This window comes from Lates calcarifer, linkage group LG8, assembly GCF_001640805.2.
Source record: "Lates calcarifer isolate ASB-BC8 linkage group LG8, TLL_Latcal_v3, whole genome shotgun sequence".
NCBI classification, from domain to species: Eukaryota; Metazoa; Chordata; class Actinopteri; family Centropomidae; genus Lates; species Lates calcarifer.
Genome location: NC_066840.1, coordinates 19231438 through 19362721, shown reverse-complemented (window position 1 = coordinate 19362721; position 131284 = coordinate 19231438). Strand labels below are relative to the sequence as shown.

Sequence of the window (131284 nt, the reverse complement as noted above, 5' to 3'; positions counted from 1 at the left end):
GAATTATTTTAAAAGGAAATAAACTGTGGAAAGGTGAAATTTGTGTCTTATTATCCTTTTTTAGAAGGAGCTGGTTTTGAAGGTAGCTAGCTTTCTATTAGCATCTGTTTGCAATGCAAGTGAGAATTGATGATGTGGGAAAATGATACATTAAACATTATAACTACATTATGCTACATTCTTCTACATTATAGTGTCTTTGCAGGATGCAGTTTGAAAGACATGCTGTATCCCAATCACACTGCAAACTAATCCTTTAAAGTATGCACTACTAACCTTATAGTTTTTTGTGTTTTGGCACTAATAATACAAGAAACAGTGGCAGGGAATGATACAAGCCATGTAAAAGTGGAAAATGCATTATTTAAACATACTGCAAACTTAAAATTTGGAAAGGTTAAACAACATATTATTAATGCTTTTCCAGGAACGCAAATCTAGTATATTTACTGTGCACACTTTTATTGCTTCTTCAGAGTGATAACAGCACCTACTGAAGTGGTGAAGAAATAAAAGTTGTGCTCCTCATCTATATAAAAGCAATTACTTACGGTCTCTTAGCTCAAGAAAAGTAGTAGTTACTGGTTGACTCCACCAGGTGTCACTAGCACAGCTACTGAACCCCTGCTGTGCACAAAGACTTTGAAGCCAACTTTAACATCTGAGTCTGCGCTGGCTCTGCTACTTGCATCTGTTTTCCAGGTTAATTTATTAAACCAATACATTTATATTCATCTTTGTGTGTTCCTCCAGACAGTGCACCTGTGTCACAGCAGTACAGGAGTTATCAATAACAACTACTTGTCAGCATACACAGTTACTGATTAGTAAAAAACAAAGCCTAATGTCATCAAATTAGAACTCATGAAATAAACAGAGGATCCATAATATGACATATTAATTAATAAGGAGTAGAAATAAATCATTGTGTGTGAAATACCTTTTATACTGACTGTGTAGTGGTGTAGTGTAGGGCTGGGTATCAAAACAAATCATCTAAAGGCCTAAAGATGAATCTAATGTAATCCAAAACATTGAACTCATTGAACTGAACAAATGAGAACTCTGGTTTACCTGCAATTATGTAAGTGTTCTTCCGATTGGATGTTTTCAGTGAGAAAATCAATTGGTTATGGCCTGACTCTAGATAAAAAAGAAAATGTCTCATACAAACAGTGGGAGGAAAATCATGTCTCCACAGAAAGGAGAGCCACAGAGACTTGACTTGAGATACATACCTTAGTACATATAGATTAGATTATACTGTTTTATAGATTACTGCCCGCCTAAGTGACCTCAGTTAGAATAAAGGTTTTCTATGTAGGAATAGGATATGGCATCAATATTCAAGAATCTCTTCAACAGTTAAAAGCTGAAGTTTTGAGAGGCAGGAGCCAAATCTATTCCTCTGCTGTCTTTGTAGAAATGGTTGTTAACTGCCAATCACGTGAAACCTCATCTTGAACTGGCCGTAGCTGACTTCAGACATGGAAAGACTTCTTACTACTACATCTTTGTGTTTGTTTTTCTCTTTATCTATCTTTTTGTTCCCTACATATCCTAAAATCTCTCCATTGCACTCTTTGTCCCATCCTCTCTCCCTCTCTGGTTCATCCATTCAGGGTTACAGCCACTGGAACAGGCTCTCCAGCAGCTGGAAACTCAAGATGGTTTAATCTAAACCTCAGGAAGCAGGATGGGAACCAGATGCAGTAAAAAACAAAAACAGGCAGAGGGCACGTTTTATTCTGCTAGCATGGGGACCTCCAAAGGGCACTGTGCAAAGGGGAAGAGAAATTTTTCATGAGTCTATTGGAACTTTAATGGAGGAAATAAGTGTCTGCTTAAACCTCAAGACCAAAAAAATGTTACCACCAACCATCATCAGACTTAAATTCAAAAATTAGACGTGTAAGTCCTAAATGTGCTCCGAACAGTCACATCTTCCATTGTGAATATCGACTAAGATTTAAGAGACCCTGGCTTCTTAGAAGAAAAGGAAAATTTGGGGGAAGGATAGGCGGATGACTAACGCTCTCCGTTCCTTCAGGAAATACCTTCAAGCTGCCCTTGGGCAAGGCACTTAACTTTAATCCATGTTATAGCACAATACTGTTTAACAGGGTTCAAGTGGAAGAGTGAGGCTTTTTTGTCCTTGTTAAGAACTTGACTGTCAGACAAGACAGTCTGGGGCACGAAGGGAACAAATGGAAACTGCTCTTTCAAATGGACACCTTTACCAAACAGTAAGCTTTTGAAAAGTTGACAGATAGTAGAAATAGTGGCTGATGGTGAAACCTTTACTTAGGCTAGCTCCTTTTTATTTTTTTGCCATCTCAAATTTCCACTAACAACATAAATCACACTGAGTTTTGTTTCTCTACAGATTGATCTAGGTTTTATTTTGTTGTTGATCCACTTGTATTTAGCTGGACAAGATGCTTGCAAGCTTGAATACTACCTGAGGTTTGGTACACACAAAATAATTAGTTTCTTATTGTTTGAACTAATGACCAGTGGTGGAAGAACTGCAAACTAAGATCCCTTATTCAAATAAAAGTAATAATATCACAGAGTAAAAATAGTCAGTTACAAGTATAAGTCCTACATTCAAAATTCTACCTGAGTAAAAGTTACAAGTATTAGCAGCAAAATATATTCAAAGTATCAAAATTAAAAGCCCTGACTATGCATTATGACCTTGATTTATGGAGCCTCAAAGACAACATTTTTAAAAATCCTATGTGCAAAAGGTAACAAGAAAAAATAATAATATTCAGGGAAAATTAATTTTTTTTGACAAGTTACCTGCCAACCTGTCAACCTGTTAAGCATCCACAGCCTACTGACTGCTGCTGCCTCCAGTTCAACAAGTTTCATACAATATCATACAAGTTTTAGACCACACACGTAGATCACCTATGACATGTTAATTCCTTGTGTCAAATTTGTACCGTCTCTGTTGAAAGAGCTGAATGTGACAAAGACATATGTGTGCATGATCTGGGTGCAGGCTTTAACAGATGAACTGGTTGATGATGGACATGGAGGAAATGGGTGGATTTTCACAGTTCCTCCTTGCATCTCCATTTTCGTCTCCCTCTGCTCCTCTCACCTTTCCTCTCCCATCTCCTCTCGCCTCTCTGTGGTTTCTTCTTCCTATGTTTTCGCTTCTCTTCTGCTTTCTGTTCTATTCTCTTCTCCCTCAACTGGGCACAGTCCAAATAAAGCCAAAACAGAGGATTATTATCCACAAAAAATGTGGTGGAATACGGCAGCCGCGCTAACACTGAGAAGGTGAGGCACCCAGCTGAGATGAGTTCCCCCACCAAATGCAGGATTTCCATTAGCATTTGTTTCAGTGGCAGGTTTCAGTGTCCAGTGGGTCCACATACTGTTTCATAGGGCCCTTATACCCTGCCAAGAAAAATGTCTGGTGGTTAATAAATACCAGACACGTGCTTGTAAAGGCTGGCTGCTGCCTGAAAGGTGCAAACTCCATTGCCTGCTTTGGCAGGTCACCATTATTTTGTTGGTGGAAAGCAGAAATGGGGCACTTCCAATCTGCCTGCTATTTTGTCTCAATTCATCCATTTTTACAGTGATAACTGGCCACCAAATGTGTTGTGGCACCAGAGCAGCCAAACTGCATAATTAAAACTGAAAGTAAAATGTCAACAACGGAGGGGAGTTAGCTTTAAAATCCCCCATTTCTTTGACCTCTGAATAGTTTTGGCAGCAGCTGCTACCAAGGTGATGATACGGAGATGTAGCACAAAGATCCTGCTGGATTTTGTCCATTTGCTAGAGATATTTAAACCTTTTGACTGCAGCTGTCAACTGTAACGCCAAACACACAGGGTTTTGTTGATTTTATGCCCCTGAATGCCTCATTCAATTTCTGAGGGTTTAACAAGGCAAAAACACTGGCTCTAACTCCTCAACTGGGTCTGGTAAAGTAGATTATATTGTTATCTCTGGCCTAATGGGTCTTGTTAGACCCATACAAAGTTGGAAGACCCTGTGCAGTAGTTTATATGAAAAATAAATAGACTGCTGGATAGGGCCTGCGCTGCTGGAGAAACCACAAGGAATCAAATGAGAGGATGAAGATTATGAGAAAGACAGCTAAAGACACAAACAGAAAGGAGGGAGAGAAGGCAGAGGAAGAAAAAGATGGAGAATGATTAATGAGGTGACAAAGGCCCCTCCACTAAAAGAAGTAATTTCTGTTACTGCAACACAACACATTTTATTAACTCTCGAAATCAGCTCTTTTTAATTACTCTGTTTACATTTTTCAGTGGGAGCCCTGGTCACGTTTTCTCATTTTCCCTCAACGTGTTGTGTAAGTGTGTGTTTGTGCGTGTTTCCCAAACAAGCCTGTGAAGGTGGTGACCCACTTTCAGCAGCCAGGTTTCTGGGGTTTTCTGTGTGTGTGTGTGTGTGTGTTGTTTTTTTTTGTTTTTTGTTTTCCTGACCAAAAGTGTCAGAGGTAGGAGGAGCTGACACTTGACAGACACCATGTGTATCATATAAACATACACACACAGAAAAACACACACATAGATGTGACACTATATGCATGCGCAGATACACATGCATAAAAATGTCAAAATAGGGTAAACTAAATTCAGGAAACACTGTATGCTTAATGGCTGTCTTAATGGAGGGCTGGACAGTATAACCTAAAATTAGTATCATGGTTGGTTAAAATATATGGTGTGCATACACCCATTTGTGACTGTGATACCCAGGATAGATCTCCAAAACATTCAACCTGGGAACAGGTTGAACAGGCTAAAATCAACAAAGAAAGCAATTTAGGCTTAAAGTGATCTTTCAGACAATTTCATCTTAAAGGAATTCCTAGCATTGTGATTAATTGTACAAAAATGGACAGAAGTTTTGACAATGAAAAAATGACAGCTAGAGAAAGACATTCAATGCCTGCTTACACTGTTGCCTCAGCACACAGAGCAAATGTCTGTATGAAGTGGGTTTTCTTGTAGGATTAGGAATTAAGTATTTGAGAGAGAAAGGAGTGTCAGTATATAGGTGTCGTACTGATGTACATGTCTGAATCTTAACATAAAAATGTGTCTTTACAAAGTTTTGTCTAAAAAGCAATGCAATTTTCTGTGCAGATACAGAAATATGATCTAAAACTGTAAAACTCTGGAGCACAGTTCTTGTGTGGTATGTTAGCTGGAGTCAGATCTTCCACTCATAATAGCAGTGGCTGGGGGGGTATCAAAACTTCACATGAGGTTTAAAGACATTGCAAATTCTTGCAACTTAACCCACTGCCTCAAAATAAGAGCCTGTTTTCATAGACTTTTCTTTGTCTTTCCAAAGTAAAACCAAAACAGCCTTGTTCAACTTAATCCCAAACAGGATATTTCCAAGAAACATTTAACCATCTGCAGAAGCACCCAGTACTGCGTTTGAACAAATCAAGAGTAGGTTTCTTCTAAGAATAAGCGGAGAATAAATTCAGATCACATGGCAGTGCTTCACTCCATCATAGATTAATAACAGCCTGTTTTCCAAACGTTGATCCAGGAAGCTGTTTCAGAGACGACTCCTTCACATGACTTAGAGTGTAAAGGCCAATACAGGCGATCTTTCCTATTATACACACGTGGATATACAAAGCAGACAGACAGGCATACAGCCAGGATAATTGGTAGCATGTCAGTAATTGTAGAGACACAGGATTATGCATTTATCCTCCAACAGTTCTGCAATGGGACCTCTACAGCCAGATTATCTAGGTCTGCATGGTCAATACAATTTAAAGTCATACTGCTGATTTTTGACCCACTTAATCTTTTTCAGGTTTACAAAAGCATTTGGCGATCTGTAGCATGTTGCACCAGCTGCACTTTGATTGTTTTTAGCATTCACCCTGGCACTAAGTTTAAACCGAGCCTCATTTTAACTAGCGTACTGGACTCTATGGTGGACTACAGAGAAACACCATAGAGAGGTCATTAAAACATATCAGACAACAAAGATTTGCAGGTTTATAGGGCACGCAAAAATAAAGTTAACATGATAAAACAATACTTAGATCATTGTTCATGACTTTTTCTGTCCAAGTCTCTCTTGTCAATGATTGTACTGACCTTTGATGAAGGGGATTTGACAGAAATCGTTTCTCTAATGCCTTTTAAGCACAAAACTTAACTAAATAGTTAATGTGAGAGGGGAAATAGAACTTTTTTTTGTGTAACTTAAAAGTAAGTTAGGCCTAGCCAGGTTAGGGACTTGGAACACTCAACAACATTTAGGACACAGGTAGGACATGCCAGTAGGACTGTCTTTTTTTTAATCGAAATTAAAACTTTAAATTGAACATGGGGAAAAATTTACACTGACCTGTTTGAATTCAAAATGTTGGTCACTTCTTTACTCCTCATATTGACAGACAACTTCTCCTCACTCTAAATGGCAACTGTCAATCACCTCTGAGCCATGTGTGAGTTCTTTTGAGCATTAACTAATATTAACTTGACACACAGCTGCCCAGGAAACATTTAGAGACTTAGTACCCAAATTACTTTGGAACCCTTGCAACATGGGCACTATGCTTAAAAGGCTTATACTGTATCTCACACACAGCTCTTTCTACATTGAGGTAAACCTACTCAAACTAAAGCTGAGATTTGACATTTAAATATACTGTCTAATATTTTGTTTCTAATTGAATATGCTGCCGGACCAGGAGAACAAAAACTGTGTAGCTAAAAACATCTGAAAACAAAGATGAGTAGAACTCTGAGACTAGAAAATAAGTGGGTTGGTTCTCTGGTTGGTTCGCATTAGAGACATTACTGTGAGTGATTAAATTTATCCATGATTACAACAATTTCCATCCCAACAATGCCAAGTTATAGCAATACTGCATGTTATGTCTAAGGCCTTTTCTCATCAGTCTCTCATCTGGTTTGTGTTTCTACTGAATGTCAAATACACAGGTTTCAAATTCACGTGACAGGGATGATCCAGATAATAATGTTATCACAGCAATGCCATATGTGTTATTTCAGTCTTAACAGAAAACCAGATCTACTCTCTGCAGAAAATTGCTTAAAAAGTTGAAACAAACAGCTTCAGATTTGATCATAAAGCTCTGACTCATAGGTCTTTCAATGAGAGAGAGGGAAAAAAAGAGGTTAATCTTCTAACAAAGAGTGCAGCTGATAAACAGACTTTCTTTATGATGAAGATTCCAACAGCATGGCTTTTCTGGAGGCCAGATGTATATACCCTTCTTGTTTAGAAGTGATGACAGTGTTATGCAAAAGACTCTGTTTCTTCAGCATTGTATCTGGGTTACACCTCTGGTTCTAATGACTGTAAAATGGATGGAGATTATGATTCTTTCCAACAAGTGAGATGCTGTAATATCCGCAGATGCAATGATGCAGCAAATACTTTGCCTATGTTCTATGTGAATGAGTTTGTTCTTGTGCCCTTGACCTTTAATCAGCCCAATAGGAAGAGTGATTGTAACATCCAAAATGGGGACATTTTTGGTGCAAACCACGACACGTTCCTGACTTGGACAGAGTTACTGTATGTAGAGTTGTACAAAGTCATATGTTCACAGTAAATACTGGCCAAACTACTGCAGTGTTGCTGGCAAGGATAAGGTTTATGAATAACGAATGAAACAAGTCACTTAAATGCATGAATGTACATGGTGTTTGAATGTCAGAGTAAGAATGAGATTTTTCTGTTACCATAATGGTGTATCTCAACTGAGAAGAACAACTGTCCTTCACAAGGTTATTTGAGGATAATTAGGAGAGATAGGAGTGATTCATTTGACCTCCTATCCTTCACATAATGAGCGCTCCACCAGGGGGACCAGATTCAAATGAATGTTTATAATCGCTGCTACACTCACACACACACACACACAATAATATGTACTGGGGAACTTCTGCAAGGATGAACACAGTTGGATCCAAACTACATCCTGCAGCTCAATTTGCAAATTAAAAACATACAGCTAATATTTATACACCTGAATGTGTGCAAACAGCTGCTGTTTAAAGATCATCGCTGCAGCATCTTCTGTCTTCATTAACCTCCGAGCACAGGTCAGGCAGACAAAGAGGGAAAGAGACGGACAGGTACAGAAACAGAGGTGGTGGGTTTTCCTCTCAGTCAACCCCCTTTCAGCTGTCAGATTACTGGTTTGCAGTTCTCACATCCATCATCATTATTTCATTAAAAGAGAAACCTGAGAGACACCGGCTGGCAAGGTCATTTACACAGAACATAGTACAGTAACTGCTCACACCTATGAAAACAAAGTATGGACTCTATTACTCTGTCAAGACGTCACAGGAAACCAGAGGTAGGAAGAAACAGATTATGGTGTTACAGTAATCTCATTAAAATATAATAACTCTTATCTTACTGCAACCCTTCACAAATTCCAGTTACATAAAAGTGTCAGTGGATCAGATTTTTACTCGATTTTACACTATGTACGTCATATAACTGCTGTGCATTTGAGATAATAAATTGTTTCAACACTGCATAATGTATGAGGCTAGGCAAGGGCTTAGAAAAACCTTCAGAAAGTGGCGGAGTAACCAAAAACCTACAGTAACCCTCAGCAGTGATTTATACTTTGATACAGGAAGACCAGGGAGGGACAGGAAACTACATTTATTTTATTAATTGACCAACGTGGGTGATGGATTCTCAACTGTAACACAAGCCAAGTGGTTTAGTCTCATTTTAGGTATTGTATACCTGAACTGAGAAAGTTCTATTCCTTAATCAATGTAGCTTTTTTCTTTCAGTTAAAAAGACTATAAGTGTTTCAACTGTGCAAAGCATATTAGCGCTAATGAAGGCTGAACCTTGTAGAACTCGCAGCTTTTTACTCCATTTTCCCTTGAATGTTCCTCAAATGTCAGCATGAATCAAGGCTAATACCTTTTTGGCAAAAAGACATCTCAGTAGTACATAAAAAGGTTACAAAAGAAATTGGCCAGAACCAACTCTGGCAATACCACACCCACTAAAATGAGAAAGTAAAGTTAGCTAATTGTCGAGGGCATTCTGGAGTTAAGAGAGGAAACTTGTGGCTGAAAGGTCATGTGCTCAAATCTGTGATCGAACCTTTGACACCTAAACACAATCTGGCCTCCTTTTGTGTCTTACTGCATTGTTCACAGCGCTCCTGTTGATCTACACTGATTGTACAAAATATTATAAACTTATCATCTATAATACAAGGGATCAATGCAACAGTATAAGCCCCAATAAATGGAGTTTTTTTTTCCCTCAGTGAAAGCCTTTGACAAATTGAAATTTTGACTTGATGAAGACGCTAGATTAACAGTCAGGATATCATCCAGTAGTTGTTCTGGATTCTACTCAAAGACCTTGCACTACCCTTTGGCACCTCATATGCCATTCTACTGAATGTCACCACCACAAATCCCCTGATATTCATGGCTCCTGGCAGCTTTGGTGACTGTGATATTGAATTGCACCTGCTTTGACACAATCCAGGTATGAACTGTCTCAAAGCTCAAAAATCCTCCTTCCACCTGTCCAAATCCCTCATGACAGAGGGCGATTTATTGGGTGAGCCCAGCGAGGGATCAGAGGTTTCATTTGGGTTCACCTGGTCAGCCAGGTTCATGGAAACAGCAGGTGTTCCTGATAGTTTCTTTCTGCATTTGGTGTATGGCTCTGCTCTTAAGAATTGCAGGATTTCTGGGCAGGGGAGCAGCATTACCTAATGGTTCCTCAGAGAGGGACAGTAAATCCCTGAACAGAGAGGGACACCAGAAACACAAGATGATGTTCCTGGCTGACTCAGTGAAAGCTGATAAGGTGTGCAAGTGTGTGTCAGAGCATCTAGTGTGTCAGTACGCTTTTGGTGTGTGCGTGTATATGTTGTCTGTATTAAAGTCTCTTGTGTCTTGTCCTGAAATAATGCCATGAAGAAATGTCTGTATTTTTATGAGATTTCACGAGTGTGTTTTTCTTCAGTACAAATCTCCCTTCACATAATAAGAAAAACAGAAAGTCTATAAATTCTTGTTTCTGCAGACATCTGGTCCAATATCAAACCAGATCTTCACTGAAAGTTTTTGTATGTGTTCTTGCATTTTCATTCATCCTGTTCTTTATTCATGAGCACAGTCATGTCATTGCATGGCTGCACAAAAAGTGCATGATATCCACTGTTATTCGGCGCATTGGTACTTTGCCCAGTGTCATCTAAGCGTGTGTTTATCCCAGTAACATCAACAGGCCATCAATCCGGCTTTAATTTACAGAACTAACTGCCTAGAGTTTCATATGCCGCCGGGGGGAATCAGTACAAAGCATCACTGTCCAAGTGTCATTATGCAACGCCTCGGTTTTGTGGAAATCTTGTATAGTCACTTTTGGCTTTTGCTTCATTTTCACCTTGACTTTAAAGCTGACATCATCCCCCAACATGCTGAGGGAGTGATATGACCTTTATGTCTGCAGAAACCATTCGAAGCCTGTTGTGGAATTTTTTAAAAATCCGTTGGCGTCACTTGGAAATGAGAATCGTTTTTCTCTTGTGCTGCAAAAGCTATCCATCTTGACAAGTCATTCAGTGTAGTGTTGAGTATTAAAATCTTATTTCTCTTAAAGCAAGGGAGGCAATGTCTGCCAGAGGGGTGAGGTAGTTTCACTGAAGCAAACAATGGCTTGTTTAAGCAATTTTCAAGTGATGTTATCTTGATACCTCAGGAGAAATATCATTCCTATTTCACAATGTCACCACTTTAAAAATATTCCTCAAACTGCACTGAAACCAGAAAAATTATCTCACGCATTTTCACCTTTTTCTTTTAGCGAAAACCAAATTTTAAGATGGATTTTTTTTTCTGGGGTGAAAAGTATACGTCTTCAGAGATTTAAGGTTTTCTTTTGACTGCAGTGATAATTTAATATCCTCCCCTGTCTCTTCATTTCCAAACTATTAGTAACTCATCTGTATCAAAGCCTGACAGCTGGACAGACTTCTGTCCAACAGATTTCTGTTCCCCTCCGTCACTGAAAGACGTTCCAACAATCACAAGTCAAAGACCAGAGGACCTCACATTGGCCGATTCTTCAGTTGTGGGTATCCTCAGTATCGAGTATATTATTTCTAACGTGGGGAAAGATCAAGGGACTAATGTTCATTGTACCATTCTGGCTATGAAATGTCTAATTCAGATTTTATCTTCACCTAACAAAAATTGATGAGTCTGAACATATGTAGTTCATTTTCATCAGTTGCTGATGTTACTGAGCAGCTCCACTACAGCAGTGCTCAAAAAATGACCTCTCCCTTTAGAGACAATCCATGCACAATTACCACAGATGTTACATTTTAAAGCTGCCTTCATTTTCATTTATACTTACCCTTTAATTACTGATGTGGCTTTTACCAATTCAAACCTGTTTTAAATGCAAACAGCGTTTAACAAACCACAGGTCTCGTTAACATGCGAAATAAGGATTATCGTCATTAAACATACATCAACAAAGGATATCCTTGGACATCTCGGATACAGGAGATTATATTGGAAAGGCAAGTTAAATAACTGGAAAGCAGCAGCTTTCTTTATCAGATTTCTACAACAGACAGGTTTTGAGCAGGGTACTGTCAATCCAACCACTCTTGGGGGAAATTCTCCCTTCTGGGAGAAGATACATGTCCCTCAAGGTATAAAGAAATAGGTTCCTTTGTTCCAAGTGCAATAAATGTGCTTAATTTGCACAAAGCTTCAACTGAGCTGCTTGAATGCACTTAATTATGGCTACCATTCCAGTGGTTTGACACCTTTAACAAACAGATATATCTTTTTTTATTTGATTGTTTGCTGTAATTGTTGTGATCACGATCCGCTTGTCCGCTTGTAGGCTTTGTTCATGTGTGTTTTGCCCTCTGCTATAAGTCAAATCTCCCTTCGAGGGACAATAAAAATCTCTGCACATAGTACTGAATGTACAGTACTATATGCAGCAAGCATGCAAGGATTACACAACACAGCTGTGTAGCACTGTAGAAAGTTGGATTTGATCATTTTGTACTTTTATTGGATGAGTTTTTTAAAATGTTTTTCTTATTATTAATAAACGAACATATTAACTAATCATATATAATTCTTGCAGTCTTTGGGAACACACACAAACCCCAGGTTGAGATTGAGTGCCTTTCTTAAGGACAACCACACTTGATCTACTGAGTGTGGAAAACATGTTTTCTCTCTGTCCTCCTCTTTGCTTTCACCCTCTGCTTTTCCATCACAATGTGGATTTTAGTTACATAACAGAATCACCTGACTTATTTTAGTCAAATCCTACTTGAGTAATGTTTCATTATTGATGATAACTACTAAATCTAAAGCCTCTTGCAAGTGATCCATCATTAGATTGAAGGGAATACCTGCTAAAGCTTTTACTTGTAAACCCTGATGGTTTTACAATATAGGTGCATGAGGACATGACAGCGTAACAACTTCCCATCCAGCTATAGTATAAGCGGAAAAATAGAGTCATCTACCATCAGTATGTGTGTGTCCTATTCTTCCAACAAAAGGGATATCATTCTTAGATATGTTGTGACATGTTATGTAATTTCAACAACCAGTGAGCTAAGTCCTTCATCACTGAAAAACTTAAGGCAAGTTGCTGAGATACATCTAGATGTCTAGATATGATGGCCATCCATGGACAACTGTCATGTTTTCACTAACTCAGTGAGGCCATTAGCATCAAAAGGTTATTTACTGTTACACTTATCATCTCTCTTATATGTTTAATAGCTCACTGTGCAAATGTTGCAAAAGCCACACACTGGTAAGATGAGATGCTTATTGAAAATCTTTATATGGAATGGAAATCCCTGTCTGGAGGTTGAGTGTTTAACCCATTAAACATTTTCCTGTTTAGCGCCACAAAACCTCTGCATTATAGTTTTGTCCAGACCTTGATGTTAATAATTAGCCTCAATCCTCAAACCAGCATTTAATCATCATGAAGAGTCCAGTCAAGGTCTCTGTGTGCAGTACATACAAACCCTGATTGTTTTACCACATCATGTTCAGAGAAAACAGTGCAATCGGTTTACTCCAGCTGTAATCCTTTGATTACATAATCAGAATTTATAAGAACAAATCAACAACAGCAGTTTTCCAGAATACATTTGTAATGTTTAATTACTTTGGAGGCAGGCGTGTACTCTGATTTTGATTCTCATCTTTCAACCAGGACTGGGTGATAAGGCCTCAGAATATTGCAATATTTTTAGGCTACACTACACAAAATATATGATATCTCAATATTTTGAAATCTCCTCTAAAGCACTTCATACATCTTCAATTTAAACCTTTGATGCATATAATCACACCACATTTTTAACAGCTGTTAAATGAAAATAAACAACAGCATGATGTAGGCCTACATACTGCAGTCTAGCACTGAAACAAAATTATGGTACTGCTACCTTTTGTGGCAATGGTTTTGCTGCATATTTTGCAGATAGTCTCTGTTTGTTCAGCATCTTCTTTGCGATACCCAAACCACTGAAAGACAATGGATCCAGTTCTGCTTCTTTTTGGGACCATTTCATCCGCCTCTATCCTCTGCTACCGTTTCCAAACTCAACAGGTATAAACTTGCTTTGGAGCTTCATTCCTTTCACTCTCTCCAGGCTGTTTCTCTGCTCCCTTGCCAGCAGCTTGAAAACATTATGAGAAAATTTGTGCTTAATGTTTGCAATATAGTTGTTTACTACATCCCCTGCAGAAGAAGCCACAATACATAAAATATATTCAACATATTGCCCACCCCTATGTTCACCTCTGACTCATAGCCTGATTACTTGACCTCTAAACCCCAACCACCAGTTCCACTCTTGATGTCTGAATTTGGACCCTCATTCCTCAGTAATAATATTATAACAACAATAATCTTTAATTGTAGAGCACTTTTCAAAACTCAACATGAAGCATGAAGCAACAAAATAAAATTAAAATTATAAGATAAAAGATTCCAGTGGTGTGTCTGCCTCTGCAGACTCTATACTTTTGTTATCATCAATATCATCATCAACTTTAAGCGCACAGTAGCTTTACTTTTAGTTGTGGTTATGTGAAGCCTTATTTATGGGTGTTGTGGGTTTCTTTTGACACTGAAGCACAGATGTACTGGTGTGTATCCAGCAGTGAAATTTATGGGCATAGTCTGCCACTGGACTGACAATGTTTTGATTCAAGAGGAGTGTCTGTCTGTCTGGGCATGGTTGTTTTCAACTCACAGGAGATGTAAGATGTTGACCAGGACTCTTTCAGATCATGCTGCGACAGGGTAACCTGCCATGCAGATAGACCAACTCGGAACAAACAGGTTGCATGTGTGAATGCCCAACCCCAGTGTCTTTAAACATAGGTTTGCGTTTACATGACCAACACCATGCATGAAATGGTAAGGTGCTGAAGAGTGTAATGTCAAATCTTTGATCTGACGTGAAATGTTCTTTACTTCAAAATGCATCTGATGTCTAATGTCTGAATTTATTTTCATTGTAGTCAACTATGATTTTGTGGTGAAAAATCAGAGCTTCATAAATTGTGCATTTAGTGTTTAGATTCTCACTCCTGATACATAATAACATAATTTCTTACAATTCTACAATTAGTCAGTTATACCAGATTCAATCCTGGGAAGAGTCTTAACTTTCAGGGACAACCTGGGTCATTTTTTAAAAAATTTGACCTGGTAGCTTTCCAGTGTCAACACAGACTTCTCCTACTGACTATGGACTCGCTCCACCAGACCAGTTGGGACTAAAATGCCTTTGTTGCTTAGGGAGCGGAAACTTCAGTTCATTTCTCTTAACTCTGTCCAGGATGTAAATTGGTGACTTTCCAGCCACGAGCCACATTCTTTTAACTTCTAGACTGCTGGGTTTATAGCACTTTGTAGAATCACTGATAGGTTTTTTAAACCCTTCTTAAGGACACGTTTGTGGTTTTGTATCGCAATTTGAGGTTTTGACTTGACTTTGTTCTGCTGACTATGGGTCAATAGGGAAAGACTGTGTTCATGTTGGAAAGTTGTGTAAATGTGCAATGGAAAAGACTCCAACCCTGTGAGATATCAAATATTTGCTGGGGTATTGCTTCAGAAATTCAAAATATTTTTGACTGAAACACCCATTGTGCAATGTTTTTCAGTCAAAATATCCATCTGTTTGGCAGAGAATCATAAATCCAGTCCAGTTGCTCTTGCTTTTTAGAAATGTTGATATGCTTATCACACTTGTTCACATTGACGTAGCCAATAACATCTGTTCAAAACAGAATAAACTCACTGGTTGAAATGTTCAGCCCTACAGCATCGCACTTTACTGACTTTCACCTCTTCCAAGTTTTTCAAAGGCTAATTCAAACTAACCATATCTGTGTAGTTTGAACATCACTTCAGTAACCTCTAACTGCAACGACAACATGCAGACGGCTGCACATTTCAGCTTTAACTGTATGAACAACTAGCCAACAAGATGAAAAAGCCAGACCTTATTTAATTGGGACTTGACATCCCATGCTTTCTTTTAAAACACAGCATTACAATGTGTCAATACCGCTGCCCCAGGTCTTAACTGCTGCTCTCACTTCCTCCCTCATTTGGATCTCCCCGTTGCTCCATCCAGACATGTCAACAGAACACACATGGAGAAAACTGAAACCGGCTTTATCACAGTTTTCTCCTCCTGTGGAAATACATTTTGCCACTTTTGCAACCTGCCAAAACTGGACCACACCATGTCGTGGCTGGAGCACCACATTTCAAGTCAAAACTTTGAAGAGCGAGACCTGCACTGAAGCACAGGACTACTGTGCTGGAAAACTGATCTTTCATTTACTGTTTTTTTCTTTCTTTTTTTGTTGCAAAGGGGCCCTGTAAATCATGTCCTTTATACCTCCGGCCGGGGGTTCACCGCCTCACCGCAGGGTGGGAGGACAGCATGATGGGAAAAACATGATGGGCTCTCACTTTAGTGGGTCAGAGAGGTAGAAAGAGAGGAAGAAAAAGGGCAAAAGAGAATGAAGGGCTGTGAAGGAGGTAGGAGGTGCTGTCTACATTGGATAAGAGAGAGACACAGAGACAGTAGGGGGTAAAATATTGAAATATAGTCAGACGGAGAGAAAGAAATAAAGACAGAAGAATATGAAGACATAAAACCACAGTAAAAGCCATAAAAATATAACTTCTATTTCAAAACATTTTAAGCAACCGGCAAGGTAACTCCATACTGCCAAGAAGACACAAAAACAGAACAAAAAGCACTATATAACAAAAATAAATAAAGAAGCACATGGTAGTTATGGCTGAAAGAAGAAAACAAAAGAGGATGCTATTGCAGACAATTTATCAACTGTTCGAAAAGGTCAAGTAATAGATTAATCAAACAACAAATAATTCATAGGCATCTACATTAAAATTGATTCATTGTTTTAAAATATTTTTTACACAAATATGCCTAAAATCTACTGATTCTATTTTACTGCTATCTTGTTTTTGAAGCCTTCTATGACGAAACAAAAATAATACCTTTGGATTTTGGGTTGCTGGCCAGACAAACAAGCTACTTTAAGATGTTAACCATTACATATATATATATATATATATATATATATATATATATATATATATATATAATATCTGTACTCAGACCTAAAGTACCAGCTGCCTCTCAACCTGTGACCAAGCCTCACCAAAACCAAATGAGAAAAGGACAGACCTATTTGAGAGGCCCTGCCACTTCTCAAATAGACTGATCCTACAGACATCAAGCAAAGACAGAGAACAGGGTCTTATACCTCTGATGTAGGTCCTATAAATCAGAGGCTTCTAAAATGTGAGGCCTGGGCCCCAGGGCATGGGATAGTTGGAGGGGGGTGCGAAGGGAAAGAGGTGAGGTAAAGATACAGCATGAAGTGAAAGGGACAGGTGTATGTTCTGAAAGCAACTGGAGATTAATTATTATCAATGTGTCCACTGATTTGGCCTGCTAATTGACATATTCAGCAGCTGGAGAAGCAGTGGCTATGGCACACAGCTCACAAAGGCAATTTAGGCAGTTTAAAACACAAAAGTCACATTCCCTCCCTCAAATATGAACACACAGACATAATATTTGTAGCTTTGTATTCAGTATGACTTACACTTTCCAAGGACACCATTAGCCCCAATGCCCATTGTGATTAATGGCTGATAAACTCATTCAGAAATCAATCCAAATAGATGCTCCTTTCAACTCTACAACCTGCCTGAGCATCATGATGTTTTAACATTTTCGTCAGTATTTTCTTCAAGTAATCTAATGGTAGCTGTCTGTGCTAACAGCAAACTGTTATAGCAAATTCAGCATACTTCTGATGGTGCTAATTTGCAATGTTTTATCTGAATGGGGGTTCAGAGTCAGACTCTGAAACAGAAACAGTTCTTGGCCCAGCTCACGCTCTCTAGGAAGACACAAAAAAACTTACAAAAAAAATTATAAGAACATATGGAAAAATGCATGGGTGAACTATTAGGCTTCCTGCTGCAGTAGCCTAGTAGTGAAATCTGGCAAAGCTTTTGGCCACGAAACAACACTGACTAACCGCTGTTAGGCCTCTCTCTTCCACATAACCCCTCACTGCCACTCGGAGTTGCCCATGTGCAAATCTGCTTTGTGCAGCTTTTAAAAATCTTTTTTGCTAAAACGGAACAATGTAATCCAGGTGCCAACTGCTCAGCCAATCACTATGAGAGACACGAGAATGAGTGAGATGGAGTGAGAACAGCAGACTCAGCAGCTGTGATTTCCTAATGGTGAATTTATACGCTTGGCGTTTTAATACTCTGCGGTCACCTGATATCTTGGACCAGAGCTGTTCATCCATAATTCTCAAGATATAAATTGCTTTGGTCTCGACATCTAATATTGGCTTGTCTGGCTGTGGTGGGTTTTGATGATTGATAGCACAAACATTCAACAAAGTAAGTTACAATACCAGGAGTCTGCTTCTGTGGAGTCAAACAGTAGGACTCAGATAATGTGTCATAACAGAGCTGAGGCAGATCACACTGTTTATATGACTGAAATACTGTATAACCAGCATTTTGAGTAGCAAATACGGTCTACATTAATGAAACCAGCAGCGTCTTCACAGTTGAATTACAAAATATTCCTTTATCATGCAGCAAAGATGCACAAGAACAGCCACTGAAACACTGAACTATAAACACAAGTAAAAGTTCGGCCAAACACTGATGATGAACACTAATACAAACATAATTTATCCAGAAATGTGCAAATGAATGCAGATGCACACAGATTGCTCCCACACAGAGGAGGAAATTATTCTCGGAAATCAGGGGTGATTATTGCTGTAACAAGGCCCCGGGGATATGTCGAGTGGAAGTTGTGGGACAGAACAGTGTGAAAAAGGTGTAATGTTAAGACCAGGTGTTGGTTACAAGTAAGAAATAATATGTGTATGTGTGTGTGTGTGTGTGTGTGTGTGTGTTTGTGTATGATCGAAGGTAAGAGAGACAGGGAGAATGCGGCTGATTATCATAATAAATGATTTGACTGATGTGTCTTTTGCTTTATTTACTGTGTGGGCTTTTATGTAGAGCACCGCATGAGTGAGTGTCTGTGTGTGTGCATTTAACGAAGCCAGAGAGTCAAAACAATGACCTCACATCCTGTCACCATAGCAATGCTGGCCATTAGCCTAACAACAACAAGCTCTGTTATTTTGTTTACAGGCTGTCCGGTCCATTGGGCTGACATATGGAGGCCCCTCAGCGCCCTTCAGCATCTTGACATTCACCCGGTCACTGAAGTCAATGTGTTCAGCCCTTCAGCTTCCTACTTTCTGTTAGAAAGTTCAATGATGTTACTTGGCAGCAAGGCCAATTCCAGCTTGTAAACCAGTTTTGGATAATATTTCCTCGCAATGAAAGCTCGTGCCTCCGCATAAAAGGATGAAATCTGTTTCACAACCTTCACTGATATGAAGCAACAGAGAGGTTAGTGGGTGCAGCAGAGGACAAGTATTATACAGCTACTATACAATCCCACTCTTTTCCGTCCTGATAAATGAATGGTGGTGTAATATCTAATTGAAAGCACACAAAAAGCGAGGCACAGACTGGTGCAAGCCTCAATGCAAGTTAATCAAAATTAAAACACATATTCTCCTGTTCACATCACCACATTTTTGTCTATCTTAGAGTGGAGGTTACTAAAGATTCAGTACCCACCCTGATAAAGGCAGGGATACTGGAGGGTAAGCCAGGTATAGAGATGAATAAGTAAGAGTATACTGACTTCTTTCCTCAGAGATTTATTCTACTCATATATCATCATTATTACCACTGAAATATATAGGATGCTGACAGAACTCCCACCTCCCTACCACAATATCTACCCATATCTACAACTCCCACCACAACTGCAGTAGACACATTGCTTGACTTGCTTCTTCAGTCCCAGTCCCTCATGGTGTTTCCTGACCTATATTCTCTTACACCCTCTTCTCCCTCAGTATTTACAGCTTCCTTTCAAACAACATGCAACTGAAAGTTTTCCTACACAAACACACAATCAGCTGAGACCAGAGCCAGCGTGTTTTTAAATCAAGACCCTCTGTCAGTTTTCTAGTCATATGCTGAAAACATGAAGAAAAAATAGGCCAGTGTGCACTTGTGGAACTGTTTCATCACCACAGCAACGCGAGAGGCAATAATATAATAACATCAGCTGAGGCTGTGGACAGTGTGCGTGAGAGTCTGTCACATCTGTCTCTGAATCAACAGGAATTCCCGAACAATAACAGGGGACAAGGCGAGGAGAAAACAGTACTCAAGTGGAACATCAGTACAGTTCAGTACAACAAACTAAGCATTCACTTATATTCAAACAGCAAAGTATCAAATATTTCTATTAAAAGTGCTGTAGAAGATGAAGATAAAGATTGTGTGATTTTGTCAAAACCCCAAATGCAAGCAAGTAGACAGAAAAGACAGAAAAATCCTAAAGGCAATCGAAATTTTTTTTACTTCCAAAACATCTAGAAGCTCCAGATTTAGCATGTAAAAGGACCTTAAGTGGAGACTGTTTTGTCTACTGACAGGTCTACCTAGCTACGTGCAATTAAGATACCTACTACTGCTACTATTCAGTTTAGCTTAATACTTTATTGATCCCTGTGGGACAATTTATCTCTCTGGGGAGGTTGAGGGTCAGAGGTCTGCAGCCAAGCAACAGACTAGGTGCTAATTTCCCATGTGCATTTGGTACCAGTGAATCCATCCATGAATTGAGCCAGTAGTGTTCTGTGTCCAAGAGAGCAAAACTGAAAACCACTCACTTGAGCCGCAGTGCTCACACTTCTTTCTCTCATTTTGCTCTACTGCCCTCGATAAAACTGAGCACAGGGCAGCACTGTTCAGTGTGCAGGAGCTACGAAGGTGGTGATGAGTTAACTTTCCTTTTTCAAATGTCACTGACTGAAAGCAGGCTGCACTCTAAAGTCAAAACAATAAATCCTGGAAATCGAGAGAGGTTGACTGAGGGCAACTGGTGTGTGTGTGTGTGTGTGTGTAGGTGTGTTAGTTTGTGTTTGTAAGAAACGTGACCATATGGAAATCATTAGATGTGGGCTGATTCAGCTCGCTGGCATATTTGTGTGTTTGCACGTGAGTGACTAGTGTGCTGTCCGCCACCTCCAGGTTCAGTAAGTCAAACACCACAACCCAACCTCCACACACACACGCACGCAAACATTCCTATCTTAACAACAGCAGACTGTTGGACTATGCTGGCCAAGTATTGAACTTTATATTTAGCTATTTTGAAAAAACAAAAAACAAATGTTTTTTTGCTTTGTTTTGATAAAATACCTATAAATATACTTGTCTATCTATCAAAGAGGGGGCCTCCATTGCCTGTCTGTGGTGAACAGACAGGGACATAAATACATACAAATGCCTTCCTTAAAAATGTATTATTTCACTATGCTGTTTTTGACAAATACTCATGAAGTGATATCACTATTATTAAGACTACGTTGCTAATGTAGTGTTGCAAACTGACCACAAAAGTGGTCAAAAGGCAAAACTACAAGGTGCAATGTAAGAGCTCAAGACTGCACCTACAATAAACAAAAACCTTCCCCTTCAAAGTAGTCACTTAATGCAGCAATACACCATTCCTAGCCATCCACGCCAGGCGCATTGTCATGATGGAGCACCCAATTGCTATGGCGCCAGTGCTCTGGTCATTTGCACTGAAGAAAATGTGTCCTCTCACAGACTCCTCAGAGCATTGCAGTAGAACTCTCTATCGATGCACAACCCCGCAAATGAAGAGGATGAAGCGCCATCTTTGGTCATGGAGACTGCAAAATCCGCAACACAGAGGTGGAAGAGCTTTCTGTTTATATAAATATAAGTGTAATATTAACAATATATTACACAATCATTGTGGCGAGCATTGTGCCTCCACACTTCCAGTGCTCGTGCACTTTAAACCTGCACTGATCAGAGCACTGCGTCTTCTCAGCATGCTGCCAAATCCAAGTTCATTAGAACTACACACCTGAAATATCCTGCCAAAAAAAAAAAAAAAAAAAAAAACTTTGTGAAAGTGATAGGTTTCTGCTAAACCTTGAATCAGTGACATCAAACACATGACTTCTTTGTATCTTATAGCCTTTACTTCCTCAACATTTTGTTGGATCATGCTTCAATTCGCCTGACTTTATAAGCCCCTGAAAAACACATCAAAGGAGTTATGCAAATCGACTGTGTCATAGGCAATATAACTTCCTACATGAGTCAAAAAGCAGCACTGGGACTGGATCTAGCTGCTCAGTTGCAATTCAAATACCTCACCAAGAGACATTTAGAGATTTCTAGAAACACATTATTGGCCTCATCAGTCATATTTGTAGGTATAGAGACCTACAGTTTATAACTGTTAAATGACACTCTACCCATGGAGCTGCACAGGACCCCTGGCTGTGCATCCAGAACTGCTGAACACATTAGCTAGTTAATGGGCTACTTATAAAGTGTAGGAGAGAAGGAGGAAGAGGAGGAGAGCCAAAGTCAAAGGGCATGAAGGGGGCAGGGAAGTCATTGACGAGCAGATAGAGAGGCTGAGAGACAGAGTGGAGCAAATTGAGAAGGGGAAGGGAGCAAGAGGGGGAAAGGGGGGAGACAAAGGGGGAAAGGAGGGAAAGAGGGAGAGGAAAGAGAGGGGTGAACCTCCTGAAAGACATAAATAGGCGAAAGAGCACTTGGAGCCTTGCAGTCACTCTTCCCAGACAGCCACATCCACCGCTCTCCTCTCCCCTTCTCCTCACCTCCAGCCCTCCTCTCCAATCATCTGCTGCAACCCTTCATTCATCTGGAGCCCTGAGCAAAACCAGTGAGTAGTTTCTGCACCACACATCATCTTGTTGCTACACAACAGAACAGATACTTACATATGGAAGACACTGCACAAACTGATGGGTGTGTGGAACAGTGGAACTTTATGCAATCGTACTGTAAAGTGACTGAGCTTCAAACAGTAAACAAATGTGACAAGGAAGTGTGGATATAAGACAGTTTATGTAGATTCTATGTATTATATTTTGGAAGAATTAGTGTGGCAGTAAAATGCAAAAATCTGCAGATAAATCTTTCACACATCTGGCTCTATGTTCGTGTAAATATGCAAATAGCAAGAGCACCCATTGTCATTTTATGACAAGTTCATTAAGAAAAGAGTTCTGAATGAAGAGAAAGTCTGCCCATTTACAAATATAGAATTTTTAATTCTGATGCCATACACTCCGATAGTATTTAACTGAATGTGCACGCTGTTCATGTGTATATCTCTTAGAGGCAGGGCTATGCTCCACATAAAAAGAATGCATGACCCTCAGGGGAACGTTTAACTCCAGGGCTCTATTAATCAGGGACACATAACAGTGTCAGAATCGTGCTGCTAAGTGAGGAACTGAGTGAGAAGAACCATATCACTAAGAATTAAAATACAGGGTAGTGAGGATGATAAGATGAGGTATCCAAAGATAGGAAATGCAGCTTTGTTCTACTACATAGTATTTTTGAGGCAGGAATGTAGCGCTCCCCAGGCTCCAACAACATTTCACTATTTGCACTTTAATTAATGTCAGATCTCCAGCTGCCAATCCTGCATTGCTTAACTTGAGTTTACAAGTCTAAATAGTGGAATATAAACAGTGGAAAAAGTGAAAAAATAAGTGAAAAAATGCTCCCTCTGACTCACATGCCCCAACAGTTAAACTAAACAGTGATGCTGCAGCCAAACAATTTGCCCTTTTCTTTGATTGTCTTTTTCAGTCCTGCCATGTACCAGATATGACTGGAAAAGGTCAACTCCACGTAGAGACGTCAAAATAAATGAGAAAAATGATAACTAACTGCAAATCAGACTAGTGCACAGCTTTTAATTACACAAGGACAAAGGACGGGAATATGTCCAAAAAGAAGGGATACATTCTATTTGATGAAATAAAATTAGTTGAATCTTTGAATAAAAAGTGATAAATCAGAACTCAGAGTGTTCAGGTTTGCAGCTGGATGATTAAGCTTGACAAAATCACTGACTTTTCAACTTTTTGTATTCCCTTTAATATATCTTTTCCAGGTCCTTTGTCCTCACCCAAAATCCGCCTTCATGGAGACCACCAGGAACATCCTCACCATCTCTGAGGCGCTCTACCATCTGATCGTCATGATGCTGACACTGGGCCAAGGCATTCACTCAATGCCTGTTCCCACTGATGTCCCCATGTGCACGGCCTCAGAAACTGCACAGTACAGCCTAACATTTACCGGCAAGTGGACCCAGGCAGCTTTCCCCAAGCAGTATCCTGTCTACCGTCCTCCTGCACAGTGGTCAAACCTCATTGGTGAGTGCAGATTGGAACTACATTTTGAATAGCTTATTATTATTATTAGAAGCAGATGTAGAACAGTATTTGGATTGGTTGAGTATAAGAAATGTTTCCTCTGCTGTCCCCATTGCTCAGTGCTTGAAACTGATTCAGTATATAACAAGTAAGTGGAAAAATTGATAAGGATGATAATACATTTTCTTTCCATTAGTAAATTTACAAAAATATGTTTATATCCCTCAGCAGAGATGCATATAAACTGGCTATTGCAGACTTAAGCCTGTTCCTTTCCTTTTCCCTCTCTCTGCTCTTAGGGGTGACCCACAGCTCCGACTACCACATGTGGCAGCGTAATGAGTTTGCCAGCAACGGAGTGCGGGAGTTTGCGGAGAAAGGCGAGGCCTGGATGCTCATGAAGGAAGTTGAGGAGGCCGGCGAACGCATCCAGAGCGTTTATGGGATCCTCTCCGCTCCCGCTGTCGTGGGAGGAACAGGCCAGATGAACACTCAGTTTGAGGTCTTCGCCCGGCACTCCTATGTAAGTCACTCAACACCTGGATTACCTCAGTCTGGGTCAGGGCATTAAGGACATCAGAAGCCTTTTGCTAATGGGTCAGTACATAACAAAGTATTGTGATGCTTTTTTTAGCCTGGGTCAGAGGACTTTCTTAAAACTGTTGCCAATCCCTCCAAATTTACTATGGTTAAGCAGTCTACAATACCAACAACATTTTGGGTGCATTTATCTCACTTTTCCCTTCCAAATAAATGTTCTACACTCATGGGTTTAACTAGGTCTGTGTAAAATATGCCTGACTGCTTGTGTGTTTGCCCTTGTGAACTGTGTTGAGAAGTTATTTCCACTGGGGATTATCTATTGCCAAATCACAGCAATATAACTATGAGTAAAATATTATTACCAAGAGTAATGACAGCCAAAACTATTAAAAATCAGACCAGGAACAAGTCTGTTTTTAGCCAAGTAATAATTTGATGACAATAAAAACAGTAATATTATGAGAGAGAGCACACTAGGTTTTTAACTAGGTTGAGGCAGCAAAATTGTTAATGCTACTTTAAAATACACCCCAGACTGATTTTTCCATATGCAGCTTCCTAAAGGGAGCTTCTGAATGTAGCAGATAATTTATGTCCCGACAAATTATGTAAAACTCTGCGGGTGTTGGCTGTTAAACTTCCTGCTGATGAGTCCCTGGGTAGGGTCATAAAATTGGGGACGCATCTGACCAAACACTATGTTAGGTTTGGACAAGCGACGAGACAGAGTTAGGGGAAAAAGAAGAAACAGAGGTTTGGTTTGGAGGGGAGAGAAATGGAAAAAGTCCAGTTGCAGACTGAAGATGTTCACCTGCACAAAACAAACTATACTTTGACACTGAAATAAAAAGTCTGACAGATCTCCTGAGCTGATGTCACTCGAGTTGTTTGAGTCTGAAGACTACAAGATTAAAACTGAAATAAAACCAAGGGTTGTGCCAAAGTGAGCTTACCAGACCTCTGTAGCCTGCTTCTCATCTCTGCTTGAGGCTAGCAGCTCAAGGCTACATTAGCCACTGCAAACATAACACTTTCAAATTTCTGACCAAACTTTTGATTGTTAAGGTGCTATGAAGGTAATGGAGATGCCAAGAATGAAGGGGAAAAAAGATTATATCTCTGCTGCATTTATTTTAACACTTTCAATTGTCCATCGTGGGTCCAACAGTTATTTGCAATGTTTAGTTGCTGAAGCACTAAAATTTCAAATGAAGGATGTCAGGATGTTTTATAGCCACAATAAGGTTAAAAAAAAGTCCTCATTTAACTGGAACTTCCAAAAGAACCAAATTACTTCTAGCAGTTTCTTTTATGAACTGATAGTGTGGATGATTTGTTGATAAATATGAATGTGCAATGAAGTAATCACATTATAGCTTTCATTTCAATTTGAAACTTAATGAATATGATTGGAAAATGACCTCAACTTAGAACATAATTTACCCATTTCTTCCTCTGTAGCTTTAACCTACGGTAATGACAAACAAATCATATATGGTGACATAAAAACAACTCTTTTCCATGCTCTTTCCCATCCACATCTTTCTCCTCTTCTCTCTCCTCATCTCCATATGTCACTCTCACCCACTTCGTCATTTCCTCCTCTCTCCTTTTTCTCTGTCTCTACGCTCCATGTTCCTCCCCACCCTTTACTTCCTCCATCTGCAGTTGTCGTTTATTGTGCGCATCATTCCAAGCCCTGACTGGTTTGTGGGTGTGGACACTGTTGACCTGTGCGACGGCGACCACTGGAAAGAGAATGTGTCACTGGAGCTTTTCCCGTACGACGCAGGAACTGACAGCGGGTTCACCTTCTCCTCTCCAAACTTTGAGACCATCCCGCAGGACAAAATCACACAGGTGGGACCAGCTGAAGCCAAGAGCAACACTGCATCAATCCAAACCCCAAAATCACAAACCATGTGACCACAGAAATAAGCTTAAAGTTGCTTGTTACAAATGATCTTCGCAGAAAAGCAAACGTTGTTTTCCACCACATTTTATGTAGGAATCTGTACATGCTTTACACTTTTGATAATTACTACATTGCACTAATTATTAAAATGCAAACTATACAGGCTGGATCAAAATACTGCCAAACCACACTTGTTTTACAAGATGTCATCTGTCCCACTTTCCACCCTCCTCCTTTACAACATATGGACATTAGCATGGGGAAAGAAGCTGCAGCCCCAACTAGTGGCGGGCTCCACATAACATCTTAGACACAACAGTTAGCATTATACAATGATTAAGTATTATTAATTCATTTAAACAACTTGTATTTCTGGTGCCAACTTGCAGGAGTAGCAACTTTTAATCAATAGCAATAGCAACCTCAAAGATACTTAGATTACAAGCGATTAAGTGTTTAACTGCTATTGTTATATAAAGGGTGATAGCCCCTTATGATCTCTACCAACACATCTCCATTTATCAACTGTTATTCATCGTCTATTTTCCCATCCACAGATCACCTCCTCCTTCCCTAGCCACCCTGCCAACTCCTTTTACTACCCCCGCCTGAAGCACCTGCCACCCATCGCCAAGGTAACGCTGACCAAGGTAAAGAAGACCAATCAGATCATCAGTCTGCCTGTGGAGCCCACCCAGTCCAACCAACTGCCAACAGGAAACGAGATTGAAGACAAACTCATAAGTAAGTCTGAAATACCTAGAATATCCAGTACCATATAAGAGTAATTAAATACAGTTTGAAAAAAAGTCAAAGCCATGTATTCATGTATTTGGCACAAGACTTACTAAAAAAATATTACATAATATTGACATAAAGGACTTGCTCATGTTAAAACTAAAATTTCTTTGTGTAGTTTTTGACCACGTAATAGTGCTATGAAGAAATGTTTTGAAGAGTAGGCCCCATATGGCGATGCCATAAACATTACCAGTTTCATGCTATTCCACTCATTGACAGTTGAGGGCAATAATGTGCAAGGAGGTATTACAAACGCGCAAACAAAGCCAGTGAAAAAATGTGCTCATCAGTAAGATTACATGCAAAGTCTTCTGGTGAAAAATAACTGTTTTTTCACTAGTATACTCCACAGGATACCCTCAAGTAAGACTAAACTTTAGTATCTTTCAGGTGTAAGACAGAAAATGAAATGTCAAATCAAGTATTTGTACATGGCTGGCAAAATACGTTGATCAGTAAGATCAACTAGTTAAAAAATGTGCTTAAAATATTCCACCGTTCCTACCTTATGCTGCGGTCCCCCACTCTATTTGCATTGACTGAATGATACTATACACATTTAAACAAAAAAAGTAATATGTTTTATGTTGTGGCAAACTCAGATGTAAGGGTTTAACACAATACTAGGAACTTGTGTCTTTTGCTGACTCAGATGAAAGCATTTGCAAGCCATTACAGGCCACACACATACTCAATTACTTCCAACCAGAAACCAGAGAAGTCAAGCGAGTGCGGGGCATCAGAAAATGCCAGGGGCACATCTGGCATCCAGTGGAAAAGTCTAAAGATGAGAGACGGAGAAAGTGAAAGAGCATTTTTAGGAAAGTATGTAGAAATTATGTACAGCAGCTTTTAGGTCATGACCCAAAATGGGATGCAGACACGTATGTTTTAACAAGACCTGGATCCATGAGTTGAAGCTGGATTTACTTAATGTTGGCTCCCAGACTGTTAAATTTTAAGACTCCCTGTTGTACAGATTAGTGGCAACAGTAAAACAGTCTAACTGCAAGGACGAATAGGAAGACAGCTTGGAAAAATAAAGATGAAGAGTGTGTCAAACTGTAAGTAAAGCCAACAACAATGCAGCAGTCAAACAACCTGTCTGTGTGACTGATGTTCTCCAATGTGACAGGAAGGGAAAAATTACCTTTTATAAAAACACAGTTCACCACAGAAAGTCTTAATATATGATTTGACCAGGACAAAGTTTCTTGAGAGGGAAAAAAAGGAACAGATAGCGTGTCAGCCTGGCAGTAGAGCTGACAGTGCGGTAATCAAATTCAGTGTTCAGAGTGACTGTAAAGGTTTGACTCAGCATCACAGACTACAAGTTCGTTCCCCTGACTACCCATCAACAAACAACAGAAAGGGGCCAAGAATCTGCTGGGGTTTCCTGCCCTGCTCCCAGTGCTCCATCCCACCCCTCCAACTGTTTATCCTTCCCTCCCTCTATTAATGCCTCCACCTCTTTCATGCCTTCTTCCTAGGGCTTGGGCAACAATTTTTGTTAAAGATTAGCAATCACCTGCTCTGGATTTAATACATAAAATACAGCACTGGCATAAAATAAGATAAATCAGCATTGATTCTTACAGCATCTTATCAAGTTATCCCTCCATCTGTCCTTAATGGACACACAACATGAACGTAGATGTCAAAATCAGCCTCAACTTGACGTGCATGTTTCATCCCTCCATCCATCCATCCATCCATCCATCCATCCATGCAGCTTCTGTACTGCCTCCCATCCTTCTGCTTTTCTACTCTTTAACCCACAACTAAGTCTGTGATACATATCAGCTCGACTCAAGCTCACAACAAGGTTGGCTGAGGTAGCCTTGAAAGTTCACGATGCTGGAGAAAGGGAGAGTGAAAGCAAGAAAGAAAAAATCATGATAAAACAAAATTTTCAAAAATTTCATAACCCATTAGGTTAGACAACTACTGAGGTGCCTTTTAGCAAGGCACTAAATCTCTCTCTGCTGCAGTGGACTCATTTAATGATATCAGAGTTCTCTGTGAGGAAAGGGTATACTGACAAAGAGCAACCACAGTCAGCAAAAACTCAATAAATAAAGGTTTTTAAAAAAATCTGAGCCACAATTAACATAACTCCAGCAGCAGAGTCACTGCCAAGAATCTATAACAAGAAGCTATGGGTCAATAAAAGCTGCACACGCAGCGTGCCAGCATTTACTGGAATTCCCTTTCATTACTTTTATTCACTTTTGAACTTTCCACTTCTTTCCATTCAAATCTATAAAAGCAAAGTCAATTACCCACAAATTCATCATTAAAATAGACACAGTATATTGAAAAAGGGGGAAATACACAAGAGCTAGAAGGGAGTACCTCTGGAAAAAGACAAACTAAACCTATATGTTAATTAACTATGATTAACTATGATTCCCCCCCTTCCCGTACAGATACCCCTCTGGACTGTGAGGTGTCAGTGTGGTCTCCCTGGGGCTTGTGCAAAGGCAAGTGTGGAGACTCGGGCATGCAGCACCGCACACGCTACATCCTGATGCACCCAGCCAACAATGGAGCAGCCTGCCCCCTGCTGGAGGAAGAGAGGAAGTGCTTCCCTGACAACTGCTTATGACTAGGCCAGGAAAGGAGGGAGAAGAAAGAGAGGAAGGAAAGGAGAGAGAGGAAAGAGAGGAAAACCCGGAAAGGGAGGAAGGGACGAAGACGGAGAAACAACAGTAAAAGGTCTGCGGTGTATTCACATGAGGCATAAATATGATGAGCCAGTCTCCCTTCTTTCCTCCCTAGCCATGGCCTTTTTCTGTGGAAATGACTAATGTACTGACCAATTGTCTAACTTTTAAATTGGGAGACTTAGACTGCAGAAAAAAGTCTCATCCCCAAGTCACACTGATAAATCTGGCAGCACTAGAGAGGTGTATTTTGGCAAAGTAGCTATTAGACACCCATTCAGTTTTGGTAGATTATCTCTGGGGACAGAACAATGCTGTTTTAAACACAGCCATTAACTGAAAATACATTTTCACATTATAATTGGGTTTGGTTTGACATTTCTGAAGATCACAGACATTTGTTTGCCCACAGTGGATTATAACTCCCAGCAGCTTTAATCTAAGGGATTTGCAAATAAATCCGCATAAATGACACTTCAGATCTAAAATCCCCATATCCAAGAAATACTTAACAGAAAATCCAAATATTATCAGCTCCACCACAGAGGAAAATGTCATGCCTCAGTAGATTCATTAGCTGAGGTAGAACTAGCAGAAAAGTGAGTCAGACATAGAAATTAATGTAGGAGCCTCTAAATAATGCCACATTCAAAACATAATGTTTACAGAGACATTGTGGTTACTTTCCTGAAGACAAAGAAAATATTTATTGACAGGATTTTAACCTGTAGTGTACAGTATATCAAATCTGATAGTAATAAATTGTATTCCTTTATGTTATTGAGATATTAGTTCAATACAGAAAATAAGTTTTTGGTTAAAAAAGAAAAAAATGTAAAGGTGTACAAAAAAATGTATGTTTGCTGTATGGTCAATAAAGTGTAAATATATCTTAAGACAATGTCATTGATAACTGTTTCTTCCAGAAAGAGACAGGGAGTTTATTTTGAATATATTTGCACGTTAACTGTCAAATTGTACATGGTTCCTGTAATCACAACATCGGTTTTCAAGTGAGAAAAATTGATTTCCATGATGGACTAAAATCCTTCTTTAGTGCCTCTGCTCTGTGCTGTGTATGACCTTCAAATCTGAACCACACATTTGGGCTTACTTACATTTGGGCTCCCAAAGTAATATTGCAAACACAGGGGCTGCAGGATCAAATTGAGTGTAGAGAGAAATGTTTTTAACAAGATGACACAGGTTCAGGTCCCAGTTTTGGCTCGAACTCACCCTGATGAAGTGTTGGTCATAAAACGGATAAAGGTGCTCACCCACTATTTAAAACAGTTCACCAAATGTTGATTTAAATCACAAGTCCTGAAATCTTATAGAGCTCACTTCATACTATAACTTTCAGTGCAGCACATCCTACTATAAAGCTGGAGTCCCACTCAATGGACAGAACAGACAGCAGTTATATGTAGTTTTTTCATATATGTAAAACAGATAAAAATCTTTTTCCCATGAAGCAACACAGAAACCATGCTGTAGATGACAGATTGAATTGCAATAAGAACTAAACATCTGGTTCATGAGGGAGCTCCTTCCGTTCTGAATGAAGGAGGAAAATTACTGAGATTGAGAATCAGGAGACGGGGGGAGGGGAGCAGATACAGTTTCTAGTTTTCCTTAATAGCGGTTTCATCGACTACGTCTGAGAGCAGTAAGAGTTAAGTACCTATGCTCGCTATAATATAAGTTCAGGTTGAACAAGAACTGATATAGTATCCCCGAAGGAAATAATGTTTGATGTATGACAAAGATAATACATGACATGACCAAACACTTTATTAGGAACACCTGTACACCTGCTTATTCATGCAGATGCACATGAAGATACAGATCAGGAGCTTCAGTTAATCTTTGCATCAACCGTGTGCATCCCTATATGGCCTCAGTTTACCCATCCTCTAATGGCTACTTCCAACATGACAATGTACCATGTCACAAACTAAAAGTCATCTAAAACTGGCTTCATTAACATGACAATGAGTTCAGTGTACTTCAGTGGCCTCCCCAGCTACATGGACTGGAGTATCAAAGAAATGTTTCCAACATCTTGTGGCATCCATGCCACAAAGGTTTGAGGCTTTTCTGGGAGCAAAGAAAGGCCCTGCCCAGTATTAGTATGGTGTTCCTAATGAAGTGCTTGAAGTTTTCAGAATGATCATAAGTAGCAGTATAATATGTCAGTGGTAGTGCAAATGACTAATGAATTACAATTATTAATGCTAGTATTCATTAGAATATATGTTTGAAATAAATAAAAGCATTAGACTGAGGTTTGCAGTTACTATAAAAATCCATTGTAGTTGAATCTATTATTCTAACAGCAGGCATTGTAAAGCATATTGATTTAGCATTCACACTTTCTGTAAAACTACTGAAGTGTGGGAGGAGAGGGAAATCTGACTCTTTGCTTACTTTTGCAGATGCTAAATATGAGAAAGGTTTATTCTGTGTGCGGGTGTGTTGGGGTTTACTTTATGAGTGACCTCATCTAAGGTAAGTATATGGCAACTATTGTATGTAATGGTTTGGATTATATTTTCCACTCAACTTCCAAAGAAATTTGGACTCTCTTTTGTACTGCGGTAACAGACACTGCGACACTGATAATTTTAACTGTATAAGAGGTTGAAATGTGAGCATCATATTTTAAGGAGAAAGGAAGGCAAAAAAAAAAAACTATAAGAAATAAGTTTTGTTGTTTTACAACAGGCTCACACAAGTGGCACCCTGTCAATCACTAGTCTAAGATACCTTGCTATTGGCTCCCTGGTTAACCAGTCACAACACGACCAGAATGTCTCGTCACACAAAGCAGCACCTGTGAATTTCTCACGCTCAAACTGTCTATCTATAGCCATCCACTTCAAATATCTGCTATAGGACATGAATGTATGGCTACAGTTGTTGAAAAATACCTCAATCCTGACTTAGAATTTGCAAAAAAGTCTATCGGAACTACAGGTCAAACATTTGGTCACTGTCAAGTGTGTTGTTATCGAATAGTTCATTGTTAACTGAAAATGGGTTTTCGAGGCATTGGCTTTCTGCTCCAGTGTTACCTGATGTTGGCAGCGGCCATGTATTTTGATCTTGGAGAGCAGGAGGAAAAATGCATCATTGAGGAGATTCCTGAAGACATGCTGGTGACCGGTGAGTCCTGGAGAAGGGAGTATTCCTCCTGAGTGTCATTTACAATCTCAACAGTAGTAATGAATGTGAAATGAGATCTTGAAAAGTGTATTGTGAATTGCCATGTGACTGTTGAATCACAAAGCAATGTTTTATGCACTTCCATGATATGTCTCTTGTTTCAGCAAGTGCAAAAGCCATTTATGACTTGACTTGTACTATACACCGCCACACTTCTCATTAAACAGTGTCTTCTTGAAGACTGATTTATTCTGTGCTTCAACAATAACAAAGTAATTGAAACTGTGGTTAACATGTTGAGGAATATTTAACACTATATTATCGTATTACTACTGAATGAATTTTCATGTAAATCCCAAGACACATATATTCTATTCCCTTACACGTTACAAGTACAATACTACAATTATGTGTGTTTGTGCACATGTATGTGTTTGCACTCATGTGTGAGCATCTCTTACCTTCAGGTTATTTCTTACTGGAGCCTTGGGATATGAAGTCATTCAGCCACTCTCCTCACTTTGGCGTCACGGTGACAGTCAGAGACCCAGGCCATGAGGTAACTGCTCTCAAAGGAGAGGTTCATCACCAAGTCAGAGTGACACAGATGTGTAATGGTAAACTAAAACATGTTCTGGCTTCAAAACAAACGTAAACAAGGTTGATAAGATCTAATAAGACTTATACGAATAAGCCTTTCTCTCTGTTACTGTCTTACAATATATGCTATTTGTTTTTGCTCAATGATCTGGTCAAAATATGAAAAAAACATCTTTCAGAGTCAATTAAAACATAGCTCAATTAAAATATACCAGCCGTACACCTTTTGCCTTTTCACATAGTAACATATCACTCCTCCTTCGTCAGCACTTGACCAACCAAAAAGTACAAAAGACAAAAACAAAATAAAACCATATCTTCATTTTGTTGACCATGGCTAAAGAAATGTTGGCCTAACTGTGTCTTTCCCTCTCTCTAGGTTGTGATGTCCAAACGCTATGGCAAATTTGGTAAATTCACCTTCACAGCTCACGCCTCTGGTCAGCACTACCTTTGCTTCCAAACAAACTCCACGAGGTTTGCTGTCTTTGCTGGGGAGAGGCTGGTGAGACCTGTGGACATAGACACAAATAATTTTAAAAGAGAGAAAAATGCAGCAACACATACAATACTGCAACAATGCATCATGATATCACACACCAAGTCATTTCTCTGGACTGCATGCAGATGGCCAAATGACATTTCATTCTCAGCTTAAACACACTGATAACAACATTAATTTTTGCCATGATAAATCTAGACTTGAACGACTTAGTCCATAACTGATTAGTCAGTGAGGATTTGCTGCTTGTCTTATCTCAGGATATATCTGTCAGATTCTTGAGATGCATAATGGGACAGGTTAAGGAGAATTCCTACTGTATGTTTTCTATTTTGTGATAAAACAGGAATAGATTTAGAGGTCAAATGTTATGCTGGGTTGCAAGTAAGACACTGCATTATTTTAGGAGGTAACAGGCCTAAACATTTGGGAAACACTGTCATTTATGACAGTAAATTGAACAACGACATTCTTTTTAGGCCACGTGATTAATCAAGAAAATGGTTGCCAGTTTAATCGATAATGAAAATAACCATTAGTTCCAGACCTGGACAAATCAGACTCAATCTCACAATTTCCCCCCACTGTGCTGTACAGAAGCTACATTTGGACGTTCAGATGGGAGAGCACTCAATTGACCCCAAGCCTGACAAAACTAAAGACAGCATGGAGATACTGGAGAACAGCCTCAGGCACCTCATTGATCAGATGATGTACATCACCAGGCAGCAGGAGTACCAGAGGGTAAATAAGAAGTATTTTTACTGAGTGTTATCATTCACCCTGAGGTGAAATAAATGTCACTGCATGCCATCTCTTTTCACATCACAGATCCTAAGAGGTTTATCTAAAAATGTAACATTTTAAAAATGACCTTTTAACAACAGCAAGATTTCATGTCTCTGTTCCCCATCTTTTTTCTTATCTTATCTCACTCAGGAGAAGGAGGACGTGTTTCGCCAGATCAGTGAGGACACCAATGGTAAAGTGTTGTGGTGGGCCGTGGTGCAGACCTCTATTCTGCTGTCAGTTGGTTTCTGGCAAATGAAACGACTCAAAGACTTCTTCATTGCCAAGAAGCTGGTCTGATGACGACCTCTGGACTGTCAACACTGTCCCTTACTGCATGTCTTGCCCAGAAATATTACCAAATTAAAAACTCTCTGATTGCCAAACAGATGGTTATGAGGATGAAAACTGTGTACTGTACAAAATAAAAGTGCAAGAACGTTAAAAGTTGGACTACACCCATATATATTGTTATGAAAATGTTATTTGTGTATCACAGACATGATCATTTCAATTCAATTCACTGGCAACTGGACAATGTCATCAGAAGCTGCTGTATTTGAATAGTGTTTTTCCTCATTCTTTAAATATTTAGCACACAGCAGTCAATTTATTGTGGGCTCAGTGTAATCTTAGTTTGGGCTGATGTCAACACACCCTTGTAAAATGTATAATCTTATAATCATGATTATCTGAACCCTTTATGAGCAATTATACATGTGTTTACAGGCCTGAATACACAGACAAGAATAATGAAGCAATCTGAATAAACTCTGAACAAGAATTGTTTTGTGAGTAAGTAAGTATGACTTACCTCAATATTTCATCATCTTTAAGAGTCTTGTCACAGTCATGTAGCTAATGTAAACAATTAGCTAACAGCTAGCTTACTAAAAACTGACGTCGTTACGTGCTATGAGGTAAAATTAGCAAAAGGAAATATATTAATATTGAGCTGCTACCTTAAAAGTACATACGTTTAATCGTTAATTAACAGAGAAACATTAAGCCTATAATTAGGTGGCAGAGGTCAAATACAAAGTTGGTTATAAATAGTTTTGCTACCAGTTAATGGTACAGACGTAGGAACTTTGTTTCTACAGATCCGTTATTTAACGTTAACAGCTACCTAAGCTAGCATTTAGCTTCACTTGCAGCGGGATAGCCTAAGCCAGGTAACAAAATAAATCAGTTTTTCATGTAACTGACTGTGGGAAAAGTGTAGGAAGGGCTACAAAGCTGTCCTAAACTTAAAAGAAATAAAACAGCGATTTTTAGGCACTCAGTCGTGACCGCTGGAATACCACATAGTTTAAGGAATTAAAGCTGAATTAACAAACCCACTCAGAAACAATGAGAGTTCACCAAGCTTTGAAATAAGGTAACAATGTCTTTCTGCAGGTCCTCAGATGTCTTACTGGATCTGCTGCAACTCCTGCTTCCTTTCACCCACTGCCGACCGAAAACTGGGCGTGACAACCTGTGGCCATATTATCTGTAGCGTCTGTTTTCAGAAAGGTGAGTAATTTAAGTAGCACATCTACACTTCAGGTTGTACCATGCCTGCTGCTTCTTCGGGTAGAGTCGGTGAAAGCGTGATTAGACAGAGACATCTGTTGGACTTGAAGTGATACTGCAGAGATGAGTACTCCATTTTTCACCAAGTATACTCCAGGGAGCAGCTTTCAACTAAACCTTTCCGTGCCCAGGGCCTCTCTCAGAAGACCACTCTGAGGGAGCCACAATTTAGACAGTGCTTTTTGTCACACTGGATCTGATTCTGTTCTTGTCAATATTGTTATATTAAAAGAGGGGAGAGTGAAATCTCTAATCCTGTCACTGAGTGCTTCTTGTCATATCCTCACATGAAATAAGAGAGAAATTACACCATTCAAGATTGAATATGGGACCTCTTGAAGTACTCATGGAGGTCCCTTGACCCCACTCTGGGAACCACTGATCAAATTCATGAGTCATAAATCTGTTTCTGATGGGTCTAATTTCAGTCAAACTCTTAAATTTTAATCTGATCTGGATTCCAGGGTTAGATCAAGGGGTTATACTCAGTTATTGTGTCTCAGTGGAGACACTTTGAAAACCCGTTTTGTTCAGTTTATCAGTCTCTGCAGGTCTTCTGTTCAGTACAACCCTGCAAAGATTATGCATTTTATTCACTGCTTTGTATTGGTTATATAATTGCACCTTTTCTTTCAGGCATACAAGGCAAATGTTTAATATGCAACGCCAAATGCCAAGTGTCACCTCTCTCTGACAAAGTAAGTATTTTTCCACATAGTTAATGGCTGGGGCTGCCTGTGCAGGATAACATTACACTGATATCATTTTACAATCCTGCTGTCGTTACAGTCATGTGAAATGTCTTTGTTTCAGAGCAGCTCAGAGGTGAAGGCTTTGTTTTCTGACATCAGTGTTGTGGCAACCAAACACCTCACGGAAATCAGCAAAGTTTGGTCATATTCTTGCTTCACATCATAAAATAGTCTTATTAACTGTCTTTTATCTGCATCAGCCTCTTAGAAACAGCCTTGTTCAGCAATACATCTGTCTCCATGCCTCCTCAAAAAGCTGTTTTGTAGAGTCACATATATGTATTTTTACATTATTTACCAGGGCAGACTTCGCGTAACACTGTTTCCTCTCTGCTCTCAGGTTATAATGTTCCAGGCAAGACATCAAAAGAGACTGTTGACTCACTACCAGCAGAGGGTGAGAGACTCATCCTGTTGCACTGGATGTTTGTTGATGTGTGTCTTTGAGGATTTGCTTTTCTTTATGCAAGTGATGAACTATATTTTTGAGGTGTTATCAGTGCTATTCCTGCTCAGTGCTGCACTAGTGCATCGCTGATCGTTTTATCAATTACAGAATGAGAAACTAGAGGAGGTATTACTCAAAATGAAGCAAGAAATGCAGCAGATGACAAAGTGAGTTAAACCATAAGTCTATAATGCAATTTGATATAGATTTCTAAACTAGCAGTTCATGAAAAGCTGTATGTGTTTTTATTCATCATTTTTTTCCCCTTTAAAGGAAGCTGAATGAACAGAGCGCCTACATTTCAAAGCTTGAAAATTCTATTCAGCATCAGAGGTACAGCACAGAGTAGATGCTTATTAAAGATATTCATATTAGATATACACATACATACTGTTAATGGGATATTAAAAAGTATTCCATCTTACAAACCTGTCTGTCATTTAGTGTCACTCATGTGTTTTTAAAGTTTTATTGTTCTCCAAGATTTAAAAATAAATAACTCTATTCAAAAAGTTTGTAGGGCAAACAGTTTATTAAAGGTTTTTAAATCTGATCCGTCACTAGTGAGTTTTCCTACTTTTACAGCCACTCTGCTGGGTAATCAGCCAGTCCTTAATTAATTCACAAACCAGACTACCCTGACATATATATTTAATATTTAATTTTCCAAAGTGTTTCCTAACAAACATTTGGCTGATGTTTCACTTCAATTTCCCATTCTCTAGATTAGATTTTTATAACCATTTATTCACATACAGTTTATGCATTAAATATCAGATGGCATACTACATGGTCATGCATGATGGTAATACTTGTGAAATAAAAGACTAAATGAGGCTCTGTGGAGGCAGTAAAACAAGTAATGATTTGGAATTAAACGCTGGTTTGTGACTTGTTGGATTTGGCTGCACTTTAGCTTATAAAGTTATTTACAATGAGCTGGCTGTTACACCTCGCCTCTCACTAGGTGTCACTCCTGGCACATCCACCCCTGGCCTGTTACAGCCAGAACTGAATGAGTTTAAAGGGACAGCCACTTAAGTCATCATGAACTAGTAGTATTTTTACTATTCTGGATTAAGAAAACCCTTGTTGATAAGTATTGAAAAGTATTGAAAAATTATTTTCAGCAAATATTACAGTGCACAGTTTTAGAAATGTTACAGTTATCCTCATAGAGCTGTCAGTCAGTCACCTATCAGGTGTCAGTCCTGCTGCTAGGTCCTTTTTAAATATTGTGCAGAATTCAACTTAAGGTAGACATACTGCAGAGAAAACCCTATTCCAAATATTCAGTCTCTTATTCTAGGATTCAAACCGACAACTGTGTCCAAAGCAGCTGTGGCCACTGTCTGTTTTGTTGGAACTGATTAATCTGGTATGTTGCTGTTCTCTCTCAGTGTCAAAGCTTCATCTGTGTCTCAGATGAGCCACAGTTCCCATACTCCACATGGACATAAACCAGGTAAATAATCTCATAATTTAATGACAGTCTTGCATCGATGCTTGTTTTGGTCTGTATGGCAGACGCACTGGTGTCGCATCTAGATAATCTACTGTAATATAATACTGTCATTTTTGTGGGCGATGATGATAAAAATCATGAATATTAATATTTTTACTATTGGACAGTATATATTGTACGTTACTTATGCAGGGCTTTAATCAAGACCATATAACCAAGTCAGAGGCAAGTCCAGGTATGACCAGGTTGACCAAGTCAAGGCAGAGACCAAAAACACACACCTCCTCATACAGTTGTGTTACCGTTGTAGAGTGAGTCATTGTGATATTTCAGTAATTCAACACCATTAAAAGTTTACAATGTGGTTACATTTGTTGTTTAAACATTGCATTACTCGCTAAACATTGTGACTATAACTATGACCAACAACTGTAATAGGTAAGACTGGTGTCCAAGAAAGAAAAGGGTCTAAGACAGTAGTATCTTGAGACCAGACTGTGACTACAACTAGACTCAAGAACTAAAGCCTGACGTGAAGTGTAAAAGATCATTTTAAGGGTATAAATGTACCACTTCCAGAATTGCTCTATGTTTAAAGCTGGTCAGTCATGACTTGTTGCATAATGTCTGTAACACAAAACTCTTAAATACTGATAAGGAAATGCACAGACAAAGAGGACAGGTTAGTTGCACAAAAAGGGGAAAGCTAGAAGGCTAAGTATGTAGCAAGACCAAAAACTCTTATGACCTGGGCCCAATGAGGCAGCTGAAGAACCATGCAACTGGCCCCGTGTTTATTCATCCACTGTATACTAAAGTCTCTTCATCAGTACAGTAGATGCTGACATGTTTTTTGTTTGCTGTTAGTCTTACAGATCCCATATAACTCCCCTATGTCCCTCTCCCGACACTCCTCAGTCACTAATGTGTGAGTATTGTCTCCTTCTCTTAATTTTTCACTCTATCTCTTCATATCTACAACCCTCCTTTTCTCTGTTCTGCTCTCTTCACCTTGCGTAATGCTCTGTTTTTTTTTCTGCCCTGATTCATCTCTCACCCTGCCACAGACCTAATAAGAGAGAGTGAAAATGTAGGAGGTATTTCACTGTGCAAACATGCTATAACCTGGGTTCAGCCCCAGTGTCTTATGTTAGCTTTAGCTGCTGTGTAGCTTTGCCCTGCCCTTCGGCTATCTGCAGAGTCACACACACACACACCTGAATAAGCTTAGCTTTGCTTGGGTTTAGTCAGGAATCTCTGTTGGTTATCCTAGACACCGTTGACACAGGATTGATTGGCTGCTTGAATTTAATAGAGTAAATATTGTTTTATCCTCTGAGACTTTAGATTTTTCTGCTGAGTGAAAGCAGCATAGGTGACGGATAGCGGATATTAACCCCCTTTGCAGTGTTACACCCATGCCTGCAGACTGAATTAATTTTTTCTTTAAAAAGAACATTTACCTGGCAATTTATTTACTGATATATGTCATACAAAGCTATTTTGGAACATGGCTGACAGGATGTTTATGACAATAATAATACATTTATTTTGTAGAATGCTTGTCAAATACTTATATTACTATACTATACTATAATACTTAATATTTTTCGACTATATTGTGTGCTCAGTGTATTTAATATTAATTTGATCTCACAAATGAAAAGAAACTAATGAAATGAAACAGTAAATGTTGCTACGGCATAGGTCATAGGCTTGTTATAAAAAAGTTCAGGCACCTTTTCAGTCCTTCAGTTCTTCCAAATGAACTTAACCAGACTAATGAAGTGTGCTCTTCTGTCTGGCAGCACTGAAAACATGGAGGTGGATGAAAGGAGTCTGTTCAGGAAAGTAAGTCCCATTACTGCTTCTACAATAAATGTCCATATGGCTGCAATTTGTGTGACATACTGTAATATATAGGATCTCTCAAGCTCATACTACATCTTGCCATTGAATTTATGGCTTGAGTACATGGAGAATAAAAGTATTGAAAGAACAAGCAAATAAAAAGTCATGATTTGTGCTCTTTCTCTGTGTGTGTGTGTCTATCTTTCAGCCTAACACTGTCCCTAGACTGTCGTTAATCAGTCCCCCAGAAGATGGACGAATGGGTACGTGCTTTGCTCTACCTGTCATAAAACATGTACATTTTAGTGTTAACTACAGGAAGAACTGCAGTCTGTGTCAAATATAGGCCATAACCTTGTATCTGCTTTGGCAGTTTTTCTGTGTTATAACTCTGGGAAGACTATCTGCTTCTTTACATCAGTGCCAATAGCATTAAACCAGTAAATTCAGGGTGAGTGCTTTGACCTCCCTCCATGCTAAATGTGTATACAAGCATGGTGCTAATGGCTCTATGGAAAATCACATGTTACGCTACCAAGGACACAGCACAATTTAGTCTCAGTCTCTCTCTGCTAAATTTATCAGTCTAAAGTTGCAGATTTGAGAATGAGATGTCACACTGACACAGGCATAATCGCACTGTAATCATCTAGCAAAATCATCCCACAATCCAACCTTGTTTGGGGGGTTATGGGCACCACAGTTGACCACCCACAGTGAAAAAAACCAATGCAGATGTTGCCAGTTGTTATGCTTAGGATTACACATGCTGAGTTCCTCTTCTGTGATTATGTGATTTAGTCTCTTAAGGGATTTAACCTCAATTATGGTGATGGCCCCTGAAATGCCATTAGTATTGTGTAGATTCTCACTACATTCGTAAGAATGTTTTGTTAAGTAAATATTCTGTGGAAGGAAATCATAATATTTAACCAGCATCAGATTGATTGGGCTATTTAAATGCTGAAATACAGACAATTTGATTTATTGTTATCACTAGATAAGGATGACAAGTGCCATTGTTCATCTGTTCTCCATGCGCATGCCACAGGTGTTTTTCCCTGTTGGGTAGCAACCTGTAAGTTTGTGTGAAGTAAAAAATTGTGAGCTACTAATTACTCTGGAAGATGACTCACCCATTTATCTTGCCTTCTTGGAAGCTTTTCCAAATGAGACTCGCAGCGAGTTCATGTGATGGATGAGGAGACACATGAGCCGATAATGACCCAAAAATATGTCATGTATTTTTAAAATCATTATAAGCCATTATGTCTGTGTTACGGATTAACCATGGATTTATCTGGTGTCATATTTAGGCACCATCCCTCACAGGTCGTCCAATCAGAACACACTGGCCAACCATTCTGCTCGCTCTGCAACAGTCAGGTGATTAATTTCATTCACTATAGGCATCATAATAATGTTTATATCTGTCTATATAATATCTCTTACAAGTTTGGGTATTCAAAACTTAATTCAACAAAAAGATTTAAAGGAAAGAAAGTCTGTCTCTGAGTTTTCTTATCATGAACAAATCCTATGAAAAGACCAAAACCAACAATGAACTGATCCTGCTTAGTATTGTCATGTAGCTAAAGCCTGAGACATCTTATTCATCTTCACTTGCACACAGTCCCCAAAAATGCATGATTTACTCCAGTTTGATTTACTTTTGCTAAAAACTACAGTGGTCAGCTGTTAACGGCTCTCCTCTCCTCTCTTTTTCTCTCCTCTCCTCTCCTCTGTCAGTCGCTTTGGGGGAGCACCACTGATCCCAGACATTTCATACGGCCACAGTTCGGGATGGAAGTCTCCCATCTTCAAACCCCCCTCCTCCTTCAGACACTCCATGTCCTCCCTGGTCTGCCCTCCTCCTTGACAAACACACACACACACCCATTAAGTGTCATGAAGCCTCTAGAGGAGATGCACCTGGCCACTGACATGTACACGTCTCTCGCAACCTAAAATTAGTCATTTTTGTTTTGGATTGGACCCTGGATTCACAGGTGATATTAAACTCATTCAGCTTGAACCTGTGCCATGATATTAACTGTATACTGACTGTTTTTGAATTCTTCCAGTCTCCTAATCAATTAAACTGGTAAAATAAGCCTTTTGTTGTTGAATGAACCAGGATCTGTCTCAGTGATGTCTTTCTTTTTCTGGTTCAGGTTTACCTCCCGTCATACTGCAGATATGCTGGTGAATTCTGGTACACTAATTTCTGTGGTGGTGACTGGTATGTAGTCAAAGGTTAGTCATTCAGCTGAGTTTGCGTTGTTTAGCTGTGTTGTTTTGAAAGTGAATTACTCTCAGTAATCCAGCAGTTACACTTACAGGCCTCAACCCACAAAGCCTCACAAGCTTTTAGCCAAAGGCACAGTTTGATGTTATGCTCACTCTGTTGCACCAGCACCTGTTCAATTTACTAAGATAAACTGGGATTATGTTCAAGAAAAAATATGTCCATTGACTTGATTCTACAAGACTTAGTCTTCAGGGTTGACAGACTCATGCTGTGCTAACATTAAGACAAACCTTTAGGCAGCGATACAGTTAACTGCCCTCAACAATAGTTTCCACACTCCTGGCCTGCTGCGTGTAACCTCAGTAACACGACTCGCGATTTCACCCTCCAATCTTGCTACAAAACAGCTGCAAGTGAAGGCAAAGAAGACTGTAGCCATATAGAAACATGATATCACCTGAAGTCATCACAACAGGGGGAAAAGCTGATGCGGTGCAGCGGGTGGTGAGGACGGTCTGATGTGTTCAGACAGGTCGATTCTCTCTTTGTCGACCTGCATTTCTGCCTCTATTGTCCTGGGTTGTCAGGGTGGTGAATGGCGTCTATTGAAGAGGACTCAGGTGTGACTGTGCGTGTGTGTCTGTGTGTGTGTGTGTGTGTGTGTGTGTGTGTGTGTGTGTGTGTGTGTGTGTTCTAGGTCTGTGCACACTATATTCAGGCACTTACTAGCATGTGTGTCTGTGTGTGTTAAAGTTAAAGGGTATTGTGCAGAGTCAGTAGGCTTGATCCTCCTCTGCGCTCCAGTGGGATTTGAAGTCGTTTCCTGTTTTTTAAGGTCCACTTAGAGAGAAATGGCTCCCCAGGGCAGACTAAGCTGTCATGGTGTCACACACTGACAGGGAGAAGACTAAATCAGAATAATCTCTCCCTTATGCACACACACACACACACACGCAGGACGGACTAATATGTGTTCTTCAAGTCACAAATCTGGATACTATTCTCACGCACGCATGCAAGATATCTCCTCCTATCTCTCTGTCTTTATCTCTCTCACTTTCTCTTGCACACACACACACACACACACACACATACACACAAACAGACACACACACACCTCTGCATGGCTCCAGGCTGTACAAATGAGGCCTGCCACTTCAGAGAGCTAAAGAAAACTATTCTGATGTCAGTGGTAATTATTCAGCAGCGTGTTCCCACAGCTTGTCCACCCCTCCCTCTCTCTCTCCCTCTCCCCCTCTCTTTTTCTGTCTCCCTTTCCATCTCCATCTCCATCTCTGTGTGTGTGTGTGTGTGAGAGAGAGAGAAGAGGGAAGCTTCTCACTTAATCTGATCCAGATTTCACACTTTGTCACTCAGTATTTCAGTCTTGTACCTTTGGTGCTGTAAGTGTAATCCCCTCTAGGCAGGACACGACATGAACTAAATGATTTCACACCTGAGTTATTTGTCTTTCTGAGGTGTGCAGAGAGCGTTCCTGTGTAGGTCTGCAGTGTGTAATCTATGATCGTCGCCGCCTTTATTGTTTGACCTTTGCACTGGAAAAAACAGAGGAAGACTAATGAAGATGTTCTTGTTTAAAATTTATCCAAAAGAGCCACCAGGGAGAATTAATTTCTGAATGTTTTTAAATTATTTCTATAAGCCCTATACAGGCCTAAAACAAAACCTTCATTATAATGGGAGTATTTTATACATATGTTCTCTTTGTATCCACTTTTGTGCAGTAAGCCACTAAGATAAGATCAATTAATTTTAATGGTTTAGAGCAGTGCAACCCTCAGGCTCAAAGAAAAGAAGAAAACAAAAATATCTGCTGCATGGGATCGCTTCACTATAAGGATTCACAAGCTAAAGCAGCTGGTCAGGAGGATTGGTGTAACTGCTCTAAAACAAGCCTTTCTCTGCCTTCATATATGATCAATTGACACAAAGTCATCTTTTAAGGAACCACTTGTAATTTAAAATGCATAAAACTAACCGCTACTAACCACAGGCTTGGCACTCTGATCAAAGTGTCCTTGAGCAAGACACTGAAACAAAGTTGCTCCCACCTGGCAGGCCAGCACCTTGCATGGCAGCGAGGCAGCATGAGTGAATGGAAATGCAGGTACTGTGTAAGTGCAGTCTCTTTACCATTTATGACTAATATGATTTATAGAAAAAATGGATTTGACATTAAATTGATCGGCCTGTAGATGGCACTATAGTCTGTCTCAGTCAATATATCATCATGGCTCTAGTATGCATTCCTCTACTGTGTGTGATGGTCTTTGGACCACAGCTGCCTCTGATAGGGATCTACAGGATGAGGAAGGGACGCTCAGGAGGTCACACACACACACACACACACACACACACACACACATACATACACATGTCTATTCACATCTGCTGCTTTTGAAGTGGGTAAAAAGGATGAGATCGAGGAATTGTTGGACACACACAAGCGCACAAAGACGGGCAGGTTCGTTGTATTTTAGCGGAAGAGGGTTTAATAGGGGCAGTTTATGAGTCAAAGAGGAACAGGTGAGGATGGGTGACCTGAACCACTTGTATACTCTTCAATACAAACACACACACACATGCACACATATACAGGCATCCCACATGTGAAGGCAGGCAGGCTGTTGCCTTTGAAGGGGCCTGGCCTCCTCCAACTGTCCCATGCATACTTGAGTGATGTCAGCACGGCTGTGGAAAGATTCCTTTCCTGTCATACACACACATGTGCACACACACTTCTTTATCACACACAATCTCTTTTCACACAAACACACACCACAACTTGCCTTGCCGTTTTACTACTTTCTCAAACAAAAACACACACGCTCTCGCTTGTGTAACACACACTGATTCTGACTTTCTTCCTCTCTTTTTCTTTCTTACACACACACAGACACACACTTGGCAAGATGTGCGGGGAGAAAAAGGGGCCGAAAGACAACACCAAGATTAGGAGGCTTTTGTCACGGCTCTATGGCAGACTTTAAAGGCCTTGGCTCCCTTCCCCTCTGCCAGATTTCTTTCTTTTCTCACCCTGTCTGTCCACATCCCTCTCTTTTTCACGAGGGGGGAAGGTAAACATTTGGTACAGAGAGAGAGAGAGAGAAAGGGAGGAAGGGAGGAAAGGAGTGAGCGAGGGAGGGATGGGTGGAAGAAGGATGGAAGCCGCCTGCTGCCCCCTTTTAGCCTCTTTTTTGTGTTTTTGTTTTCCTAGGTTTAATGGTGGCTTTGTGGCTGTGTGGAGGATGAGTGGAGAGAGGGAGAGGTATGCAAACAGAACAGCGCTTCAGTGCCAGCCAGGTGTCTGTGTTGTTCCCATCTGTGTGTGTGTGTGTGTGTGTGTGTGTGAGATGCATCTGTGCTTTTGTGTGTGTGCATCTGTGTGCACATGCTGTATATACACTTCACTAAATGGTGTCAATCTATTTTCCAGGTGAGTGTGTGTATACCTATGAAGAGATATCTTTGGATTTTGATGAGTAGATGTGTGTATGTTTTTTCCCAGGTGTATGCATGTGTGTGTCTGTTTGAGCCCTTCATGGTCACTGACTCCATTCACCTGAGTGCACCTTTCACAGTGAAAAGGCAGTTGCGGGTAAAAAGCTCCTTTGGACAGCTTCTCCTCATCACCAGCCACAGCTGCTGTTGACTCAAGCTCCCAGGAATCTCCTCCACGGGTTCACACCCTTTTAACCAGCCGACCGCACACCACCAGACCCCTCCGCGAGCCAGCAAAAGGTCCTGAAAGACCTCAAGGTCTAAGGGACTAAACATTTGCCCTGGCAATGGATGATATTTTCACAGATATTTGTGACAGCATAATTACTCAAAAAGAAGTTCTGGTAAATGTAGGTATGATCACTGGTGGGAGTAGAGTGCAGGTCCTGCATTCAGAGTATCTTCAGTGTCTGTCAGTATAAAATCCATCCACCCTGTAGGGATCGTGTCAGTATAAAATGCTCTTGATATTTAAAATTCAGCTCTGTCTGAGGTATTCCACTGCTAAAGCTGCAGCTTCAAACAACTGCTAAACAACTGCAAAAACTTACATAGTGCTACATCAAACTAACACTGGTGGAAATGACATCTTACAAAAAAAGCTGTGTATACTCTGGGTCACATGTCAGATGTCTATGAGTTGTTAACAGCTTCAGCAAATAGTGATTTATTCCCTCTAAACTGAAAACAGATTTGTGTATTAAAGTGTAGTTTTTTCTGCTTTTCTTTCTACCTGCACCAGCTACAACAGTAGCAACCTGCTTATACACTGATGTTTCAGTATTAATCATCTAATGATATGCTTTTACCAAATAGGATTTTTTATATCACTGTACTTCCTCCGCTGCTGGAAACTAGGAGTGTTTTCTGAAGGTGTATGTCAAATGAAAAAACTGTGACCCACTGCAACAAAGGGTTCATCCTACATCTCAACAGCCCAGGAATGTCTTTAGTAAATTCTCACTCTTCTGTTCAGCTTCTCACACAGTTTTACATACCGGTGCTGAGAGGTCTGCAAAAGACCAGAAGAACAAGATCTGAAAGGTTTCATTCACAAAAAAATTTCAACACTGCCAAACACTTTTCCCCCCAGTTTTTTCCCATCCTGTTCCCATTTTTCTTTTCAGAAATGCAAAATTCTTTGCAGGAACTTTTTAAAACATTCCCCTCACGTTAAGGCATCTCTCTATAAAACAACAATCAACATTTTTTTCTGTGTGAGGGATGTGCAGATTACTACATAATGTCCCAGCTGACAGTGGGAGGTGAGATTTGTACTCTATTAGTGAGAATAAAAAAGGCTTGTTGAAGGCTGCATGTTAGATTGATTTTTTGGCTTTAGGGAATTACTTTTCACATAATTTGATGATAAGAACTTAAGGAATATTTGGGGCCAATCAAATAAACTTGGAAAACTTTTTAAAATGTTTTACTGTATTCATCTGCTGTACTTAAGAACCATATATAAGCAAAGCCTTTGTGTTCTTTGTATATGTTTGTTATTACTTATATACAGTATAAGTTCTTGTCAGTTCCCTTCCAAACACAATTACACGACTTTCACAATAAAATAAGAGGAATCTTTCCTCTGCATAGCTTCAACATTAACTTCCCCATTTTTAGCTTCAACATACCCTTTTCAGTTAGATTTTAAAGAAAACACACCTCACAGTTTTGACTCACAATATTGGTTATGTTATGGATCAGTTTGTGTTTTTATTTCTAATTCATTTTAGGTGTGTGTTTTAACAGGATAATCTCTGCTCTCTTGTGTAACAGGATCCTCAACCCTTCATGTGTTTATTGTTGTGTCACTTCTACTATATACTTACCTCTTTGCCTGACCTCTCCTGGAAAAGCTCATAATCTCAGTGAGACTTTCACCTGATTAAACAAAAAAATAAAAAATACACAGAGGTCCACTAGAATTATATACCAACAATAAATAATAGTTTTTCACTAAGTAATTGAAAGTTATTAAACTGTTGAATGCATAAAAAACAAAGAGAAATATGATGGAACTTGTGTCACATTAGCATTTAAATGACAAATCAAAGTTGAAACAGAGGAGACAGACGGTATCAGGCCTTGGCAGTGTTTTCTCCTCCCTTCCTCTTCTCCACATTTCTTTCCCCCCCTCATTCGACACTTCCTCACTCTTCCACTGATCTCCTCTCCGTTTTCTCACCTCCTCTCATCAGTGCCGAGCAGCAGTGAGCTCAACACATCTGTCAGCAGCTCAGTTCTGTGTCATCCTCCTCCTCCTCCTCCTCCCTGCTTTTCTTCATCTTTTCCTCCTCCTGTCTGTCCTCCCAACCCCCCACCCCCCAACTCCTCAAGTCAATCAGATTCACAGGAGATAACCAGGAACACACACACACAAAGGGGGAAAAAAATCAGGAAAAGGCTAATCTCTGAGATAAGAAAAGAATGAGAGTTGAATGTCAAGGGATGGAGACAGCCGGGGAAAGCCACATACAGTCTTTGCCTTGTATAGTATCTCTTATCGGGTCAGTTCTTTCCTCCTCAAATCTCTCACTTAGAAAAATGCAGAGTGTAAATCTTTCAGATCACTTGCTCTGCTGTTTATTTATCACCAGTGAAGCTTTCCAGATGCACGGAAATCCACAGGTTCCAGGATTTATAAATCCCTGGGTTAGGTCACACAGTCGTGACTAGCTGTTGACTTTGCAGAAATTTCAAAACCGCACAATTCCTGTGAGGTATTTTCCTTCTCTGTCTATTTTCATTGTTTTTTTTTTCTTCTCAAACTTCTATTACTTTCCGCTGCACGTCCAATACCCCCTTCAACCCCCTTGCTCAATTTCTGACCTTACAATCCAGAAAGTTATGAAACAGTATATGTGCTTTAATGATTCTATTTTGGTTGAAACTTCCAATACGTGAGGGGAAACTATACATGGGTCAGTCTCCGTCCATTTAATATGTGATGTTAAATCTAATTTAAATGAACTTTGGAGAAACAAGGGGAGCGAGGGGATTACAGGACATGAGGATTTTGGCAAAACTTTTCTTTTGCTCCCACTTCTGTTCTAACTCTTTCTGACAGACTTTATTTTGATTAAACTGCCTTTTATTTATTGTTTTAACTGTACTTTGTTAGTACTGAAAAGTAATGTTTAAGCTATTAGTCTCACTGTTAACCCACTGATTCTTGCAGATTACTGATCTTACGGCTTTACCTTTATTGATCTCACATAAAGTCTGATAAGCCTTTTTCAGGTAAAACATGCCCAGGCACAGATGGACCATACAGATCTACTGAGCACAGGCCCAGGGGCAAAAGGGGGCCCTCAGCTACAGTATATGTGATATGCATGCAAAAAAGTATAATATAAAGGGGAGGTCACACATAGTGACAAACCCCCAGAGAATTGCCATCTGCCTGCCAGAGTCTGATTTAGCTTCTTTTAGCTCATTGTTTTGGTTTTACTGTCTGTTTTCAGAGAAAAAGCTCAGATGAATACACTGTACACTTCCTGCTCAGCACCAAACAGCAAAGTCAGAGCCTGTACTGAAGCATTCAGCAACTAAAGAGTGAGATAGCCTCCTCAGGAGTTGGTGGACCAATAGAGCTAAAGCTTGGATACTGGACTTGTGCGGCCAGAAACACGAGCCAAAACCAATGTCCCTGTGTCTGCTTAATGTATATCTAAACAACTATTTGCTAACATATTAGCCATAACAACTAGATAAGGTAATAAAAATAAAATGGATGATGGGTTCCCATAAAGATCAACACAGAAGTGCAAGCTATAGATACGCTTCATCGGTGCGTCACAGTCAAGCAGTCAATGCAAAGCAAAATGCGAGCATGGAAAGAAGATCATGGAAATGACTACTTTTGTTTGTGTGTCATCTTCTGTTCTCATGTCCACTCCCGTTGCCATCCTCCACCCTTCAACAGTGTTTTCTTTCACCATCTTCCTCTCCTGTAATGAGTCAGAGAGGAAGAGAGAGAGATGGCGGGCCTTCACACCCTCCATCTGCACGCAACTCTTGTCCATCTGTCATCTCTCCAGACAGACATGGTGACAGACGAAACGCTGGCTGCAGGCCGCACAATTGAAGGGCTACAACTATTTAGAGAAGGACATTCACTTAAAGACAGTCCCATGGTGCTGGGAGGTATTGTGCTGGATGGCACTGGAATCCCTGTCTGAGTTTATGTGACAGAGAAGTGAAGCCGTGACACAGACAGATCTGGGACAACGAGAAAAAAACAGAACAAAACAACAAAGTGCCAGATGCTTGGATAGGACTGAATATTTATGAACCAAAGACAACGTCACAGAGATTTAACTTTTTTAATGGCACCAGTAACATGATTACAATGGGAGAGAACAAATTTTATCCTAAATGATGATAGACTGTACAAGACTGTCGATACAAGGATTATCGATAAAATTTTGTATATTCCGTCGGCATGTATAAATACAGTATCTTACAATGACATGAACATGGTATTTGCTACATAGCTTACATTATGATTATAACACAAAATCCACTCATGCAGTATAATGCCCAATTATATGAAAATAACAAACATGTTTAAAAGAAAATAAATTAGAAACACACTTTTTTTTCTTGGTGAATCTTGAGACAATTTAGCATTTACAATGTTTTGCGGGCCAATGTGTTGCTAGAGCTACTGTATGGTCCAATGCATTCTCACTAAATTATCTTCTTTAATTCTTCTATAAATTTAACACTAATATTTTTTCATGTACATACTAGTGGTAAGTGCACATATACACAAGTCTGTTTATTGGCAGTCCATTAGCTTAGACACATAAAACGTAGAGGTTTAACATGTGAAATGAGGAGGGAAAAAAGTAGCAATGACTGGAGATTTTTTTTTTTTTCTGTTGGACAATTTTTCACCCCAGAAGAAAAGACTTCACAATAAAATAACACACTCCAGCTGTTGTTCAGGGTGACTTTGTTGGCAGATGTTTCAAAGGAGAAAAGATGGGGAGGACAAGAAAAACCATCTCAAAGGGAGAGAACAAATGCAATATTTCAAATGCTATTTTCAACTGAAGCTGCTGCTGGAGATGCATATAAATGGACAAGTGCCTCCCTTTATCATTTAGACAGCAGAGTACACATGCTTTTCCTTTGTTGTCCTGATATGCTTTAATTTAGTGGGTTTATACAGAAGAGGGGGAACCTGCTGGAAGGAAGAATAAGGAGGACAGAGAGTAGTTGTGTTTGAAATACATGAGTTGTTCACAGATATCAGACTAATTTTCTTGAGGCAACTTAAAAATACACAAAGAAAAAGACTGCAAAAGACTGCAAAGATAATGTACCAGTGAGTATTATAAAAAAGGGGGCATATATGATTTATCCATGTTAATATGTTTGTACATTTTCCTACTTGAGTTCAAAGATTTATGTGCAAAAATATACGCTGAAGAATGACCACATGTGTAACTGAGTTTACCAGGTGATTTCAATATATCACTTCCTGTCACACGGTTGTTTAAACACACTTGTAAAGTTCTCACTGTTGTATTTTAGATGTCCCGAAGAGAGCCAGCCGAGGGAAGCGTTAACTAAATACAGTACAAATACAATCAACTACATGACAAGCCTATAGTTTCTTTCTTATTTCACATATATACAGTACTTTTCTACATTATCCCCCACCCACCCCATTCACCTTTTTATGTTTACACATCCCTGGACAGAGTCACCCCACTTCTCCAACCGTACACATGACTGAGTGTGCCTCTCAGAGAGGGCTATAATGTAAAACAGCTGAAACCTAAATCTTATCTCAGCATATCATTTTACACAGTTTTTATTTAGTGGTCAGATTCATGAGCACACACAGGAACAATGAGGGGGACACCTGAGAAAAAGCAAGTCTCTTATACATGGTTGTGTTCTGAGAAGGTTTGTTGCGGGTGTTTTTGTTTTATGAGGTTCTGGTCTAAACAACTTTTTTCATGGGCTGGAAACTTCCCAACAACCACCAGGAGAACTGAGACCATTAATGCAATGATATGTTGCATTGTTGTCCAAATAAACGAACAAACAAACTAGCAAAATGTGGTAACAAGAATATCTCTTAACACTTTCCAAGAAGAAAATCCAGCAAGCTAATGTAGTGTGAAAACTCCAGTGCTACTAGTTTTACAAGTGATTTTGATGCACTCATTGCTGCAGTTTTAAAAGTAATCTTTAGATTTTGGATTTTATTGCCTGTAAAAAAAAACAAGTTTATGGGCTTAAAACCTTTTGTCATTATGGTCACTCATATACAACATCATCGCGTTGCAACCACGGCCCCTTCTCTCACTCCCTTCTGCTTGAGCTTACACTGACTAACAAAACAGGTTATTCTTGGATCTTTTATTTAGCGTACTAATTGCTTTACTCCTAACAGCTGCAGATGACCTCACTGACACATTAAAGGCCCCGCACAAACACACAGGTGTTTTTAGTTTGGTTGATTAGACCTCTGCTCAGGATCAAGCCAGGAGGAGCACCATTAGGAGTTACTTATGTTCACCAAATTCAATGTATTAATGAGAATAATAAAGGTACTATGTGTCCAACTCTAAAAAAGTGCAACACAGTTGAGAGTGAGGAAATCTTAAAAAATCTCTTAAGGTGGTTAGTAAAATTAGTGGTAACTCTGCAGACGACTGAATCAAAACACACAGAACCAAATATCCCAGATACTTTGCTGAATGCAGTATTATAATTCATTGCCACTGTACGGGAACAAGACAGGTTTTTGTACTTGTAGATGCTCAGTGGGTTTTGTCATAGTGATCGACATGATGCACAACGTATGGCTCTAAATTCAAATATAACAATACTGATATTCAGTCCAGTTACAAGCTGTATACCATTATTTTACCTTTAAAATATCTTTTAAGTGTTGATTATAATGTTTTCCATTTTCTTTATCATGGTATCACAGGCAACTCATTATCCAAAACTTTGCTTCAAGAGAGAACAGATGTCTCTGCCTCGTAACAAACACAGAGCATACGCAAACCCCGTTCAATTATTCCCCGGCTCATCTTGTGTGGTGCTTGAGGAAGAGTTGAGGGTTCAGTCTCATCCTTTGACTTACAAAGTCTCTCTCTTTTAAGCCCTCTAAATCTTGTAACAGATTAACAAGAACTTGTCATACATTCGAAGATCCGAGACTGATCCACGAAATCTGGATTCAATTCTTAGAGGGCGCCATTTTACACTGAGGCATTGTTGATGATCCCTTTGCGAGGGAGAGGTTGAACATATGACACGAGGAGAACGGATACCTTTCATCCCTCTCACTTCTAAAGTCAGCAAGCACCAAACAGAGCTGAAAAGGAGACAATGCAAACAGGAAATGCTGCCATTCTCCATGAAGTAAAGGGGTGGAAACTGTCAGTTGATGTACTTATCGGAAATCTAATGATTACTTCTGCAAACGCTGTCTGGAGGAGGTCCTTGGTTGTGGGGAGAAAATCACATCGTAGCTGCTGCTAAAATCAATCTACTCAGAGAGACTGATATTAGTTCTTAATTCATACAGCACCCAGATAGCAGCTGGACATTTATCAGAGCAGCCGTCGTCCTGACAGAAGCAAAAAACCTGCAGCCCTCATGTTTTACCGAGGGTGTGGATACAGTGGAGTTTGTCTTGAGTTGTGATTCTTATGGCTCAGTTGGGCTGATGCCTGAGATATACTCTGAAATTAAACTATTACATTACACACATGCTATATTGTTCTTTATAGATTACCCAGGATGAAGTAGCATGCTAAATGCCATATAATCATATTCTACTATATACACGAGTGGCTATATTTGGAGCCTTGTAGTATTTGTACTGTAACTGAGGAGGTTGTGCTTGTATCCATAGCACTGAAAGAACAGAGGCAGATAAATTGGTGGGTTGCTGTAAAGTTACATTGAAGCTGTGAGTTCATTGTTGCTTCAAATAAGGCCTTTGAGCAAAAAGGGAGAGATTTGTACACGTACAGAGGAGATTTTACTTAACGAGAGGCTCGAATAAAACATGTTTTGGGATTTTTCTCTCATAGATTGCAATGAATAGGCTCCCAGGCTGGCTAAAAATAAAGATCTTTGTCTCTTTTTACATTCTTCATTGTTTGTGTCTTGAGTAAGTCCGTTTGCACACAACATATGGCTGCAGCAAAATGAGGAAGAGCTGCGTGATCCCATGTTTCTATATATGAGTCCGCATGGTCTCTTGCATGTGGCTTTCCTTGTTCTTTGCTTTGTATGTCAGCAGTTAGCGTGGGCTGTTGTGACCGAGTCTGCATGCACAGGAAACATGTTCATGTAAGAGTTGAACGTGAAACACCAAAGCTTGCCGCTAGCCTCGCTGCTAACACTGGTAGTGAATGTGCTGGTGCTGGTGCACTTTCCCGTCCACGTGCGAATGCGTGTGCGTGTGAATATCCGTGTAGATCTTTGGGTAGACCTTCGGAGCCAATCCGGTGCCTCCTTGAGCCAGGAGCAGCTGCTGATGTGCAATGTAGTCCTCATAAGAAAGACAATCTTTATCCCCGTTGGCCGGTTGAGGAGGCAACGTTGGGCAGGCTCGGTCACGACTGGCCACAGGTAGACGCTGAGCAGCCGGCAGAGCAGAGGAGGAGGAAGGGGAGGAAGAGGAGCAGGTGCGTTTTGATTGGCAGAACCAGAGGAGGGCGGTGCCTAAGATGAAGGCGACACCTGCCGGTATTCCAATAATGACTGGCCAGGGTAGGCTCGGGGATGTTGCTGTGGGGACAGAGTTGATCTGGGGCTTCAGATCTGTGAAAGAATGAGAAACATGAAATTAATGAAAGAACAAACAGCTGAAAATATGAATCATCCGTCTAGATTTTAATGTAACACACTCTTATAGATACAGGTATGTTGTGTTACTTGATAATATGATGTAACAAAAGGGGGTTTGTTGGTCTGTTTGGTGACTTCAGCCGCATGATAACAGTGATGGCAACATGCTATTTAGTTTATTGTGTTGTTAGTTTTCTCTTGGTTAGCTGATGGTGTTAGCTGGTGATAAGGAACTAGGGCTGCAACTAATGACTCTTTTCATTACCAATTAATCAGCTTATCTCAATTATTTGCTTGATTAATTGATGAAAAAAATCAAGGTAACAACATCTCGTTCTAGTATCAGAGGGATAAATACACACAATCATAAACATTTCTCTCTCTCTGTGTTTGACGTTATTTTCTCTCTTTTTTCCTCTGACCTGGTAGGACAGTGAGGTAGGCACTCCTGAAGCTGTAGCCCATAGTATTGGCTCCGAGGCAGATGTACATGCCAGCATCCTCCTCCTTGGCTCTGGTTATCAGCAGCTTGTTGAGGTAAGATCCATCAGGACGTGACCAAACCTCTCCAGTTGGCAGGACCACGAAGCGATGATCTCCAACCTTTGAATAAAATCATAAAGTACAAGTTTATTTATTAGTTATGTCAGTAGTTAATAATTTGTCCTTGGCAGGGCATGTGCTTGTACCTCTATGGTGGAGTTAAACTTGTTCTCATCACCAGGCTCGACTCTTTTAAGCCACTGGATGACCGGCTTGACGTCACTGCGGACTTTACACTGGAAAGATGTGGTTCCTCCGTAGTCCACGGTGGTGTTGACAGGGTGAGTACCGGTCAGGATGGGTTTAGAGTTGGTACGCTCTGCACAAAGAGACACAAAAGAGACAAACACACATACACAGAAAGAAAAGGTATGATTTATAAATCCCGATATTAAATTATATTTCACTCGCCAAAGAAAAAGATCAAATTCAGCTGTAATCAGAATTTAAATCATGGGAAAAGCACAGAGAGGAAACAGTATGTTCTCTTTTTATTGCAATTTATTTGAACTGAATAAAACTTAAAAAGAACGCACCGACGCTGAGAGAATACAATATGGTTTGAAAGCATTATTTGCACAGTATCTGCTGTATTCACCGCCACATCCTCCCTCTCTGCTGACGATACACAAACAGATCCCTTATCTTCGGCTCCCGCTTTTTCTTTCTCAGTTTATACAGCAGAATAAACACACCTGCCAGAGACATTCAATCGTCTCCTCTTTGGTATCTGTTAATGCAATCTCATGGGAACATAACCCAAGAAAATCTTTTTTTTTCCTTGTTTGACATCAGCAAAACTTGTTTTCAGCACAGTTTAAAACGTATCCTCAGTTTTGGCTGTCTTAGAGGATTAAATCATGAAGTTGGAGAGGACTATAGTTTCCAAACTGTCCATGACTTTCTGAGAGGCTCATAAGGTGTTGGAGAAAAATTGCAGGTTTAAGACTCTAGGAACACGCTGCAGTGCTAGCTTTGTTTTATTTGTTGTTCTGGTAAGCATGGCTACCTACAATGAAATGCAAATAAGATAAAAGTGAAAAAAACATTCAAACAAACAAACATTTATTCTAGGTGGTCAGTAAATGCTTTGGAGGGATGCCGAATAGTGTGGGTGTAACCTGCATTTAACGTATGTAATCTGTAATAAATCCTGTCTTTAAAAAGGATGCTCAGAGTGCATGTGCATGACCATCAGATAATTTATCATATTTATACTATACTCAAGTAATCTCTGTTTATATGCAAATTTAGATGTTTTGTAAGGACTTAACTGTTTTTTTGTCCTGGACTTGTTTCTTTCTAGTTTTCTGTTTGTGAACCGCTGTGAATGACTGACAGCTGAGTGAAACTTTACTGATAGAGAAAATGTCACATTTGACATAAGCGAGCAGAAGTTTGATTTACTTCCTCTCAGTGTGTGTGTATTTGTGTGTGTGTGTGTGTGTGTGTGTGTGTGTGTGCACGTGTGAGTGCATAAATGTCTTTCAGGAAAGACAGCTGTAGTTTAATGTACAACAGATGTGGTGAGTAAAGCGAGAGTCAAGAGAGCTAGTCTAAGCCTCTCAACAGAGCTATAACACTCAGTAACACACAGCTCAATGCGCACGCGCGCGCACACACACACACACACACACACAAACACAAACACACACAGACACAAATTCAACACCAACTCCAACACCACCAAACGGCTCAACATTAAATCACCCAGCTTCTGCAGCTTTCCAACACGACCCAATACATCAAAAAACACTCACAACACATCGCAGCGCACATTCTGCTCTCAACAGTGAAACTAGACCTTTTTTAGACTCAAACTGCAGCTGGCTCAACTTCCAAACTAAAAAACCTGCTCAACATTCCTCACTCGCTTGACTGATGTTTACTGACAAGACTGGTGGTGATCAATAAATGCCACTGGAGTGAAAGGAGGCTTCTAAAAGCTATTTTAAACTTCTATTCTTGGTGCAGCTCAATTGCTAGCACATTGGTGAATGTGGGCTCTGTAGCTCTACAACTACAAACAGCATTTCTGACCATGGTTTAAAGCATAGAAGTACCATCTGTTACTGTTGTTTAACACTATCAACATGTAGTATTAGATAGTGTAAGAGAAATCTGCTGATGACTGACCACTGTCTTCATGTCCTTTTCTCCTCAGAAAGGATGGAAATCTAAACTCAGCTCCTTTCCAAGCACAATGAGCGCTCTCTCTCTTATAAAAGCAAAGACTGATTACTTTGCCAACAAATCATTTGAATGGTTGAAAAGTTAATTATGGTGTTCCTGATCATATGATCTTAGATGTTCTACATAATCACCGTATTGTGAGCCAGAGTGGAAACAAAACGTATTTCAAACCCTGCCATTTAGTCAGACAGGCCTCTCAGTTAAACAATAATATACATATTGTGTACAGCATAATGTATGTTATTGTTTGCACGAGAGGCATGGTGTATCATACACCAGCAGGAACGTTTAACAAATCACACACCACAATTCCAAAAATGTACTTCAGATGTGTCATGACATGAGATGACCACAGGCAGCCATATTTTTTTTTACATGCATTCATATTTTTAGGATGCTTCATCTCTCAAAAGTAGAGCTGAGATGATGAATGACTGACAATATTAACATTTTATATACATATTAGCATTTAACAAATTTGAGAACCGACAATTGTCAAAAACCAATCCACCCATTGGTTTTTGATAGAGGTGAGGTACACCCTGGACAGATTGCCAGTCCATTGCTGGGCCACTAACCCTATAAATGATGCACACAAATCACGGTCACTCACGTATGACTTCCACTTTGTAGGTGGCGTTGATCTCCCCTGCTCTGTTGGAGACGTGGCAGGTGTACTTCCCGCTGTGCTCCGGCGTCAGGTTCTTCAGACTTAGAGTCCACCTCTTCTTCTTCCCGTCTCCTCCACCTCCTACTCCGGCTCCACCGTCCTCATCCAGCAGCGGCCGACTGTCCTTCAGCCAGACGATGTCGGGGCGAGGGTTACCACTTGCTGTGCACTTCAGGCGCACTGAGCTGCCAACTGGGCGAGCGATGACGCGCTTCCTCATCTTTGCCGGCTGGGTAAAACGTGGACGTACTACAAGTGGAAAGATGAGTGAAAAGGAGATTGGAACTGTTATTAGGTATAAATCTATTATCATAAACGTATGTTCTACTGCTGTTAGCTGCTTGTAGGACATTGGACCTTAATGTAAAGCTACAGTTTCAATTACAGATGTTAATTTAAAGATATATATAACACAAAGAAACTCTCTTTCTGCTGCTCAGTCAGCCACAGATATAAAAGAAGGAGGGCAGACAAGGAGAGAACAGCAGAAGTAATTAGCAGAGATAAAGGGTTTAAGGAGCAGTTTTATATTTACAAGCAGTGTTCTGTTCTTCAGGCCAGTGAAAGGAGAACAGATTGTGAAAGGTCATGGAATTCATCAGATTCTTATTTGACACTTTTATTAGACGTAACGAGCGATCAAAGCCACATTATGTGAGAAGGCTGTGACACGGAGGGAGGGTTCAGAAATGTTTCAAGCCTGTGTTTCAGATTATATTAGTTTTCTTCCCAGAGACAATTTTTGTTATTGGAGATATAAACTCTTTTTTTTATTTTTGCATTCTGTGTTGCTTTCACTTGTCTTTTAAGACTTTTATTTGGAGTTTGTTCCTAAAACCCTAAGGTTAACCTGTTGTGCACTTCCACTGTTTCTCTTTTTGGGAATGCAGCAGTGGATTAAGTTACTGCAAAATAACAACTTTCTTTTAGGATAGAAAGAAGAATGAATTAAAATGTCTGGATGAAACACTGCATTATCCAAAAGGTACTAGGAGCAACTCTCTATAATCATACTGATATTATACGCATGTTTGCTTGGCTTTATGAACTGTGCGTTGTTTTTTCCTAGTTACTTAATCTGCAGCAACTAATGTGATTACAGATTAATTTTCTGCCTCACGAACATTCAGCACTGCTGCGTAACCTTCCATTATGGACCATGAAATCAATTTCTTTGAAGTTAATAACAATCTGTATCTACACAAGTATATATTTATGCCTGGTGTGAAGAGGCTTCTGTTTTTCCTTCTTCAAACATTCTGACCTTTGTAAACAAGAAAAAAATGGAATTAGGAACAAACTGAATAACCTCAGCCTGCACACTTTTCTTTTTTAAGACTGGGTGAATTTTAGGCCTGAATACAAGATTTAGATGACTATTTTTTGCAGTGTAAGGAGAGTTAGACAGGCTGAAGTCATCCCCGCAGGCAGTGCCAGGAATTCCATGTTGTGCAGTAACAACATATGGCACTGTGCCTCTTGGTATATACAACCTTAATTTGCTGTAATAAACCCTAATTGTTTTGTTTAAGAAAAAATTCTGAATCACTTCCTCTTCTCTCTGACACAAAAGACTTACTCACATGACCGGGAAACACACACACACACATCAACATGCAAATACATAGACACACAACAGATTTGTTATTTTCCACTGATCCAGCACCTTTTGCCCCAGGTTATATGCCTCTGCTACTCTTAAAAAAAGCCACATATTTAACATGAGAATTGACTGTAAAACCCAGAAACCTGCTTGACGGCTCTGTAACATCACTGTAGATATCCGGTCATGAATGCATATCTGTGCACAAGTCATAAAAAGCCAGACAGTGAATGGTATCACACCAAAACATCCTTTCACCCATGCAAATCCTTCCTTACAAAACATAAAATGGCCAGTTAACCACATACCCCCTATTCAAACAACCACATCCCTCCATACAGTTGCATGACTTAACCCAATCAAGCCATTGAAAAATATGCACCCCCACCCACACTGGAACTACTATGTATTTATTCATACACACATATCCCTCTTTACAAAAACACAACAATCAACAGGCAGTGAAAACAGATCAAAGAGGAAAAAAGAAACGGGGAGAGAGGGGGGGGGAAATCATTCACAGGAGCGCTTGATTTTACAGCCCTCATGTTCTAGCAGATAGCCATCAAGCGGAGCATAAATCACCCTGAAACTACTGCAGTTGCGTCTCTTTCTTTGGACACAGTTATTATTCTAGCTCTGGGTAAACAAACAGGGGGGAGAGTTATGTGATGGGTTTGTGCGCTCAAATCTGGAGATTTCACTACGGCTGCATTACTCAGCGGAATATAGCTCTCTGCTGACCGACCCCGAAGCTGGGCAGGATGACAAAAAAAACATACCCAAAAGGCTTTTAAGTCTCGCCTTTGTCCCCCATGAGTCTGAGAAAAGCTACTGGACTACAGCTGAACTGTGAGCACACTGAGTCAATAGATCTAACAGAGGGTGAGGAAAATAGAGTGGAGGAGAAGTAGAAGACAATGATTAATAGTTTAATGTTTTGGCAATGTCTGACTTTAAATTCAGCTGCACTTGCTTCAGCTAAAATTAACTGAGAAGAGGAGGGAAGAGCCAAAGCAAAGTGCAGCTCATCTGAAGTGAAGTGAAGGGTTTGGATGAAGATGAGGTTAGAGAATGAACAAGGTGCAACTGAAATGAACTGATTTACAATGTCTACGCTGAACCAAATCAAACAAAAGTTAAGAAGGAAACAGATGGAAAGAGAAAGAGCGGAGTTCATATGAAGGTTAAAACATACAGAGGACTGACAGATTGCTAAAAACAGATGAATAAACCTGGAGTGATTGCAGAAAAATTGAGAACAAAGAGAAAGAGACCAAGTTAAACCAATAAAAAAAAGTAAAGGTAAGAGAGAGGGCACATAAAGAGGCAGAAAGAAAGAAAAACAGAGAGAGGAGACAAACTGAGGGCAAACTGAGAAAGCGGTGATAGAGAGAGGGAAGAGGGGAGAAGGTGAGAGCCAGAACAGGCGAAAGGGCAGGCTTGTTCTGGGTCTCTGGGGCCACTTCAACACCACACTTCACAGTGTAAAAATACTACTGACCCTCTGACAGACCGCCTTTGATCAGACAGTGTGCCAGAGAGAGAGAGAGAGTAAAAGAAAGTGTGTGTGTGTGTGTGTGTGTGTGAAAAAGCATTGTGATTTCCAACACTGATTTTAGACTCTGAGATAATAGAGATTTTTGCTAAATGAGGTCATTCTGGCTGATGTTTGACTTGTGTAGGCATTAGTGTAAGAATTAGGATTACATTTATCTCTGGTTTAAGGTGAATATTTGGGTTGAAATTGGTACCTTGGGAATATTTAAATAAAGTCTGATTTTAGATGATAGTATTGAAACCAATCTTGTTTCTGTGCATGAAGTATGGCATGAAGAGGCAGTTAGTCTAGCTTAGCATAAAGACAGGAAATAGCTAGTCTGGCTCTATTAAGAATTCAAAAATATGCCAAACATCACCCCTACAGCTTAGTATTTTACACATATCTTGTTTGTTTATCTGCATACAAACAGAAATATACAACAATTTGCAGTTTTGTAGAGAGTTAACTGCTGTGACTACTTCTTAGCAAACTACAGCTGGAAGTACAGCCATGCTGCAACGTTATACAGAAGCACTGGTCAAAAATGCAGTTACGTTGCGTTATCTATTTGAGTGGCAACCACAGAGCCTGGTTAGATGACATTGCGTTGTGGCAAAAGTTGAGCCAGGATCAACTCTTTTGCTGACTTACTGCAATTTTTTTCTGAAGCCCCCATATGTTGGAACCCCTGCTACAAGACTGGACTGGCCTCTTTCACATAAATAAGGTGGCTGCAATTTTCACACAGGGCTACAGTTGGTCTCAACACTGCCTTAGCCAAAGCAGTGAGTGTGCATACTTGGTTATGTGTGAGCACAGAGAGGTAAATAGAAAAAGAGAAAGTGTGTGTTTAAAAATGTGTGATTAAAAAAAACAGAAAGAGGGAGAATGCAACAAAAGAGCAAATGAAAGTGTAAGTGTGCATTGACATTTATGACAGATAAAGAGAGGGAGGAAGGAAAAGCAGTTAGATAAAAGGATAACAACAAGCAAAGAAAGGAGGGTTAAGTTACATGACTGGGGTCCAGGGTGACTTGGGAGGGGGTGGGGGGTGAGGAATGTGTCCCACCAAATCACACCTCACACAAATAGACTGCTCTCCACTCTGTCAGAGCCAATTATCTATGCAAACAACCACCCTGATGTGTGGCTGTGTGTATTTCTGTGTCTGTGTGTGGGCATGTACCCTCACCTCCTACCCTCTGACAGTTTGCAAGGTGTTTATTGTACAATCAGCTACTGTGTGTACTGTATGTAAAAAAATGTTACACACTCTCAGCTATCTAAGGTGTCACTTCAAGGCTTCCTATTAATTTCCAAAGTTTTATACATCTATATTCATGACATCAGAGAGTACTTACCCAGTTTCCCAGCCAGCTCTGGGGCATGTTCAGAGTCACCATTAGCCATCCCTGCTCCACCTCTTGAGCTGGAGTCATCTGAAGACATAGAGGGAAAGACAAAAAGTTAGTGACAACTTCTGAAAAGTTGATCATGAATAATATGATCTAGGAGGTGTCCTGATGCAGGAAACTCCAACCATCAGACAAAGAAATAATCTCTTGAATGGTAATTTTCCTGATAACATCACGATTTCTACATCCAACTGTTGTTAAGCCTCAAGGGTGGATGGGATTTAGGGAGGAATCTGTTTTTTTAGCATTAGAATCTGACAGTTGCTTTATATGATACAATTGTTTTAGTGTGGGGTCTTGAAGTATAATCGTTGAAGTACACCATTTTCTTTATGGTAAATACTCCTCAACAGTAAAAGTAGAAAAACACAGGTGGATCAGTGTTTAGAAAAGGAGGCTGTTCATAGGAAGACTTGTGACCGGATTTCCCAAACTGGCGGGTAAACGTTAGACTGAAGTGCTACAGTTCAAGATGTCAAAGCATCTTGAGCATGAAGCAATGCTGACAAATGTGACAGAACAATTACTGCACCACATGCTGAGATCTCTGGCTTTCAAACTCACTTTGCTGCCAGCGCTCTGCCCTAAACACCCCACCATGTATTTCAAACCTCTGGGCAATGGACCAGCATCACATTTCTTGTCAAACCAGAAAATCAAATGACAAATAATATGATACAGTATGTCTGTCCATTAGTGTGACTGTGCCAGAGACTTGTTGCTGCTGCAAATCACTGGTGATGAAAGCCATAAAGTGAATGCTACAACTATCATGCCTCTACCTTTTAGCCCTGAAATTACTAATTCCTGACTCACGCCAATGTGAAAGTGTGATCATAAATTTTTGTCTTAAACATCGAAAAAGAGGAAAATTACCTTTCAGGAAAAAAAAGAAAGTATAAATTTTTTTTTCAATAACCTCATATTGTATCTATCTACTGTACTCTACTGTATCATGTTGCTTTCGCTCTCATGCTGGTGTATCAGTTTCCTTCAGTCAGCATGTCTTCCCATTGATCACCAAAAAGATACAAACATCTGTCTGGACCTTCACGCTAGGAGCCACTTCAAGATGGAACCAATGTATCCGAGGGGCCCTTTAACAGGGAGGTTTGGGGGGCGGTGGGGGTCTGGTACAGTGCAACATCAGGTCTGTCAAAATACATAGTGGGGGATGGGGGGATGTTTGAGCAGTTAACTTGGCTTGAACCTGAAACTTCAACCAAAACCTGATGGTAGTTATAGGAAGAAAGAAAATGGACCACCTGCAGAAAGTGCATGAGAGTGTGCGCGTAATTGTAAATGGATATGTTTATCATGCATGTTGGTACGTATACGGATCAGTGTGTGGATTTTTAGAAGACCACCTGAAAGCTCTGAGTGTTTAATACTGCGCCAAATCTCTTTAAAGCATCACTATTTGGATGATGGAATAAAAGACGCATTTGAAATGAAAATGCCAGGCATGACCTGCATCCTCGGGGCTGGTATTAATAGCAGGCAGGGCCGCGTGGTACAGGCCCTGCATGTGTGTGTGTGTCTATGTGTATCTTTGTGTGTGTGATATAAATTCCTGCATGGGTGTGTCCGTGCATGTGTGGGTGCGTGTGTTCTGGCGTTATTTAACTAAATGGTAACTTGAGGTGCCGGTATTCCCGTCGAACCTCACTCCTCCATCCCCTCCTTCCCTCCCTCCCTCTGACTCCCCCCTTCATCCCTCCCTCCTGCCACATGCACAGCGTGTTCTGAGAAAGGGCAGTGCGTTTGAAGCCGAGCGGCATGGGGGTCTGATCTGAAAGGGGGAACATGGTTTAGCACTCTTAACGGCTAGCAAACCCTCCCCCAGGCCTGGTGCGAGCCTGTAAACCTTGCTTGGCAGACCTCCTACAGACCCTCTCACAGAGGGGGGTTGGACCGCTTCCACTGTCCATACAGTACAGCCATACATCCAGAGCATCAAAGTAATTCAAAACATATATACTGAATGTATAGCAGCTGTATACTGTGATACTGATACAGAGACAAATCAACAACAGGATACAGAAAATCTTCTAGCATGTGGCATGATTAACAATATAATTTACTCTAATAGATCAGATAATTTAAAGACTTAGATGAAGAGATACATGTCCTCTATCCAGGCACCCTGTATGCTGAGGAACTGTGGAGTAGAGTATAGTGGCCAAGCAAAATAAATCTAGAGGGTTAAGTTCTTATTTTTTATATCCTATTGTAGATATTTTGAGCTAGTGTTTGACCTGTTCATTATGGAACTATACACTATCTACCTACTACTTGTATATGTATTAATATCCTCTATATTCAGTGTTTTAGGGGTTAGTAAATCATTTTTATACTGTGTCAGTCTCTAATTTTGTTCTTGATCAAGTGCCAGATGCTGATTGGTTGCTGTACGAATACTTGATTGCCAATTACTTTAAATATGTTCTGTGTCTTTGCTATTTAAGTGGCATTTGCATAGTTGTGTCACTGATTAAGGTGACTTCCTCTCTTCGGTGAATAAAGCAACCTCTGACCATTGAATGTGATCCTGTCCTGACATCATCAGATGCAGACAATACCAGCTGTCCTATATAAGGACTAAATGTCTCCAAACTCCCCATGCACCTTAATCTAAATGTTCAGAGTCAAATGACTGCACTTTAACAAATATGCCCCTAGAGTTTTGTCATACATGAAGGTGAGTAATCACTGACATTTGGGTGACGTTAATTAGATACCATAAGATTAAGTTTTTCTATACAGGACATCGAAGTTAGGGTCTATAATATTAAGACACAGCTGTTAAAGAGAAGACTCCTGAAATAACCAAAAAAAAGAAGCCTTTGTGTCAAGATTTCTACATTCGTATAAACTTAGTCCAACAGTGGAGACGTGGCTATTAATGTCAATATAGAGTTAATGTCTGACTATAAATGCATGATGTGGCACAGACGACCAGCTGACTTCTCCATTATCACTTCACCCATGACTTGAAGAGGAAGCTTTCATCCAAAGATGTTCAGAGAGCAGAGAGAGGAAACTGAATGTGTGTGGTCTGACTAACTATAGAGTTATTAACACCATACTCTTGTGCACAGCTTTGTCACCCAAGACTCCTGCTGAAAAAGCCATTCCCTCACATATATATACTTTTATGTTTGGGATGTGACACCTTTTAAAACCTTATAGTCCTTCAGTGAGTAAAACTGTAACAGTGTCTTTCGGTGTTAAAGCTACAAATCACATGTCTGTCAGCGTGTTCGACATCCGGCCTTCAGAAAATATTCCTGCCAGCAGAGTCAGTTTTACACCTTTCTTCAGCTCCGTTATACGAGTGAAGGGTTGGGGTTAGGGAGGGGGGTGGAGTTAATGTTTCGCTGTTTGTTTCAAGTTGAACACACACAGAGTAGAAAACATATTCCCTCCCAGCTTCAGCTGTTTTCAATAAACAAAATGTTTTCTTCTGATCCTGTTCCACCTTCTAATGTTCGGCCAGATACTTTGGCTGGTATCTACAACAACCAATACACACACACATACACATGAAGGCAAGTGGTATAAACGAGTGTGTGCACTGTTCCATTTTACTAAAAACAATATCAAATTGTAATGTGACACATTCAATGGCTTACACTGCACAGGATAAGTCTCCAAAATCTGTGTTCTTTAAAAACATTGTTATGCCTGTTTCAGTTTAAATTTAGGGATCCACCTACTGCAAACTCCTCAAGCCAACATAATTACAGCAGAGCAGTCTGTTCATGTGAGTAACTGCATACTGTATACTTGGTGTAAATTTTAGCTATAGTTCTAGTTCAAACACTAATGGTAGTCATTCGGTCATCTTTCAGTTGAGGGATGGGTCACATGGATAAGATCTTCCATCATGGTAATTGTAATTTTATTCTGTAATATTGATATGTACTGTGGTAGAGTGCATTTTCTGAAAAATCAATAGAGAAAGTGCTTATGAATGAAATAACCAGAGAGTAATGTCTCTTTTTGGCTACTCTAGAATATTAAAATCAAGGTACTTAATCAAATTGATACAAAAAAAACATATAAGGAACCAATATTGCCATTAAGCAGTCATGTCCACAATAGCCTAAAAATAAGGATAACTGCCGCAGAGTAAAGGATACAGAAAAATTTCCAATGGCTGAAAAGGTATTGCTAAATCTTGTGTCAGTTCTCTCTCTTTTGGTTTTTATTAATTTCATTAATGACTAAAAAGTCATTAATGACTAAAAACCACTCACACACAAAAATGGTAAAACTATGAAGACAAAGACAAATTAGAATAAAAAACAATGCACTTTTGTGTCACTGTATCTTCTGATTTTGCCATATGGTTCTGATTAATTTCTTGTCACTTGTCTTTGCTTGTGTCCCACATGTATCATTGTATGTCTTCATAGTTTTACCGCAGTACTTGCAGATGATGTGGGAGGAAATTTTCATGCGACCATGCAAGCACTGGATATATAGTGGAGTGTCAGATATTTGCTTGCAGTTATTTTTTGTTTAAAATTTGAACCTCTTTTCTTGTATAGAGAGTATAAAAGATATCAGCCATACTACTTATATTATTTATGAGTGTTGTACTCCTTTTTAAATCATTATTCATCTTATTCCAAAGTTCATTTTGTGCCTGTGTTCTTTTCATTCCTCTCTCTTTTAATATACGTGGGTGTGTGGGTGGGGGGTTCAACAGTGTGCTACATTTCACACATTCACTGGCTGGGTGCCCCTGTGTGAGTGTGTGTATGTATATTTGTATAACCCCTTCTTGTATTTACTTTCAGGTCTGTAGAGAAAAGGTAGTGATTGGACATGAGCACACTCAGAAATATGAGTCCCAACTGTCCAGTGTGTTAGTGTATGTGTTGAGTGTGAGTGTGTTTGTATGTGTGAATGTGTCCAGGGGGCCAGTGTTTTCCTAAAGGGTCATGTCCTTCCAGGTTTTAATGTAGAGACACTGGATATGTGGACAGAACCTCTGTGTGTGCAGGAGTTAAAGCTGATGTGTGAGGGAAAGAGAGGGAGAGATGTTTCTGTGTCAGCTCCTACTGACCGCTGGTTGTTGCAGCATCAGGGCCAAAATCAGCAGTCCTGATGTGAGTGTGTGTGTCTGACTAACCCAGTAAACCACCGTTAGTCCTCTAAAAATGACCATGGTACAGCTTGCCTGACACTTCATCCAGACTTTACTTCACAATTCAGACAGGAGCAGCCACAAGTGAACAAGTTTTACATAACACTGGAGGAACAGACATTGTTCTGCTAAACCCAGGTCCCAGGATGGTTTATTTTTGCTTCAGACTGCTTTAAATATTGCAGGGAATTGCAGTTTATTTATTTTTTTTTTTTAAACCAAAGTTGAAGTTTAACTCAACTGCACAATACGTAAATGATCAGAAATGCCCGTAAATGATCTTCAAGGTTTTAATAAATTGCAATTTGGCTCTAATTTTAACTTGATAACCAGCCTAAATGAGGCATGTTCAAAGCAGGTTATTGTACAATAAAGCTTTATTCTTTCACTGAGACTCAGAGTTCATTGTCGACACTGGAAACATAAATTGAGAAAACAGTCTCATGGCACGGTCCATTTAGTAGCTGTAGCTTTCAATCACATCTGAAAGATTTCAATCATATCATTATTTTTTCCAGGCCATGTAGTCTGTTTAAAGGGCCTTTTGTTAATTTACAAGCTAGGATTTAATCCTTTCACTTTTCAAAGTTTTTTTATAGTCCTATTTTTTTACTTGTTCCCCAATCTATATGACTATACAGTCGATCAATTTGCAGTTTTTTAAGGTATAAAGCAAAAATGATCAAAGTAGATTTGTCTATGATTGTTTTTAGCAATAACCTTTACCTTTTTTGTTAAAAAGGAATCCCTGGCTCTGTCTAATCTCAGTTTATATAAATGATTATTCAGCCTTTTACCAGTACAAAAAATAGTCTGTAGTTTAACTCTTTCCTGATGAAGATTGTTGAGTTTAGCACTTCACATTTTCAGTTTATTTAGAGAAGTGTTAGTAACTATGAAAAGACAAAGAAGATAACTTCATACACAGAAATATGTCAGATGACCTTGTAATCTCAGGACCTCAGTTTAGCTTTAGTTACAGTGACCCCTGGTAGGTGCAATTATAGTGACCACAGAGATTTATGGATTACTTTTAAAAATGCTTGGGTAGCAGGATAACATGATAAATGCTGAATGTGTGTGTTAAAGGGATGAAATTTTAAACCCCTTTCTTAAATAAAGTTCTCCTCCTTCAAACCCATCTACTGTAACAACCAGCAGAATAAACAATATTTGTCCTTCAGCAGTTGCTTAGCCTGTCAGTGCACTGACCCCCTACTAAAACACACACTGTCATTATAACTCTGTATGTTCAATGATACTCTGAAAACAATGAAACCACATGTTGTGTGGTTTATTCTTACGTTGTATGCTTCTTATTGTGGGTGATGGAATAACACAAGTGATAACACGTTTTTGAAACTGGAGGGGTAAAGAGAGAGACATAAAATCTCTCTCTCTCTCTGTCTTCATGTTTGTCTGTCTCCCTCTCTCTGTATTACACCACAGTTGTCCTGCATTTTGACCCCACGTTCCAGACATACTTTTCTCTCCAGCCACAGTCATTCTAGGAATATTTATATGGATTTCGTTACAAGACATTGCAACATTACACACAGTATCGCTGTAATGAATGATTAGATTTACATGCTGTAGCTCTAGATCCAAAATGTAATACTGTACATGTTGTTGGAGATCTTCTGTCTACAGTATGGGTTGTGTTTCAGATGTAATTAGCAGCTCATGTAATCCTCTATGGACAGTAACTGTTTAATGCAGCCGGCAAACACAAAACCACTGATGATAGACTGCACAAAGTATAAACAGACATGGATATGAATGCGAAAATAGTTTTTTTTCTTAATTTGTTGAAAGAACAAATAAATACCTGAATAAAAAGATTTTGTAGTGAAAAAGAATCTGCAGAATGCTAGTGATATTTTAGTGAATCAGCAAAGAGTTCAGGATCATGATACAGAAATTTAATAAAAATCAAACTCAAATTTTCTAATACCTTTTCTGGAGTTTCCAGCTGTAACAGATAATCTTATTCAGGAGTGAAAGGGGTTTGCTCAGTTGCATCTCTTCAGATTTTTTAGGTTTTATGTTCAGAGTAGTCCTAAAAGTTTTATGACCAAATTACCCTTTGAGTTAGGAGTGTTTTCTCAAACTTCTATTTCTAAGAACAAGAATTTACTTTTGTGCTTAAGGATAATGTAATATAGTACCAGAATGATTAAATGCAAATTACGTGGCAACAATTCTGACCATTTATTAAGAAAAACTGCCAAAATATGCTGGTTTCAGCATGTCAAATATGAGAATTTGTGGTTTCTCTCCATTTTATATCTCTAAATTCAGTGTTTTTGGGTGTTGGGCTGTTGATTGGACCAAAAAAAAAAAAAGAGGTCTGCGGATATACATTTGGACTCGTTGATTTTATGATCAGCCTTTTTCACAGTTTTTGTTTTACTTTTTAATAGATGAAGCAATTAAATAATTAATAAAAACAGATACATTAACACAATCTTCTCCATAATTTGATGTTTTTGACCTTCTTGGACCTTGCATTGTGTGATGAAGGTAGTGATCTTTTCAAAGATCAACTGATAATGAGAATAATGATTAGTTTCAGGTCAAATTTTACTGTGATTTTAGCTTCTTTGGTCCTTGCAAGTCCAAGTCTTTTCCAGTGACCTTTATGCTAGAATCGATTTTAATCACCAGGCCATAGGACTGTCCTCTAGCCATGTCACAAAGACGCCAATGTAGGATAAAAAAAATCATACATCAATTGTTCTGACACATGGTCCACACACACACACACACACACACACACACACACACACACACACACACACACACACACACACACAAACGTCACTGTGATTTACACTCTTGCCTGTGGAGAGGCTGTGTAGCCTTATGGAAATCATTATAACTTGTGCTGCTACACAGTCCTCCATTAACAGCATGAGAGAGAGACACTGAAACGGGCTGCGACGGAGAAAGAGAGTGAACAAGACGGGATCTGACTGACTTTTAGAAGAGGTCAAGAGGCAGCGGGAGAGAGATGAAAAGACAGAGTTGGAGAGAAAAAGGCGACAGTGTGGAAAGAGATTTATTAACTGCAACCACAGAACAGACAGTCGTACACTATAGTTAACTGCTACTCTGTATGAGCGACAACACTGGCTTTACATGACAGATTAACAGCTTATACGTGTGTGTGTGTGTGTGTGTGTGTGTGTGTAAGCCTGGGGTATTTAGTGGCCACTGATCGCACTAATGACGTGTGTTTGAGGTGATGACTTTTTCCAACGTTCATTAAATCACTGAATCACACACATACAAACCAAGTGAACCAATTTCCAGGTTAAAAAAATCCCCATGCTCTGAAATGTTTCTGGAACATTTGATCTCATTACCACTCGTAATCATACCCATGCAGACACACACACACACACACACTCACACACCAACACCTGACAGCGTTTTCTGCTCCAAATAGTCACCTCCCCTCCCCTATCCTTTGGCCCCCTTGGACCAGGCCAAGACAACAGCAAACCTTTTACGAGCGCAACTTTACGATGCTATTTACAAATGTGATTACAAGTTGTGGCATTCTGAGCTCGAGCTCTCTGAAATATGATGAACACACGTCAGCGTTCGTCTGGGAATTGCTTCCAGCTTTCTGGCCTATTTGGTACAAACCTATGTGTGTGAACAAATCTCTCTCTCTCTCTCTCTCTCACACACACACACACACACACACACACACACACACACACACACAGACTCAATAACATAGACATACATGCAATTATATACAAGCTATTGTCACATAGCAATCCAGTAATGTGGTTGATTCACACAGGTTTTTTGTTTCAAAATGAAGAAAGGCATTAAGCGGTATAGTGTGTGTGTGCATGTGTGTGTGTGATTTCATGGGTCTTATTCCTCCCTTTGTAGGTGTAACGAAAGAGAGAAAGAGGTTGTGGAGATTCAAATGACTGAAATATACTGACCAAAACTTAATTGGCAGCAATTCTGATCATTTACCAAGCCAGAGATGTGTTGGTTTCACCTCGTATTTACAGTCATTAGGTTTACGTCAATGTAAATTCTGTATATTTGGGTGTTGGACTGTTGTGATTGGATAAAAATCTAAGTCTGAAGACATAAATTTTTCATGTAGAGCAGGTCTAGACTGTACTCTTTAGTGCTCTTTGGGCTGAAAGTGTGCAGTGTCCATGTGTGCACTTTAACAGATTTTCTTAAAGTGGGATCGAAAACAATTTTGATCAGTAGTGCACTTGACATGTCGTCTTGGAACTTGAGAGTAAGCAGTTTAAATTTTTCCAAACTCACTGGATCCAAAAAGGTTTTCATCACCGATTCATATCACTTCTTAAACTTTTTGTAATGGAACAGAATGTGCAATGTTTAACTTAGAATTAGGTTGCCGTATGACTGACTGTGAAGCAAGCTGCGGCTCAGACAGAACAGAGTTTGTTCTGAGGCCTGACGGGCAAAGCGGGTCTGCATAGGAAGCACCAAAGGTTTGAAGACATTATCATAATTCTCTACAGTTTGAAAAAAGAAATGCCTTGGACTGCTGACAAGACTTAATGGAAACCCCTATATACAAAACCAGATCTACCTGGCCCATGGCCAAACATTACACCAAATTTCACCTGACACTGGTTAAGTAAGGTTTGTCTGTACTACGAGACAAACAGACCAAAGACATACATACAACCTAAAGGTACAGTTGATCAGTTACAAATAATCAAGTCAGTCAACACTAGTACATCATTCACAAACATACAGGACATATCAAACTGGTCCTCGGGACTTTTTTTTTAAAATCAATAATGGGACAACAGCTAAAAATGACTGGGTAGTGAATGAATATAGCATGTGAAAAGCAGTATACAAGACATAAAGAGAGGTAGTCTTCACACTTAATATTGTAAACTCAGAAGTTTTTAGTGAGGTCTTTAGTGAGGTTAAAAAACCTGACCAAGACCTTGACTGTCAAAGAAGAAGAACTGCCAAATTAAACAATGTTCACTGTGTGCACTATGTTTCCTTTTCAATCCCATGGTAAAGACATTCAGAGTTTTATTACAAAATGGCCTATTTTTTTTTTTTTAATCATTCAATAATTCTAGTCATGTTAGAATAACAAAGTGAAAGAGCAGCACATGGAGAGACATGCCTGGTCATCAATATAGAGATCTGACCACAGAGAGCTACAAGCTTTTCCTCCAGAAGCATTATTACTGCTTTTATAACCTTGTGCCCAGCTGGTCCAGCTGTGTTAAGTTCTGCTTACTGCTGCAGCAAAAACCAACTGTGTGTATTCTTAAGGTTGATTGGAGATGTTGGACATTTCAGGCTTATCTCACTCATAATCCCCTGCTCTCCACCTTCTCTGTCTGTGTTCTCTGCCTGCAGAAGTAAACATTGAGTCCATAAGTTTCTACAGCAAAGTCAAACAGAGTTCTGTTTCGCTTCACAGACTAAACAAAAACAGTTTTAGGGGGAACCTTTTGTATGCCAGCATCACATTAGAGAGAGAACAAGACAAATAAAGAGTGAAGGTGCATTCATCTACAAATGTGTGGATAAGTGTGTGTGTCTAACTCTGAGCAGAGCTCTGTATTTCCTGAAGCCCAGCGGACTGCAGTTTGATCTTGTGCCATGAATGGGCTCAACACACTAATTACAGCCACCTGTGTGTGTGTATGTGTGTGTGTGTTTGAGGTATGAGTGGCTGCAAGAGGAGGAGGGTGACTGTATGGTCATGAAAAAAAGCAACCTGCTGTTTCCACTCTGTCCACACATACACACACACACACATTCAGGAATAAATAATGTAGCGTCATTCTTTGAGGAGGCAGAGGCGCTCGTTTCCACTCTTGGGTTAACCTTCAGTATGTATGTATGTGTGTGTGTGTGTGTGTGTGTGTGTGTGTGTGTGCATGTCTGGTATGTGTCAGGCCTGTTAAATTCACTTTGGCCTTGGCCAGGCAGCGGCACGTCCGAGTTTGTCTGTCCAGCTGTCAGTCACTCAGTGAGTCCACGAACACACCGGAAGGAATTGTAAGACTAAACATACAGTGAACAATCATATTTTTGAACATTATTCAGATTTTAAAGGGGGCGTGAAGCAGGAATTGAGACAGGTTAGGCCGTTTGCCAGTTGCCTCATTGATTCATCAAACCACTGACATTGTATTCACCACAAACTCTTGCTTCCTTTGAAGCTGTGTTTTCCATGTGTATAACAAGGCCTGGTGACGCACGTTTCAGTGTGTATGACAAAATGTCTCGTTCTACAAAATTCCCCTACTTCTACGATCATATCAAACAGAGAGAGAACCCAGACTAGACTGAGAAAATACAACATTTGATAATTAGAGTAAACTGACCAATCATCCATCTTTCTGTTATTTCATATGCTTTGTTTTTCAAACCAGGCACCATTAAATAGCTTCATTACAACCTTTAACTCAATATAAACTGATTTACCACTGTGTTGCTGGCAATCATCTATGTCTTTCTGCCTCAACTTTCACAAAACAGTGGGTAAAAACTCACCCTGTCTAAGTCAGTGCAGCTAAAGATGGCTGTCTGCGTGTGTTTTATGGTAAGGATAGCAAGTGACGAATTGTGGGATCAATCAGGAAGCCATGAACTACACACACACACACACACACACACACACACACACAGCGTCCTTGTAGTTAAAACAGACATTTTTTATGGCACAAGTTGAATATATTCGTATGATCCCAGCTCAATACATCTGGTGTTATTGTGTTTCACTCCTCAATAATGTAACTGTTGAAAAAAGTTCTTTCTTGAAAATACATATGGCTTAGGATGAAGGTCAGGCAGTGGGCTGAGTGCTGAATAACAGAAAAAGAAATGCCAGAGCAGAAAAGTTCCTAGTTCCTCTTGACAAAATCCTCAATAAGCTAACCCTTCCAGGTAACTAATTTAAGCCAGGGAGCAGAGTTTTGGCTAAAACTACTCAGCAATAAAATTCTGTTCCAGGAAGTAAAATCTGCACCCCTAAAGGCTGAAAATAGTTCCAGACCCCTCAGCACTGCAACTTCTATAGATCCATTGTACAGCTGTATTAGAGGATACTGTTCTCTCACTCTTCTCACCCTAACCATGTCCTTTTCTAAATTACTTCATATTGAATTTCTAAGCTCCTAGCTGATACCCTCGTCCAAACTGTGATAGAACAATAAAGCAGCAGATTCAAGTCTCTCATCATTACATGCAAAAGACAAAACCACAGCCCTGAAACAAAACAGATGATAACGAGCAATAAGCGTCATTTTTAGTTGACAGAGACGCTGTAGCAGCTCTAAAAAAAGAACACAACTGCAGCAATAAAGAAATCAGTATCGGTATAAGAAAGATTTCTCCTTTGGGTGTCCTTGAGTAAAGAAACAAAATTCCAATCTACCTTCCTACTGCCGACCCTGGCCCCTGACCCTCCCTGCAAGGCAGCGAAAGAAAGGAAATTTTTTCACTGGGGATCAATAAAGTATCACATTATCTTCTAATTCTGACTCCAAGTATTTCAGTGAACCTTTTTCACTGTAACATTGAGGGGAAGGAAGAGAGAGTTCAACTGTGTCGCTTCCAGCTGACAAAGCATAAATACTGCCCCATCCAATCTCCATCTGATTTTTATCCCAATACACAATATGCGATTAACATGCCACATTTTTATGTGCCGTTAACAAGTACAGATCAATTTTCCAGCAGAGTTACTTGTGGATTCAGCTCTGGTATATTTTCAGATGCTGTGGCCAGGCACGAGCCATTTACCCTTGGCGGTCAGGTTTAAGTTAACTACAAGGCCTGGGTTTGGTTATGACATGAAAAATGTTGAGAAAACCAATGGTGAGAAAACACACAAAGAACCTCGGGCTCCTCCAATGCTGAACATGGACTGTGTCAGAGCGTAAAATATCAACAGAACGATGAAATAACATACAGGCGCGAGGCGCAAGTGGTTCCACACTTGCTCATAAACGTCATACAGTGATGGGGTTTATGAGTTCTGAAAACATACAGTTAGGGATCAAATTTTCGGTTTTGTGTGTGTGTGTTAATACAGATCTGGATCTGGACAAGTTAATTGTGTTGTTTTAAGTCTGTGAATAAAGCTAAGGTAGCCTCCTGGTCTTCCTTCACTTTCTTTCTTTTGCTCTGTCTTTCCATATGCATATGTGTGTGTGTGTGTGTGTGTGTGTGTGTGTGCGCGCCTGAGGAAGTGCCTTTATCTCCGCATCTGCAGTGTGTGTGCTTATTCACATAGCTGTTTTACATCACTGTTCACACTTCATTGATGGAGCAGCGGGGTCAAGCATGCGACACAGACTGAGATTTGCCTAAAATGGAGATGATATGGACGCAAAACAGGAATCTGGCAAAAGCACAGCAGCAGCCTAAAGCCTTTACCGTCCACCTGGCAGATTTACATGATGGAGGTGATCCAGTCAGGGACAGATATGATTCAGGGGAATTATTGAATTACTTCACATCCGCTGCTCACGGGGGGAGCTGTGAGATCACAGAAGTGGAAACAAAGTGTGTGTGTCAACATACAGTATGTAGGTTACATATGTGTGACACCAAAGGAATGCAGGCAGCTCTAAATGAACTAAACAGACATGGTTTTAAAGGAAAATTTTACCCTCAAACTAAGCTAAAGAAGGTAGTAAACCCTTTAAGTTTATTGAATACGCCTTGGTCACACATTAAACTCACATGAAACAACAACAGCCTTATACTGGAAGAGCAACAGATGGTGACAACCAGCCAAAAAAGGAGTTGAACACCTTTAGACAATTATAGCATCAAAGACTCACATAAAAAAAAGACAAACAATGAATCTCAAGGTCCATATAATATAAGAGAATTTAGACTAATATAACAAAGGTCTAGTGTGTGGGAGTTCACAATCTACTTTACCATGATGTCACTCCCCTACGCACCTGTCTACCAGGTGTGCATTAGACTATATTCCCTTAAACAATGTTAAAAGATGCTATCATCAGTGTACTTAGCGTTTTTCAGTCTGATTTATTCCTGTGGTCATTGACTGAAAAAAAGTAGCCCATTCTTCCCAAAAACTCTGCTTACACCCTAAACAACAGCAGTTATTTGTGTCCACTTATGTCAGTTTCGAGTTCCCAAAAATGACAACGAATAAGTGCAAGACACAAGTCCATGCTTGCTGTCTGGGAGTTGAAAGGTATAGAGCAGTGGTTGTGAGGGCACAGGATAGATTCTTTCAAATATTAGTTACTTTTCAAGGCCTCTGAAAATGAATTGCAGATATAGGCCACATGTGACAAAGGGTCACAGGTAGTCATTGCCTTGTTTTAAGAGATTATAAGCTAAAAAAGTTTGGGTAAGAGATATTCTCAGATAGGATTCTGATGGTGCTCTGTCAATTTAAGGTGCACTTAGTCAGATATATTTAGTAATTTGCTCCAACCTCAAACCATCCTGGCTTATAAAAAAAACTGCCGTCATATCCCAAAAATAGATGATGTCCCCATCAGTGAAGTATTGCTTCTCTGTCATGTGATGGTCCACTGCTTACCAGGAGGCAGAAACATTATGTTACGTTATTTCTTAAGGATGACGGATGGTGAAATGACTTAATAATGTGCTCGTGGCCATCGTATATCATTGTTAAACTGCCCTGTTGTCTTAGAAAGCAAAGACGTTTTGTCAAGAGGCAAGAGAATAAATCCTCATAGACCACAGAGCCCCAGGCTGTAAAAGAGTGATTTAATGAAGAAACAGTATGTGTCTTTGTTACTGGATGCAAGTGTGTGTGTGAGTGTGAGTGTGTTCTGTGTATGTGCGTTTATCTTTATTTTTATTTATTTTTCCCTGTACTTGTGTTGCTGGGTGTTTCAGTGTTATTGACTGTGTCTGTGTATGTGCCATTAAGTGTTATGTGAATGAGCATGTGTCTGACTGCATTAGCACATGTGTACACAATGTGTACTTATTGGACGTGTGTATTAGTACATCTGCATGTATTTATGTGTGCATCTGCCTTAATGTGAGGACGCTGTCTTTGGCATCCAAGTGCATTTACGTGCGTAATGTATTTGTACCTGTCTGTGCGTACGTCCAGCTGCTGCATGTGTAACTCTAGTAAACATCAAGGCAGCGCTTTGCTTTGCTGAATTAATGAATCTCTCACATCCATTGCCACGCGCCGCCTTTGAAACACACACCGCCGGCCTCGGCTCAGCACTTTGAACTCTCAATCATTCTCTCCCTCTCGCCCACCCTGCTCTTCCCTGTATCAAATTATACTCCAGTTAAATATCCACTCATTAGTACTTTAGTAGTTTTCTCCCCATTTGACCTCCTTCTTATCTTACATTCCTGAATTCATTTTCACAGTGGGCCATAGGTGCAATCACAGCTGCTGTGAGGCCACATGAGGTGGAGAGGACATGAAGAATATTTCTATGTTTAGTGTCCCACAAATAACATAAGCACTCTCTTAAATCTCAGTCATTTTATTCACATAAGACTCATCTACTCTATTAATGACCATTTATCATGCCTAATGGCATTTCCATTAATGTCCATGTCCGTGATGTCCATGATTCCAAAGTACTGTACAGTGGAAAAAGTTACTGTAGAAGTAGAAAAAGTAAATCCAGGTAGGTATAATTTGATGGTAATTAAAAAAAATGGTAAAGTGCTTTTTGCATGTGTTTACTGGTAATTAAGTAAATACATTTAAAGTGACAGAGAAATTACATTCACTGACATTTTACATGATATATTTCTCAGGATATGACTGCTTCTTTCAGAGCACCCTAATACTGTTAATCACCCATCCAGTAGGAATCAGGAAAGTCAATAATGTAAATAATGTAAAATGATAAATTATTAGGGGCTTCTGTGTGACCCAGCTCTGCCTACTGCTGCTTTGGCTCAGTACTGAGTGCTAAACTCCACTGTGATCCCTGCTGGAATGTACGAGAGGCCTTAAAACAAGTCACACTTCAAAGCAACTACTGAATCTCTTTAATGTGAGTATGTCATATCCACGTGTACGAGTGTGTGCATGAGCTTGTTTGCCTTGCAAATACTTGCATGTAAGATTATTTCTGCATAGAGGTGCGTGCATGCTCACAAGTGTGCCAACGTGCACTTACATGCTCTTGTGTATGTGTTTAAGTGTGTGTGTGTGTGTGTTAAGAATATGCGGTTGTCCTGTTTAACTTCAAAGATGCTGGCACGCTCTGCTGTGTGAGGCTACATGCTGACAGGCTGTCTTTGATGAACAACTATTTACAACAATGTAAAACTAACCTGCTCATCATGATGCACCCGCTGGGCGACGTTTCAACATGACTCACCCCTGATGTCTGCTTTGTTCAACACTTATTTATGTTACTCAGGGCTCTTTTTGGATTAATAATAAAGCAACTTTTTCTCTCCTCTCAGTGGGATGCTCTCTTGCTGCTTACTCACCTCCAATAGTCAGCGTTTTGCTAGAGAACATTTCAGCGAGGCAGATGATTGCATATGTTCAGTCTTGCAGTACATGCCTGCTCCAAGTTTAGACTCTAAGATTTGGTAGGTAACACAATGAATCAGGCAGTTGTATGTGGTAGATGTGCCCTTGTCTAAGTAAGCAACACACATTGCTGCTATCACGAGAATTTCTTATTTTAAGGTCAGTTACGGGTTGAGTGGATTTCACACTCGTTAGGCTCACCAACTCTTTTCCAATCCCATTTGGGTACGTACATACATGTATATGATTGCATTTTTCTTAGTTTCGGAAATGGTGGCATTTAAGACAACACATGCTCAGAGTCTTGGAAGGATAGCTGCAGAACACCAGTAGTAGTACGGTAGGAGGAGAAAGGTCTGCGGGGGCTGACAGGGGCTTAACTCTGCTGCTTGTTCTCATCGTCGTTTAACGACATGTCTGACAGCATCTACACATCCTCCGCTCTCCCTTCCTTTTTTCTTACTTCTGTTTTCACTTGTTGGGAGAGCTCTGGACTTCGGGCCAAGTAGAGTTACAGCAGAGAACCGAAAAGGACACACTCGGCTTGTCACGCTGGCTTAAATCTGACGAATGCTGGCACGAACCGCTCCAAAACCCCTATCAAAGCAACACTTGCGTACAGAAAAATTGTCTAAGGATGTTAGCCTTGAATGAAAGCGTGGACAATCTTGTAACAGCTCAAAACATCTGTAGTTGAAAGGGAATTAAATGGCGTTGAATTCATTGTGCTAGATAAAAGAACCACAAAAGGATGAGCACAGAATGAAATAACCATTCGGACATGTAGACATTTAGACATAAAAACAGATAAACAAAGAACTTAAATCAAAAATATAGTGTAAACACATACCCACAAATGCAAAATGGAGTCAAGACAGAAGAAATGAAGAAAGTAAGTAAATTAAGAAATTATGGTCATAGCCACAGTGTGAGTGTGTGTTTTTGTGTGTGCATGTGTATCAGTTTTCAACATGCTGTCACACTGATCAAACTTCAGGCTGATAGCAGAGGCGCCACAGAACCATCACTGTGTTTGCCTAAGACCGTGGGGAAAACTGCACACACACACACACACACACACACACACACACACACACACACACACACACTTATCCTGACAACACAGCAAAAACATATTGTGCATGTATTTATGTGAAATATAATGCGGAGGAATGTGGTGACATTATACAAGTAAGTACATGCACACACATACACACACACACACACACACACACCTGATGGTTCAGAACAAAACTGTCTGTTGGAGCTCATTTCTTGTTTTACAGTTACATTGTCTATATCACATACACATTATGTATAAATTACACATAATTTGCACTCTCCAGTCATTTTCTGTAATGGTTATTTTTTGTCTGCCTGTTTCACCTCGTATAAAATGTTTAAAAAAACAAGCGATAAAGCATGTTATCAAACTTCCTGGTGCTAAGATATGGCCTGGTGGTGGTTTAGTCTACCCTCCTCCTACGACCACATGACATGAAAACATTGAATAGGCAATAAGGCTTATCAAATCTAGATAAAACACTGGCTTTGGGATACATAGCTGAAAGTGTGATAAATCTTTTGATAAGTTTTTCCATGCCTGCTGTTTTTTTTCCCTCCTTTTTTTGCCTTTATTGTCCCTCTCAATGTGAGCGTTTTTCCATTGCATCCTGCTTGCTTGTTGTCAGTGTAGTGAGATTGGAAAAGCCAGATGTAACTACAGGAATCTGAAGAGTGACAAGGGGGGGGGGGGTGTCTGAGCATAATTCGCTCTTCACGTCGTCATTAAGACATCAAAGCGGCTGCAGAAGATACAGGGCTTTTCAGCACTGACACAAATGCATTCTCGGGGAGAAGAGTAACGAATGGGAGAAGAACATGAGAGAAAAGAAAGGACAGAGAGCGAAGAGGAGGGAGGGACATTGCGTGCTGAAGAACCAGCCTTTGGCTTTGATGACGGCGCAAGAATGAAGCAGCAAAAAGCAGACAAAAGTTTCTAAAACTTCAAAAGAAGCCTTTTTGTAGCGCAGGTCCGCTCTCTCTTTCTCCTTGATTCTTCCATTCTTTTTCTCTCCCTCCTCTCTTCAAACATGTCTTTGCTAATTGCCAGACCCTGTTCTGCTCTCCGTAGGCTCTCCACTCCTCTCAGGTCTATTCAGCAGGGGGGTTGTTACAGCGGGAAGGCCTAATAACCCGCTCTGAGTGGGACAATGGAGCCTGCAGGGCCAGCGACAAAATCCCAGCCCTAATGAGAAAAGACTCCTTCAGCGAACAAGCAGGTCTGTCAATAGACTGGCCTATTATGAAGTAACAGGGTAGGGGGTGGGGGGTGGCTGAGTTTGGGAGGCACCGTCTGAGTGTGTTTTTGGTGTTTTAGGTATAGGTGTATCAGAGTAAGTATGTGATAAAGACATAATAAAGAAGTAAAAACAAAAAATTAGTGTATCAAAGAGGAAAAAAAAGTCAAAGAAATAAGGAGATAAGGTGTGTGTGTGTGTTTGTGTGCCTCAAACAGTGTTTGTGTGTGTGTGTGTGTGCATGCTGGTACCTCCTGAGGGTAACAATAGTGAACAGGACTAATCCTCCAGACCGTATAATGGCCACTAAGCTGTCTATTCAGAAGTGCACAGCTCCCCTGCTAACTGCTGTGATCAGACACAAATACCCACACTCACCCATGTGCACTCCTTCCTTCCTTCTGAATCTGGATGAATCTCTGAATCCTACTCGTCCATATCTTCTGATTTCCTCTTCAATGTTCTAATCCTCCATTTCCTCTCACTTGCCTTCTTGTCCTTCAATTTTTGTTGCATTCTCAGCTTATATGAAGGCCAATAATTAATACGAAATTTAAGTACTTTTCATTTGTAAAATTTGCCACGTAGAACCTACAGTATCTTGGTGAAACTAAAAAAATCTGTTTTTTAAATGGTATACAGTGTGTTAAAAGCTACTGTTGGCCAATATATCATTATCAGAATTGTATTTAACTTTCAACAAAAGATACTGGCCCAAAAAAATAAGATTTATCTATCAAGTATTCTACCTGTTCCTCCCTGTGTATTTGATGAAGTTTTTGACTCTATCCCTCCATCTGTCGTACTCCCTGCCTCTCCCTCGTCTTTCTAAACCCCCCCCCCCACTTCCTCCTCCTCCTCCTCCTCCGACTCATTTTTGCAATCTTTGTGTGCGTATGAGTGTTTGCACTGATGAGGTTTTGGAAGAGGTTCACCCCTCGTGCCGAGAATGTAGAGTTGTCGTCACTGCGTGTGAGGGGACTGGGAGCTATGCTGAGTGGGATGCTGAAGCACCTTGTTTCCTTTCAGCTGTAGCTGGGGTGAGGTTGTGAGGATTTGGTGGTTGGTTGTTAAGTGAGGGGGTGTGGGACACATCTCCCATAAGCACCCACTTTAAGAGCAGGTGGAGTGTCTCCTTGAGAGGATCTGTTGATGCCTTTCACATGTCTGTTCTCTCAGTTGCTTATTCACTGAACTTATTCATATGAATTAAGCGATAGTAACAAATTTGATACAGCTTTACAAATATTGACTCATTTCTTTAAAGCTCTTAAATATCGTCTAATCACAAGGCGCGATGCACGAACCAAAATACAACTTTTTAAAACTGGAAACTGAATTAAATCAAGAACCAAAGAACCAAACATTTGATGCCAAATATATGTATCTAACTGTGTAAACTAATAGTTCACACTGACCTGGCTCTGTTTCATCCACTCTCACCTCCCTCATTATCACCAATAAGTCTTTCTGTCGATTTCACCTCGACCCCTTCTGGGTCTGCGTCCCCCTCTCTTTCACTCCCCCCTGTCTCATATCTTTTTGTTAGTGCTGGACTCACACTGAGGAGTTGGGCCCTAATTACATTAAACAAACTGAGGAACTGAGATACTTTTTAAAGTAGCCCACATCCTCAAATATTTACTTCCACATAGTTTTACATGTATGTGGGGGACAGAATGTACTTCATGATATGAGTAATACTGCACTAAATACCCCGTTTTAAATTCTGCTACATTTGTTACTTATTATACTTGTATTTTTTTTTACTCTAAGGATGCCCACTATGCCAAAACACACACAGCAAATTAAAGTTACACCTCATATTAGCTATGGGAGAGTTGCTGTGGAAACCCAGAGTGAAAACACGTTTGCTTTAGACTTTGTGAACAGCTGGTAGACAAAGTGAGAGACAAATTCCACCCTGAAACCGAATTTACAAAGACTGGGAGTGAAGGAAGAAACAGAGTGAGGGATGAGAAGCAACGTAGGGATGACATCTTTTTACGATCAAGAATCAATCCAAGTAACTTGTTGATGCTTCTATGTCTGTTTTTGTTGATTAATTCAACTTAAGCAGTGGGGGGAAAAAGTAGAAGCAGACATCAGAAGTTTTCCCTGGTCAATACGCTGCGTTCACAGTAAATTTGACGCAGTATAAATGTAGCATGATAGCACATTCAAGTGAGAGGAAGCTGGAAGATTTGTTAGGAGGAATGTAATTCAGATTTGATTTCAAGGCTCAGAGAAACAATAGCTATGAAACTCTCAGTAATGATACACACATCACTTCAGTTTTGTGGTGGATTTCCTCTTCAGGGTGACTCACTACTCGGGCCTCGAGAAAAAGGCTCGCTGACTGACAGATGGCATCTCATACTGAGAACTGAAGTCAAAGCTATCAGAGGGTATTTAAGGCCCATTAGGGGTCTATGAGAGCTTGACTTGGAATAAAATCAGCAGATGCGGGCCATACTCCCTGCCTCACATGCGCACTCACACACATATACAGATGTAAATGGAGCATGGAGGCAAACAGGAGGAGGAAGAACGAGGATAGAGAGTAGAGGTAGGTAAGAGAAATAACAAAGAGAGATGAAGCTGAGAGAAGGTGACAAGCTGACTTTCTGAGAAGAACCACAACTGTGTCCTTGTTTCGTACAACAACAAAAATCACATCCTCTAACAGTGTGTTATCTTCAATGCCCCTGATGTTTTATTGTTTCTCCATGTTACTCTGTGTTGAGCTGTTATACTTTTAACAGACCATCTGCCAGCTAATTAGTGTAGAAGGTATTAGTTAGCTTGTTCTTTCTTTCCTCTATTTATGAAGTTTGAGATTCAATAGATGCAGTAAAATTAACTCTCTTGATCCCCACACTGTTTTGGATTCCAGTGTGACATCTCATCCTGTTAGGACACAGGTTCTTCGAAACTTCAATGATTATTCTTTTTTGTTCTCCAGACTTGTTGACATCTTCAGACTGAAGCCAGGAAAAAGCAGAAGCTTGACTCTTTTCTTTCTCTGTGTCTCCCTCCAGTCCATCTTCTTTCCATGTCTTTGTTGGAAGTGAAACGAGGCAAAACCAAAGGATGTGGGACAGACAGCCGTGAAATGGAGGCCAGGGCCCCTGAGGAGTGTGCAATCTTGTGTGTGTGTATTTCGTTCACATCTGTCAATCTGTGTATGTGCATGAACTAACAAATGTTTTCCTGTCTGGTCTTGTTGACAGTATATGCGCAGAGATACAGAACATATATCTCTGTGCATCTGCATCTCTGTGTGTGTTTGTCTCTACTGGACTCAATAACAAGGCAGAAAACAGCTTTTGAAACTCGACTCCTCTTGTCAGCAGCTCCACAGTCCCCCAATGCTATTTCATATGTGGGTACACACACACACACACACACACACCAGCATGTTTACATCTCTGTTCACCACAGTGCCACCCTGATTTCCGGGGAATCCAGCTTTGTCTACCTCGCTGTAAGGGCGGCATGTTGTTACAACAGGAGGACTAACATGAACGAAGCAGATCTGATACAGAGCCTCATGGAATGACTGTGACGGTAAAAACAGAAAAACAGACGTTTATACAATTAATGACCAGTCATGCTGGTCTGGTTCTACTTTTGTGCCAGTTTCATTACTGCCTAAGACCTTTGTTATATGTCATCTCCCTTGTTCTCTCCCTGTATTTGCTGAGTGCAGACTTCCAAATAAAGGCTAAATAAAAGCAATCTGTAAAATTTTATAACTAAATTTGATGCTACAATAAAATAAATGTCCCCTGATCTTTAGTATTCTTATCCAAATGACACAAACAAAGGGGGGAACAGGAGGTGAGACATATGGAAGAAACTTCTAGTGGGATCTGATTCCAGGCTAGTAAAAGCAGCAATGTAGTTCAAGAGCAGGGGGACTAAACCACTCGATGATTTCTGGGCTGCATTTTAAAATAACATCTTTTTCATGTTCTGTAAATCAGGATTGAGACCCCCCCTCCCGTTCCATCCCCTGTGAGGCCTCAAACCCTCAACTGAACACCAACTGAGCGGTTTCTCCGAACCAATGAGCTGCAGCTCCAGGTTCGCTCCATGCATTTTTCTGCCATTAGCGAAAAAAAAAATCGTGGTGTGTGTGTAACCTGAGGAGAAGAATCTGGCGGTAAAAACACTAACTCCTACACACACACACACACACACACACACACACACACACACATTTGGGAAAAGACAGCAAGACAGGCACAGCTGCCCTTGTGTGTTTAGAACTAGGTTGGTGAGGGTGTGTGTGTGTGTGTGTGTGTAGGAAAGAGATTTGGTTATTTGAGATTGTTTTAGGCTCTGTGCAATCACACGCATTCGTACATTTCTGTGTGTGTGTGTGTGTGTGTGTGTGTGTGTGTGTATGACTCATACTAATTAGGCTGCAAACCTTGGCCACCTCTACATCCTCTCCAGATGAGGCACCAGATATCTCAATTAAAAACTCTGAAATTTGAGAACACAAAAACAGAGGAGGTATCAGGATGGAGGAACTGAGGGATAGAGAGATGATGTGGGTCCGCAACCTGATCTGATGTGTTAGTTTCTGGCTGGAAGACAGCTGCAGTCTCACACATGCAATCCAGTTAAATGAAGAGAGAATAAACCTGGATGAAGGAGCAGAGTTCACCTTTAAAAAGCTGGATGCTCGGTGTGAAACAAAAGTAGACTGAAGCAACAATTTGAAATCGTTTAATGTGCATGCATCATCACACTGAACTGGGAGGGCTGAGCTGTGTGATGTCAGGATGTCAGTGTGTACTAAGTGATAATTGATTTTAAATGGGTTTAGCAGTGTCAGTGAACTAATCCTGGCATAAAACCACAAAGCTTTATTTAAGAAAATGTACAACAGAATCATTTTTTGTATAACAATCATCTTCCAAGTCCTGTTTAGGGTATATTTTCCATTTGTCACATTTCATCTTGTGCCTTCATTTTTCTTATTTCAACATTCATTATGTATCTGCTGCTTGATGACCATAAATCACGTACAGGCTCATTTATTCAAACATACATTATGTCTATGTTTGGTATGTTCCTCTGCCTCTCTTTCCTCATTGTTCTCCAATTATGGCCAGATGTCAGCTGCTATGGTTGAAGTCTTAAATCACCACAAATCACGCACACACACAGACACAAGTATGGACTGATAAATGCTATCATTAAAACTAAAAACAGCATTTTTATATTCACATGCACTAAAAGCACACACACGCACATTTTGACATTCACACACCCACGTACACACGCGACTCCAAACCGCTTCCTTCCTTCCTTCTTACGCACTCTGCTCCAGACACACTCCCATTGTCATCACATCTGGTTTGAACTATAAATTTTCTATCATTCATCTGGTTGGGGGGAAAACAATTTCAGAATTTCAGACAAGCGAGTAAGAAAGACAGAAGAGAAAAAGAGAGAGAGGGATCAAGAAAGGGAGTGGGAGGATGAAATGAGAGCTCTCCTGGTGTTCAGTTTTTGAAGGACACTGAGGTTTGTTGAACAGAAAAAAAAATTTATATCTTTCTCAGTTTCACTTTACTGGTGGTCCCATAAATCTGTGCACACCAACGCATACATACGCATGTATACAAACCCTCAGATAAACACACACGCACACACACCGACTATTTACTCATGCAAACATTTGCCAACCCTCACACAATAAAAGAACAAATACTTCAAGGAATCTTCTAATTTCCCCCGCTGACAAAAGCCTGCCTTTGCAAAACGCCTCTCCATTACTTCCAACCACCAGGCAGCAGAACACTGGATGTTTTATTGAAATCAAATGCTATTACACCCTTGAAAAATGGGAAACTGTGAAAATATTGATACAAATTAAAACATGGTCAGGGAAAAATGAGCAGGCTGACTGAGGAAGGTGGAATGAGGGCCGAGATTGAGTGCTAATAGGAAAAACGTGCTAAAGATACTTTGGGTTAGAAATTGAGAGGGAAAGACAATAAGGCGCAGGTGTGGGCTCATTACTGTGAAACGGAGTGGTCATAGAATAATTACCGCAGGACCACACAAGAGAGGAGCGGAGATGAAAGCAGAGACAGAAGGAGGCGAGAGGGGAGGAAGTGAGGAGGCAAAGCAAAACAGCGGAGGGAAAAACACTGAACCAAGCAGAAGAAAATACAACTACAGCTCCTCATTTTCATCTAGTTATAAGCAGATGAGGACAGGCCATCACTTCTTAGGCAAAGACAACTGCACCCATGCATGCAGCCGTTACCCTCACGCTCTGGACATCATTGCCTATGCAGATTGTTCCAGCTATGAAAACACCGCTCTCCATGCTAACTGCCTCTCCAAGGAGATGCTGTGGCATGATTCCTGGCTTGAATTACAGAGAGAGGTCATCTTTGAAGGTTAACCTGGTGGAGCACAAAGTATCTCCGGGTACCATTTGTGTAATCTAGGAATGTAGTGATGTAGCCTCTTATGCTTGTGCAGCATGTGAACTTTTGTACATTTGTTAGCTGCTGGCAGTTTCCTTGAAGCTAGTCTATGACATGACGTGGTGATATGACATGTTTTCTTTTTTCGTTTTTTGTTATCTTTTTAATGAAGTTATTTTTTCAGTTTTCTGATTGCAGATTTGACCAGAATCTGTGTCAGCTTGTGCTCAGGCAAGATTTTAAGTAAACCATTAAGTACATTAGGGTTCCTCATTATTACATTTTATACTGTACTCTGGGACACGGGGAAATATCCATCACTGTGTGATCACTGAGTGATACAAAAACTAGTACAGTCACCAGATGAGACTGTTTTGTCAACTACTAAATCTATGTGTGTAGGTAAAAAAGAAATCTTTCAGAAATAAACTCCTCATTTCACCTGCTAAAGTACTGTTTTGGGGATTCCTGGTGTTTCATTCATTCATTTTAACTGTCTAATGAGATGTGACTAAATTAACTGAAAGGGACAGTGAATGAGAGAGACTGAGAGATACAGGGGAGGAGAGAGAGAGAGAGAGAGAGAGAGAGAGAGAGAGAGAGAGAGAGAGAGAGAGAGAGAGAGGCAGCAGCTGTCTGCATGGATGACCTCAGCGGCAGCTGTTGCCCCCCACCCCCCACCCCCACCCTGCTGCCCTCTGTATGCCAGCCCGCCTTTGAAGTTCAGGTCAAGACCGATACAGCTTGAGATCACATGCCAATAATGATTACTGGAGAATATAAGGATATTATTTCCTGCCAATACAGGAAAAGAGACTTTGATTTTGAGTTTGATTAATGCCGATAAAATGACAATAATATTTATGGATACTGCTACTCTTGGATGTTTGCTTCTTGATTGGTTTCATGTCATAAATCATTATTTATTCAAAAAAAGCTGCAACAGTTTTAAACGCATTGACTGTGAGAAAATGCACAACTTTATCAGTAATCTATAATGTCATTCAGTTTTCTGATAGCAGTAATTTCTTTAAGATTCCCACTTTGGAGAAAAAATCTCCTTATACTGTTAGCTTTGGCTCAAAGTTGAATTTAAATTCCAAGATTTATCAAAACACAGTAAGTCTGTATCACCAACAGTCATTAAGAAAGCGAAAATATCGGCTGGTAATATCTGTATCAGAGCATTTTACTCAAACCCGTCTTTGAAGCGCCGACGCCAAGCAGAAAGAGATGCTTTAGTCAGATTCTCTGGAAGGCAGTGCAGCCTTAATCTCACTGTTGGCATCCGCTCTACTGACTGAAACCTGACACACACACACGCACAAACGCAGACTGACATACACACACACACACAGAGTGGCATGTGCCCAAACACATGGAATGAGCACACACAGAGAGAGGGGTGTGGAGACCCTCAAGCATGCACGCACGCACACACACACACACACACACACACACACACACACACACACACAGACTTGCATGTGTAGATGTCCTCCCTCCAGGTATTTTGTTTACATGGATGAGAGTTGAGGGAAGCGACTATTTGAGTCCCAGTATATTCAGACACACACACACCTGTATTTGAGCAACAAGGTTGTCAGAGTCCACAGGGTCAAAGACTATAGCCACCACGTAATAACTCAGTGTTTATACAACTGAGACAAACAAATGAGGTACACCCTTCCAGTCATGCTGACAACCGACTGAGCCTTCTGTGTGTGGAGTTGGAAAATGATAATGTAGAAAAAGAAAGAACAAACCATGACAATGTCTCTTTCATAGTGACATCTAAATTGAGACGCGCACAGAAACGTGACATTCCACACTACACTGACGCAATGTCCTACACACAAACTCAGCCAGAGCAAAAACACAAGCATCTCCTTTAACAAATCGCTCATTCATAATTACACAGAAACACACAAGCACAATAATTGTGGTCAGAAACACACACAAGCAGAAAAAAATCAGACAAAAGCAGTGCTTTATTGTCTGAAGAACTACAGAGGCTTTAGTACTGTACGATAATGGCCCCACCAACCTAACCTGGCTAATTATATCCTTGGAAAACTCCAGATTCAGTGGGAGCGAACAAGCATGGAAACTCACAAAGAAAGACAGAGAAGAAAAATAAAGAGAGAAAAATCATGTGTAATGAAGACAAGAAGGAGGGCATGAGTACAGAAGACCAGATGCAGACTTAAATTAATGGGAGGAAAGCAACAGAGGATATAAATTAAATAAAAGAGCAAGATTTTAGGACTTACTTGTGGATGGTTGTTTTTTTAGTCTGTCATCATACAAACACGCACATAAACTTCTCTTGCAAAAAAACCCCACAAACTTCATACTTCAGTCTTTCTCAAAAATAAATGTTATGTGTTTGGGAGATTTTGGACAAGTTTTGTTTGAAAAATGACAAACAAATCCAAAGGTTTATATTGGTGTCTTGTCATGTCTCAGTAACATTTTTATCACTTACCTATAACGATGAGTGTGTAGTTGATGTTCACGCTGCCGAAGCCGTTGGTAGCCTTACAGATGTAAGTTCCCGCATCGTCAGTCTCCACCTCTTTAATTCTTAGAGCGTGCTGTAACACCCTGAACCGTGTCCAGCCACTGTGGATGTTGCGGCCGTCTTTGGTCCACATGATGAGCGGCGGAGGGTCGCCTTCAACAGGGCAGGGCAGCTTCATGGTGCGACCAAGGCGGATGCTCTGGCGGTGGGCCACGCGCTCTGACACCCTGGGGGGACCTTGATAATAGACAAAGAGAGGGAGAGGAGTTATTGAGATTATAAAGTGCTACATTAAACACTGTGGTATTTTCAGATAAATCAATATCTTTTTTCACTACCCCTCCAACACTATACTCTGTCTTAAGAGTAGGAATCTAGAAATCTGATTGCTACCACTTTGTGGTTATAACCAGACTTTGTGAAACCACTTGTGCCAAAGCAATAAGTGTGTTGAGAGATGGAGGCATTTTGAGAGAAGCCGGTGTGTCAACAGGTTAAGGATTAAGCTTAGGATGACCTCTCATAATGCTTATCCTCCTGACATGCCACCATCTTCAGGTTTGCAGTAACACACTTGTCATTCTCACCACTATTCCCATTCCCAATTACCATTAAATACAGCACACAGGAATTATCCTTCAACCTTCAGTAAGTTTAAAATGGCTTAACTAAAACTAAATCTAAAACACTGACATTTTAACAAAGACAACAATAAAATCCCCTGGCAGCAAACAGAAAGCAAAGAAGTGAGTTTAATATCAACTGAGATGTCATGTTGGGACATAAAATCAGGCAGTGACCTTGACCGCGCAGTAACTGGTCTGCTGTGAAACTGCACACTGGAAAAACAAAGGGGGTGGAGGGGCACCCTGATTGACTGGGAAAGGTGGGAGGCAATTGGGAGAAGTAGGGGTGATGGAGAAACAAATAAGGGTGAGGGGGAGGAGAAAGAGAGAGGAAGAAAGGTAAGGAGAGACTGAAGGGGGTGAGGGAGAATGGAATTTAAGGGAGTACGACTGAGGAGAGAAAGGGAATAAAATGTGGTCAAATAGGAGAGTAATACAAAGAAAGACAAACAAGAAGATAGAGAGATGGTAGCAGGCTGGATGTAGGAGTTAGCAAGGTTCAGTTCTCTGTTTGACCTCTCATTACTCCTTTTGGGTTACAACAATACCCTCCAAATATACTACTAAAAACACATAATAGGCCACCATGTAGCGAACAAAGTGTCCTCACAGACTACAAAAGGCAATTGTATGGAAATCTATCAGAAAACAACCCCCTTCAGGTCACGTCCTGTAAGTTAAACATTTTAAAAGAAGGACAAAGGGTGGTTCATGTTACCAATGTGCCTGATAGAGGCTTATCTAGCTGAATACATACGGTCTGATAAAGATTAGAAACAGATGTAAACATAGCCTTAAATATAGACATTTGAGGTTTGATACTTTATCACAGAAAATGAACACAGACTTATGCCAGACATTGCGTATGGAGACTTTTAATTTGCCCTTGTGAACAACTGGTTTAATAAACAGCTGCAGACTTGCACTATTTTGTTGTTTTCAGTGAGCTTTTGGTGGTTTGTACAGAAGGAAGGGAGCTACCGCAGCTGTCAGTGACATCACTAGAGTTCTAATGTCAGCTCACAAGGATCACTAGATTTCTACTGCAGCTATCAATGACTAGTTGACACTTCAGTGCTACTGAAGCTAATGACATCACTAGTGTTCTATTAGTCTAGTACTCAAGTACTGTAGAGTTATGATATTCCTAATGTTCTACTATAGCTCACAATGACATCAGTTAAGTTGATAATGACATCACTAGTGTTCTACTGCAGCTCTAAATGGCATCACTAGAGCTCTAATATAGCTCACAAAGTCATCACTTGAGTTCTGACATTCCTGTTCCTGATAACTGACAATGACATCACTGGAATTAAACACCACAATTTAACACCACTAGTGTCTACTGTAGGTCATAATGATATCAGTACTGTTCTACTACTCTACTACTGTAGCTCATTTTATGGTATCACTAGAGTTCTACTGTAGCTGGGTCATAACATCAGTTAAGTTATACTGTAGCTCTCACTTTGGCCACATTAGTCTAAAACTCACTGATAAAACCAAAAGTGAGTAACCCAAAATGTTTGGAATGTCAGAAATGACCAATCACCTGTATCTATTTTTACTTTTTTGCATTTCTTTAGGAAGAAGTAGGTAGTTGGTATAAGCAGTAGCAGCCACCATGGTTTTACTGCCTACAGGGTGTCAGACGTAAGAAAATTCAAAGAGAAAGACTTCACTGGCCCACACTGTCCATCTGTCACCAAAACAAAACAAAAGGGTCTTGATTTATTCCCTCCACTGCGCAGCTGTAGATATAGGAGATGTATAAGGTGACTCAAAGTAGTATAAATTAAGGTGATTATAAAAAGGGCAAACAGTAGTCTCCACGTATTTGCTATCACGACCGCCTGTTGTTTTAACAAGAGAGCAGAAGCTGGACACAATGATGGATGGATGGAGGTGAAATGTGTGAAAAAGACATTAGTCACACAGAGGTATTCATGGGAGCCTCTCCTCCTCCTCTGTCCTCCCTCCATCCTCCTCGTTTCTGGATGGGATAATGTGTTCGTTCAGCTGTATGGCTTTCTCATCACGGGCTCGACAGCTCACTCTTCTTTTTCCTACTCTCTACCTCTGTTTCTTTCTCTTTTCTCTGGTTATGCCTGTTTTTTTAATCCCTTCTTCTCTTGCCCTTTTTTGCTATTTCTTTGTTTTGTATAACTCCCTGAACATATATAAATCTCTCTTCTTCTCTTTCTTTCTTTTATTCCTTTCCTTTTTTACTTATTTTGTCTACATGTCCAATTTCCACACATTGCCTTTCCCTATATCTATATCATCCCTTAATGTTCATTTTCTTCTTTCTATTTATTTCTTTTCTTCTTTCTTTTTCTCCTCCAACAGATTGAAATCTCATTCCCCTGAACTCTCACTACTCCCCTGCTGCCTCTCTCTTTTTTGCCCTTAACCCCTCGCTTCCTTTTACTACCTCCTCCCGTCCCCCTCTTTCTCACTGTCATCACTCTCATCGACCTCTCTGCCTCTCTCTATTTCGCTCTCTTACTCCCTGCTCTCTTTCTTCTCTTTCATCACACTCATTCACACCAACGTCTTCGCTCGGTGCCACATCTCCTCTCTCTCTCCGAACTGATTTACTGGTCTCCTGCCTTTTTCAGATCTGCACAACTCCCAGCTTCCCCAGTCTCTTCCCCAGAGACTCACAGGAGCAGGACCTCTAACTGAACCTCTCAACTTTCGACAGTTAACCTCTCCTACACTCTCCCTCCTCGCCCTTTTTTCTTCCTCCCCTCCCTCCCTGCCTGACGAAGGGAACACAGAGTAACAGCCTCCTTTCCTCTCTCCCTTCCCCTCCTCATCATGGTCCTCCTCCTCTTCTAAGTAAAGTCTTTTTAAATCTGTCTCTAGAGGTGAAACTGATGCGAGTAAAAAATCTATTCCTCTCTTTCATGAGACGAAAGGTCAGTAAGTGTGTGTGTGCATGTGTGCCAGTCCATATATTTGCAGCTGAATGTTAGTTTATGTAAGAAAAATATGCATACTGTATATAGTCAAATTACACTAATCATGTGTCTACTGTGTGCTTGAGCGTCTTTGTCTGTTTATCTGTTGGGTAGCCTGCAAATGTGTATTAGTGTGTGTGTGCGTGCATGTGTGGGAGCAAAGAAAATTGCAGGGCTTTAAAACTTCAGTCTGTTTAGTCCATTCAGGGGCTCATGGCACTCCCTTGCCTAAAACTGACTTCCCACGACAATCTAAAGCACCTTGAAGATTGTTTGTCTGCCTCCAGATGCACACATGCCGTGCACACCCTCCCTCTCTTTCCCTTTATACAGCTAGGGAGTGTGTAGGTAGGTTATATGTGCATGCCTGGTATTATGCTGCCTAATGACAGGAAAATACAGCCCACGTCAGACACACACTACTCCCACAGAGGCAGAACCTTCCAGTTCTGAACTGCACATCCTCCTGCATGGACAGAGGGAGACTGAAGGCCAAATAAATCGGCTCAGACATTCTGTTCTTTTAGCAGTTACACTGAAAACAACTCAAAATCAGCTGCTTAACATTCCTGTGCATGGTAATCTATGTTGAATTAGGCCATATTTGGAGCAAAAAACAGACTTCATCACAGACAGTGTATATACCATAGTGATACAGTATGGCACAGTATAATATTGTGTAAAATTATACATATGTGCAGTAAAATATAGTGCAGTCCAGTGTTGTCTTAACTTTTTTTAGAGTAAAGCATCAAGTTCCTAACGATGGAAAGTCTAATTCAAGATCCACATAGTTGTTTTACAGGGACGTCTAATTCAACCAGTTTAAAAAATCATTAACTTTTGAGCCAACATAGAGGAAAAGTCCTTAAAACTCCTACTCCGGTTCAGTCTAGCATAATCTGGTACCTCGTCTAGTTCAGTCTAGTTTAGACCAGACTACTGTATTAATGTCTGGGTTGACTCAGTCTGGACTAATCAAGTTTGGAAGGGTCTAATACAGTCTTATATGGTCCAGTATAGTCCAGTCTAACATACGCAAATCCAGTTTGCACTTGTGCAGTGTGTACAGTCTAAGCCAATTTGGTCTAACCTAGTTATGTCTGGTTCTAGTAACAGGAAAGCAGGTCCAGTAGATGATCCTGACTAGATCTCATACAGATTAACTTAGAGCCAATTCTAATACTATACTTTTCAACAAATTATGCAAGTTGTTTCAATTGTCACACTGAAGTGCTTTTTATTGCTCTGGCTTACAAATAAAACTAGCACACCTTTGTACTTTCACACGCTCAACATTAACAGATATATCCCTGTAGAGTTTTACATAAACTCAAAGAGTTTTCTTTGGGTCTCTATTCTGCATTCTTCTTTGAAATGCAAAGATCACAGCCAACTAATATCTGAGCACAGTGCAGATTTTTTAAAATCAGACTCACTAATGCCTTTCACAGACATTTCCAGGAGTTACATTTTTTTTGATTAAAAAAATTAATGCCACAATTGGCTGATAATGAAACATCTGTAATATACTTTACATTAGAGGGAGAGCAATCAACGCCTACTCTCACATGAGACATTTCTTGAAATCAGTTGAAAAAAAAAAATAGTTCCACCATCCAAATACTTACATTTTTCTAATTGCAGAAGAAAATACCTACTAATTTGATCAATTTCTGAGATGCATATTTTATGTGACAGCTGGGGCTGCGCTTTATGTTTTGCTTTTGGATCCAGAGTTTGGTCTTTTAATCCCCTTAACGTTCCACTGGTCTTTGAGTCAGATGGGTCTACAGTCCAACACAACGTTGTTGTTGGCAGGGAAGTGAGACTGGAGCTGGAGGAGAGAGCCGAGGAATGCTTTTGATGGAGAGCACTTAACAGCAGGATACAGCGTTGATGTACTACGCAAGGTAGAGGTGTGTGTGTGTGTATGTGTGTGCGTGGGTGTGTGTCACACTGTGTTTCTCCAAAGACTGGAGGACTGCAAGAAAAATGGATCCTCAAGAGGTCATAATTATTATCCGATCAGTTAGAAAAGTAACATTTACCTCTTTATTTCTATTTCATACTTCTAACTAAGCTCATTTTATAAACTGGCAAAAGGTTAATCCCTCCACAGTGTGCTTCAATGAACATTTGTGTGTGCACTGCTCAATTTACCCCAATACACCTAAGTTAGATATTTACTCAGCGCTTTTGCTGAAACCCTGTAATCCCCTGCTGTTACTTTTTTTGCATCTGAATTATTTTTATAAACCTGAATCTCGTTATCACATCCATACTCTCCAAATTGATTATGACCACTGGGATGCTTGTTGCGTAACGCCACATTAGTTGAATCAAGTTGTTTAAGGTTTTTTGTTTTTTTTAATAAAAAACAACTCCAACTCCAGCAGAATTAACACAGCAAAAAACTCACTGATTGTCTGTCCTCCTCCTCCCTCTCTGTAACTGACACACACAAACTTAAACACACACTGAGCTGCCTTTCTTTGGCCTGAGGCAACAAGCAGAGTGATGGGTACACATTAAGCTGCCTTCTTTGGGGGTGTGCACACACAAACACACACAAAACACATAGCTACACTGACACTTTCTCATTTTGACCCAGTCACTTCCACCCCATCAATAGGTCAACTGCTGCTTGCTTCTCTCTGTCCTTAACACTAGGCCTAAGGCTGAGGAGGATTCACCAACATCACTGAGGGGATACACACACATTTACACATAAAACCAAAGGCCTACACTTGTCTCTCTCTCCCTCTCGCTCTCTCTCACACACACACACAAAAGAAAAACACACAGTGGCCAGAAAAACTTTGAGGAATCTGCTGAGTGGTTGGTAAGGCAACCTGATCCCCAAAGCGACTCACACCTTCGGCTTTCTGACAGCACACACTCACAAAGGTGTAACCCCTTTTCGATATTTGCTTTAGTCAGATACTGTTTTTTTAATGACCTGATACTCATCTTAGCCTTTAACAGAAATGTGATTTGTTCTTTTGCACTTCCTTTCATTCTCCTTTCCGCTCTCTCCATCTTTCTGCTCCTTTCACTGCAGCCTTTCTAATAACTGGTTATATTGTTCGCCTTTTCCTTTCTTCTTGCTGCTGCACCTGTCTACTTTTCACCAGAGGAAAACCTTTCCACAATCAGGCTTAAGGATAACAATCAAGGCTGTTATTTTGAGGAAACCTACCAAACAAGTTGCTGTGTTAGGAGGAGGAGAAAACCTTAGCCCCTTATGCAGAAATAACACCTCACACATATAGACAGTGCCCTTAAAGGCCCCCCAAAATGAGAGTAAAAATGATATAAAATTACCACAGTCACGCTGTTCCTTCCAATAACAAAGACCGGTGTTTAAATTTCATGTTAATTTCCTCTGAAGCCAGCAGGGTAAGGTGCAAAATGTACCACAGACCTTTTCCTGTTGGGTTTATACTTGGCAAGAGCAATACATTTTCTCAGTTTAGGTCCTGGCCTGAAATGAATCATGTTTAATGACACACTCCACCCAAATGAATACAGGAGAGAAGATTTATGAAAGCGATTAATTTACTTAAGTGAGGTAAAAGGAAACTGTTTTAATGGCAACAATTTGCCGCTCTGAAATCTTTATGCACTGTGGGAAAAAATGTGTAGATTTGCTGTTTAAGAATCTGTTAGGACTTCATGTCATTCTTTGCACAGCTCATTGGTGCAGCTACGTATTGTACAACATGAAGCTAGCTTGTGGCTAATAGACTGAGGTTCATTCATACAGAAATATATTTTCAGTTTCTAAAGTCAGATTCATAAAAATGTCAAGGCAATCTGCAAAACCTATGGCCTGTGGTCCAAAAATAAACACTGCAGTAGTTTCATTTCATAAAAGAAAGATGGATACTCGAACAACTTGGAAAGTGGGAACAAGTCTTTTCAGACTGAGACAGAGAACATAAAGTTCTGCAAACCACCAGGAACCTGAGGGCAGTTTGAAACTAGAACATTCTTTAAAAGCTTATAAAAGGCTTTACAAAAACCACATCATGCACAGTATGCACTTGTCTGAGCATAGAAACAACTATGGCCCATTATATAAATGCAAATTAAGGAAAGGGACGAAAGTACAGTAAGGTAAGAAAAGGAAATCTAATGTGTGAAAGACAGTTGCAAAGACACACACACACACCTAGGCAGACAGTTAAGGGATTGAGTAAAGTAGGGATAAAGAGGTGGAATTAATCCACACAAACAACTACCTGCTAACATTTACAGGATTTACAGGTAAACAGCAGGCTGGACATGAAACTGACATTTTAATGACTACCTCAGATAAAATCTGTACTTTGCTTGTATTACATTAACATCCTGTGCAACAAGAAAAAAAAAGATTGACAGTGCTAGAGACATCTTCAACGGTCCATTAACATTGTGCTGTCATGACTTGCTTAAAACTGATCTGCTAGTTGTGCATGAACGAAAACACAAAATGAGATTTTCTCAATTACCTCTATCTTTCATGGACAGAGAAGAAGGGGAAATTAGATTCTCACTGTCTAAACAGTGGGCATATTAAAATGCCACACCTGTCTCCTGTGAAGACAGTGTGTCTCCAAAGCATTCATGTGACCTGATGAGGTTTGTTTTACATTATGGATCAAGTTATTTATACAATTTGTGTCTCGACTCACTGAACCATACAGCATGGTATATATAGAAATAAAGAGAAGACTACTAAAATACTTCATGTTTTTTAACTGAAGAGGAGGTTTTTTGCTTTGACTGTGGCCATTTTTGGCTAAACTAAGGGATTAAAGCATCCTGGGAAGTTTCGACAATCACTTTGTAGCTGTTAAAGTAACATGGTGGAAAGATGGAGGGGGGAAAAGTGAACAGAGAATGAAAAGGTGAGCAGGAAAAAGACTGAATAAATGGGGCAAGGAGGCCAGCTGGGGCTGAAAGTAGGTCAAAGGCCATAAGTACTATTCCAGTTCAGAGTGTGTGTGTGTGTGTGTGTGTGTGCACATGTGTGTGTGTGTGTGTGTGTGCATCATTCCTGGCTGGTCAGTGTATGGAGGCTGGGGACTGGGTTACATTTTAAGGCAAAATAAGACCTGAGACAGACAGGCAGCAGACATCCTGATCTAGAGTCAGTTACTAAGAAGTATGACAGTATACAGTACTAAGCTGACCTCCATCTTGAATTACCAATGTTGAAGCATTATATAATTTATAGACCTATGTAAGAACATTCTTTTTTCCCCGATAAATGTAATGTTTAAGATAAACTGCTAGTTCCAAAATGAAGGGGTTTGTCTCCAGTTTCTTTTTTATCTAGAGCATCAGAAACTTTTCTGGGATGCTCCCTAGGTTTTTCTGTCATACTAGTAGTTGCCATAGCCTACTCCATTACTTTGGTTGCTCCCCTCCTCAGCTCTGACAGACCAGTCATTGCCAGTTAACATAAAACACATCGCTACCTGTGCAACCACTGCAGGAATCTCACCTGTAAATGTCCTGCAGTCCAGCTTTAAGACAAATTACATGTCATAAAGAACATGAAGAACATGTCCAATTCTGTTTGGTAAAGGAGATTCAAGAGCAACATTTTTATACACACAGAAAATTTGAACATACAGTTGGATAAACAGCTTCACAATTTCACTCTAGCCAACCTTCACCAGTGACTTCAAGCACCTGTTAGGCTGCAAAGTCTCTCCCCAAAACTACAGCCATGGCAGGTGTTGTTATGTGTATGTGAGGAATCTGAGGTCAGGGTCAATTTACTTATTCAGTCACTGTCAGGTTACAGCCGACAGGAGTGGGCACAACTTAGCAATGTGAACAAGGCAGTGTCAGAGAGAAAGTACAATCAAAGCATGGCTTTTGTGGTAAACATTTACATTTAACTACAGTACACTGACCTAAACAAAATGGGCATTGTAAATACATCCATGTGTATGATAAATATACTGTGCATGTACTGTGTGTGCGTGTATTTTGTGTGCATCAGCAGAGTGTCTCGTGCCTTACAGATAAGGCAAGTCATAGTTGGCACAAGATAAGAACTAGTTAACACTCCTGAGTGTGTGTGAATGTTTGTGTGCATGTCTGTGTATGTGAGAGAGGCAAACCAGTGTCCTCGACCTAACTTTTATCAGCATTCTGGAGGCAGACACTGTTACTCATTAACAGCAGTGAAAACGCACACACACAGAGACACACACACGCACACATACACATTATCAACAGTGGACTGTTGGATTAGTGGACCACTATTTACAGTCATTTTAAAAAACTGCAAAACTACTTTTGTAAATTTCTTTTCAAAATTGTTAAGAGGGGACTTGCACCCCAGTTCAATGTCTACCTCTCAGACAGGGGTGGTTCTGCAAGCCATTCACATCATCGAGGAGTGTGAGCGAGGCACTGAAATCCCTGCTCCAGCCTGCAGAGGCAGTGCTGAGTACGAAGTCCTCCACTCAAACATCTGCAGGTCTCTTGTTGGCTAAAATTAAATGGTGGTACGTGCACATGCACACACACAGTCGCAGTACCACCACCTGCTCTGGAGCCCTTTAGTGATAAAGAGGTGAATATTTGCTATGAGGGAGCCTTTCATATTGACATAACACACATAAAGGAGGAGACATAGTAGGATGGTGAGTGAAAGACAGATTTTATAAGCACCTAAATGGGCTATATTCAACTAGGAAGGCCAGAACAGGTACAGTTTTGTGGTTTGTGTTTAATTAAATGTGATTTCATTATTTCAGCGGTCCATTTAACAAAAACTTTCAAACAGTCTGCTGCTGCTTTGCATTGTTGGGGAAAATTCCTCTAACGAGTTACAACACAGCAAGTGATTATTTAAATTAAAACTATATTTTTATTAGAGGTAATTCATGTGAGGGCTTCAGTTAGTCATTAAGCAGATAAAAAATATATGCAAAAACAATTAACGATAGCTTTCAATGACTACATTCATTGTGAAGCTGACACTTATGTCACACTGAGATGTAGGAATTTTTATTTTGTTCAAAAGTAGTTTTATGTAACCTACATGTTTTTTTTTTTTTTTTAACTTTTGGCCCAGTTTTAACCGAGACATCTACACTATTTGACTATTGACAAATCAATACTTACTGTGCCATCATCTCAACAAACATTGCTTCTGTTGCTCCTTAGCTTTTATTTGTGGTACTTCTGACTTTGTGTTGCTACTTTTATGACTTATTAACAGAGGTCTAACCTGTTGCTTATCATGGTTTACAACCTCGTTAACAGTACCAGGTACATTTTCATTCTTCATTCTCTGAGTAAGTAAAACTTTACCACTTTTCAAAACAGGATGAGAGAGTGACTCAGTTAGAAAAAGCATCTGAATGGACAAGAAATAAGGAGTTAATGTCAAATGAACAAATCAGAACCCTAAGACATGTTACACACTCAGGCTACATGTGATAATCCAGTCTTCCGCCTTTCTTCTCCCTCCTTCATCGTCCTGTACTTTCTACTTCTTTCCTTCACATTTCCTCCTCCTCCTCCTCCACCTGTGTGTTTTCATGTTCACTGGGTGGGGAGTTAGACATTCCAAGCATACATATAACACATAACACACACACACACATGCACTGATGCCCCCACATTCCACACCAGTCCTCAGCCATGACTAAGGCCATTTGTTCAGCTCAGGTCACTGTCTCATCTTGGCCTACCGTGTGTGTGAGAGAGAGGGGATTAGGTGTGTGTGACTGCATGTGTTTCATGAACAGCTCTTTTGTTGACTGACATCCAATTGTCTCTCAAAGCTTTAATGAAGACAGCTTAATGAAGATGCAACAACTCTACTGATGTCTTACACAAACCTCAAGCCTGTAACCTTTAACCTTTACAAACAGTGGAAGTTGCCTCAGTGAGTAGTGCCATAATTCACATATAGTTCACCACCCAGCTAACATGGACATGCGCACCAGTAAAAAAGGTAGAGTGGAGGCAGTGTTTCTATTGTTGCCACCTGATGGCAAGTGAGTGCAGGTGAGGTTGAGCAAGGTACAAGTGAGAGTAACGTTTAGAGGAAAACTTGTCTGTGTTTGAGAAATGATAGCTGCAGTAAAACTTGCAGATAAACATTTTAGTACTTGAATTTAAAGATTTATCTGTTATTACATTTTTATAGCCCTACTAGATCACTGAAATGCATGAAATGTTTATGGATGATGGCTTTAATATTTTGCAAGTGAGGATTTACACACAGATAACACAATGAAAAGTTATATGATTGACCACAGCGTCAATGTAACACTGGATCATTTGAAGGTATTTGCACATATACTGTGATTTTTACCCCTGGATTTAAAGTGAGACTCATCAAGGCCCAGTTCAGGAAAAAAATGCCTGGAGTCCTGCTCCCCACTCATCAGTATAACAAGCAAGAATATTCATCAGTTGAATCATTCCTTCTACAAACTAAATATGTGTGTGTGTCCCGGCACATGCAGTATTTGCCATGACGCACAGACAAACCAGGAACAGAGCTTTGAGAAGTGTTGATTGAAATACCAAATACACATATACACACATACGCACACACAGGCAATCCCAGAATACCTCCTGAAATGAATCAGTCATCATGTCACTTGTAGCTGTCAGTATGGACTAATCTCTGTCTCTGTCTGCCTCACTCGTGTTTTCTTCATCTCTTGTTCTTTTTTTCCTCTCATCATTCTGCATATATGTGAGTATGTATGTTATAATTACAGTGGGAACTAGAAAAAAAAAAAAACACAGAAGCCACTACATTATACTCCTCTTGTCTATCTGTTTAAACAGTAGCATAGTATTTATGAGGCTACAGCTACCTGACAACAAAACTAACTAGTCTGTCGGTGATGCCAAACATGTACAGTCTGTATACACCCACAGTTCTGCGTGGATACACCTGTGCATGTAAGCCATGGGCGTGTAGAGGCTTTAAGTGCAAGTCAAAGTACTCATGCTGAACAGGCACTTTAAGAAGGTTTAATTGGTCTTACGGATGCAACCTAACAATTCTTTTCTTGATTAATCTTAGTTGTTTGCGCAATGAAATATGAAAAACATCCATCCCAAGTTCTCAGAGCTCAAGATGACATCTTCAAATATCTTGCTTTGTCAAACAGAACCCACAGATACTGAAGTTATTATCATAAAAGACCATGGAAACCAGAAAATATTCACATTGGAGAAGCTAAACCCAGAGAAATTTGATATGTTTTATTTTTATAAACCCACTGGATTATCTGAAAAATGCACACAAAGCTGAAAACAGGCCTGTTATCTTTAGCTCATGAAAAGTTGACATTTTGGAAGTGTTTGGATTTCACAGGACAGCAACTCTAAAATTATAATACTCACACAAACTTCACAACTTCAGAACTGAAAAAAGAAACCTGTGTTACTTTCTGCCACTGAGAGCTATATTCAGCTGCCAGAGTAAGTCAACCTATTTTTTCTCTCAAATAAATGTAACCACATGTAATCCAGTGTGGTTAAAGCTGCACACCTTAAGTCCTGAACCTCCACTACACCACTGATCTGAGAGCTTTTCTCTCCCCCACCTTCTCCATTTTCCACCATGTCCCACTGCCTTCCCTAAAGCTCCGCCAACACAACAGTTAAATCCCAGAAAGCAGCCCATAAGTACCTTTGTTAATTACGTGTGGAAGAATAGGCCTGTTGTGTCCTGGTGTGATAATGGTGCCAGCACAACAGAGGGATTACCTCCGGATAATACGTACGCTGAGCTGACCAGTGTGATGAAGGGCCATATAGTGGGAAATAATTAACACAGCTAACTGGTCTGCAGGCCTTTCAGCTAGACGTCAGCACTGTGTGGTTACTGGCAGGGGATTAATGTCCTGGGTTATTTCACTGCAGCTGTAACCAATATCTGGAGATACTCTGTTTTTGTAATTTTTTACAGATCTAGTCAATGTTTTGCCTGTTACTTTGGGAAAAATGCAAGAAATGCCAGTCATGCCATTCTCTGCTGCTTTTCAAATTATTAACAATAATCAACACAGGGTGCACTGTCTACTTTGGCGGCATGTGAAGTCCTGAAATACTTGTACCACACTGTGTCAGTACACACTGTCTCAGTGTCTGGGATATGAACTGTTGGCTTTTGGCAGTTATCTATGAGCTGTGGTTCTTGCTCATTGTAGGCTCTTTTTTTTTACATTAAATGAATTCAGAAATGAAGTCAGGTCAGTTGTATTTATTTTTTCAATTTTATAGCCAAAACTCACAAATTTGCTTCAAGGGCTTTACAGTCTGTACAGCTACAACATTCTCTATCCTTAGACCCTTGATTCGGATGAGTAAGTACTCCCAAAACAAACCCTTTAAAGGGCAAAAAAGGAAGAAATGAGCAACAGAGGAGAGATTCTTCTTCCAGGTATGGTCAGGCAAGCAAAAGTCTGATTTACAATTTTAAAGCCAGGTCCACTAATTTCAAAACTAGGCTCACTAGATTTAAGGGCAAATTCACTATCTGCACAGCCACATTTACAAAGATTTAAAGCCAAGTGGACAAGGTTAAAATATAGTAGTGAATCAAAATGTACAACTTTTAATTAAAAATGTATGTTTTTTCAAGAGGGTCAAGCCACACATTTAACGCCAGATTCACAGTGCTTAAGGTGAAATTCGCTTCATATAAAACTAAATCCACACATTATAAAGGCAGATTAAAAGGTGCCAATATACTTAATCAAAGTGCTTGTCAGATAGCTAAATAGCTTAAGAGTACTGCAACAAAAAGTGCTTGTCAGATAGCCAAATAGCTTAAGAGTACTGCAACAAAAGTACTGGGAGATGAACACAGAGCTTTCTCTCTAGTCCAGCACAGACACGTGAGTTTAGTCGCAGAGGATGCAGCTAAGAGGAGGCCATCATGTGTTGGTCGTGGTCAGCCCTGCTACCTGTGGAAATGCATGCTATCATGGCTTGGCTTGGCACAGTACAGCTAAAGTTGACCAATTCATGCTAAAGGAAAGACTCTTTTTGAATGTCTTCAAGCAAAGACTATTTGAAGATATGCACTATTATCCCCATATTTAAACAATGATTGCATCTCCCCCTTTATTGACAGGCAGCTTTTCACTCCACCTTGGAGCGTGGATGTTCAGAAAAATGTGGACAGATGACACATTTTTTCCACACAATAATGTAAGTGTACATTGGCCATTGGTGACAAATCGATTGATACTATACAAATTTTGATGATGAAAACAAATATTCAGTAAATACCAGATGATGAAAAAAAATGTCTATGGCCACACAGTCACCAGTGTATATGTCCCTACCAGAGTTCCCATCTTGCTGAGCCCACCCCCACATCTCTCACACTCCTCTCACATTCCCCCTGTAGTATAGATTCCACATTGACAGCTGGCACTAGGGGGAAAAAGACGAGTGCGTTTGTGTCTCATATGTGGTGGTTTTCAACTTTGTGACATGTTTTAATTTTTGTTTTTTTGGTCTGCACGCAACCCATGCCACAACAAGGAAAACCATCCCAAAGTAGTTTATGTGCCCACTGTGGTCATTTAAATAAAAGTTCCTTTTAGTGCATTTCGTGCTTTAGAAGAGAAGATAAACCATGGAAAAAAGAAAATATATAGATGGAATATATCTTGTGAATCCTGTAATTCTAAATCTAATATTTCAATGTGATATATGCAAAAAAGATGAGGTAAAGGTTGTTATTTGTTTTGTACAAGCAAATTCTGTGTAAGTGAGATACACAAGAGCTCAACAGAACGAGCACTAAACTAAACCAACTCATAGCTAAAAGCTACAGCAGCAGCTTACAGAGCGTATTTCCTAAAGCTGTCTGCCTTAACATCCTGCCCCTGATCAGCCTCCACTTCCTGGGGTTGAAGGTCATCTGAATGTCTAATAAACAACCAAGAAGAAGAGAGTGTGGCTCACTGTCCATAACATGTCAATCACATTTGAGGCTGAGGTCACAATGGCGGTATTTTTGGGGTTAGGGTAGTCTTGTGTTCCCGTCGTTCTGTCTATCACAGTCAATCACACACACACACACACACACACACACACACACACACACACACACACATACACACAAACACACAGCTGTCCCGAGTGCAGCATCACCCCCGTCCCTCCTCACCAGACCCAATCTGACAGGCTGAAGCCCAAAGAAAACAAGGCTCTGTGTCTCCTGTCCCAGCGATCACCTTTCAACATCTCATTTGTAACGCCATCAGGAATAACAGCTGGAGACTTTGTGTGTGTGTAAGTGTGTGTGTGGTAGGTGGGGGTTAAAAAGGGGTTGGAAAGGGTCTGGTTGAAGGGTAGACAGGAGAGAGAGATGGAAACCAGGAGAGACAAAGAAAGTGGCAGAGGAATTAAAATGTCAAAGCGCGAGATAGAGAGTGACAAAGAGAAGATCAGAGAGAGGGTGAGATGTAAAGGCAGTAGAGTACAGACAATTAGATGACTGACACTTGTTCAGACCTCCCTGTAGACAGTTCTTACTATTTTGTTTCACCTTTAAAAGAATCAGTTCCTGAATGAAAACCATTGACTGCAAAGTCTGTAGATTATCCACAGTAACCTGGAAACGTGTTTCTGGAAAGCCATGTTCCTTGTCCATTTTTCAGTGCTTGGTAAAGAGAAAATTCTATCTGCTTGGTAAGATACCACCCAGATTAAAGAAGAAATGTGTTTTTATAGTTTGAGTGAACTGGCCCTTTAATGGAAGTGGACACTGTTTTGATGTTTTTTTTTTCCTTTGTCTTTCTTTCTTTTTTTTTTTTGGAAGCTATAATTATAATATAAACTATACATTTATAACCTATGCGGGACCAGAAAAAATTCTAAAAAGCATCAACTGATGTCTTCAATCAGTTCTTCTATACTGCATCTTTTAACTGGAGTAAATCTCATCCTGGTAAGGTGGGTATGTGTATGTCAATGTATATGTTAGATTAACATTAGATAGTTAGATAGTTTTCCTGATTATGGATGATTAATCTTAAATACATGACTGGATATTGATAGCTCAACAATCAAATCAGATCATCAAGTCTGTTCAATTATCTTGTTACAAAAATAATATGTTACTGTTGAGTAAGATTTTGCTGCAAAGGAACTGTTAAAATCTGAGCTATATTTGGATGAAAAGGAAACACTATCATAGGAGCCAGTATTATCTCCATAATAATTTGAATGTATTAATTAGTGTGGTAATACTGTTCCTGACATACATGCTAATGATGTTATTGAATTGAGACAGAGTGAGAGACAGAGAGGAGATAAAGGAGTGAAAGCAGAGTGTGTGTTGTCCTGTGGGGTTCCTGGTGTGTTATTGCAGTCTCCTCTGGTGCTGGCATGTGCTTTCTCTGACCCTATCTTACACTTACACACACACACACACACACCACACACACACACACACACACACACACACAATCCCAAGCACACACTGTCCCTCACCCCTCCCTGATCCATTGACTGCCCTTTGACCTGCAGTGCTGTAGCGCTGACCAAACATACCCCAACCCCACTGAGACCACAATACAGCACTGTGGCGCCATGACCCACACAATACTGCACTATGTGAGAGAGACACAGAAGCTGGGTAAGAAAAAGCAAGATAAAGAACATTATAAAGAGAGAGAAAGACTGAAATATGTATGGCCACATTCAAAAAAGAATGGAAAAAATAATGTCAACTACTTGTGCCAACAGATGTTCTATATCCTCTATTTCACTTATACCTTTATACCCTTTTGCTGACAATAATGCAAGTATAGAATTATGAGCTCTGCATATAGTTTGTGCATGTATGAATGCATAAATGCTGTGTTTGCAGCACTGTTCTAATGACTGTTACTAGTGTTATGGCTGATTAATCCTACTTTTTTAATTAGATTTTTCGTTATCTTCAGATGTAATGCCTTTAACTATTAGTACAAACTCATGCTGTGCAGCCAAACATTGTTCTAACATAAAAGAACTTAGTTTTGTCTGGTGGAGGTTTTCAAAAATACTAATTATCTCAGGCTGAATTTGGCATCTTGAATTCATTATGTTGCTCAATGTAAATATCATATAGCTTAAAAGAAAAGCTGAACCAGGGTGATAGAGACTACTGTATATGATACTGTCAGACATGGTGGCATAAGATGATTTTTCCAGTCTACATCCAGGGGCTTATGGTAAAAACTGTAGGTCGAGGGGTTTAAAGTCATTGTTCTTTAGCTATTCTTTCTTCTTCTTTCTTTTACTATCTTATCTCCTGTTTCTTTCTGCTGCAACCCCCTCCACAAACACGCTATCGTGTCTTCACATCACTGCAACATACCATCAAACCCCACAGAGAACGTCCAGACAAACCCATTACTACCCCACCATTAGTAATGTCAAAGCAAACATTGACTTTATCTAAATGTGGGCTAATAGCCTTTAACATTAACAGGCCCTGTAAAACAACAGAGGCTGCAAAACTGGGGTGTAGGGGACTGGTCCTTAAGGTCGCCATTCAGTTACCTGCAAATGGGTAAATGGAAAGTAAAATGGTTTTGGACATCTCAAGAGATTCATACCTGCTATCTGATGGCTACAAATATTTCTTCCAAACTTGAAACTCACAATAGGAGAAAATATGTCAGTTTTTTTTTAAAAGTGATAAACTATATTCTGGGGCACTCCTTTTTTGGCAGCCACAGCTTGTCTTGTCCAAATAATCAACAAGACAACATTTGGTCCTGGCATTAGGATTTAACAAGAGGAACTGAGAGAGTCATTTGTGCTCTTTGAAGCTACCCTTTGTCTGCTAATCACCACGTAATCAGCAAACACACACACAGTGAAAATTTCTGCTTTTCTGTCTGTTCTTTGTTAACTGAAAAATAATGCAAATATTAAGTAATGGTTTAGTAAAATTACTTTTCTGTGGAAACTGAAAAAATTAGAATGAAGAATCACCCGTTAATAGCAGCCTGGATCCAGCTCTTACTGCAAACACTGAGGCTGGCAGCCAGATGCCCACCACCACCACTGTCAGGCCATATAACGGTTATCAGCATGTCAAATGGTATTTACGACAGGTAGCTGTGACTTAGGGCGGGTTGCATGCTCAAACAACAGGAGCAGGGTGGAGGAGATTTACTGATGTGAATCTATGAGTGTGTCTGTTTACAATGAGGTAAAGATGTGTGCTTGAAGCATCTGTCTGTGGTATGCAGTAGTTTACTCTATGAGGAATCAAGATGCTCTCCATCTCCCCTCTCATTTCTCATGTGGTGACAGGCAGATGCCTACTACTATTACCAAAATGTGTCTTCAAATTACCTGCTTCATCCAACCAATAGTCAAATACCCAAAGGTATTCAATTGATGAATTCAGCTAAACCAGGAAATGTTTGTTAAAACATATTTTTCACATGTAAATGGCGCTTAAGTGGCACACTCAGGTAGAAAACCATACCTCCTTTGCCTGTGGATGGTATACTTCCCTCTCTACTGCACCCAGTAGTGCAGGAGATACTGAAAACTGTCTTGAGCTGCAAATATCAGTCCAATAATAAAACTGAAACTTGAAACTGAAACAATTAGTTTAACAAATCATTTAAGGAACTGTTCCAGTTTCTCATATGTAAATATTTTCTATTTTTCCTTGTCTACTGAGAGTAAACTGAATATCTTAGGGTTAGGGTTAGGGTTGAATGAATAAATCACCTTGGATTCTGGGAACTTATGATCGGAATTTGTCACAATTTGCTGATATTTTATATACCAAACGATTAATCAATTTATCGACAGAATAATCAATAGATAAGCAAAATAATGGCTGTGGCCCCAGTCTTTTACTTTTCCAAGAAATTTCAAGCTGTTGTCCTGTTGAGCTAACCACATTTCTCTACTACATCTGATTGCTAGTGTTAGCATACTAATTACATTCCCCTGTAATGAGTGTGTAGGACAGGAGGTTGTTAAGTTATTGTGGGCTGTGTGTGTGTCTGTGTGTGTGCGTACATGCGTTAAGTCATATTTATTGGTAGAGTCTTCTAGCTGTATACATTGCCAGCATCTGTGTATGCGGTTGTTTACATTCTATGTTGTCTCTCTGTTTGTGTCTGCAGTGACGATGCTGTCTTGTCTTTCTCTGTTCCTCCATGTGCATCTCTGTTTTGGCAGTTTCAATGTGATGAAGATGCATTTGTAATGTTTGTGGCTCTTTACACTTAGTATGACAACAAATGAACCCTCTCATCTCTGTGTCTGTTCCTCTCCCTTCCTCTGGATAATGGGTGGTCTATACAGCACAGTCACCCGGAAAACATTAGATTGTTTAGACAGACTAGTGCATCAGAAAACCATGTACACATCCCACACTCATCATCTAATTCCTGGGTATATCCTCTCTTTTCTCAGACTACTTCAAGGGATGGTGGGCAGAAGAGGCAGACAAGAAATATGTGAACACGCTGTAGGTAATTTCAACACACAAAATCACAGCATAAGAAAAAAATGAATCTCTCTGCTGGAGTAACTTCAATAATCACATTATTATTATCTTTTCTACCCTGCTCCAGTTGTTTGACCGTAAAACGTTTAACAGCTGGCTTATGTAAATATCATCTGACGTGCTGATAACCATTTGACATACACGTGGCATTTCACATCACATGCACAATGTATGTGTGTGGAGGCATGAGCAAACAGCGGCATGCACATATGGACCAATAAACAAAAGGATCTGTTTGATGCATTCCAAGTGTCTTGTAACTTTTATTGGTATACTGGTCCTCACCTGCACCTGACTCTTGATATTCCCTGAGAAGAACAGTTTGTCCATTCAAAGTCAAGTCCTTTTTCAAAATGCAACATCTGCTCTTCTAAAATTGTTTTTTTTTCTGTAAAATTGTTTAATACTGGTGAAAAATAGTCTGAAGAATGAGGCTGCTCACTTCTTGCATTCTTGATTCTGATAGGATATAAGGATATATATATATATGTACAACCAAAATGGACACAGGAATCCAGAACCTATAACGGTTGCTTTTAAAGGAACAGTTCAACCCTCACATCACACCACCCTTATATCTGTCTATTCTATTGTAATGTGAAGCTACAGCCAGGAGAAAAATAGCTTAGCATAGCATAAAGACTGGAATCCGCCAACCAGGTGCACTTATTAACAAATCATCTATACAGACCTATGAGTATAAACAATGAGTAGTGGCTTTATTTAGGGTTCCATGCAGAAGGCAGGAAGTCACTGTGCCAAGCCAAGAAATAGTCCCACGCATAACCACCTGCAACCCCCCAGGCAAATTATTTTCCCTTATTCCAGTCTTAATGCTAAGCTAAACTAATGTCTCCTGGCAGTTGCTTTATATTTAGCGTGGAGTGCTATCTATGATCTCATCTACCTCTTGACAAAGAAAGCAAATACGCATACTGAATGCATAAGAAGTATGTTGGAATGGACCAGAGTGAAATTCTACACACCTGAACCTAACTCTGTCAGCAGGTAGCCCAGAATGCACTGGCCTACTACCAGTCTTTGACCCCAGCATTCAAGCTCAATGCTGTTCAACCAACAGGGGAGAATGCTAATCTCTCAGCTGCTCAGTCTCATGCTCAACCATACACACATACACAGAGGCCCAGATGCCAGTTCAAACAGTGTGGTTGTGTAAGTCTCTGGAGTGCAGTTTATGTGACATCTGCTGTAATAAATGCATAAATGTTGCATCTTTATCTCTTTTTGTCTGTATCTCTGGGCTTATCTCAGTCTGTCTTTCTTTCTTTGTCTGTTTGCCCCCTTTTACCTCTCTCTTTCTCTTCATCTGCATCAATAACTCTTCCTCTTCCACTCCCTCTGTCTTTTTTCTCTTCCTCCATCTCCTTATTTTTCTTGTTATCTCTGTGTGTTGCTGCAGTCCAGCAAAGCCCTCAGCCATTCCAACGTTCCTGCTTCCATTCGCCAATCGGCACTAATGGTGGAAAACAGACTTCGGTGCCATCTGATGCTCAACTCCAAGGACACCCGGGGAAAAGTAACTTCCAGTAACAATCATTAAACTGTTTGGCCTTTCTTGGTATCTATTAATTCAGCAAAGCGCTGTGCTGCTGCCATTTCATTGAAGCAAGCCAGACTGGACTTGCAGTAATTTAGAGCACTTATGAAGGTACTATTAGACATAACTTCCTGGATTTATACAATAGCTGCCTTACATTTACTGTAACTGAACGCTGCGTGGAAATGGGGACTACCCAGACAGACCATGCCACAGAAGATTCATTTTTTTCAAATTTAGATGTCCTGGTGTGTCCTATAAAACTTTACTTTTTATTGTTCATTGTTTATAAAGTTGCCCAGAGCAACCCAGCTCTAGTATGCATATTTATCTGGGATATCTCAGTAATCACCAAGTCACAAATAAAACTGCTTTGCTGCATCTTTTCTTAGAGTGCAGTGGAGAATGTGACAAACCAATCAGTGAGAGGAAGTTTGTTTACGATCATTCTTATCAAATTTGTCAAATTTGTCTGAGTATCTGCCTCAGTTTTGATTAATTAAAGTAGCTAGAGTGAAGTAGCAAGGAGACTGGCGGTTATCCAGCTTGTCCAACTTTCCTAGAGGCCATTTTCTGGAAATCTTTATAGTGTAAAGAGTTTCTTGTTTTTTGTCTCCTCTGACATTCATGAGGTTTAGGGGTTGTTTATTTCTGCTATAGGAGGTTATTGCAGACTTCTTGTTTGTTCCTCAACATATATTGTTCCGGTGCCACTGAAAGGTAGATCACTACGGTGGCACTTGGCAACTCCCTCTCGGCTAAAGACGATACTGTTCTACAGTGATCTTGCTAATGTGGCCTATGAATTAGCAGAAGCTTTTCTGAAAAACTGCAGTGCAATTTGTGGCATTGTGTTAATTTTTTCAGGAAACAGCTTTAACATTTGCAAGGCACAAGGCCGCAAGTAACCTGAGATGACAATCTCAGGGGAAATCAATTTACACTGCCAATGAAATACCTGCAAACAAGTTGGACTGTAGCGGTCGAGAAGTGATTTTGCTTTATCTTGGCACCAAACATTGTTCTGTTTCTGTTTCAGATTGTTTTATGTGAAAAATGCTGGTGTAAGTTTTGAGTACATTTTGCTGAGATTGGTTGAGTTTGCTTTAAAACTAACACATTTGCAGGTTCCCAGTTTTAAAACAATAATCTGTTGAAAATCTGCACTTTCTATTACTCTTATCACCCGTTTCAGATGATTCCTCTGTTGTTCAGTATTATACTGTAAACAGGGAATGCTAAAGATAAGAGACAGACAGAGAACAGATGACATGCATTACTCAAACCCACAAATTCACAATTACATGGTATGAACCTCAGACCACAAGACACCAAGAATCCCTCTCTAAACACACACAAACACATACACTACTGTACAGATGTCTTTCAGCTGCCTCTTCTCAATCTTCAGACAGCGTTACACAAGCATCAACAAAATAAATATTTTAAAAAGTAAAAACTGGGTTGCTATCTATTTCTATTTTTGACCTCTGTTAGAAATGAATCCTTAATCTTTCTGCTCTACATTTCTCGCCTCAGGCAAATGTATAAACAAGCATTAGCATCTTTTTTGATCCCTACAACCTAATCCCTTCACAGCAACTTGAGTTAGAGTTCTGCAGCACTGATACTGTACTTTAAGCACCAGAGAACGACCAGGTCTAACCTTATAACAAGATAAGGGAGAGCTTCAGTTTCTAATAGGTACATAATGGCATTTTGTTCCCTCTGTCCTCTTCATGCTCTCCTGCCCTTTCTCTCACACCCCCTCCTATAATATGTTTCCTTTCCTTTCCCCTTTCTTCCTCACTCCTTCCCCAAGTTCTTTTCTTCATTTCTCTACTTGGCTTCTTTTGTCTTTGATTATCCACTATTACACCAGTCTTCTGACGTCCTGTGGTCCCTATTTCTCTCCTTCTCCCTCTTCTTTTCTTTCTTTTTCTCCCCTCCATTCTTCCTTCCTCCCAACCTTCTGTCTCTCTCTGCTGCCTGCCCAGGATCCATTGACAGACTGCAGGCGGTGAGGGGGAGGAAATGCTGTGGCATTGCACAGCAAACATCCCTAATAGGCTAATCTAATCTCATCTCTTTGCGGTCTATGACCCTGTGTTTACTTTCAGCCCCGTGTCTGCACGCTGGCTCGGCCTCGCCTCGCTGAATGCAGCTTTGTTCCCACTAAAACTCATCATCGGTGTGATCTCGGGAATAGGCGCCAACTCTGCGACCGTCTGCCCATAATGCCTGCAGGCTGGGGATTGTTCAGATCTATGTACAGCTTATGTATCTGTTGTTGTTTGCTTTTATTATGTTTTCTAGGTAGCATGTTGAGTGCTGAGGGTACTGCCCTGTAGCTGAACCTAATTGTGGGGGTGTTCGATCTTGAGTTGGAATATTAAATTTTACTCTTCAGCCAACAAGGCAGCATATTTGCAAAATAACCAATAGGTAGAAAACAACACTGCAAGGTACAAGTGTATGAAAGAGCATGAATTTCCCAGGCGAGATCAAGATGACAGTAACTGAATAACGAATCAAGAATCACAAACCAAAAACATTCATTAAGTGAAGTTCAGCCAAGGACAAGTGTCTGCAGATATTCCAGAATCTGAGCAAATATGTTAGTTCAGAATGAGCCAATACAGGATAACAAAGTTTTTCAAAGTACACAATTAAGTAGTTCCAGAGAAAAAGTGTTAGAAAGGACAAAAAATGATGGAAGAGAAGGTACGTCCCACAACTACTACTGTCCTCCCATCATACTTTTTGCTTTAATGACACTGGTGTCTCATGAATCACAGACAGTCACAGCAATCAAACCACCATGTTTCATAACCACAGTGTTTTCCAAGAAAAAAAAAAAAAAAGACCCTCCTGGGGTTGGAACAGCAGTGTGACAGCAACACAGCGATGATCCAAGAACAAAAAATTTCACTACAATAAATGACTCCATGTCAAACAAATCACTGGAAGACTTTTTCACTAAGCACTGCTGGATAGCGATGTCAGCTGCAGTGATTTACTGTATCTTACTGACAGTATTAATGACCACAATGCTCCAAGTCTCTGTTGAAATCAGTGCTTCTGTTACTCACCCCTGGCAGCAGTGGACATCAGGACCATCTCCAGAAACAGACAGACCCAGAGAAGCTCCATTTTGGTTGAATTTTAGGGAAGAAGGACACTCTGCTTCTTTGATCTGAGAGAAAATTAAATGGAAAAAAAAGAAGTTGCTATATTGAAGGATAACAGCTGAGGATATGTGTATTTAAGAGATACTGAGTAATAACTTTCCATCTTGAAGGTCTACTTTATGTTTTAGATTACATCTCTGTATATAAATCATCACTCAAAACGGCTCTGTTGTCCACTGTCACATAGTGTAATTTATTCTAAAAACCCACCAGCCACATTCATTATTTCACCATCTGATGGGGTTCTTTGATTAATTGCTGCTGAAATAGCTGCTAGCGCAACGGAATTAAAACATAATTTACTACCAACTGGCTGACAGCTGGTGAGTATGTGAAAACCTGCCTTGAATTTTAGAAGTGAAAAAAGTGTGTGACATTCATGACGAGTTGTCTTACAAGTGTTGAACTATTTTTCTAGCTTTTCTAAACAAGACCGAGTAATATATTTGTGGGATCCTTTCTAAAAACCAACCCCCATCAAAGGGTAGAGTACATGTAGATGGTGAAAGGACACACAGACTCACTTCCAAAATTTTTAATCTTATTCTTTTGGTCTATTGCGCCTGCTAAACATTTTCTTTATCTACAGAAGTCCACGGCAGTCAAAGCAAGTGGACATCAGTATAAATCTTTACAAACCCTCTTTCCAAGCAGCAGAGATTTTCAAAGTCAAAACTATTTTCCTTACAGATTTATTCTGTCCACCTGTCCATACGTCTCTCCTTACAGTGGTTTTAATCTTTCCGCCACATAAATTCTTCCCTGAACCTTATGAGATCTTATTTCAACATTTTGCATGCTGTATCTTTGATCAGGGTCTGTCAACCTCAGCGTCTCAGTTCACCAGAAACTGCTACACACTTTAAAGTGCAGGATAATTGATTTGTGACAATCAAGGGGAGATTTTCAACCTACGCAAGGCAGGTTTAGCCTGCACTTTTATCTGCATTATGTACTATACTGATGTAACTAGGATAAAAGATAAAAGATAAACCTTTATTTCATAAATTCCAAATTGTAAAAGCAGTTGAAGGTGGCTCAACATTACAAAGTAAAACACCTTTTTAAAGCAGAGGAAAGCCTGCAACCTATGACTGCATTTGGATAATCCCAGACTGGGGTGTGCCTTAACATATCACTTATTTAAAATCAATAATTTCATCAATCAATTAGTTTTAAAAATGACCATAAAACCTTTTCTCTTTCATTCATTCAGTAAGGCATGTTAACATTCCCTTAATAAACTGTATTGTTCCAGGTTAATGTGTTGTCTACAGTTGTGCCCACTTTATAAATGTAATCAAAGTAAACCATGTGAGTGCTGTAACATGTTATAATATGATATAGCAACATTTGTCTTTAAGTAACAGCTTCTGTAGATTCGTACCAGTGAAAATCACAGGAATATAACACAAGTTTGAATCAAATTAAACTTTATACTTTATCATTGTAAAATAGGGGGAACCTAATAGGAAATTAATAAGAATGAAAAGGTAATAAGGAGATAAATACAACTTCATTGCAAACTCTATAAAGTGCAACACATAAACATCAAGGTCTTGTGGGTACATTATATAAATATTACACTGATTTTGGCAGATGAATAAAGTCGGACTTACTGTAAAATTCCCAGCAGTGATGAGATATCCTCAGTCTGTTACCCGCTGGTGACCTGCACGTATACCATGCCGTTATCCCGCAAAAGTTATTCACCTCCTTTCCAATTAGCTACCTTATGATTTCGATAACTTAATCCGTGATTCAAACCAACAATAATTCACAAATGTGAGGAGACGCGTCTGCTACCGAAACGCCAACTTGTACTAAATTACTCTGACAAAGTATGCAAAGTTTGCTTAAACTTACCGAACGACAAATAAAGGAGAAAATGTGGTGGTGGGGGGAATCAAGAATATAAAGGCTAAGGTCAAACACGTGAACAGTCAAAATGCAGGCTTTAGTATTTCTGAATGACAGTCCGCATGTAAAGCGTTCGTGGGAGAGCAGTAACAGGACCGGGAAAAGAAAGGAAGAGAGAAATTTAAAAAACTTTATCTACATTTCTCTTCGATGTACATAACTCTTCAGCCGAATTAAAAATGAAAACCTGAACACTACGTCCACATTGCCTCCAGCAGCGATTCACCGTCCAAACTTCAGCCGCAGGCGAGAAAACAAACTGCGTCGACGGACTGTCCCAGCACCGAACTTTCAGCCAATCAGAGGGCAGGCCAATCAGAGAGCGGACCAATCAGAGAGCAGGAACGTGCTGGACAAATTTGGAGCGGTTTAGGGTGGTGAGGAGGGGGACATTCACTCAAATCAACTCAAATCATTTGTTAGACACAGACATGATGCTCAAAATGGGGTGCGCTGTCCTCATAGGAACCTTGAGGAGAGCAACAGGAATCTGTAGATAGGGTATTTCGGTATTTCCATTCATTATCATTATTGATATTATAAAAATTATTACATTAGCTAAGTATTATCTGTAATAGTAGAAGCAGTAGCAGTAGTAAAGGTAATAATGGTAAATAAATATATAATATGGGAATATACGTCTATTCTATTCTATTCCTGAAGCCTCATACAAATACAGTCAGTACACCATTGCTTTACTATGTGGTCTGTCAGTTTGCTCTTGCTCTTCCTTGCACCAACACCGCCACCTCCTGGCACGTAGACGTTATTACAACAATATGTTTTAAAACGTTCACTCAGTATTTACCTCTACAGTAGACTTGCTCCTTGAAAATGTCCTGCGACGTTTTATCTAGAGACAGTGTTGTGGAGTAGAGAATACACCTAACGGAGTTATCTATTTAGAATAAGCTACAACGTATGAGTGACTGTATTTAAGTCGGTGGTAATAAGAATACAGTTATATTCTTAAAATCAATAAATCATATTTTTAAGGCTGCACTATTCACTCTGAAATTCGGTATTTTTTTTAGATAGTTCAGTTGAACGTTTGCTGGTCTAATTACCTACCTAGCGAGCTACCTACTTAGCCAAATTGCTAGCCAACCGTATGTCAGCCTTTTAGCATAGTAGCTACTTTTCTGAGCAGGTCTAGCTAGCAAACAAATCACCGAGTGGCAACCAGCCAATTTACAACAAGCATGATATGTATTATATTCCTGGCCAGTTATTTCTATCCAATCACATACACATACCTACCTACATGTCTGGGAACTTTTAAACAACCATTTGAGGACGTGGTACACGAGCTAATTTCCGCACTCTGTCGAAAACAAACAAGGTAAAAAGTGTCTTTTCTGGTGCCACTTAAGAGCATTCGTTACAAGACAACAAACTGAAAACAGAATGTTATATGAAACTGTAAATTGCCATGGTATTATTCTTTTCTTTTTCTATTCTTTTCTTTACCAGACAAAATATCTAACTTTGTCCAAAGTATTTAAAATGCATTACACACTTTGAGTAGCTAGTCGAATACATAAGAAATTAAGGGTGAGTATTCTGTAATCTGTAGTTAAATACATTGTAAAAGTAACATGCATAAATGAAAACAAATTGTTCAGATAATTCACACAGGAGCTCCAGTCTGCATATTTTCCTTATCACTCAACTACAAACATAAGAAGAGGAAAAGAAAAGCTGTGATGTAGATAATTACAATTACGTCTTCCACCATACTTTGATATTTAAGGATCATTTAGTGGTTTACTTGCATCAGCATTAAGAAGTTCTCACATAAAACTTTGTTTAGATAAGGAGAGAGATTAACCTGTAGTGCCATCTTCTGGTCATGAGAGGAACAGCACACTAATGTCACCATCCTGCAGTGTTTCTCTGGTCATAGGAGTACATTGTGTTGATTGATAACATGAATCAATTTGAGTGTGTCTCATGTGACAGAGGTGCCTCATACTCATGAACTCACAGTGAATTATCACCCAACCATGTAGTTCTGACAGATCAGAGGGGTGTGCTTTTCAGCTTTTACAGCTGATACAAACATTTTGTTTAAGCATTGATGAACTGATGGACTGATGGGGAGACAGTAATTTTATTAAGGCAATTTGTCCTTGGATCACCCAGCTGTTCTAGTCAGAGACCTTTGTTGTATATTGTCTATGTCAAGATATTTCTCATCTTCTGAAGAGGAGGAAGGTGAAAGAGAGAGAATAAAGCTTAAGTATTTTCAAAAAATTAAATTATGTTTAAAAAAAATAACTTGCTTTTAAGTTTGAGGTAATTTTGTGAAAACCACATCAAAGAAAACAGGAAACAAATTTGGCCTAGTGGTCTTGGCTTTGCCTGTTTTATCATTTGCTGAAAAAAGACAGAAGAACAGGATGTTTACAAAATCAAGATCTAAAAAGCTGAAAAATATATTATCTGTGAGATGTTTCCAACATCATATTGAAACAAACTTTTTGGATGATGGTCAACATTTAAACATGAATCAAAGGAAAAAATTACATTTAATGCATCAGGAACTAATTTGAATGGTTTCAGCTCCAGCATGTGTTTGGACTCAAAAACAAACTGGAGTTTGTCTGAATTGTACTGAAAGACATTTTAGGACACCCTGAACTTTATATCAGTTAAACAGTCATTTAATACAGCCATCTCACAGTGATGATTTGGTTTAACTGTGAAATATAGCAGAGTATTGTCTATGGCTATGTTCCAGTTCTATGGCTTAAACCGCCGTGTTTTATTTCAGCGTCAGGAGAAGGCAGGCCAAACTCCCCAGAGTTTCAGAGAGTGTCTGAGCAGCTGGGAAAAATGCTATCTGCACATTTCTAAAGTGCAAATCTGAGACTCTTGAAGACCTTTTAATGCAACCTGGAAATAAATGTGAGATCAATTCAAAAACCAAAGAAAAGAAACAAACGTGAAAGAACAGAAGCTATTAATAAGGTCAGCGAGGAACAACTGTATTCTTTAAGCACATTGGGGTTTTATAAAAGCAAAAACAATGACAAATTATAGCCTCAAAAAAGTCACTGAGCGGGCACCAAAGAAAGATGTGGTGTGATTGCATGCTTTTATGTCTGTCTCTTCAGCTACAGCTGGCAGACTGTTAGCTTAGTTTAGCACAAAGGCTGAAAGCAGGGGAAACAGCTAGCCTGGCTCTGTCCAAAGGTAAAAAATCTGCCAACCGGTTCCTCTAAGGCTCATGTTATATCTTATATCTGTATAAAAACCAAAGTGCAGTCTGGTTTTTGTTCTGATTAAACAACCAGATGTAATGTGTTAATTTATGAGCTATTCAAGTACCCAGCCTTACCTGAAATCACATGTGACCCTATTAACCACACCCAGAAAGCTTTATAACCTCACCCCCTTTGGCCTGCAAGCCCTTATCCCTCCAAACCACCAAGACAACAAAGAGAAGCACTGTGAGTGAAATAATGGACATTCAAACCTCATGTTTAGTTACAGCAGTTATTGTTATCTTTTCATTTCTGCACATTTTTGCCTGGTTTTTAAATGTTTATTTCTGTTACATCACATTAGATTCCTGTGTTAATACCTTGAAGATGATGAAAATACTCTTAGCCTTTTACACTACTCTCTCAAACTTGGCCAAATCCGCTTCAATGATCCTGTAAACCTTCACAGTTAAGTTCTTGTTGTCATGTCTTTTCTACAACCTGAAGCTTGCAAAATACACAAACCTCTGAGACAAATGAGACAAGCAAACAGCAAGCTATTTCTTTTCACACAATTTTCTGTACTCAAGTAAGTTTTTAAAAATGCCTAGAGGGGTAGCTTGAAGTTGAAATGTTGATACTCCTCTGAACTCTCAGCTCTTATGTCAGCAAGTATCCATGGAGATGAAAAAAAAGGTAAATATTCTTATATTAACCAATGGACTAGCTTCAGAAATGCCACTTGATGACACTGTAAGATGCCTTTTCTCATATTAGCTGCCATTTTCACAAGACATGCTGGAAATCACAGGTGTAAATAACTAAAGTGATAATGGCTGAATTGCATTTACCTGCTGTAGTTTCAGGATCCCGCGCACACTGGTTCACTGTCACTGATTACAAGGACACTTGATCAGAACAGAGCAGCCATAGAGTTACAAGTAACACCTGAGCTTCTACTATGACAAGTCAAAGTGTCTGCTGTGAGAAAGGCTTTTTAAAATCTTTCATTCTCTGCTGATTAACCTTAGAGTACTCACCTAACCATTTTCTTCTTTAAATATGAAATAAGCCTTAACATGTAATTCAAATTCTATAACATAACAATTTGAATACAATATTAATAACATTATTTATTTATAATAATAATCATTAGAATTTGGTCAAAGCTGCTCTCTTGCAGTTTAGCTCCATATTTTCTCCACTAGATGGCAGCAGAATATTATATCAAGGGGACAAACATTCACATATGCATGGACACACACAGCACTTTTATGTTTTTAGTACAACTATAGTTGTAAGAATTTACTTTTCTTCTCAAATCAACATGACAGATGGTGGGAATATGGTTGAATATGCTCCATTGAAATCCATGCAGTGTGACAGGCAGTAGGCTGGAACTATTTCTGGTAAAGACTATTCTCTCTTTCTTCCTCTATGTCTGTGTTTATATATGAGGGAGAGAAAGAGCAAGAAAGAGAATGTCCATCCATGTGTGCCTGCCAATCTCAGCATTCATGTCTTTTCTAAGAGACACCAGGAGTGTAACAACAATCCTGTCTTTTAGAAATTTCATTTACAGTATATACAACTAATGTGCAACAGCAAATAGGTTTTAAAGGAAATATGATGTCGGCAATAATCTATTCCATAGCTCTGTCCAACTTCTACAAGCAACTTTAACACAAATGGTTCCCCCCCTCATGCAACTGTTGGCGAACATATCATAGTCTGATGAAAACTTTAGTGAGAGGCAAACTCCTTCTCTTTCCATTTACCTCTGCTATACTTTCTGTTATTCTCTCCCTCAAAGCAACTGATCACCCAAAGCCAAAAGTCCATTTGTTTTTTATTTTTATACTTAAAGTGACTAAGAGAAGCCTTCAGCCAGCAGTGATGGTAGCTGCCAGTTTGTTTGAGAGGAGAGTGTGATCATTATTCAAGTTGTGCGGAACAGCCCCTGTCAGCGGCAGATTACAAGTTAATATTCTGATATGTCATGACTATAATGGCAAGCTCTCATACTAAAGATGAATCTGTCTTTATGGCCTTTGTTTTTCAGTTATTGGGGATACTTCCTCCTGAATGTTTGAGAGATTTGTTTCAACTATAAAATTATTTCAGGATTAAGTAGCCTATCACATAATTTTCCACTGTTCCACTGTATTTTCAGCAACTGTATGTAAATGTAATACTGTTTACTGTACTTTTATCTTTTAGTCACTTTACGATGGTGGCCCAACAAAAGCACAATAGACAATTTGCAGCAACACAATCTGAGTGTGAGCTCTGTAGGTCAGTGGGAAGAAACCTGTAAAAATAGCCTTCCAGTTGAGTTAAAGCAACAGTTAGGACATGGTTGTTTTCATTATTAGATTTTACTGGGCTTCAGCCAGTGCAAGAGTGCGTTTATATTCTGCAGGCACAGCAAAATGTCACATTCAATCTGTACACTTTGTTTTCAAAAGGTCATAATTAGCTAGCAGTTTTGAAACAATTATGGCCAAAGTGCACCAATTTCCCTCTGAAGCAAAACATAGAATTACTCATGGAGAGTGAAGTTGAGCAGCGTGTATGTGTGAAACACTTGTGGTTTGGTGTTATTCCATTCTTACTTTTTAGTCCAGTATCAAATGCTTTGTCTCTGTATCAACTACAAAAGTTAAATGTAGTGAGGAGAGACTGGCTGTCCACCTCCAATTTTCTTTTTAATCTTATCTAAGTTGACTGAGAGTGAAAGCTGTTAGATTTAAGCAATTTCACACTTTTACATGTAGGAGCAGCTGAGAATGATTACAATTTATTAGCCAGGTTGGAGAAGGTTTGGTGATAGGAGGGCACACATGCACACACAAGAGGGAAATTAAAAAGCAGCTGCAGAGAAACAGGAAGGTGTAATTTATTCAGCATCACCATACCTGCCCCAATTTGCCTGCCAATTCTCAGAGTTTGAAAAGCAATGTACTGGCTTCCCAGGTGCTGTTGGCAAAAACATGTTTTAGATCTGATCATTTTTGCACACACATTTGAGAACAAGTCGCAGAAAAACTGCGTTACTCTGGAACATCCTTTTAAAGCAGCACCTCAGGTAACTTAAGTGCAAAAATAAAGAAATGGAAAATAATGTGTTACCAGAGACTGAAAGCAAATGTAGTGTCTGAATACTCCTAAACCAAACTCTGAATGTGTAAAATAAGAAATGTGTCATTTTTAACTTTGCTGTCACAAAGAGGTCAAATGAGTGATTATGCTGTTGTTGCTAAGGCGCTCGGACCAGTTGCTATGTGGCAACCTCAGCTGTTGTAGGAAATGACTCTGGTTAAAGTTTGAAAGAAGGGAGGGAAAGAGGGTGATGTTGCCACAAGGCTTTTGGTGTGTACTTGTGTGTATAGGTGTGTATTTCTGTGTAAGTGTGTATTGAGCATTTGTGTATGCATCTATTGTGCGAGCCTCTGCCTTTGTTGTGTGCATGTCTTAAAGCATGTATAGATTTGTGTATATACTGCACAGGCAATACCCTTAGCATCTTCTACATATATACATATAATGTATGTGTGTGTCTGAGTGTGTGCTTGCATACATATCCAACAGTGAACTCTCCTGTCCTCCATTGCTTACAACCGCAGGCAGAGTTTCTCCTTAAACAATTAAAAAATATATTTTTGTTTATAAAAGAGAGAAGATGTAAATGCTGAACTTTAGAGGATGTTGTAACTAGTTTCAAGCTATAGCTGGTGAAATAAAGAGAGCAGGGGAGCAACAATGCATGCAAGCTATGTGGAGGCACAATGCCTAGAGGGGTAGCTTGAAGTGTGGAGGAAGTATATAAAGTACAATTACACACAGATAGATATATACAGGTACAAAACTCTTCCACCTCCATGTCACAGCAAAATGTTAGTGGTCAGGGTTTTCCAAGACATAAACCCCTGCTCCTACCCACTGGAGTTTGTAGGTGCTATTTAGTCAGGCGTTTGACCCCTATTTCCTTGAGCTTTTGAAAAGTTACTTTGGGTTTTGGACTTCAGAATTTACTAAGCCTCATATGGCTTGAACTCAGCCTCAAACGCTCCAAGCAGTCCTCTAACACAACGAGCTATTCTTATTAGGCTCACATAAATTTTGAAGTCCTAGACCCAAAGACTCAAATGCCCTAAGAAATACAGCTCAGAAGTGTCTGAAGACATGACTCAGTGTGTTTGAAGTTTTGAGGTTGTGGATTCAATCCTTGGTGAATTTTGAAGTCCAACGCACAGATGAAAGACTTTAAGAAATGGACCTCAAGTGTCTTTGACCAAAGAACTCAGTGTGTTAAAGCACTGCTTGGAAGTTCTGAAGATATGGGTTTGATACTTATTTGTGAATTTTGAAGTCCAGCACCCAAAGTGAAGACTGAAAAGTGGAGAGAAGCTCCTAGTGTGATCAGTAGCGTGGTGGGTTAGTTTCCTGCTTGTTTTGGGCCCTGGGGTGTCAAAACCAATCCTGCTGCACAGTATACCGTAGGTAATATAGTTAAATAATCAATTTTTGAAAGACATTAACAAGGCCTTTGTATGTATTCATGTGTAGTCTATGTTCACCAGATAGCTCTGCTGCAGGCGGTTATGGTCCCATGTTTGAAAGGTAGACATCAGCCAGAAAATCCCGCCTTGACAAATTTTAAAAGAAATTTACAAAAGTAGTTTTGTATTTGTACTATAACAAAAGACATTAAATAAAGATTTTGTATTTCTATTTAGTTTTTTCAAAATAACTAAAAGTAGTGGTCCATGTTTGGTCGACTTAGTCTGACACTTCGCTATTGGTTAGGGAGGAATGTATGTGTGTGTGTGTGTGTGTGTGTGTGTGTGTGTGTGTGCATGTATGTTGTAGTATGGCGGTCTCACCTCAAGCCTGAACCCAGCGTAGCCGTGGGGAGGGTTGGGCATTTATGAAGGAATTCTGTAATTTTCAAAACTGTGGTTTGAGTTTCACTCTTTTTAACAAGCTGGTTTGGGCACTGATAATGGAAAACGGCTGCAGAGAGAGAGAGAAAGAGCGAGCTAGAGAGAGAGAGAGAGACATAGGCCTTTGGCATCCTTTGGATTCACTTCCCATTTCTCAAAATATGTTTTTGCCATTTGCTCTTCGGGGATTTTTTTGCATTATCATTTCCATGCTAGTTAGACAACAAACTCTGGACAGCAACAGGAAAAGTGGGAAAAATGGATTTAAAACGGGCACAAGATCCACATAAGTTCATAAGTGGAACCCATCAATCTCACCAAGTCCCATGAACATGGCATCAGAGTCTTAACCCCAAAGCACAACCAGAAATGACTCAGAGTGCAATCGGAATACTTGTTTGCTGCACTATTTACGACTTCTTGTTAAACTGGGAACTGTCCCTGAAAACGTGTTTCAAATGTGAATGTCTTTTCACCTCTGGCCAGCTCTGACTGAAAAAACTGAACAATTTTCATCAGCTAGCCTTGAGGATTCACAAAATATCCATGAAATTAATGATTCTTACATTGAACACTTTTTCAAACCCAGTTTATTTAAATGTGTCTATATGCTGCATCAAATATACCAAACTAATACTATCATCCTAAAAGCCTCTAATACGCAGCAAAGAATTGATATACACAAATACAAGTGATGTATATCTACAATATGTTTGTATATACAACCATACATATACTACATACATTATTCATGCTGAATTTGAGAGCTGATTGCTACTAAACATAGTGTTCTATTATATTCCTTTCCCAAAGCAAAAGAGAAATGCTTGATAAAATGCAGAGAAAGACTTTCTCATAAATGTAACAGTGTTTGTTTGTTTGTGCTAAGATATTTACATCAATACACTGATAGACGACTATGATGAGGGATATCAGCAATATTAGAAGAAGTGTTCACTTCATAAAAGTTGTACAGTTGGTAGGAAACAATAGCTTTGTTTCAAGCAGAACTTCTTGTTCCACATCTGGATGCCAGGTAGCCTGACCCCCTGCCGCACCTAAACACACACATATTGCCACACACACACACACACACACATGTATGCACATCGGTCCAAGTGACCATGGGGGCCTGTTAAGCTAACGGGAGATATTTAGCCCCCAGACTGGGAAAATAAAAAGTGTAATGTAATGGAGCCAGCTGTAAAAGCACAGAATGGTACAGAACAGAATACAACAGGACATTGCCTAAACCTAGTGTGACTTAGTGAAACCAAACCTGAGACCAGACTGATTCAGGGTCAGCAGTGGCCTCAACCCACCCAGTGATGACATCAGTTGAAGGATGAAAGCATAATAGGAATGAATGGGATTCCCTAATGACAATGACACAATGAGATGCCTTTTGGCTCTGGGTCTCTTGTTTTATGAATATGTTTTTGCTATGCTTTGTTGATGTATTTCTCATACAATAGATTAATAAGGATTTGTACAGTACAAGAGTTTTTAAACACAACAATGGACCCACATCATTACTTTACTTCATTTCAGTCCTCTTTCCCTCCTTATCTTGTGCAGGCTCTGGTAAGGGTAGAAGTTTGTTACCCCCTAGGTAGGGGCAGGGACATTAGGGCAATTTAGATTCTCCAATTAACCTAACCTGCATGGACTGTGGGAGGAAATGGGGAGAACAAGTAAACGCCACACTGACCTCAAGTTAGATTCCTTGAATTTCTCTCAGCAAATATAAAGTTTTACCATCTGATTCTAAAATATACATATATATATATAAATTCCTTTTCTCTTGTTCTTGTTCTCAGGTCTCACTTGAAAAAGAGGTTAAAAACTCAATGTGAGAACAGATAAAGTTGATATAAGGATGCGGCCGCCTTCATCAGAGATTGATCCCAGGAAAGAAGAAGAAACAGTGCCAGGTATTGTACACCCATGCTGCCCATCATTCCCATGAAGTATGTGCATTTTAAAAGATGAAATATTTCAAGATTTTTGCTCTCTTGCTCAGAAAAAGAAGGAATCAGCACTGTAAGGAAAGCTTCCTAGTGAACGTTCAGTACTAAAATTCATTTAAATGAACTCACAGAACTGATTTTGTCATATTTATGATCATCTGGGGGCTGCAAAATACAGTATGTAGAGAGGGAGAAGCATGTACAGTTGAGTATTTACATGCCAGTTATGCCTGTGCGGGCCACTGCAGCTAGTTATATTTAGTGCTGCTGTAAATAGTCTATATGTCGGTATAGTGCATGTGAGTGTGTGTTGGAGCTGGTGGCTTTCTGTGGTGTTGTTTGGTACATTTTCCTCCAAGCTGTTCTTACATTTTTTCATTAAAAACATAAAAAATGAAAGTTTTCAGAGCAGCTATATTATAAAGTTAATTTCCCCCTCCCTCACACTCTGAGGTAATGCAGAGCAAAGAGGGTTTTTACGAGCATTTAACACTAATGTTACACTAATGCTGTAGTCATGAGCTCATGTTCTGAGCCCCCCCACCTTTCACACTCAGTTCATATACATCTCACTTTCTCTTACTCCCTCTGCACTGTTAAAGGTGTTGAACTTTTGTTACAACCTTGAGCTGTATAGCTTCCAGGAGATGATATACTATAAATTCGAAGATTGTTGATGGGTTTGTTATTAACCAAATGGTTGAAAAATATTTTCTGTTGCCTTTAAAGGTTAGTTGGACTTGTGTCATATGTAAGATGTTTTATTTATGTTCATTTTTAGGTGAAAACTGTAATTTTAAGACCAGCTTGTTTTTTTTTTAATGCCTCTCAGCATGTGTCAGTTTTTTCTCTTTTTATATCTTTCTCTCCTGCCATCTGCTTTCCATTCCATCTGTCAATTTATTTTTCTTCTATTTTCCCACCTTTCCTCACTCCTTCAGTCTTATTCTCCAATTTTTCTCTTTGCTTCTTTGGTCTGTTCTTTGCCTCTCTCTCTTTTAGTACACTTAAAAATATGCAGCGCCAAAAGGCCCTCCCCTCTCTCACACTCACAGGACTTTATTACTCAAAATGACCAGCTTCCTTCCTTTTATTAATTAAAAACTTGTTTTATGATAGGTGGATGGAATACGTCATCATTCAGTACTGATTCCAAAGGTCACAGTTTAGAACCTGCTTACTCTAGTCATAATAAGAATCATATCCAGGTCATAACCAGATGTTCATACATCCTTGTGATCTATATCACTGGTAACAAGCTGGATATATAGTCTCTTCTTGCACTTTAAACAAAACAAACCCACAGACCGACACATTTTTCTTTTTTTTTTTTAGTTTAGTCAGTGAAGTACAGTCAGGAGTGCATGACTGTTATTATCTCACCCACCTCCCCTCTTCATGTCAGATGTAACAGACTGTTTGTTAGCTGGTATATTTTTGCTTTATCTCGTTCTGTCCTGTTCTTTCCTCACTAACACAAAAGTCTCACCCCCACACCAAGACCCAGAGTTACCTTGTGTTTGTCCACCTGTAAATCAGAGTCCTAGACTAAAATTATCAGCCCGTCTTAACAGGCTGTATTTATTGGCTGCAAGCGCTGCTATGGGTCCACGTCAGGAATTCCACAGAATTACTACGAGCATGACTTACTGCCTATTACACTACACATGCACACTCACCGAGTTTGCACATGAAAGTATATGAATGTAGGTGAAGTCACACACGAGCCCACGCAGAGAGCCATTAATTTTTATACTGTTTACCATTCCTGCAAAGACCTAATCGGTTGATTTACAGGGTTCCTCAGCCTGTATGTATTTCAGAATTCTCATTTTATATTACACTCAGGTTTCTGTTACATCTTACTTTGCTTTTATGAGCCAATTTAGAGCCATTGAGCTGCCCCCTGTTAATGCCTCAACATGCGTTGTACCTTGGGTCCAAACTAGTAAAGCTTGTTTTAATGAAACTTTTTCTTTCCATTCTGATGACAGAAAAACCACTTGACAGCCTGTATCTGGGTAGTTTGTATAACATGTCAATGATACAATCAAAGTATAATACCATAACTTTTGGAATGTCTGGATAGTTAGAAAGATAGATTGAAATGTATTTATCACTCAATTAAGAAGCAATCAATAATTAAAAGAAGGAAGGTGCAAACGAACTCTTGAAGCTGCAGGAAAAACAAAACAAAATAAAATGAAAAGACTTTTTGCCCTTTAAATTTCACTTTTAAATTATTAGATGTAAATGACAACTTAAAAAAAATCTCTGCTTGACTTCAGATATTTTTTATATGTTTTATGTTCTATATTTTAGTTTGACTTCTTGACTTTTGACTTCTTATTTGAAGGACATGCACAGCTTTTGTGTTTTTTCTAGACCAAGTACCACGTTGCTCTTGAATTGGTTTATGACTAAAAATTTTGTTCTGTAGAGGAAAATTTGATGATGTCCTGTAAATATTCAGTGTCTGTGTGTGGGCTCCTTGTACTAAAGGTTGTGGGTAACGTCTGGTGCCCTCTTGACTAAAAAACTGAACAAACACAAGCCCAGTTCTGTACAGAAAGGTTACAATGGACACACAACCTTATTGCCTTTCATTACTTTATTCAAAAAGGTGCGACACTGCAGCCTGATGTGTTGGCTACATCCTCGCTTTCTCACCCTCATGAAAAGCTTTTTGTTAAGTTCAACAAATTGCTC

The 131284-nt window shown here is 39.7% G+C and overlaps 4 protein-coding genes across 5 annotated transcripts; 3 read left to right on the top strand and 1 right to left on the bottom strand.

Annotated features, from left to right (window-relative positions):
* The first annotated feature begins 22366 nt into the window (after window positions 1–22366).
* Window positions 22367–30843, top strand: spon2b (spondin 2b, extracellular matrix protein). Its single transcript, XM_018693717.2, has 6 exons — window positions 22367–22504; window positions 23753–24017; window positions 24317–24540; window positions 26229–26420; window positions 27033–27219; window positions 29706–30843. The coding sequence occupies exons 2-6, from the start codon at window positions 23783–23785 to the stop codon at window positions 29882–29884; spliced, it is 1017 nt and encodes a 338-aa protein (XP_018549233.1). The 5' UTR covers window positions 22367–22504; window positions 23753–23782; the 3' UTR covers window positions 29885–30843.
* Window positions 30844–32780: 1937 nt separating this feature from the next.
* On the top strand, window positions 32781–35448 carry si:ch211-255i20.3 (transmembrane emp24 domain-containing protein 11). The gene is made up of 5 exons (XM_018693721.2): window positions 32781–33110; window positions 33578–33669; window positions 34090–34215; window positions 34810–34956; window positions 35152–35448. The coding sequence occupies exons 1-5, from the start codon at window positions 32981–32983 to the stop codon at window positions 35299–35301; spliced, it is 645 nt and encodes a 214-aa protein (XP_018549237.1). The 5' UTR covers window positions 32781–32980; the 3' UTR covers window positions 35302–35448.
* A 421-nt stretch (window positions 35449–35869) lies between these two features.
* On the top strand, window positions 35870–43284 carry LOC108895053 (probable E3 SUMO-protein ligase RNF212). 2 transcript variants are annotated; one of them, XM_018693718.2, is made up of 13 exons: window positions 35870–35921; window positions 36403–36519; window positions 37216–37277; window positions 37393–37467; window positions 37672–37728; window positions 37888–37946; window positions 38053–38112; window positions 39180–39244; window positions 40112–40172; window positions 41053–41095; window positions 41304–41358; window positions 42412–42481; window positions 42845–43284. In XM_018693718.2, the coding sequence occupies exons 2-13, from the start codon at window positions 36411–36413 to the stop codon at window positions 42972–42974; spliced, it is 846 nt and encodes a 281-aa protein (XP_018549234.1). In that variant the 5' UTR covers window positions 35870–35921; window positions 36403–36410; the 3' UTR covers window positions 42975–43284. The 2 variants fall into 2 exon arrangements, with proteins under 2 accessions (XP_018549234.1, XP_018549235.1); XM_018693719.1 differs by lacking the exon at window positions 35870–35921 and adding an exon at window positions 35936–36176.
* A 7898-nt stretch (window positions 43285–51182) lies between these two features.
* Window positions 51183–118717, bottom strand: fgfrl1a (fibroblast growth factor receptor like 1a). Its single transcript, XM_018693716.2, has 9 exons — window positions 118397–118717; window positions 118150–118202; window positions 116432–116535; window positions 91617–91889; window positions 63620–63697; window positions 59056–59361; window positions 56396–56568; window positions 56129–56309; window positions 51183–55679 (listed from the first exon to the last, which is right to left on the bottom strand). The coding sequence occupies exons 3-9, from the start codon at window positions 116490–116492 to the stop codon at window positions 55252–55254; spliced, it is 1500 nt and encodes a 499-aa protein (XP_018549232.1). The 5' UTR covers window positions 116493–116535; window positions 118150–118202; window positions 118397–118717; the 3' UTR covers window positions 51183–55251.
* Between the last annotated feature and the right edge of the window lie 12567 nt (window positions 118718–131284).

Bases quoted from the DNA above. Each gene is read 5' to 3' on its own strand.
- spon2b (XM_018693717.2), top strand. From the start codon at position 23,783: ATGGAGACCACCAGGAACATCCTCACCATCTCTGAGGCGCTCTACCAT. The intron at 24,018-24,316 runs GTGAGTGCAGAT...CTCTGCTCTTAG, and splicing joins ACAGTGGTCAAACCTCATTG to GGGTGACCCACAGCTCCGAC. The intron at 26,421-27,032 runs GTGGGACCAGCT...TCCCATCCACAG, and splicing joins CGCAGGACAAAATCACACAG to ATCACCTCCTCCTTCCCTAG.
- si:ch211-255i20.3 (XM_018693721.2), top strand. From the start codon at position 32,981: ATGGGTTTTCGAGGCATTGGCTTTCTGCTCCAGTGTTACCTGATGTTG. The intron at 34,216-34,809 runs GTGAGACCTGTG...TGTGCTGTACAG, and splicing joins TCTTTGCTGGGGAGAGGCTG to AAGCTACATTTGGACGTTCA. The intron at 34,957-35,151 runs GTAAATAAGAAG...TATCTCACTCAG, and splicing joins GGCAGCAGGAGTACCAGAGG to GAGAAGGAGGACGTGTTTCG.
- LOC108895053 (XM_018693718.2), top strand. From the start codon at position 36,411: ATGTCTTACTGGATCTGCTGCAACTCCTGCTTCCTTTCACCCACTGCC. The intron at 39,245-40,111 runs GTAAATAATCTC...GTTTGCTGTTAG, and splicing joins TCCACATGGACATAAACCAG to TCTTACAGATCCCATATAAC. The intron at 40,173-41,052 runs GTGAGTATTGTC...TCTGTCTGGCAG, and splicing joins CACTCCTCAGTCACTAATGT to CACTGAAAACATGGAGGTGG.
- fgfrl1a (XM_018693716.2), bottom strand. From the start codon at position 116,492: ATGGAGCTTCTCTGGGTCTGTCTGTTTCTGGAGATGGTCCTGATGTCC. The intron at 56,310-56,395 runs GTACAAGCACAT...TTTTATTCAAAG, and splicing joins AGTTTAACTCCACCATAGAG to GTTGGAGATCATCGCTTCGT. The intron at 55,680-56,128 runs GTCAGAGGAAAA...ATTCTTTCACAG, and splicing joins CTACCTCACTGTCCTACCAG to ATCTGAAGCCCCAGATCAAC.